The 144,179-nt window shown below is 39.9% G+C and overlaps 3 protein-coding genes across 6 annotated transcripts in view; 1 reads left to right on the forward strand and 2 right to left on the reverse strand.

The window, feature by feature from the left end:
* Window positions 1-531: 531 nt before the first annotated feature.
* snta1 (syntrophin, alpha 1) lies at window positions 532-65,165 on the reverse strand. The gene is made up of 8 exons (XM_062996647.1): window positions 64,883-65,165; window positions 37,849-38,034; window positions 16,869-17,052; window positions 15,147-15,336; window positions 14,156-14,277; window positions 8,199-8,395; window positions 4,053-4,240; window positions 532-2,849 (listed from the first exon to the last, which is right to left on the reverse strand). Exons 1-8 carry the CDS (start codon window positions 65,163-65,165, stop codon window positions 2,757-2,759), a joined length of 1,443 nt encoding a protein of 480 aa, XP_062852717.1. The 3' UTR covers window positions 532-2,756.
* A 13,978-nt stretch (window positions 65,166-79,143) lies between these two features.
* cbfa2t2 (CBFA2/RUNX1 partner transcriptional co-repressor 2) lies at window positions 79,144-115,560 on the forward strand. 4 transcript variants are annotated; one of them, XM_062997485.1, is made up of 12 exons: window positions 79,144-79,210; window positions 93,847-94,241; window positions 102,089-102,232; window positions 102,475-102,716; window positions 102,825-102,914; window positions 107,147-107,328; window positions 107,423-107,664; window positions 109,327-109,412; window positions 109,606-109,813; window positions 111,074-111,142; window positions 111,384-111,574; window positions 112,828-115,560. In XM_062997485.1, the coding sequence occupies exons 3-12, from the start codon at window positions 102,115-102,117 to the stop codon at window positions 113,125-113,127; spliced, it is 1,728 nt and encodes a 575-aa protein (XP_062853555.1). In that variant the 5' UTR covers window positions 79,144-79,210; window positions 93,847-94,241; window positions 102,089-102,114; the 3' UTR covers window positions 113,128-115,560. The 4 variants fall into 4 exon arrangements, with proteins under 4 accessions (XP_062853555.1, XP_062853553.1, XP_062853554.1 ...); XM_062997483.1 differs by lacking the exon at window positions 93,847-94,241 and having other exon boundaries at window positions 79,150-79,210; XM_062997484.1 differs by lacking the exon at window positions 93,847-94,241 and having other exon boundaries at window positions 79,150-79,210; window positions 109,606-109,801.
* Window positions 115,561-125,432: 9,872 nt separating this feature from the next.
* necab3 (N-terminal EF-hand calcium binding protein 3) overlaps window positions 125,433-144,179 on the reverse strand; it is a 58,162-nt gene continuing 39,415 nt past the window's right edge. Inside the window, exons 6-13 of the mRNA XM_062996648.1 lie at window positions 140,454-140,590; window positions 139,444-139,565; window positions 138,526-138,605; window positions 136,349-136,402; window positions 131,140-131,252; window positions 128,482-128,559; window positions 128,222-128,313; window positions 125,433-126,194 (exon numbers count right to left, since the gene is read on the reverse strand). Coding sequence (XP_062852718.1) covers window positions 126,166-126,194; window positions 128,222-128,313; window positions 128,482-128,559; window positions 131,140-131,252; window positions 136,349-136,402; window positions 138,526-138,605; window positions 139,444-139,565; window positions 140,454-140,590 — 705 coding nt within the window. The 3' untranslated portion in view covers window positions 125,433-126,165. The remainder of the gene's footprint in view (window positions 126,195-128,221; window positions 128,314-128,481; window positions 128,560-131,139; window positions 131,253-136,348; window positions 136,403-138,525; window positions 138,606-139,443; window positions 139,566-140,453; window positions 140,591-144,179) is intronic.

Genomic DNA, 144,179 nt, shown 5'->3' on the forward strand with positions numbered 1-144,179 from the left:
ACTCAAATTGTTATGGCCAAACAGTCTCTCTGAAAGCAAGGGGTGCTTATGGGCAGTCATGGTGAGTACCGACATACAGCGGTCCATGAGGGGACCATGAAACCATGAAATTTAACAGCACTGAAGATGAAGATTTCTATACAGCACTGAAGACAGGGCAGCTAGATGCTTGTTCTGTCCTAGAAGTGAGATAAATGAAACCTGTTGTTTTCAGAGATGGTAGGTCAGACATCTTTACATCTACAAACTGAATAGTTTCATATGAATAGAAAACAGTGCAGCTGGTGCATTGGCAACACTGATCCTGGCAACCTGGGATTCATTGTCTGTGAGGAATTTCTTCTGGGTTCCTCCCACATCCCAAAAATAATGCCAGTAAGTAGACTGTAACTAACCAAGTGAATGTGTAAGTGTTTATTGCCCTGCTATGGGCTCCAAAATTTCTCATAGGCAATAGTTTAATCCTAATGTACAGTGGGTGCAGCACACTATTTAAAGGAAATACCGCTGAAGACAAGGTGTAAGTCAACAATTAAGGTTTATTAAACTTTGTATATACAAACAACTCTGCAAGGCACACTCTTTTTTTTAAATAACAATATACAATAAAAATTGTGTTTTATAAGCAAACATATTTTAGTTTGATGCATATATTAATTTCATGAATGGTTTCATAAAGGCCACATGATAGATTCTTGTTACGTACTTATTAACCTGATGACTGGTACAGCTGTACAGTTTTAACCACAAAGCAAAACAATTAAACAATTCAACTTTTAAAACCACTGTCTTTCCTATATTGTATGATAATACACTGAGCACTTTATTAGGTACACCTATCTGGGTCATACAGTCAGTGGTTGTCTTAGAAGCTACACCTTCCATCCAGATAAATTTTGTGGCTATTGAATTACTAACTGTAACCCATCTAGTGCTTCCTACACTTACATTTATTTTGTAGGCTTGTGGGAAGCTCTTACAGATTTTTTAAACTTATTTAATGTCATAAGCACTATCAAGCTATTTTCACATTTGTGGTGTTTGTGAATGCTAGTCCTTTTAGAAATCTTGAGGTGCCCGTGTGTCTTTATGGGTTTTAAGCACTGTCCCAAATGCTTGCTTAGACACTGTCACTCCCTTGAAGACTTGTGCACTACTGGGCTGTAGTTTAATCATAGGTCTGGAGCTTAACAGGTGTCACTTGGAGGTGCACAGACACCGTAGGGCTCCTAAACCCACTGGGACCTCAGTATCATGCACAAAGTACTGGCACTACCTAAAGCAAATGGCACAGAAACTACAGGTATAATCTGAACGTGACTAGCACCGGGTACTTAAGCTATCTCGGTTTGCTTTGTTATTAAAACAGGTATTGCTTTACCTTATTATAACAGCTTACCAAAACTGACTGGATGAAGACATAAACCAAAACAAACAAAAGCAACAACAACAACAAGAAAAAAAAAGAATAAAAGAATGGCCGGATGCTAGAGGTTGTTAGCATTGGAATATTATACAGTCCAAGAACCTGTGGGTTAAAGTTCTTGTTTGAATGCCCAACAGTGGCAGCTTAGCTAGGCTATGTTTGTGTCAGTACAAAGTTAAAATATATTGTGTATAAATTAAAAGTGGATTTATGCACTGGAGGTATATTTATTGAGTATTTAAAATATTTAATGAGTATTATTTAAAATATTCTTTATCTCAAACTTAATGACGAGCAACTTGGATGTGTAGAACATAATAATAAGATTATATAGCCTACTGAGAATTTGTATTAATCAAAATGACAGCAAAATTTCTGATATTATTAATTCTTTAAAAAAAAACATATATATATATGTATTGCATCTTTAACTTGGCTCCTCACTATTAATAATTGAATTGTAAATCAGCATTAAAAATGAGGTGGTGTGCTAGTGGTGATATTCCACTAGCACACCAGCACCGAGATTCTGAACTCCTTGGTCCAAAACTCGGCGTTACCACCGGTCGGCTGGGCGCCATCTAGCAGGCATAATTGGTACCTGCAGCAGGCACGTTTCTGCTAGGGCGGGATGACCTGACTATGTGGGTGGGGTCTTCAAACACTGTGTAAGGACCCTGATTAGCAGATAGAGAGGCGCCTGTGCAGAGTGCATGGGTGAAAAAGGGTTCCGCTAAGGGCTGCGCAGCAATATATCCACCTCGACTGTAATCAGGGATCCCCCAGCAGTGGAAAACAAATTGACTACGCTAAATTGGGAGAAAATGGGAGAAAATGCAAAAAAATAAAAAAATAAAAAAACAATACGGATATGTTGCTTAGGCATAATGACTAGTAAAATTGCATAGCTGAGATATTTAATTTTTTTTGTATTAATAAAAATGTGTTTCTGGTATCTTGAGGTTTCTATTTAGTAAACATTTTAAGTTATACCGTGGCAACATTTTAGCCTAAAATGGCTAAGCATATCAGTGAAATATTCCTTGCCTACTGTCTATTTTATATGCCAACAATCATCTTATAAAATATGCGTTTTTACACTGAACTAGCACACACATTTGTATTCTCAAAAAAAAGAGGAAGAAGAAGAAAATGTTTAATATGAAAATTTAAAATCAAAATTCGCTGTTGCATGGCTTCGAAACACTCGTTTTGACAACAGTGGTCGGAATCTGCCAGGGCCAGCCAATGGTTTTTATATTGTCTAGGCCGCCTACCAATTCCATATGTAATCTGTCAATGCTGGCTGTGGGGTTTAGACGCTTAGCGTTCATGCCAGTAGGCCCATACGCTTCACCTTGGCTGAAAGGAAAGCGTGAATGATGAAGACGATGGTTTTCGGACAGGCGTGGAGGTCCAATTGCTGAAAAAAAGAGAGAGAGTCATTATAATCAAGTCTGGAAACTGCAGCGAACAAGGATGAAACAAGTCAAGAGAGAATACAGTGGTACCTTGAAACTCTACATCAATTGAATCTGGGACTGGTGTCGAGTTTTAAAGACGTTTAGTTTTAAGGTATTTTTTCCCTTAAGGATGTATGGGAAACCTGTTAATGCATTCTATGGTCCTGTGGAACTGCATGCTTAATACTTAATAATACTTAACTGCAGGTATAATATAAAAACACTGAAATACAATTAAAAAACAATTAAAAATCACTAAAAAGTACAATAAAATCTGCTCTTTATCTTTACTTCTTTATTGTTTCCTTATGCTTCTTAATCATGGAGATGCTTGATCGATTCACGATTCATGAGAAGCGGCAAAATAGCTTTTGCGCCAACTGTGCCGTTATTTCCTATAAAGTTTGGCGGTGCACAAAGCTTAACGTAACTTATTGTACTAAAACAAGCGAGGAATTTCATTAGTGGAGAGAACTTATAAGCAGTAATAATTAAAAGATGTTTAGTGTTTCTATGTTGTTCTTTTAATACAATAAGACACGTTAAGCCTTTTTTTTTATATTGATTTGTGTTTTAGACTTGCTTGGAAAAGCTGATTCTTACAATTTCTCAGTACCCCCAGCTATAGTACAAGTTAAAAAGTAAAACAGGAGAAAAATCCAACTAAACACAGATACATGTAGACTCGTGGACCAGTACCGGTCAGTGAGTCATTTACAACCGGGCCGCACAGAAAGAATAAATAATTACAGATCGCTACATCAGCAATGAAAACACTGCTTCCATTTCCAACACACGGGTGTTTATCATCTCATATCACCCCCAGGTGGAAGCAGCGTCTCGTTGCAGTGAAAAAAGCTAATTTGTGAGTAGTAAATTTGACGATTATTCCACACAAATGCAAATTCGTCTCATATGCGCACTTTAATGACGTTTTACTGCACTGCTCAAGCCAAATAAGTTTAATGTAAATGTCGAGTTAAAGGGTACGATTTTTTTCAACGAACAGCGGCGAGTTGCAAAGATTTTGAGTTTCTGGGACATCAAGTTACAAGGTACCACTGTACTGTGATCAGAAAATGGCAAATACTGGAGAGTTTTTTTTTATTATTTAAAGAATACACAAAATATTAGGACTTATTAGGACAAAAAAGCTTTCTTACAATCTCAGCCTCTGGACCTCCAAAATCAAGGAACATCATGCGCACTCCATCGTCCGAGGACATGCGCAGACGCTCAAACGGCTGCTGCAGGAGGATGTGCCTCCTCACGCCTGCCTCCTCAGTGAACAAAGTGAATCCATTCTCTATGTGCACACTCAGCATGCACGACTGACCGTTCCAACTGCATGCTGCCAAACAGACACAAAGACAGATATGAAATATTTAATATTAACCTACTCAGAGTATGCTGTTCTGATACAGTGGATTCAGAAAGTATTCAGACCCCTTGACTGTTTGTGCACTTGGTTGTGTTGTGAATTTGATTTTAAATGAATAGAACTGATATTTTTACTATTAATCTACATTTAATTTTCCTTGTTTTTTTTTTAATTGAAACATCTAATTTACAGAATTATTGAGACTTTTTGCTCTGGGTGCATCCTATTTGCTTAAATTACGCTTGAGATGTGTCTACACATTTTTATCCACAGCGACTTACAGTACTATGACAGTATACAGTCTAAACAATTAAGGGTTAAGGGCCTTGCTCAAGGGCCCAACAGTGGCAACCTAACAGTGGTGGGCTTGTGACCTTTCGATTATTAATCCTGTACCTTAACCACTGAGCTACCACTAGAACTAGAACTTTATTAGAGTACACCTGTTGTAATGTGAATTGACACACACTTGAATCTATAAGAACTGTTGTTAGGTTGAACATGGCAGCAGTAGCAGAAAGCTCACTCAGATTTTCCATCCGCAGGGTCCAACCCAGGATTTACTTGATTTGTATCTCTTTTTAAGGTGCAAATATTTAGAATGAGTACATGATCTAGAAAGAACTAGTTACTAGTGATGGGACATTCAATACCAAGGCTCTGAAGCTTGTTTCATTTTTGTAACACTCGCTGAGTCGACTCAGTGTATCGGAGCTTGTATTGAAGTCCCTACCCTCTGGTTTTGGTGCTGTCCCTTATCTCACTGACTATTTAAGAGACAGTCAAACCCCGGATCACTCTTTGAGTCTCAGAGAATTGTACATAACAAATTTCAATGCAATGCTTTAATAAGTAAAGATAATTACTTGCAGATGAAAACAAATATTTGGTCCATAAAACCACCAAGGGTTCGTATCTTTCACAGTGTTGAGTAGCTGCAGGCTGCAATACATTCTTACAGCCACCAGGTGTCACTCTGCTCTGATGTCCACTTTTAAGATATACTTTGTCATATACGTATACATGTACAGTACAATGAAATTCTTTCTTCGCATATCCCAGCTTGTTTGGAAGCTGGGGTCAGAGCGCAGGGTCAGTCATCGTACGGCGCCCCTGGAGCAGACACGGTTAAGTGCCTTGCTCATGGATCCAACAGTGGCTGCATAGCAGAGCCTGGATTTGAACAACCAATCTTCCGGTTGATAGCCCAAAGCTCTACCCACTAGGCTACCACTGTCCTACCACTTTCAATGCTTTTTCAGCACAATCAGGAAGAAGCTTCAAAAGCTTCAATGAGGCTTCACCTGCCCATCACTAGCCTAAGGTTCTCTTCTAGTATGGACTGCTTCTTCTGTGGCCTAAACATAGTAACCTCCTTTGACTCTAGGTGCTACCTACTTAAATAGCCTCAGCCCAGCATTTGGGCCAATCCAACTACGGTCATTTTAATCATCCTTTAGAAAAAAGATTTACAAAGGCAGTATACCCAAATAAACCATAAACATAAACCATTAATGTTCATAGTAATTCATGGGAGAGAACCATAACAGTTTAATACTATACTAACCCCCTGCTCTAGCTCTAAGCATAGTACATCCCTTCCTAATGGCGGGAAACACCCCTATAACTGAGCTGAATGGTACAGCTGCTTCTGTTTGTAAGTGCCCCAAGTCAACTGCATGTATTTAATGCTGAGATTTCAATGAAGAATTAAATATATGCCAAACTGAGTAACATAGGTGATTAGTGTGTTATTTATCAAATCATGAAGTAATACTAATAAGAACGAAATAAAAGCTAATCTCATGAGAGGATCTCTTGAACCCACATCCACCAAATAATATCCAGATAACACTAACAGTAGCATTTAGCGTTTAGAATGTACCCAGTCTTACCTAGTTACAGTCTGAAGGCCAAGAGATTCATGACAATTTACTCAAAAAACTGTCTGTGGATCTTTGTGATCAAATAGCATAGCTAGAAACAACAATATAAACATATTTAAGGCATATTTTTGAGTGTTCCCAGAAAGTGTTTCCTAAAGTTGACGCTAGGCCAAATTGGGCATCCAAGCTATAATGGCTTGGTCAGATAGACAAGAAAGAACCCAACAGTCACTCTAATAGGTGGGGAAAACTGATGGATGGGCAACCATCTGTAGCACTCCATAAACCAGGCCTTTATGACAGGGTAGTAAGTCAGAAGCCTCTGTTGAGTAAAAGGCATATGACTGCACACTTTGAGCTTTTTAAATGGTATATAAAGGACTTTGGGAACATGAAGGGGAAATACTGTTTAGACAAAACTACTTTGGACTGCCGGGCGTGGGTAGCACTGTTGCCTCACAGCACCTGGGTTTGATCCCCCAGGTGGAGCAGTCCAAAGACATGCAAGTGAGGTAAATTGGAGATACAAAATTGTCCATTACTGTGTTTGATATAACCTTGGGTGAACTAATGAACCTTGTGTAATGAGTAACTACCGTTCCTGTCATGAATGTAACCAAAGTGTAAACCCTTTGATGCACAAGCTAAGCAAACCCCTTCTAATGCACAACATGGGTGGAAAATGACCCATATTCATCCATTCAAGAATATTTTCATATGCACATTAGTCAGTTATTCATGTATTTACTGTCTTAGCTAATAAAAGCTATCTATACTAGAATGTGTAAACAGCTAGCAAGCAAATAGTATTGGACATATTCAAGATTCAAGGGCCTAATCTTTGGTTGTCTTTCAAAAGATCAGTAAATATGTTTTTGACTACAAACACTTACAAATGTCAGTAGTTTCTGTCAAATTCCATAGTAAATACATAAGGGTCATTTTTGACCCATGTTGTGCATTAGAAGAGTAGTGATACAAAAATAATTTTTATTAAAAAGGTAAAAAATATAAAACTGAAATAAGGATTTGTGATTATCAAAAACAAGTTAATTGAGGAATTCATGGAAGCTTGAATGACGAAATTAATTTATTGCAAAGATATAGAAAATAAAAACTCAGTCGGGTCACTTTTGACCCAGGTTGTGCATCAAAGGGTTAAAACATGACGTTAAAATCCTAATAAACAAACAAACTTTGGACTACCCCTAGGAGTGAGTAAGAAAGTGTGTTGCCCTGCAATGAACTGAAACACTGTGCATCTTGTAGAAGATGATTATGCAAAAGTGGTAGCCTAGTGGGTGGAGCTTTGGGCTATCAATTAAAAGGTTGTGGGTTTAAATCCTGGCTCTGCCACGCAGCCACTGTTGGGCCTCTGAGCAAGGCCCTTAATCCTCTTAACTCCAGGGGCACCGTACAATGGCTGATCTCGTGCTCTGACCCCAACTTTCAAAGTAGTTGGGATATGTAAATCAAGAATTTCATTTTACTGTACACGTGTATTTGTATACTGTATATGACACATAAAGGTATTCTTCGTCAAATAAAGAACATAATGTTACACGTCTCTTAGAAGTAATACACACAATAATCAGCAGAGGGCGACATCATCCTTTATTTATTTTGTACTTAAACGCCGCTTTCTACTGTCGATTTGCAAAGATTGTGGTCATTTCTCATCTCAATCTTTAAAAACGATATAAATCTTATGTTATGGGCTCATTCACTAGACGTCCACTCAGTTTAGCATATAATTTAATGACCGTTTGAGTCCTGTGAAGAAGAACCACTGTTGTCAGAATACAAACGTTTTTAATTTTATTGATCACGTGATCAGTCAGCAACACTACTTATTAAAAGAGTGAGGTTGGCATAAACCATGTCAGCCCTCAAAGCAAAACAGGTTTCAAGCGTTCAGGCCTCGTTTTCTTGATGTACACCTCGCATGGCTTACCAAACATGAAACGTTTACATTTTTACACATGGATGCTGTCTTAAATCAGTGTAACAAAAGTGTGTTGGACTGGGTGATAAATCTGTACCTGTGTTGACCTCCTGAATGAGCTCTGCAGCACTGTGACACCCCTCCACCAGCAGATGGGTCCAAGTGGACAAGTCCTTTGGGGTATCTACCCGGAACAGGTGGGTCTCCACACCGTGCTTTGTGCCCAAACGCAGGCCAAAGGTTAACTCAGAGTCCTGACCCGATACACTCTTACCAGGTCCGGAGTGAACGAGTCTGTATCCGTAAACACAATCAGATTTTAAAAGGCATGAATAGAAATGTATGGAGAATGTGTGTTCTATGGTAGTAGGTACAGTTATATGGATGTGTGTATGAATGCTTTCTTCAGAGACATGGTTTGTAATCAGTACAAGCTTTTCCACCAGTAAACTGATTTCACTGGAGAACCGAAATTCTTCTGGTCCAGAACCATGTACTGGTGTTGTAATGTGCCTAAAAGCATTATTTAGACCACTATGAATATGATTACTACTATGGCTACTAAGTGCCGTCAAGTCGATTTTGATTCCTGGCTACCATAGGGATAGTGTTTCTCCAAAACACCTGTCTTATATTTAGGGACCATTCCACCATATTTGTGCCATTTCTGTCTCCAGGACATTATATGTATAAATGTACAGTGTATCACAAAAGTGAGTACACCCCTCACATTTCTGCAGATATTTAAGTATATCTTTTCATGGGACAACACTTTGACACAATGAAAAGTAGTCTGTGTGCAGCTTATATAACAGTGTAAATTTATTCTTCCCTCAAAATAACTCAATATACAGCCATTAATGTCTAAACCACCGGCAACAAAAGTGAGTACACCCCTAAGTGAAAGTTCCTGAAGTGTCAATATTTTGTGTGGCCACCATTATTTCCCAGAACTGCCTTAACTCTCCTGGGCATGGAGTTTACCAGAGCTTCACAGGTTGCCACTGGAATGCTTTTCCACTCCTCCATGACGACATCATGGAGCTGGCGGATATTCGAGACTTTGCGCTCCTCCACCTTCCGCTTGAGGATGCCCCAAAGATGTTCTATTGGGTTTAGGTCTGGAGACATGCTTGGCCAGTCCATCACCTTTACCCTCAGCCTCTTCAATAAAGCAGTGGTCGTCTTAGAGGTGTGTTTGGGGTCATTATCATGCTGGAACACTGCCCTGCGACCCAGTTTCCGGAGGGAGGGGATCATGCTCTGCTTCAGTATTTCACAGTACATATTGGAGTTCATGTGTCCCTCAATGAAATGTAACTCCCCAACACCTGCTGCACTCATGCAGCCCCAGACCATGGCATTCCCACCACCATGCTTGACTGTAGGCATGACACACTTATCTTTGTACTCCTCACCTGATTGCCGCCACACATGCTTGAGACCATCTGAACCAAACAAATTAATCTTGGTCTCATCAGACCATAGGACATGGTTCCAGTAATCCATGTCCTTTGTTGACATGTCTTCAGCAAACTGTTTGCAGGCTTTCTTGTGTAGAGACTTCAGAAGAGGCTTCCTTCTGGGGTGACAGCCATGCAGACCAATTTGATGTAGTGTGCGGCGTATGGTCTGAGCACTGACAGGCTGACCCCCACCTTTTCAATCTCTGCAGCAATGCTGACAGCACTCCTGCGCCTATCTTTCAAAGACAGCTGTTGGATGTGATGCTGAGCACGTGCACTCAGCTTCTTTGGACGACCAACGCGAGGTCTGTTCTGAGTGGACCCTGCTCTTTTAAAACGCTGGATGATCTTGGCCACTGTGCTGCAGCTCAGTTTTAGGGTGTTGGCAATCTTCTTGTAGCCTTGGCCATCTTCATGTAGCGCAACAATTCGTCTTTTAAGATCCTCAGAGAGTTCTTTGCCATGAGGTGCCATGTTGGAACTTTCAGTGACCAGTATGAGAGAGTGTGAGAGCTGTACTACTAAATTGAACACACCTGCTCCCTATGCACACCTGAGACCTAGTAACACTAACAAGTCACATGACATTTTGGAGGGAAAATGACAAGCAGTGCTCAATTTGGACATTTAGGGGTGTAGTCTCTTAGGGGTGTACTCACTTTTGTTGCCGGTGGTTTAGACATTAATGGCTGTATATTGAGTTATTTTGAGGGAAGAATAAATTTACACTGTTATATAAGCTGCACACAGACTACTTTTCATTGTGTCAAAGTGTCATTTTGTCAGTGTTGTCCCATGAAAAGATATACTTAAATATCTGCAGAAATGTGAGGGGTGTACTCACTTTTGTGATACACTGTATATAAAAATTAATTGTAAAATGCATTTTTTTATTAATTTAAAAGTGTCCTGAACATTGATCTAATTGCAAATTTAGGATATATAATTTAAAATGTTAATAAAAACTTCTTTTTTATGTTCCCACTCTAACACCACACTTTACAATAAAAATATAATGAGTAAAATCTTTTTCTTTGCATTGTTTGATGACTCTGTATCCCATTTATGTGATGTATAATAATGTGGTTAAAATACATGTTTTAATCATGTCCCCAGGTTTTCACTCAGTCCTTATATCCTTACATATTCATCCTACTGAAAAGAAAGATTTTATCTGACAAGGGTAAAAAATGAAGTTTAATTTCATCGAGTTATTACACACAAATGACTCCAATTCGGTGGAATGGCCCTGAGGTCTTTGGCTCATTTATTGTTCCTCTAGTTATTCATCCACCAGCTTCTTCTTTCTTCCTCTTTACCTTTAACTCTTTCCAGCATATGTTTTCCCAATGAATTGGTTCCTCTTATAATGTGTCTAAAAAAGAGCTTCAGTTTGGTTAACTGGGCTTTGAGTGCAAGATTAGGTTCCATTTGGTCCATTTGGTGCTCTGAAAAGTCTTTGCCAGCACCAAAGTTCAGAGGCATTAATATTCTTCTAGTCATGTTTTTTCATTGTCCAGCTTTCACATTCATAAAGAACCACAAAGAAGACCGTAGTGTGGACTTCTGATTTTTGTTTAGAGAGACAAATTGTTACAACCAAAGACCCAGTTCCTTCATTCGTTCTTCATTCCAAGTGCCGGTCTGTCATATTTTCTGATTGCTGGATCCTTCGCTGTTAATAATTGATCCAAGTGAAAGATGGAAAAGCTGTCCATCATTTCGGCATCTTCTCCATTATCAATAGTAAAGTTAGTGGTCTTTCCTGTTGTTGTGACTTCTTCATATTGATCCAATATGAACTTCTCTTATAAGGATGTGTCATCCTTATATAAAAGGTTATTGATGTTTTTTTTCCCTCAATGAATCATCTTCCTCCAGTCATGGACGTCGCATGTAGGTTGAACAGGAATGGTGTGACTAAATGCACCATGGATGAGCTTATATCAATTCATCAAAACATTAAAACCATCTCCTTGTGTCTACACACATTGTCCATTGTATCAGCTCCACTGACCATATAGGAGCACTTTGTAGTGCTACAATTACTGACTGTAGTCCATTTCTCTGCATGCTTTGTTGGCCCCCTTTCATGCTGTTCTTCAATGGTCAGGACTCTCCCAGGACCACCACAGAGTAAACACCTCACTGTCACTGCTGGACTAAGAATAGTCCACCAATCAAAAATATCCAGCCAACAGCGCCCCGTGGGCTGCGTCCTGTGACCACTGATGAAGGTCTAGAAGATGACCAACTCAAACAGCAGCAATAGATGAGTGATCGTCTCTGACTTTACATCTACAAGGTGGACCAACTAGGTAGGAGAGTCTAATAGAGTGGACAGTGAGTGGATACGGTATTAAAAAAAGACTCCAGCAGCGCTGCTGTGTCTGATCCACTCATACCAGCATACCAGCACAACACACACTAACACACCACCACCATGACACAGTGTCACTGCAGTGCTGAGAATGATCCACCACGCAATTAATACCTGCTCTGTGGTGGTCCTGTAGGGATCCTGACCATTGAAGAAGAGGGTGAAAACAGACAAAAAATTTATGTAGAGAACTACAAAGTGCTTCTATATGGTAAGTGGAGCTGATAAAATGGACATAGAAAGGATAGAAACAAGGAGGTGGTTATGTTATGGCTGATCTGTGTATAACATAACTTTTAGTTTCATGTCAGCAGCAAGACTATTTATGAAAAAACTGCCCAACTGCTTAATCGTGAACTAGTAATTAAGAACACTTAGTGTAATGTATATAAACAGAAAAGAAAATTGCAGATCATTACATGATCTGTCCGATGGGTACTCTGGTTTTCTTCAACATGTCAGTTGAATTTTCTAGTGTAAACTGCCCTTAATTTGTGGGATCTTTTAAATAAAAGATACAAATGTTTTTACTGCTAGCCACTGTATTGCTGAGACAAACATTGCAAACTTAGTCTTGCTTTGAGAAGCAGCTAATATCCAATTAGGTCTATTTTGCTAAAATAGGAAGCTGGTTCCTGGGTCTTGACTCTCTTTATCATTATGTTCATTATGAACACTGTCTTCATCGTCAGAGCTTGTGTCTCTATTTCAGTGCTGGATTCATGTGTTATTTAATGCTATCATATGTCAGACTTTTGTTCTGCAATAAATCAACACTGCATTGTGCGGATGTTGAAATGGTCTTCTGTTTATGAGTAACAGATGACACAGTGTGCACACACTTTTATATATGTGCACGTACCATGTGGTTCTTGTTTAGATCATTTTGATAAAGTGCTTTTGTTTTTGTTTTTAGCAATAGTATACATGCTGGAATAATTACAATAGCAGGAATGTATCTGTGAATTTTAAACGATGGGACTGCAAATACATACTGCTAAAGTATTACACATCATACACCGATCAGCCATAACATTAAAATCACCTCCTTGTTTCTACACTCACTTTTCATTTTATCAGCTCCACTTACCATATAGAAGCACTTTGTAGTTCTACAATTACTGACTGTAGTCCATCTGTTTCTCTACATACTTTTTTAGCCTGCTTTCACCTTGTTCTTCAATGGTCAGGACCCCCACAGAGCAGGTATTATTTAGGTGGTGGATGATTCTCAGCACTGCAGTGACACTGACATGGTGGTGGTGTGTTAGTGTGTGTTGTGCTGGTATGAGTGGATCAGACACAGCAGCGCTGCTGGAGTTTTTAAATACTGTGTCCACTCACTGTCCACTCTATTAGACACTCCTACCTAGTTGGTCCACCTTGTAGATGTAAAGTCAGAGACAATCATTCATCTATTGCTGCTGTTTGAGTTGGTCATCTTCTAGACCTTCATCAGTGGTCACAGGATGCCGCCCACAGGGCGCTGTTGGCTGGATATATTTTGGTGGGTGGATTATTCTCAGTCCAGCAGTGACAGTGAGGTGTTTAAAAACTCCATCAGCGCTGCTGTGTCTGATCCACTCATACCGGCACAACACACACTAACACACCACCACCATGTCAGTGTCACTGCAGTGCTGAGAATGATCCAACACCTAAATAATACCTGCTCTGTAGTGGTTCTGTGGTGGTCCTGACCATTGAAGAACAGTGTGAAAGCCGGCGAGAGAGAGAGAGACTCTTTGGCTAGCACGTAGCACACGTCTATTCTGACATGTAAAACGCCAGCCACATCTTCACAATGGTTAGCGGCAGATCTGTACAGAGAATTTCAGCCCTACTGTCATAACATTCCACAGCTTGTGTTAGCACCTCAACCAGACAGCGCTGACCCCACTGTTACACTGGCAAGAAATAATGTCTGTTAAGTATTTGGTCAGGTTGGTGGCACTGGTGAGTTAGCACCCTTTTGTGTGATGTTTTTATGGTGTTTATGTAGAGAGGCTGTTAGGTAAAACAGTTCCAGTACATGGCTGACCTTCCAATACCCATCCAGATTTCCTAGTCTGAGGTTGCTTTTCCCTCCGAGCTCTGACAACAATGGAATGCTGCAGTGAAAAGGTTCAGTGCTTCCCTAAAGCACCCAGTTAGTGAAAATGGGGTATGTTTGATTGCTTGAGTGCTTGAGAAAGTGTGTGGAGGTACCTGGTGGTAATAAGAGGATGACTCATGTCTGGGCTGTTAAGGCTCTCTTTGCTCTCAGGTACAGAGCTGTACAATAACAGATCTCTATCTGTCAGCACCGCCAGTACTGGCTTGTCTGATCCCTGCATGGAGAACACACACACAGATAAACACACACACACACACAATTAATGAACTGTAATCTCTACAGTTTTAGTGTAATTATCACAGTCACATGTGCAGTCATCTCTGTTTACGGGTCTATTTACAAGCACGCACACACTCTACAAACACACACGTCACACTCTCTACAAACACATACACACACAAGATACACAGACACAGTACACGCTTCCTACAAACAAACACAGACCACTGACGAATACACACGCAACATACTTTCTAAAAACACACACACAAACACACAAGATCTACAAACAGGACACAGACACACACAAACACACATGATAAACACACAAACCCGAACACACGCATAAGATACACACACAGATCAGGGACACAGACATACACAAATACACACACAGCATACTCTCTACAAACACACACAGACCATACTCTTTACAAACACAACATTGACACACAGACCATGGGCATGAACACACACACAACATACAGTACTTTCTACAAACACAAACACACATAATAAACACACAAACACTGAACATATCCACAAGATACACAGACAGACCACAGACACACACAGAATACACACACATACCATAGACACACACGCAACATACTCTCTACAGACACACACATACACAAGATACACACACATACCACAGAACACACACACAACATACTCTCTTACTCTCTACAAACACACGCAACATACACAAGATACACACACAGACCATAGACACACACGCAACAAACACAAGATACACAAACAGACCATAGACACACACACATACACAACACACACACAACATACTCTCTACAGACATAAACACACAAAATAAACACACAAACCATGGACACACACACAGACCTGCTCTATGATCCAGCCGATGTGTATGATGTCCATGCCTGGCTGCAGGGCTCTCAGTTCGTCTCTAACTGAGGAGAGAAGTGCACTGCTGCTTGCTTGAATAGCGTTGTACCAGGACTGAGCCATAGCGGGGTCCTTCGCCCTCAGAAATGCTGAGTGCTTCCTGTCTGCTGAGATCACTTCAAAATATCTTCACACACAGACAGAGAACATTAAAAGTAATAAAGCTTTACCAGGACTGAATAATTTTCATACAAATTAAAAATTGGTCATCTTAAGCCATAAGGGAAATTTGTCTGCATGGTCAGATGTAATCCAAGAACCACCAAAAATGAGGTTGGCCAGGAGTCTACAGCTGCTGGAACGCGGATGTCTCTTTGTCCAAGCAATAAGCAACCCAAAAGTTTAGCACAAGCCTATTGCATTGTAAAGCTCACTTGGTTGTGGTCAATGTCACCTGTAGGCCAGCAGATATTTCTGGACAAAGATGTATGAGTTCCAGTTACCAGGTGGCGCAGTGGGATATTCCACTAGTACACCAGCGCTGGGACCACTAAAGTTGACCACTAAAGTATGCTGAGTGGAAAAAGACCGGAGAGGGGGCGGGGTCTTCGATGCTGTGTAAGGACCCTGGTTAGTAGCCCGAGGTGCATGTACAAAAGTGGAGAAACGTGGAGATCAGTGTGTGACTCGACTCTCTGTGCGCAAATCCACTGAAGTATGGGCAAATAAGAAGGGGTCAGTGGGCTGTGCACGTGTGTGTCAGGCAAATATTCCCTCCTTGGGGTCAGGGACTCCAGCAGTGCTAAATTGGGAGAAAAATGCATAAATAAACCAGAGAGGTGCATTTCCTGACAAAAATGCAAGTGTGATTGCAGCTCAGTAGTGGTAAAGTATGTGTGGGGGGGTGGTGTCCGAATACTTTTGGTCATGTAATCTGTGGGGGTGTGCAGACTTTTGCTCAGTTAGGTGTCTGTGTCCAAGCTCTCGTTTGAGCAGAAGTTCAGTAGATCAACCTGCCTATCAAAAAATGAATAGAAGTGAATGGGGCAAAAAATGGGTATAAAACAGGCGTGGCAGATGAACAGGTGCGCGTATTCAAAAGCTGTGTACAAGCCGCAGTGTCATCAACGGGCCGGACGATTCAGAGTTAGAACAGCGTCAACATCTTGCAAATTCAAAAAATGAATGGAAGTGAATGGGGCAAAAATGGGTATAAAAACGGGCCTGTTGGGTGAACGGGTGCACATATACAAGCCGGGGTGTCATTAATGGGCTTGTCTATCTATTTCCTTGGCTGCTCCCGTTAGGGGCATTATTGATTTGGCACAGTTTTTACGCCAGATGCCCGTCCTGACACAACCCTCCCACTACAATGCACTGGTTTATGCACCCTAGCGGCTAGGTACCTGTAGGACAATTCAGTATCTCCAGTTAGCCTGGCTGCATGTTTTTAGACTGTGGGAGGAAACCAGAGCACCCGGAGGAAACCCACGCAGACACAGGGAGAACATGCAAACTCTGCACAGGAAGGACCCTGACCACCCCACCTGGGGATCGAACCCAGGACCTTCTTGCTGTGAGGCGACAGTGCTACCCACTGCAGGATGAAAACGGGTGTAATAATAATAATAACAATAATAATAACTGACATCAGCTTTATTAGTATCAAAACAACCTGGTCCTGTCTGTAACTGATATCCTGCATGAGCGTGTGTTTACCTGTCTTCTGTGTCTGGTGGGCATTGCTTGAGGGTGACGAAGCACATTTTCAGTGGGATGCTTTTTGGTTCCTTTAAGGCCAGATCGACCTGCTTCACTGGGGAAGATGGAGGAGAGTCCAGCACAGGAGGGGCACCCGGAGATGTGTTCTTAAAAAATGCAGACATCTCCCTTATGTATTTCACTAGAGAATAAAAGAAAGAGAAGGATTAGAATTAATGGATGGTGGTATAAAGGAAAGACGGTAACATAATGTACTTGTTTCATTTGCATGTTTTAACACGTGGTCAGGGCTGCTGTGTGTACGGTTTCCTTGGAATCACAATTTTATTTTACCACATGGCATGGCACCGCCCAAAATTGTACTGTAGTAGTAAATTCTAGTAAATGTTTCTATGATGTGGGCGGCACGGTGGCTAAGTGGGTCCTGGGTTCGATCCCCAGGTGGGGCGGTCCGGGTCCTTTCTTTGCAGAGTTTGCATGTTCTCCCTGTGTCTGCGTGGGTTTCCTCTGGGAGCTCCGGTTTCCTCCCACAGTCCAAAAACATGCAGTCAGGTTAATTGGAGACACTGAATTGCCCTATAGGTGAGTGTGTAAGTGTGTCTGCCCTGCGATAAACTGGCACCCCGTCCAGGGTGTTACTGTGGGCCTTGCGCCCATTGAAAAGCTGGGATAGCCTCCAGCATTCCCCCACCCCTCGACCCTGATTGGATAAGCAGTGAAGAAAGTGAGTGAGTGAGTGAGTGTTTCTATGATGTGTGTTTAAGTCTGGTTATGGAGAATGAATCAGAAGCCATTAGGTGCCTTTAACCCACATTATCTGCTAAGTAATATTTTAACATTTATTTATTCATTCATTGTCTGTTTTACCACACTTTATCCTGGTCAAGGTTGCAGTGAGTACGATTCACTGAGCGAAAGGCTGGAAAAACCCTGAACAGGTCACATTCAAATATACACACATTCACACACACTCATACCTAGTGAGACTAGTATCTCCAGTTAACCTGACTGCATGTTTTTGAACTGTGAGAGGAAACCTGAACACCCAGAGGAAATCCACATAGACACAGGGAGAACATGCAAACTCCACAAAGAAAGAACCCAGACCTCTCCACCTGGGAATCGAACCCAGGATCTTCTTGCTATAAGTGTCAAAAACAACCCCATTATTTTACATTAGCCTAAAATATATGCAGTTCCACAGGACCATGGAACACATTAACAGGTTTCCCATACATCCTTATGGGAAAAATACCTTGAAACTCAACGCCACTCACAGAACCAACTGAAGTTGAGTTTCAAGGTACCATTATGGAGTTTTGGAATCTGATGCACCCTATGGTGCAAACACTCTTTTTTGGTAACAACAGGTATGAACACCAGGTGCCTATCATCAGGTCCCAAGCATTAAAACTTTACAGAGCCCAGACTGTAAAAAATAAATAAATAAAGATTTTCATTCCCTACAGATTCCCAAGTCTCATTATCAACACCTTCATAAGAAAAACTAACCACAGATCAAACACACAAAGCCACATCAATGCTCTCTGTCACATATACAGAGAAACAGCCAAACAAACTACAGTGAGGTAGTCCACCCCACCCTCTGTAGTCCAGCCCTACGTTTCATCACTCTACTGTGAATAAAAAACCACCATGATTCTCTCAGGACCCACTTTCAACCTCTCTCACAGTCAGCCATACACACAGTGAGTGAATATAAATAGTAAGTGTAACTAAGGGGCTCAGCAGATCAAGTTTCAGTATTCAGTAAGCTTTACAGGCATGACCAAATGTTCAACCCCAAATCAGATCAAAAGTTGGGACAGTATGGAAAATGCTAATAAAATGAAAACAGTTCATCAACGTTTACTTTGATTCTGATTTCATTGCGGACAGTATGAACCATTGATATTTCAAGTTTTGTCTGCTCAACTTCATTTCATTAGTTGGTATACATCCACTCCTGCATTTCAGGCCTGCAACACATAGTAACCATGTTGCCAAAGCATCGCTGACATGAAACGAATATGAAGGGAGCATGGCAGCATGGTCCTCTGTATGTGGTAATATGATCCTGACCTCTGCTCCCTGTTTGTAAGGGTTTCTCATGTTATCTTTAAGTCCATGTGTGTTGCGTCAGGGTACTCAGGCTTTTTTTTCTCTCACAGAACATAGAGAAGGTTGATTGGCTACTTAGAATTTCCCTCATGTTCTTATGTAGTGAGTGAGGGTCTGAGCATGTGAAGCCCTGTAAAGGATGGACACCCTGTTCTGGGTGTATTCCTGCCTTTGACCCGAGTTGCCAAGTGGCACCACAGCTCTGACCAGGACATCATGATTGAATGGATTTCTTGAAGTTCTGTAAGGAAGGGGGGTTAGGATGGCCACTTTTATAACCCCAAAAAGGAGGACATCAGACACAAAAGGAGGGCATGACAATGGGTAGTCAGGATAGTGACTACAAAACACAAAATTAAAACCTTGTGATGCAACCAAATGAACTAGAAAATTGCCATATTAATGAATGTTCTACTCACCACATGTAGAGAGTTGAAAGGGTGGTGGCATTGCGCCAGTTTGCAGACAGGCAGACAAAAAAACGGTCCGTCTGCCCTAAAAACAGATGTATGGACACCCTTGGTGGGGTGCTGGCAGTACTACACAGACTCACCAGCAGAGCAAGGTGAATTGAGGAAAAAGAAGGGAGAAACTAATTACAACTAAAGAGTTAGAGAGAGCTAGGTGGAACATGTGACCACAGTCAGCCAACCAGCTACTTGATCCACCATTCAGCTAACACACAGCCAAGGCTCTGAATGCTTCTCTCCTAAAGCTAAGCTATACACTGATCAGCCATAACATTAAAACCACCTCCTTGTTTCTACACTCACTGTCCATTTTATCAGCTCCACTTACCATATAGAAGCACTTTGTAGTTCTACAATTACTGACTGTAGTCCATCTATTTCTCTACATACTTTTGTAAACTGCTTTCACACTGTTCTTCATGGTCACCCCCACAGGGCCACCACAGAGTAAATATTATTTAGGTGGTGGATCATTCTCAGCACTGCAGTGACAATAACATGGTGGTGGTGTGTTGGTGTGTGTTGTGCTGGTATGAGTGTATCAGACACAGCAGCACTGCTGGAGTTTTTAAAAACCATGTCCACTCACTGTCCACTCTATTAGACACTCCTACCTAGTTGGTCCACCTTGTAGATGTAAAGTCAGATACGATTGCTCACATTGCTGCTGTTTGAGTTGGTCATCTTCTAGACCTTCATCAGTGGTCACAGGATGCTGCCCACGGGGCGCTGTTGGCTGGGGATATTTTGTTGACTATAGGATATTTTTGGTTGGTGGACTACTCTCAGTCCAGCAGTGACAGTGAGGTGTTTAAAAACTCCATCAGTATTGCTGTGTCTGATCCACTCATAAGAGCACAACACACACTAACACACCACCACATGTCAGTGTCATGTCAGTGTCACTGCAGTGCTGAGAATGATCTACCACCCAAATAATACCTACTCTGTGGTGGTCCTGTGGGGGTCCTGACCATTGAAGAACAGGGTGAAAGCAGGCTAAAAATGTATGTAGATAAACAGATGGCCTACAGTCAGTAATTGTAGAACTACAACGTGCTTCTATATGGTAAGTGGAGCTGATAAAATGGACAGTGAGTGTAGAAACAAGGAGGTGGTTTTAATGTTATGGCTGATCGATGTATATACATAAAAAAAGAAATCGACAAGTACAGTGGGGATTAATGTACGAGACGTGGTAATGCTTCAATTTTGTGTTTTTTTGTTTTTTGTTTTTTTTTACAAATCTCAACTTCTTGTAGACTAAAATGATCAAGTGTTGACTATCATGGACAAACAAAGATCCTATGAATCCCATTCAGCATTTATAAGGGCACTTAAAAAACAGAGAAAAACAAACATTCAGTAACATCACATGATACTATTTGGAATATTGCTGGGATAAAATGGGTGATAAGATTTTGCACAAACTTGATTCTATGCAATCTCGAGTGTGTGCTGTCCAGACAGCAACAATTAAACACGTAAATTTTTTAAAGATTCAACTTTTCATCTAAATTGTTATGCTACTGCGTTAAATTCAAGAAAAATGCAAAATAAAATGATTTTCACTAGCGGTCTAAGACTCACTAAGACTTTTGGCCCCCATGTAGATGCTTAGATCCAGGGGGTAAGTGCAGTTGTCTTTACACAGTTTTGGTCTCTTCTCATGAGGAAATTAGCCTGTTTCTATGGTCAGGCCGCGTTCACTGAGTCTGTGAATTGTCACATCATTCAGTGTTTTCTATCTCTCACCTCTTTGTGACCTTATTCGTGCTGTGTTTCACCCTTTCACCTGTTTGCCACACACATAAAGACATGCAGACACACACTGCTACTTTGTCTGTGTGGTCTCCCACAATGTCTCACATTCCCTAGCTTCGACAATTTCCAGCAGGGAGTCCACTGGGAGTTCCACACCGGGGTTCCCATGCCATACACAGCCATATGAGAAGTTAAAGCAAAAATACATCATGTTCTAGTGAGATGCTGAGTCTTTAAAGAACATGGAATAATTTCTACAAGTCAGTGAAACTGTACTGGAGAGATGGAGCAACCCCTTTATTGTTTCTCAATATCTTGAATATGATGGTATGATCATACTGGAAGAGACCACTCCCAGCATGATATAAACCTTTTATCTTATCGATTTGTACATTATTCACAATAGGCTTCTAAAAAAAAATTATTTTATTGATATGCAGTGACCCTTTGGTCTGAAGTGAAAAGTGACTTCAATGCATACCAGCAAAATCCCATAAATATCTACACATAGCTACATATAAACAGTAAGTAAGTGCCCCTTTTTTGTTTTGGCATATTTTTCTCACAATGATTTTAGGTCATTAAACAAATCGTGCTAATCCTGCCATTCTAAAACATTCCTGTCATATCAACCACTGACGGGAACACTGACGGATCCTAACATTACACAAACTATTGAGAGGAATTAGTATGTTTAACATTTTTACAGGGCGGCACGGTAGCTAAGTGAGTAGCACTGTCGCCTCACAGCAAGAAGGTTCTGGGTTTGATCCCCAGGTGGGGCGGTCCGGGTCCTTTCTGTGCAGAGTTTGCATGTTCTCCCCATGTCTGCGTGGGTTTCCTCCCACAGTCCAAAAACATGCAGTCAGGTTAATTGGAGACACTGAATTGCCCTGTAGGTGAATGGGTGTGTGTGTATGTGTGTATGCCCTGCGATGGATTGGCGCCCTGTCCAGGGTGTTACTGTGTGCCTTGCGCCCATTGAAAAGCTGAGATAGTCTCCAGCTTTTCCCCCTGCGGCCCTAATTGGATAAATGGTTAAGAGAGTGAGTGAGTGAGTGAAAATTTTTACATCAATAAATGGGGGGCATTTTAAGCAGATCTGAATATTGTGATTACATCTACAGCTTTGTTGTAATACCATGTTTTATACTTACCTTTCTACTTTGTATTTACTTGTTTTGGCCCAGCAGCAGTCTCTAAATTCCACACAGATACACTCCCACCCACCCCCCTCCAAAATAATTGTACTTTGTATATTGCGGTGGTATTTCTGCTTGGTGATAATCGTCCACAAAACAGTAATTATATCCAACAATTCAGTTCATACACTCACAAACATGGGAATATAGTGAAGAGTGGTTCTGAATATAATTTTGGAAACAGGGCTTTTGGAAATCCTCTTAGGAATGATACAATTTTCCGATTTTGTGGAATTAAAAAAGCCATGCAATAGTAAATTCCCAAAAGGGAAGCAGCACTAAAAGTGCACCAAAAAAGAAGAGTAAAGAAACGCTACGGCAAGTTAGAAAAACAGGGTAGAACTGTGTGCTCAGTTTCATGAACTGTGCTCAAAAACAAATGTCATCAAGTCTTAAAAATTGGTTGAGAAGTAAACAGCACAATACAGAGTGTTCTAAAGGAAATCTGTCAAATCTAGAAATGTGCTGACTAGGATTACTTCTTAATATTTTTGCAAAAATGCCACTTTTTGCTATAAAATAAAGAAAAGTAAACATCCTAATGAGTTTGCTTTAGTGGGTATGAAGATTCTGAACTTATGATGTAATAAAAGTTTGGTGATTAAAAAAAAAGCATGACCCATAGAGGCATTTTAAAACAATTGACCCTAATTTAGACTCAAGCTTTCCATGTAAGCACTGCAACACTGCACAGGGGTCGCAGTGGGTCCAGCTTTCCTGGAATCACCGAGTGCAATGCAGTAAAATACCCTGGACAAAATGCCATCTTTCGCAGGCCTTTGGCCACCCCCTCCTCAGACAGAGCCAATTATGCCTATGGGTGTGTTCGAAAACCTAGCGAGCTGCCTTGCTGTCTTACTGCCTACATAGGCACCTGCCTCAGTAGAGAGGATTCTAATAAGTCATCGAGGTTATTCAAACGCGCTACTTAGACAGCGATTCCATCGGGTTTCGCTTACTAAGCTAACAGTTAGCATCTAGCCATTCAAACCAATGGGATGGGGTGGCACAGCGCGCTAGCATGTCAACTAACATCTCCCTCTGTGTACCGAAAACGGTTAAATTCACTGACGAGCCCAAACTTGCAAATAAAAACACTTGTACAAGTTTTTACAAGTTAAAAATCAATAATAATTTATTTACGTTTAAAAATAACTCGTTCGTTTCGCCGCCCCGTGTTTTTTTTTTATTTTTCTGTGAGAGAAGAGATGCCGCACTGAATGCTGGGATTGCCTTGATCACTAAGGACGCTTCAGATGTGTAAAATGCTGTCTATGTAGAGAGCTCCCTAGCTTTTCGAACACACCGAGGGATCTTCAAAAAGTTTCCGCACTTTTACATTTTGGTCAGAAACGGTGACGGCGGGAGGAGTAGTACTGGTTGTGTGTGAGAGACTGAGAGACACTTATAGTCCAGATTTAGCGCCATCTGATTTCCCCCGTTTTGGATGCTCAAAAAAGCTTTAAGGGGAAGAAGATTTTCATGTGATGATAGTGTGAAAGCAGCGGTGCATCAGTGGCTACACACTCTACCACAAACATTTTTTGCTGATGCCATTAAAAGGTTGGTACAACACTGGAAAAAATGCACCGGAAGGTGACTATTTAGAAAAGGGATGGAATTTGTTTTTGAAATTCTTAATAAATAGAGTTTTAAAAGTGCTGAAACTTTTTGAAGAGCCCTCGTAGAAGCATGACCAGCCATAGCACCGCTGTAGATTCAAACCCTGGATGCCAGCAATAGTGGATTGGTGTAATTTAGCATTAGTGCTATAAGTGCTAACTGCTGGAGCACCTTGCTGGTTTACATTGCTTAATGTTTTGAATTTCTCTGTGTTTGACTGGTCTAAACATTTGCCTAACAAATTGGTGGAAATCTTATACTGTCAGCTGAAAAAAAAAATCATTTTAATGGCCAATTAGAAGGAAACAGTAAATGGGACTTACACCTGATCCTAACAAACTGAAGCAGGTGCACAATTATTATAAATAGTTAATGGAGTTTTGTGCTGTGTATGTGCTGTTCAAATCTCAGCTGTGCTATGAGCTGGCTGGCTGGCTGTCTACAAAGTCATGATTAGCACTGCAATAGATTGGCACTGTGTCCAGGGTGTGTTCATGCCTGTGCTAAATGATTCTGGAAGGAAACTTGAGCGACTGTGACCCTGACTGACCTGGATAAAGCACTGATCTGTGTATGATACAATCAAAGCATTTTCTCCTCTTTATTTTCATCGCTTAAAAAACTATTTTCCTTTTCATGGTTCAATTAGTACCCAAATGGAGCTACAGTAGCCACCAGTCAGACGAAAAACCACTGACACCCCTTATGGTTCCACAATAGTAAACGCAGAAGAATCAGAGAGACCTTTCTAAACTATAAAGATTCACCAACAGCTTAAGGGTTGCATGAATCTCGTGACAATGACATTCCTAACCTTTTAAGCACAAAAGTAATCGGCCGTTAATTTGACTCAGTTGATACCAATTTGTTTTAGATTCTTCTCATTGGTTGATCTCGCTAGCTGTTGCTGGGAAGTTGTGTTTCTCATTGCCTAATTGGGCAAACACAAGAGTATGGTGCCAAGTCAAAGCCAGAAACGTCCTGTTGCCCAGTCCCTCCGCTCCATGGTTGCCGTGGGAGCGGTTAGAATGCGCCTGACTGGCTACTCTGTCACTTTTAAGGCATGCTTGGCTCTGAGAAAGCTCTGTTCGGCCAGGAATGTCCCTCAGAATGCCCCCTCAAAAATCTGCCAGCGTAAAACACACACACACACAAAGCAAAAATAGCACTAACAAAGATACAGTTATCTACTGTTTCTTGTTTACACAGATAATCTGCTCTGTTATTATGCTGTTTTAATTACCTATTTAAGTAAAATTATAGGATTATGTGATGTGTGTGACAGTCTGTTTTTTCAACCTACTTTTAAATAATGCAGTAATTATACACTGATCAGCCATAACATTAAAACCCCCTTCTTGTTTCTACACTCACTGTCTATTTTATCAGCTCCACTTACCATATAGAAGCACTTCGTAGTTCTACAATTACTGACTGTAGTCCATCTGTTTCTCTATATATCTTTTTAGCCTGCTTTCACCCTGTTCTTCAATGGTCAGGACCCCCACAGGACCACAACAGAGCAGGTATTATTTAGGTGGTGGATCATTCTCAGCACTGCAGTGACAATGACACGATGTGTTAGTGTGTGTTGTGCTGCTATGAGTGGATCAGACACAGCAGTGCTGCTGGAGTTTTTAAATATTGTGTCCACTCACTGTCAACTCTATTAGACACTCCTACCTAGTTGGTCCACCTTGTAGATGTAAAGTCAGAGACGATCGCACATCTATTGCTGCTGTTTGAGTTGGTCATCTTCTAGACCTTCACCAGGGGTCACAGGACGCTGCCCATGGAGAGCTGTTGGCTGGATATTTTTTTGGTTGGTGGACTATTCTCAATCCAGCATGGACAGTGATTTGTTTAAAAACTCCATCAGCAATGCTGTGTCTTATCCACTCATACCAGCACAACACACACTAACACACCACCACCATGTCAGTGTCACTGCAGTGCTGAAAATGATCCACCACCCAAATAATACCTGCTCTGTAGTGGTACTGGAAGAGTCCTGACCACTGAAGAACAGGGTGAAAGGGGGCTAACAAAGCATGCAGAGAAACAGATGGACCACAGTCAGTAATTATAGAACTACTAAATGGACAGTGAGTGTAGAAACAAGGAGGTGGTTTTAATGTTATGGCTGATTGGTGTAAGTCACCAGCTCAAGTTTATCATAATGACCATCAAATATTAAATTATATATTTTTTGTGAATTTGCCATTTTTTCTTTGTCCCTCACAAGTACAAGTAACAGTGTATATTTGTAGGATATGTCCAAACGGATAGGACTGAAGCTTATAGGACTTTGAGAGTTCCTTGCAGCCCCTTCAGAGTGAACATGTAATTGTAAATAGCATTAAGCAGAACTCAATTTGTGTTAAGATTCCTTTATCGGCAGTGTTTTATTAAATAAGTGCCTCAGTGCCAAACAGAACTGTGCTTTTGGAACCCCTTCATTAGAAAAACGTTTTTCATCATAGTTAAAAGCAGCAATTCTGATGATATATAACAATGTGCCTAAAGAGCTAATGATGTTAATTTAGTTAAGTGCAAAACCTCAATTTCAGTGTAATATATATATGTAAGTCATGCCTTTTGTGTTCAATTTGAAGTTTATTGTGTATTCAACTCCATTAATCTTTTCAGTCTACTAACCAGCCCGTGTGCTCCCAGACCTCATGTGCACGTGTGCCACGCCCCTCTCTCCAGGAGCACATGCTGAAGCCAATGCCCCTCACTATGATTGGTCCTCTGCTGCTAATTACCCACAGCTGCACCTCATTTTAGGTGTAATGCATAGAACATCTAAGAAGGCAGTTGTGGACCAATCATTGGAGACTATTTTGCTTTTAAACGTTTGTTTGGTTCTGTTCCTTGCTTATGTTTGCTCTTGTTCATTTGTTCTTATTCATGCCTTGTTTAGTCTTGTTCCTGTTTGTCTTAGTCTAGTTCTTGTTTAGCTTTGTTCATGTGTGTTTAGTGATTCTGTCTTGTCCCATGTTGTAGTCTAATTCATGTTTAGCATTAGCTTAAGGTTCATGTTTAGTATTAGGATTAGTCTTTAGATTAGCTTTAGCATTGTTCATGTTTAGATTAGAGTTAGCATTTAGAGTAGGTCATGTGTTTGTCTGGTCCTGTTAAAACTTGTCTTATGTCTGTTGTTGTTATTAAATACTTTTGTTAAACATCTTGGCGTGTGTGTCTGAAGAAAAAAGCTAACTACAGTTGTGCAAAATTAAATTTTAATAAGTTGTAGCCTAGCGGTTAAGGTACTGGACTAGTAATCAGAAGGTCGCTGGTTCAAGCCCCACCACTGCCAGGTTGCTGCTGTTGGGCCCTTGAGCAAGGTCCTTAACCCTCAATTGCTCAGACTGTATACTGTGAAAGTACTGTAAGTCGCTTTGGAGTGTTTTTTTTTTTTGCAGGAAGTAAGTACAAGTCAGCTTAAGTGCTTAGTAAAGAGGTGATGGAGGTTTTTAATCGTCTTTTGAAGACAGCGAGAGACTCAAATGTTCAGACAGACAGAGGAAGTTCGTCCACCACTTGGGTTTAAGTACCTTGATGCTCGTCTTCCTCGAGTCCTGCGCGGTACAGAGCGGGGTTTGATTAGACCTCGAAGGTAGCTTGGTGCTGGTCCAATGGGGTGATGTGGCAGTGTTTAGGTTGGTTAAAAACCAGGCGAGAGCAGCTGCATTTGGGATAAGTGGTTTTGGAAGGGATTTAATAGTGGACATGGGAGCACCTGCCAGGAGGGAGTTGCAGTAGTCCAGCCATGAGATTGCAAATGGCTGGACCAGAATCTGAGTGGCTTCCATGGAGAGAAATGGCCGAATCTTTCTAATGTTGTAGTGGAGGAACCGACATGTCATGTTGGCTACAAGAGAAGAGAAGGTCAGCTGGTTATCCAGGACTACACCAAGGCTCCTTACATTATCAGACGGTCATTTAGGACATTTGGTACTCATCTGAGACTTTTCCACCGAAGCCATGATGCCTTATGCCAAACCATTATGCTTTGTTTATTACAAAGAAATGCGAGTTCATAATCCCTATCAAAATGAAATCAATGACTAAGAATGTCAGGGGTTTGGAAGTAGTGTCATTAAGTCATCAAGACAACAAATAGGTTACTCGGTTTTCTTTTATAGCCAGCATCAACAAAAGGATATAAATAGTTTGTTAAAAATTAATCTGGTTTATGTCCTTCAACATTTTTTTCTGTTGCCTTCTAGGAGAAGGAAAGAGAAAAAAAATTATGTTAAGGGGTGTAAGGCGGCATAGTGGCACATGACAATGTCTTTCTTTTTTCTCTCATATGTTTTGACCACACAAAATTATGGAATGTTCTCAGGAAGATAGGAATAACAGAGCTTTTTGCCCTCTGTACATTTATAAAGGTGGAAGTTTTCTTCCACCTTTAAAAATGTACAGAGGTGAACCGAGAAAAAACTCACACAGACACAGGGAGATCTCAGGATCCCATGAACCATTTTCATGATGTATGAAATAATTAGTTCAGGTTCTGTAAAATGTCAAATGCAGTCATTAACATAAGTGGCTATATTTTAAGTTTTATTGTCTGTGATATTTTTCATCAAGAGAGTTCATTATGTGGGAGATTAAAGAAAGGGAAGCATGGTACAGAGGGGACCAGTGCAAAGAAAATGCCAGGATTCTCACTTATACTGCATGAATATTGTACAGGAGATGAAAACCGTGGTCATTTTATTAACAAAGAAAACCAAATACTAGTTATTGTATCATCAACTTTAATGTTTTATTAATGTTTTATTTTTATTTCTGACCTCAAATATTATTTATCTTGAGATATAGAACACAACAGGGACAACCAAATACACTGTAGAACTGTTGAATTTGCTTTCGAGTAAGATTGTAACTGTTTATTAATAATATTTTCAAATTACAGCTTCAAACTGGTCAAAAAACAATGCCAACAATAAATGCGTTTTGTAACATGGCATATCGCAGCTGGTAAGTGAAGCTCAGCTGCAAGAATGGAAAATTAATCCAATGGAAGGATATTTAACCAAGGTAGATCAATACTGTGGCTAAAAAGTCATTAACGAAAAAGGGGACAATCACAAATAAATCAGAAACAAAAACAAAGTAGCAAATGAAAGACAAAATGACAAAAACATCTGCAGCCCACAATAGAGAAAGTGGACAGAACAGGAATAGTGCAAAACTGAGAACTGGTCACAATATGACAGTTCCCGAAAATAAAAAGAGGGGCCGGCAATGCACAAGCAGCAACACAACCCCACCAAATGGCACAGCCAACACATATTGTGAATTTACGACACATCACTGCTGGGACAATCTGCTCTTCCATGGCAGTTCTTTCATGAGGCCCAAAAACGCTGTAAAACTCTTGGTGAGTTCCCAGGAAGAAATTAGTATTCTGACATAGCTCGCCAGAGGAGAACCAGATCAGACCAAGCAGTCTGGTATCACGATTTCAGAGTAAAGCAGAATTGCCAACAGAGGAACTGACAAGACTGTAAGGGAGAAACCGTGAGATATAGAAAAACTCCCACCTGGAGCACTTTAACACTTACAAGGCATAGGTGATTGTCAGTTAAGAGAAACTGGAACATTAATCATCTGTGTCTCCTTCTGAGATCCAGGTTCAAACCACCAGCAGTTCTCAAAACCAGCAATCTGACTGTATACATTCTGACTGGATCATGAACACTGGAGGTTTGGATGTGTGAAAATTGCTATTGTTATATGACATACCACTTCCCACCAGACTAGGGCTGAAAATGAGGTGATATCACACATTGAGAACATCACACAGTCACTTGTATCTTGGTCTCACGTTTCCGTCTACTTTATCCTACTTTATCCGTCTACTGATTCTATTTAATAAATGAAGTATTGGACTCCTTATCTCTCTTTCTCAGTACTGCAGTTCAGTAATTATATTTTCTTCTGTTAAAGAACTTAAATAGCTTAAATACCTTATTTATACATTGTTAACTTCTGACTATAAACTATAATGCCCAAAAGTATGTGGACACCTGACCATGAGCTTGTTGGATGTTTTAAAATACAGTGACCTCTATGTGATATTTTAAGCTATAACAATAACCACTCTTTTGAGAAGGCTTTTCATAATACTTAAAATATGTCTGTGGAAATTTGTGTCCATTTACTCAAAAGTGCGTTTGTATGGTTGGGCACTGATGTTGGTCAAGAAAGTCTCAATTGGCCGCTCAGGTGGCGCAGCGGTAAAGTACGCTAGCTCACCAGAGTTGGGTTTCTAGATACATCGTATCGAAACTCAGCTCTGCCTTTCCGACTGGGTTGGGCGGCAGTATGAACAACGTCGGAGCATAGGTCCTCATAACTGGTACAACTGCGGCCCCTGCTGGTTGACTGATGGCGCCTGCACAGGGCTGAGAAATAACATTGAGGGGGGTGTGACCCTCCGTGCGCAGTGTCTCTCGGTGTATGAACTCGGCTCGTGCAGGTGAAAAATGCAGGCTGCACTGATTGCGTGCCGGAGGGGGCGCAAGTCAGTTGAGTGGTGTCCTCAGTCAGTGAAGGGTTGAACCAGTATAGAGGACGCATTCAGGGTAATTGGACACGACTAGAATAGGGATAAAGTGGGAAAAAATAGATAATAAAAAAAAAAAAAAAAGAAAGTCTCAATTAATGTTCCAGTTTCTTTAAACCGAGGTTTTTTTAAATGTCTTTATAGACCTTGCTTTGGAACAGGCAAGAGCCTTCCCTGTTAGCAACTGTTGTGGCTGAACACATGCATAAAAAAACAGGTGTCCCAATGGACAACCACATATTGTATAAAATTGACCAGTTTACCTATCTAAGCTTAACTTTGAACCAGAGATGTTCACAAGTCACAAAATACAAGTCTGAGTCAAGTCACGAGTCTTTAGGCTAGAGTCCGAGTCAAGTCACGAGTCAATATAATATACACAAAACATATATTGGAAATGTAGCATAGAAAATAAACAAATATTATGTAAGTTTAGATATTATTAAAAAACAACAACAGATTAGCAACTGTATTTTGCCGTTTTACTTAGTGCCTTTACTTTACTACTCATTGTGCAAATGAATGTAATTTCCGTAACAAGAAGGTACCAGTTAAAAGCTTAACCTGATACGTTTTGTTTTCATTGCAAAACAAAAGCGTGCGATAAATCACGGCACAGCGGCCAAAATCCAAAACACAGCAAAAAAATCATAACCACTGCTTACCTTAGCTTATGTTGTTCCATATGCTATTAAATTTATAACCTTGTGTTGTCCCATTAGAATATTATCCGTTATTTTGTAAATGTGCTTATAATTAAAAAACCTCCAAACTTTTCCCGGTTCTGAAGTAAAACACTAACTCATTAGAAAGCCAATCAAGCGTTTCATTGACACATCATCTGTGTGACGCAAACTGAATAAATGCAAAAAACAGCATTTCTTACTAAAAATTTAAATCAGACGGTCTGATTGTTTCAGGAGGCGCTCTTTCAACCATTAGCACCAATTCTGTAGGAGCGTTCCATTTACCCCAGTTGTTCCTCTGAAGTGCACTACGCAGGGTATACCACCATTTTAAGTCAGATTCCAATCCAAAGGTAACAAAAATGTTCAAATGATGTGAACTAAATATATATGTCCTTGGTTGGTTGAAACGTTTGCATGGCAGATGGGTGATTTACAGACAGTCGTGTATGACTCTCCATAAGTATTACAGCTCTGTTAGAAAAGAAGCAACCATCAACCGAATGTGTCAAAGTTGGTGCTGTATAGTCTGCGTTTTGGCGCATTCCGCCATGCAGATCTCCTCTAGAGCAGTGATGTTTTGGGGCTGTCGCTGGGCAACACGGACTCCACAAATTTTCTATGGGATTGAAGTCTGGAGACTGGCTAGGCCACTCCAGGACCTTGAAATGCTTTTTACGGAGCCACTCCTTCATTGCCCGAGCGGTGTGTTTGGGATCATTGTCATGCTGGAAGACCCAGCCACGTTCCATCTTCAATGCTCTCACTGATGGAAGGAGGTTTTGGCTTAAAATCTCACGATACATGGGCCCGTTCATTCTTCCCTTAACACGGATCAGTCGTCCTGTCCCCTTTGCAGAAAAACAGCCCCAAAGCATGATGTTTCCACCCCCATGCTTCACAGTAGGTATGGTGTTCTTGGGTTTTTCTTCTTCCTCCAAACACGACGAGTTGAGTTTTTACCAAAAAGTTCCATTTTGGTTTCATCTGACCACATGATATTCTCCCAATCCTCTTCTGGATCATCCATATGCTCTCTGGCAAACTTCAGACGGGCCTGGACATGTACTGGCTTAAGCAGGGGGACACGCCTGGCACTGCAGGATTTTAGTCCCTCTCGGCGTAGTGTGTTACTGATGGTAGCCTTTGTTACTTTGGTCCCAGCTCTCTGCAGGTCATTCATCAGGTCCCTCCGTGTAGTTCTGGGATTTTTGCTCACCGTTCTCATGATCATTTTGACCCCACGGGATGAGAGCTTGCGTGGGGCCCCAGATCGAGGGAGATTATCAATGGTCTTGTATGTCTTCCATTTTCTTACAATTGCTCCCACAGTTGATTTATTCACACCAACCTGCTTGCCTATTGTAGATCCCTTTCCCAGCCTGGTGCAGGTCTACAATTTTCTTCCTGGTGTCCTTTGACAGCTCTTTGGTCTTGGCCATGGTTGACTGTTTGAGGCTGTGGACAGGTGTCTTTTATACAGATAACGATGTCAAACAGGTGCCATTAATACAGGTAACGAGTGGAGGACAGAAGAGCTTCTTAAAGAAGAAGTTACAGGTCTGTGAGAGCCAGAAATCTTGCTTGTTTGTGGGTGACCAAATACTTATTTTCCACCATAATTTACAAATAAATTCTTTAAAAATCCTACAATGTGATTTCCTGGATTTTTTTTTTCTCATTTTGTCTCTCATAGTTGAAGTGTACCTATGATGAAAATTACAGACCTCTCTTATCTTTCTAAGTAGGAGAACTTGCACAATCAGTGGCTGACTAAATACTTTTTGGCCCCACTGTATGGCACTTTATAGCACTTATCATATCCTGTAACTCTTTGCTCCTCCTCACGCTACTGCACGACCTTTGACACACTTGGTTGCCAGTAGCTTCTTTTCTATTATTTTCATCACTGTCTGTAAAAAAAGCTATTTCGGCCGCTCAGGAGAGCTGGGATTTCAAATACATCGTATTCAATCTCAGCTCTGCCATCCGGCTGGGCTGAGTGGCCACATGAACAACGATTGCTCATATAAGGATGGGGTATTAAGCCGGATAGAGACTCCTCGTAACTGATGCACTACGACCTCTGCTGGTTGATTGATGGCGCCTGCACAGAAGCAGGGAAAGAGTGCGGATCAGGGTGCATATATGCACTCACCTAGTGTGGGTGACAAAATGCATACGGCTGCTGCCCACGTGTCGGAGGGGGCGTGGGTTAGCTTCGTTCTCCTCAAATCAGAGGGGGGTCGGCATTAGAGTAGAGGAAGCATGACGCAATCGGGCAATTATATGCAGAAAATATGCTTCCTAACAGTTTAGGGAAGGCTCCTGCCTGTTCCAGCACGACCGTGCTCCTATGGGCTAACTCTTTTTATCTCTCTCTTATTATTCAGCTCTCTTAACACATCGAAATCCTTCTATTCCAAACATTTTAAACCTAAAATGAAGAAATGTCCCATGATAAAACTCAGATCCATCATCAACACATGATATCCAGTCCAATTTTTCGGGATGATTTATTAGCACAAGTGTTGCGCTCGGATCTGGCAAACTGCCTTGGCAGCAGGTCCACAGCTCTAATGTGCTTTGCTTCTCACTCTGATTTACTCACTGATTCTTTGCCTCGTATGAGGTCTGCTGTGTGGGATAGAAACTAAGCCGAGAAACTGGTCAGCAGCGATTAGAACAGAGCTTGCATTTCTCACATTAACAATCTTTTTTGTATGGACAGTGGCAGATTGCTCAATGAACAATGAGCAATGTGTGAAGCCACATGTCTGTGTGTGGTAAAACAGAGGAACCTGATTTACAAAGGGGCCACATATGTTACATAAAAAGACATATGCACGCTTAATAAATCTGTCTTAAAACACAAGTCTGCCGCTGTTTTTGATACAAAAAGCGCTAACAGAACAACAATGGAAAGGCTTCAGTAAAAACTGCTCTTCATCATCTGTTAAGAAGTCACCTCGATGAAATCATCTTTCAGCCAATCAGAGATGAATCAGAGACTGCGCTCTGTTCATGTCAGCAGAGGATGAACAATTTATAAATATTTAGCTCATTAAAACAGTTCATTTTTTGGAAAGCTGTTTACCAAAAAGTAGCTTACCAGCATATCTGGCTGTGTCCCAATCCACATAAAACTGTACCAAACACATGCCAAATAAATCCACAATTTGAGTCATTAAAATGTCAGTGTAAAACACAAGCAAATAAAATAGCAAAATTATTTGCTGCTTGGTTTGTTTGCTGAATTAAATACACTACATAGCCAAAAGTACTTGGACACCTGGACATCCCTTTTTAAAAACAAATTGTATTAAAATAGAGTGACCTCTATGTAATCTTTTCAGCTACAACAACAGCCACTCTTTTGAGACTTAGACTTACAAGACTGTGGGAATTTGTGGCCCTTTAGTACAAAGAGCATTTGTATGGCTGGACACTGATGTTGGTCTAGATTAGAAAGCCTCAACTGATGTCTTAGTTTATTCCAAAGCTGTTCAGTGGGGCTGATGCCAGGGCTCTGTGTAGAACACTGCAGTTCCCTTACACCAAAATTTTTTTATTTATTACACTTGTTTATTACACTTGTTAGCAATTGTTGTGACTGAAACACATGAATTCAGAATCATAATGGGTGTCCCAATACTTTTGCCCATATAGTGTATGTAATAGTGTGTGTGTGCCTTGTGACTACTAATGTGGCTACTAGATCATTTGTACTGTGCTATATACTGCAGGGAAATTGTGATATTGTGTGTGTGTGTGTGTGTGTGTGTGTGTGTGTACCTTGTGACAGTAGAAATGTGGCTATTAGATCATTTGTACTGTGCTATAAACTGCAGGGAAATTGTGATGCTGTGTGCCTGTGTGTGTGTTTACCTTGTGACAGTATAAATGTGGCTACTAGTTCATTTGTACTGTGATATAAACCACAGGAAACGTGTGATGCTCTGTGTGTGTGTGTGTGTGTGTGTGTGTGTGTTTTGTGACAGTAGAAATGTGGCTACTAGATCATTTGTACACTGCTATAAACTGCAAGGAAATTGTGATATTGTGTGTGTGTGTGTGTATGTGTACCTTGTGACATGCTATAAACTGCAGGATAATTGTGATACTGTGTGTGTGTGTGTGTGTATTTTGTGACAGTAGAAATGTGGCTACTAGATCATTTGTACAGTGCTATAAACTGCAGGGAAATTGTAGTGTGTGTGTGTGTACATTGTGACAGCAGAAATGTGGCTACTAGATCATTAGTACAGTGCTCTAAACTGCAGGGAAATTGTAGTGTGTGTGTGTATAATAGTATCTATAAGTGTATCCGTTTATGTTTGTGGAAGTAAGGAACAGATGAGGTCATCCTGTGAGACCAGCTGTAGCTTTATTATTTCATCTGCACTTTTTTATGGCTGCTTGACCTCCCTTTGTGGACCGGACTGTTCTCCCAGCATGTCTGACTGAGATCCAGTTACTGAAATGGAAGAGCCCGCTCAGGGAATTCACACTCGGATGAAGTTCATTACCTTAATGATTGGATTAAATTAAATGTGAACCTTGCACGGCTGATCTTACATTTCACTGCATGAATGTGGTAGACGAGGTGTTATTCTTTCGACTTTAATGCAATTAAGTTTGTACTGTGCAGGTTCACTGTGCTTTGCAGTATAATACTATGAGCTATGAGATTTAAGTTTTACAGTAAAAAATGAAAGTGTTGATTTGGTTGGAGTGTTTCAACAAGGCGTGTGCCAGTCAAAGTCTGTCACAGCAGTGATATTAAAATGCATTTATGTTGCCTGCTAACAGCAAAACTGTATGTTTTGTATTTAAGGCCCATTACTAGCATCTAATTTTTTAATGTTTACTGTTCACTGTGCTACATAACCCAACTAATAACTATTCAGAACTGAGACATGAAATAAACAAACAAGATTACAGTGTGCCTTTACAACAGAACATATAAATATTTTAATTTGGTAAAATATCAAACAGGGCGGCACGGTGGCTCGGTGGGTAGCACTGTCGCCTCACAGCAAGAAGGTCCTGGGTTCGATCCCCAGGCGGGGCGGTCCGGGTCCTTTCTGTGCGGAGTTTGTTCTCCCTGTGTCTGCGTGGGTTTCCTCCGGGAGCTCCGGTTTCCTCCCACAGTCCAAAAACATGCAGTCAGGGTAATTGGAGACACTGAATTGCCCTATGGGTGTGTGTATGTGTGTGTGTGTGTGTGTGTGTGTGTGTCTGCCCTGCGTCCAGAGTGTTACTGTTATGTCCCCACCTGCCACGCTCAGTTTGTCCTGGCAGTATAAAGAGACACAGCTGGATGGAACATGTACGTATGTCCCTTGATATTCACAGGTTCCATATTCGCAGATTCAGTGTATTTGAAGATTTGATTATTCACAGGTTTGCTCCTCCACCGGGTTTCACCTGACCCCGTATCCTGCATTCTCATTGGCTGTAGTTCGACACAGCACTCGCTGCCACTCACAACCTGCTCGCAACGCCTTTCACACTTCACGATTTTGAGTGGTTTGACTGGTTCAGATATTTAACATGCTAGATATATTTCTTCAGTCGCTCGGTGAGCGATCAGCAAGCCGCACGGATCGAGTCTTTAAACACTTCACGAGAGCCGAGTTGCGATCCCCGAGCGAACGCCGTTGCTTCTGAGCTGCCACATCTAGCGGTGACGAGCGGAAATCAGGGCAAAAATCGTGTAGTGTGAACTAGGCATTAGGAGTAAATTACGCTAGCCTACTCCCGGCCAGTAATGCATCTTTGTACAAACATGATTGGGTGTCTGAGGGGGATTGGCGCCCTGTCCGGGTATGTTACTGCATTGCAACCAGTGATTCTTGGGAAGGCAGACCCACTGCAACCCTGACCAAGATAAAGTGGTGGTAAAACATGAAAATAAAATGAAAAAAGAAACATACAATACAGTAATAGCACTGTGACATGTATTTTAGTGTTAAAATGACTGGAAGAAGTAGTAATAAAGGGATAGAAGGTTTAAAGTTCTCATATGCAGGGGTCTTGTGCCTCCAACACCCACAAATACGAGAGCTGTACAATATAAATAGTGATCAATAGATTCATCCAGAGCAAAAAACCTATCCTTAAACAACATTAAATAAGATCAACAGTAACATGAATCCCGCTGAAGTCAAATAATGCCCAGCACAGCATCTCTCACATTAGAAGCTTTTAAGAAGTATAATGCTTGAGCTCATGTACTCAGAGCCATTCCCTGCTGACCTGCAGTTTCATCTAAAGCCTTCCTAAATTGTGTTATAGCCTGAATACCTGCTGATCAAACTGTTTACTAGTGTCCATATTTAAGCCATAATTACAAAATTCTTACATATTACATACTTCCAGTTTCTACATGTGAGAGTGATTCATTTACTCATTTCTTTTAAAATCAGAAATGCATAATGTTCACCTTTCATGCAACTATGGACTAAATAGATTGAAATGCTGCCAACCGTTAACAATTTGGCAGCAACCAGGATGGCTTACCCTCCAAAATGACCTCCTTCCCGGTCTTCTTCAGTGCTTGTACAGCCTCATCGTGAGTAGCTTCTCGCAGGTCACATCCATTGACTGACAGAATGGCGTCACCAACGTATAGAGCCTCAGTCTGATCTGCTGCAAGCCCTTTGAAGATCTTCGAGATGAGGATGGGCATCTTGTTCTCCCGACCACCTGGAAGAAAAGAAATAATTACATTGATTAATAATTAGTATAACGTTCGTTATCACTTATGTCAGCCAGACAGTTATTTTTACCATAAAATAACCATACGTAAAGTCTGTAAATTAAATTGTATTGTAAATAAATATCATTTAAAAATAAGGCAGCACGGTGCCCAGGTGGCGCAGTGAAATATTCCGCTATCACACCAGCGCCGAGATTCTGAACACCCCGGTTCGAGTCTCGGCTCTGGTACCAGTTGGCTGGGCATTATCTAGCGGGCACAATTGGCCACCATGTCTGCTGGGTTGGGGAGATGACCGAGCTAAGTGGGTGTTCAAACGTTGTGCAAGGACCCTGGTTAGCAGATATTGGCATCTGTGCAGAAGCACTTGCGTAAAGAAGGGGTCCGCTAGGACTGTTCATGCATCCAAGGGCATGTGAGCAGCAAATATACTGACCAGGCATAACATTATGATATATTCGGCAGCAAGTGAACACTTTACAGAAGCTGGAAAAATAAGCAAGTGTAAGGATTTGAACGAGTTTGACGAGGGCCAATTCAAGATGGCTAGATGACTGGGTCAGAGCATCTCCAAAACTGCAGCTCTTGTTGGGTGTTCCTGGTCTGCAGTGGTCAGTATCTATCAAAAGTGGTCCAAGAAAGGAACAGTGGTAAACCGGGTCAGGATCATGGACGGCCAAGGCTCATTGATGCACGTGGGGAGCGAAGGCTGGCTCGTGTGGTCCGATCCAACAGACGAGCTACTGTAGCTCAAATTGCTGAAGAGGTTAATGCTGGTTCTGATAGAAAGGTGTCAGACTCCATGCCTCGACGGGTCAGGGCTGTTTTGGCAGCAAAAGGGGGGCCAACACAATATTAGGAAGGTGGTCATAATGTTATGCCTTATCTGTGTATATCCTCCTCGAACGCAATCAAGGATCCACAGCAGCAGAAGACAAATTGACTACGTTAAATTGAAAGAAAAAGGGAGAGAATGCATAAATGAATTGGATAAAAAATACAACAGCTGTCGGCTGTCTGGTTGTTTCTATTGCAATAGTAATATAAAATGTAAATATAAAACAAAGATGTCATGGATTCTCAGTAGGAAAGTGTATATTAGGGTTAATTTGATAAGATAATTACTTACTGCATTACTTTTTAATCAAACCTTTTAATAACACATTAGTTCTATTTTTTAATTCTGTGATTATATTGCTATTTGCAGTACTCACTGAATGTTAAATGTTGGGCCCTTGTGTGGCAAAGTGGTCTGTTATACTACTGAAATCCAGGCTCAAATCCCAGCAGTGCTATCAGCCAACGGGGTCTCTACACAGACATGATTGGCTATATCTAAGGGAGGGATTGCCAAAGCCCTGTGATGTATTGGCACTTTGTCCAGGGTATTCCCACCTTGCGCTCAATGTTTTCTGGTGGAGCTATGAAACGACATGAAATTTGCTCTTTGCCAAGTTAGCATAAGGACAGTGGTAGCTCGGTGGTTAAGGTACTGGACTACTAATCATATGGCTGCCAGTTTAACCACCATCATTGCCAATTTGTCACTGTTGGTCCCCTGAGCAAGGCCCTTAACCCTCAATTGTGATAATTGTAAGTTGCTTAGGATAACAGCATCTGCTAAATGCTGCAAAGGATTTGACTCCCTAACAGCAATTAGGCAAGCCTAGTTTAATAGAGGATATTTTGCACTTACACACAGAGAATTCATATAAATAATTTTACACAGCTGTGCTGATAAACAAAAAACAGTACAAGCACGCAGTGTACCTGCCAGATTAGTTCTACCTAGCACCCTAAAGAGTTAGCATAGCAACCGTTATGTGTATGAAGTGCTGTGGTGAAGTAATTGCCCTCTTCCTAATCGTCTTTTCTTATTACATACTTGTGACTAGGGCTGGGCGATATGGATCAAAAGTAATATCTCGATATTTTTTTATCCCATAAGGTAATAACAAAAAGACACTTCTGAGACAAAGCTACATGTTCCAAATTTTTTTCAGGCACTTTTATTAAAATTCATGCTGGGGAAGCTTCACACAAGAACTATTTTTACTTAAAAAAAAAAAAAGAGCTATTCAAAAAAAAAGAAAGTTGTTTCTAAGGTATCTCCTGTCGTGTAATGTAAAAGTTTTTTCAAAAATCCACCCAAACGTTTTCACAAAAATCCACCCAAACGTTTTCTCAACAGTTGAGGGAATTTTTGGCTAGATTGTTGGGAGTGGTTGGGAACGTTCCCTCAACGTTCCTTCACGAACGTTCCCCCAACGTTCCCCCAAATGTTCCCCAAACGTTTCCCCACGAACGTTCCCCCAACGTTTCCACACGAACGTTCCCCCAACGTTCCCCCCGAACGTTTCCACACGAACGTTCCCCGAACATTCCCCCAACGTTTTCACACGAACGTTCCCTCAACGTTTCCTCAACGTTCATTCACGAATGTTCCCCCAACGTTTCCCCACGAACGTTCCCCCAACGTTTCCACACGAACGTTCCCTCAACGTTCCCCCTCAACGTTTCCTCAACGTTCATTCACGAATGTTCCCCCAACGTTCTCCCCGAACATTCCCTCAACGTTCCTTCATGAACGTTCCCCCCGAACGGTCCCCCCACGAATGTTCCCCCAACGAACGTTCCCTCAATGTTCCCCCCAATATCATCCAGTATGCAGTGTACCTGCCAGATTAGTTCTACCTAGCACCCTAAAGAGTTAGCATAGCAACCGTTATGTGTATGAAGTGCTGTGGTGAAGTAATTGCCCTCTTCCTAATCATCTTTTCTTATTACATACTTGTGACTAGGGCTGGGCAATATGGTCAAAAGTAATATCTCGATATTTTTTTTATCCCATAAGGTAATAACAAAAAGACACTTCTGAGACAAAGCTACATGTTCCAAATTTTTTTCAGGCACTTTTATTAAAATTCATGCTGGGGAAGCTTCACACAAGAACTATTTTTACTTAAAAAAAAAAAAAGAGCTATTCTAAAAAAAAGAAAGTTGTTTCTAAGGTATCTCCTGTCGTGTAATGTAAAAGTTTTTTCAAAAATCCACCCAAACGTTTTCACAAAAATCCACCCAAACGTTTTCTCAACAGTTGAGGGAATTTTTGGCTAGATTGTTGGGAGTGGTTGGGAACGTTCCCTCAACGTTCCTTCACGAACGTTCCCCCAACGTTCCCCCAAACGTTCCCCAAACGTTTCCCCACGAACGTTCCCCCCGAACGTTCCCCACGAACGTTCCCCCAACGTTCCCCCCGAACGTTCCCCCAACGTTTCCACACGAACGTTCCCTCAACGTTTCCACACGAACGTTCCCTCAACGTTCATTCACGAATGTTCCCCCAACGTTTCCCCACGAACGTTCCCCCAGCGTTCCCCCCGAATGTTCCCCCAACGTTTCCACACGAACGTTCCCTCAACGTTCCCCCTCAACGTTTCCTCAACGTTCATTCACGAATGTTCCCCCAATGTTCTCCCCGAACATTCCCTCAACGTTCCTTAATGAACGTTCCCCCCGAACGGTCCCCCCACGAATGTTCCCCCAACGTTCCCCCCGAACGTTCCCCCACGAACGTTCCCTCAATGTTCCCCTCAATATCATCCAGTATAAACTAACACGACCACGTACAACATCCAGTACAGAAATCACTCCCCATAATGTTTTTTATAGATATAGCAAATATCTATACATGCACATCACATGTACAAATACAAAAGTCAGAACAACAGGAGATGCACCGTTACGTTATTATTACTGTTTATAACACTTGTGCTTGATTTACACTGTTTAAATATGAAGTAAATACGTGCATGTCAGCACGTGCATGCGCTTGTATGTATTTCCGTTATACAATATTGGTTTTTGTAACGAATAACGACTTGTTTTCTTGTTTTTCAACTCTGGGATTTGAAGTGAAAAACAAATGACCAAAGGTACACGAAGCTGGAACCTTTTGTCTGGACTTGTTTTCGGCGTTCTCTACAGAATACATTATTCTGCTGTTCATCTGACACTTTGAATCCGAACCATCTCCAAATAACAGCCATTATTATTCTTTTTACTAAGCAGCTCCTCCACCGTCTCCATGCTATCATGAGAGTTTTACTTACAGAAATGTGTTCTGAGGGCAGAAATAATTGGCGGTGGGGAGGGAGGGGCGAGTTGTGTTCAGTGAGGGAGAGAGGCGGGGCAGGTGAACATGCGCAGAGACTAACTGGGAGAAGAGAAAGACAAACTGTCAGATCTAATTGGAACGCAACATCTATATCGATAGAGACGATATTGTCTTATCTTATATACAGTATGAAATTATATCCATATTTTATAAAATCTCGATATATCGCCCAGCCCTACTTGTGACACTCGGTGATCCCAGATTATCAAACAAAGCATGATATAACAACAAAACTGTACAATATGCCATTTAAAAAGACATTTTAAGTAATAAAATATTCCAACATCAATTCCAGTAATTCAAACCAGACCCACCGTGATCCTATCCCGGTTTCATATTTGGAAAATTATTATTGGTAAATTATGCACAACACACCATATGTAATCTACAACCCCAAATCAGAATACTTTGGCAAACCTTTGTCAAGCACTACAATATGGAGTTACATGCATAAATGCCACTCTAAACTTTACAGTGCAAAAAAGAAGCCTTATGTTAACCATGTCGTCAACTTCTCTGGGCTCGGAGGCATCTAGGATGGACCATCACACAGTGGAAATGTGTATTGTGGTCAGATGAATCAGCATTTCAGGTCTTTTTTGGAAAAAATGGACACCATGTGCTCCGGACCAAAGACAAAAAGGACCATCCAGACTGTTATCAGCAACAAGTCCAAAAGCCAGGGTCTGTCATGATATGGGGCTGTGTCAGTGCCCTTGGCAAAGGTCATTTACACTTCTGTGATGGCAGCATTAATGCAGAAAAGTACATTGAGATCTTAGAGCAACATATGCTGCCTTCAAGACGTCATCTTTTCCAGGGACATCCATGCATTTTTTAACAAGACAATGCAAAACCACATGCTGCACACATTACAAAGGCATGGCTGCGGAAGGAGAGGGTACGGGTACTGGACTGGCCTGCCTGCAGTCCTGACCTGTCCCCAATAGAGAATGTGTGGAGAATTTTGAAATAAAAAATGTGACGACAACGACCCCGTACTGTTGTACATCTTAAGATGTGTTTGCAGGAAGAATGGGACCAAATAAAAGCTGAAACACTAAATCACTTGGTATCCTCGGTCCCAAAACGTCTTTTAAGTAGGGCTGTCAGACGATTAAAAATTTTAATCGAGATTAATCGCGATTAAAGAACAAAATTAATCGCGATTAATCTCGAGTAAATTTTTTAATCGTGTGACAGCCCTAATATATACATGTATTCATCTCAATTAATCGCAAACTAATAATTAAGTAAAATTTGAACAGTTATGCACATTGTTATTGCAAGAACGTGTTTACCAATAAAACATTCATAAAATATGATAAAATTATTAAATCTAAATTAATTGTAGAAAGCACATTATCTGACAAAAGTGAGGATCTTTTCCTGTTCATGACCCTGACACTGAAAACAGGTGCACCAACCATAATGTTTTGATCTAATATAAGGCATCAATAAAGCATCAAAACACAGATATGATTATTTCATAGATCTATTAAGAAAACCCTTTAATACTGTGTTTGTGCAGAAAGAATACTGGGAAATATTGTTCTAAATTACCACTTAAACACCTATAAATACCTGAAACAGTCAAGTTAGCAGACATTATCTATAAGTAACTGACTAGCTATATAAAAAAAGTGTTAATTAAAACAGTCCATGTAAACGCTTAGTCCATATAAATATCAGATACGAATGTGTTTTTAGAAAACTACAAACATCACAAATATAAATCATGTTTATAACCATGTGATAGAATAACCTGGATAAACTGTAGAGATGAAACATCACACAGAGTTTCACTTTTTACCGCAGGGGGAGGAGGCGGAGCTACACGGTTTTGATGGACAGCTCTAGCAGCCAATGGAAATACTCGTTACAAAGCTAGCGTGGTTTCATTCATCTTTTCATCAACACGTAAAAAAAGTGAAAACCGCTAAAAGTAGTTTATCATCGGACAGTTCATGCGCTTTACATCCTAATTAATCTGAAACACAGTTAATTACCACAGAGACACACATGTATGTGGCACAAACAGCCAAATAAAAATAGTTAGATTAAAAATTTTAATCTTGATAAATTTTTTTAATCGCGATTACAATTTTAACACGTTAATCAAACGACAGCCCTACTTTTAAGTGCTAAATGCTTTACTGTTCCAACTTTTTTTGAAATGTGTTGCAGGCCTGAAATGCAGGAATGGATGTTTATTGATAAATGAAATGACGTTGACCAGACAAAACATGAAATATCTCAGGTTCATCCTGTCTGTAATCAAATAAAAGTCAAAGTAAATTTTAGAAACTTTTCAGAACACTAAAGAGTTTTTTATTATTTGCATTTTCCATGCTGTCCCAACTTTTTCTGATTTGGGGTTGTATGACAGTACAAGCACATTGCATTGTAACAGTAATTAACTTTATTGTTAAAACTCTTTCAGTATTTGGCACTTTCTCTGAGCTCTTGATAATGTGACTAGCACATGAGCGGATTCCACAGCATTCCACTAAATGCTTAGACAGCAGGAAAAAGCTCTTGGGAAATAAAGTCGTATTCAAGCCAAGTCTTCTCTGCTCAGGTGATGAGTAATGTTGATGAGAGCAGATTAAATCACATTGAATGTCCTGGCTCCTGTCTGAGCCGTCAGCTCCTGGTGAGGATTCATGAGGGCTAGAAGGAGGTCAGATGCTAATGTGTGCACCTATGTCTGTCAATGTGTAACTGTAATGATGAGCTTCAAATGAATCTAAAACATATTAAGTTCTTTACACTTCAGGTTTCAGGCTTATGGGCTTATTTTTCTATTTTTCAGGCTTATTTTTCTCTCTCAGCTTAGGACTGCATGGATATAATTTGTTGTTACTTGTTAAAAAAGTGATAACTGGTACATTTACCATAAGGGGAATACAATATTAACTGGTACATTTACATCTTCAGCATTTTGCAGACGCCTTTATCCAAAGCGACTTACAACCAAGACTGTATACATTGCAAGCAATTAAGGGATAACGGCCTTGTTCAGGGACCCAACAATGTCAAGCTGGCAGATGTGGGGCTTGAACCAGCAACCTTCTGATTACTAGTCCTGTACCTTAACCGCTGAGCTACCACTGCCCCATTTACCATGAGGGGAATACAATATTGTAAAACAACAAAGCATACTGTATATTACTGTATTATATATAAAATTATTCACTGTGCCTAATTGTGAATAAAAATTACACATAAAAAAATACATTTGTGGCCGCTCAGGTGGCGCAGCGGTAAAACACACGCTGTTCACCAGAGCTGAGATCTCGAACACATCGTATCGAATCTCGGTTCTGCCTTGCCGGCTGAGGCTGTGTGGCTACATGAACAACGATTGGCCTGTTGTTCAGATAAGGGGCGGGACTAAAGCCGGATGGGGACTCTCTCTCAGACTAGTGCGATTACGCGATTACGACCTCTGCTGGCTGGTTGGTGGTGCCTGCACGGAGATGGGGAAGGAGTGCGGTAGGGGGTGTGGCCCTCCGTGCACAGCGCTGTACCGCACTGCGCTCGCCAAGTTTAGGTGATAAGATGTTTTTTTTTTTTTTTTTTAAATACATTTGTTTATTCATTCGTTGTTTGTTTTACCACATCTTTTTTCTAGTCAGGGTTCCTGTGGGTCTAATTCATTGGGTGAAAGGCAGGAACCACCCTGGACAGGTTGGCAGTCCACAGAGCACACACAGCAACTTCAGACTCGACTCTGACTCGTTTCAAATGACTTGTGGACAACAAAAGACATTAGTTACGTGTGACAATTATATATATATATGTATATGTATATATATACATGATCCGACATCATTCTGATCGTGTCATTTTCTGCTCTCTAATAACGCTCTGGCCGTCTTAACCCGCAACGCACACAATGGCTAAATGTTCCAGCCAGCTTCCGGCGTAGTGATGAAGCGTCACTCCCTACTCCCTCCTTTGAATATGAATCTCACTTAAAATGGTGGAATACGTAGTGCACTTCACAGTAAAAGATAATGTGAATGGAACGCTCCTACAGAATTGGCGCTAATTATTGAAAAAAAAACACTTTCTGAACCAATCAGACCTTCTGATTTACATTTTCAGTAAGAAATGCTGTTATCTGCATGTATTTAGTTTGCAGCGTCACACAGATGATTGTCAATGAAACGCTTGATTGGCTTTCTAACAAGTTAGTGTTTTACTTCACAACCGGGAAAAAGTTTGGAGGTTTTTAATTTTAAGCACATTTACAAAATAATGGATTATATTCCTAATGGGACAACACACGCTTATAAATTTAAAAGCATCTGGAACAACATAAGCTAAGGAAAGCAGTGGTTATGGATATTTTGCTGTGTTTTGGATATTGAACGCTGTGCCGTAATTTGCAATGAAAACAAAACGTCAGTTTAAGCTTTTAACTGGTACCTAGGAAAATAAAAGCACTAAGTAAAACGGCAAAATACAGTTGCTAATCTGTTGCTGTTTTTTATCTAAACTTACATATTATTTGTTTATTTCTACGCTACATTTCCGATATATGTTTTGTGTATATTATATTGACTCGGACTCTAGCCTAAAGACTTGTGACTTGACTCGGACTCTAGCCTAATGACTCGTGACTCGACTCGGACTTGTATTTTGTGACTTGTGAACATCTCTGCCAGTCCATCACAAGGCAGAAACACACACACACACTTAAGGCAATTTAGTAGCTCCAATTGGCCTGACGGCATGTCTATGGACTGGCAGAAGGAAACATGAGCACCAGGAATATCACCCAAACTCCTGTTTGGGGAACCAAACCCATGCCTTTCATGCTGTGAGGCGACAGTGCTACCCACTACTTTCCTTGTGATTTACAATGAACACTTCGACAGTGAGAATTATGCTTGGCTGGACCTTGAGCTGAAACAGGCTCCAGAGCACAGACATAGATCTTCTTTAGTACTGGAAGGTCACTGAGAAAACACTTTTTTTTTATTCTGAAACTGAGATGATTGAATGGTTGAACCGGATTTTTTAAAAATTATACGAGGATTCTTCAAAAAGTTTCCACATTTTTTTAACTCTATTTATTAAGAATTTAAAAAACAACGTACTTTTCTACATAATCACCTTCCAATGCATTTTTCCTAACGTTATACCATCTGCAAACAATTTTTTTGATTGAGTGTGTAGCCACTGATACACCGCTGCTTTCACATCATCATCACATGAAAATCTTATTCCCCTTAAAGCTTCTTTGAGCGTCAAATAAGTGGTGCTAAATCCGAACTATAAGCTCTCTCTCTCAGTCTCTCAGACACGACCAATTACTACTCCTACCACCCTCACTGTTTCCAACCAAAATATAAAAGTGTGGAAACTTTCTGAAGCTCCTTCGTAATAGTACTACAAAATATCAACAATCTGCTCTCTGTCCAGGACCTGAACTCTCTCTATGTTAGAAACCAGGCACGCAAAATTACTAGGACCCTTTACACCCAGGACACAGTCCGTCTGAACTAGATCCACCTTTTGTGCAATATTTAAACAGTACAGTTTTTGATACTGTGCAATCCATGTAGTATGCTTACATTTTGCACAATACTTAAGCTGTGCATTACGGTTTTTGTCTTTTGTCTGTCTATTGTCCTGTTGTTATACACCGATCAACCATAACATTAAAACCACTCACTGTCCATTTTATCAGATCCACTTACCATATAAAAGCATTTTTTCTAACCCTAACCCTAACCCACAGTTCTATAATTACTAATTGTAGTCCATCTGTTTCTCTGCATGCTTTGTTAGCCCCCTTTCATGCTGTTCTTCAATGGTCAGGACTCTCCCAGGACCACTACAGATCAGGTATTATTTGGGTGGTAGATCATTTTCAGTACTGCAGTGACACTGACATGGTGCTGGTGTGTTAGTGTGTATTGTGCTGGTATGTGTGGATAAGACACAGCAGTGCTGATGGAGTTTTTAAACACCTCACTGACTGTCACTGCTGGACTAAGAATAGTCCACCAACCAAAAATATCCAGACAACAGCGCTCTGTGGGCAGCATCCTGTGACCACTAATTAAGGTCTAGAAGATGACCAACTCAAACAGCAGCAATAGATGAGCGATCGTCTCTGACTTTACATCTACAAGGTGGACCAACTAGGTATGAGTGTCTAATAGAGTGGACAGTGAGTGGACATACCAGCACAACACACACCAACACACCACCACCATGTCAGTGTCACTGCAGGACTGAGAATCATCCACCACCTAAATAATACCTGCTCTGTGGTAGTCCTGTCGGGGTCCTGACCATTGAAGAACTGCATGAAAGGGGGCTAGAAACAAGGAGGTGGTTTTAATGTTATGGCTGATGTATGTATGTACGCACTGTTTGTGAGCACTGTAGGAATCACTGTAGTCTGGAGACAAATTTCAAAGCAAACAGAATGAAGAAGAGACTGAGGAAAACATTATGCCAAGTTTGTTATCCAATTAAGATATGGAAATACAGTTGTGATAGGGCAGCGGTTATTTAGCTCATTAACCAAAATTATTCAGACATATGGGAAAAAACTCTGAAAAACATTATCGATTGTCCTTGACAATTAATCTCTCAGATGGTACTGCATTAAAAATTAAACATGCTGCTTTTGTACTGAATATAACCACATGTACTCAGTAATACTTTAGAAAATCTTTTCCAGTTTTTATCACTTACGATCACAGATTTTTAGCATTTACGATCACAAATATGTTCTGTGCAAAGCATAGTCATACAAAACATCCAGAAAATACAAACGAATGCATAGTGAGATACAAAAAGTTAGCTTTTAATTAGATCCATTCTGGGTAAAACATGCTAGCACACCAGAGCTGACATTTTGAACTCCTTGGATCGAAACTCAGCTCTGCCATCCGGCTACATGAACAACGACTGGCTGTTGTTCATACAAGGTGGGAACTGGACAGGGAACTTCTCGTGACTGAGGCAATTACGACCTCTGCGGGCAGATTGATGCCGCCTGCACAGAGTCGAGGAATAATGAGTTGATCAGGGTCTGTTGGACGGGGCGTGTGTCAGGCTTGCTCTCCTCAATCAGGGCGGGGATTGGCATCAGTAGAGAGGTAGCATAATATATAATAATAATAATAATACTTTCAATTTATATAGCGCCTTTCAAGATACCCAAGGTCGCTTTACATCGAACAATAAACAGTTCAGTGAGGTACAAAAAGAAAGCATAGTTAATTGAAGAGATGGGTTTTTAACAGATATTTAAATTGTGGAAGTGAAGAGACAGAGCGAAGAGAAGAAGGGAGAGCGTTCCACAGAGTGGGGGCAGCCACACTAAATGATCTGCCACCCAAGGTTGACAGCCTAAATCTAGGTGTGGCCAGCAGGCCAGCATCAGAGGACCTAAGTGAGCGCCTGAGTTTGTAGGGTGTCAGCAGATGGGAGAGGTAGACCGGGGCAAGTCCATGAAGGGCTTTAAAAGTAAGGAGTAGTATTTTAAATTGGAGGCGTTTATGCACAGGAAGCCAATGCAATTGCTCCAAAACCGGGGTGATATGGTCGTGTTTTCGAGTGGATGTAAGGATCCTGGCCACAGCATTTTGAATAAGCTGTAGAGGGCGTATCGACTTGTTAGGAAGACCATAGAGCAGTGAGTTGCAATAGTCCAGCCGAGAAGTAACAAAAGCATGGACCAAAAGCTCTGCTGTCTGAGGTGAAATCATGGGGCGAAGACGAGAAATGTTACGTAGGTGGAAGTAAGCAGACTTTGTGATAGAGCGGATGTAGGGCTGAAAAGTTAGGAGAGGGTCGAATGTCACACCAAGGTTCCGTGCAGTAGCAGCAGGAAAAACAGAGGTGTTCCCAATGAGAAGAACAGGGCAAGAGAAAGAGGAAAGTGCAGCTTTCGAGCCAATATACAGAAGCTCAGTTTTATCGGTATTTAATTGAAGATAATTCACCCGCAGCCATAAGATGAGATCTTGAAGACACCTGGAGAGGGCAGTAGGAGGAAAGGGATCAGAGGGCCTGAGGCTAAGGTAAATCTGTGTGTCGTCCGGGTAGCAGTGGAATTTTAACCCGTGATTTCGGAAAATTTCACCCAGGGGAGAGATGTATAGAATAAATAGCAGTGGTCCAAGGACCGAGCCCTGAGGCACACCCTGATGTATGTATGCATTATTTGAGACATGGCACCCTAGCTGCACAAAATGTTGCCTGTCAGAGAGGTATGATTTAAACCATGCAAGTGGCAGGCCGGAAAGACCAATATTGGACAGTCTGGACAGAAGAATAGTGTGGTTAATAGTATCAAATGCGGCAGTTAGGTCAAGAAGTAGAAGCATAGAGACCAGCCCTTTGTCAGAGAACAAAAGGAGGTCATTTAAAACGCAAAGCAATGCAGTCTCTGTACTATGATTTGGACGGAAACCAGATTGAAAATCTTCGAGCAGGTGATTAGAATTTAAGAAATCAAGCAGCTGGGATGCCACGACTCTTTCTGTAATCTTGGAAAGAAACGGTAGGTTTGAAATAGGTCTGAAGTTACTGAGATCAGTGATATCAAGATCAGGCTTCTTGATGAAGGGAGTGACTGCAGCGAGTTTCCATGATGGAGGAACATAGCCAGAAGAAAGTGATAAATTGACCATGTGACAGATAGGGGCAGCAAAAGCAGGCACAGAGGACTGAAGGAGGAAGGTAGGGATTGGGTCTAGACGGGCGGATGTGGTAGACTTTGACTTAGTGATGATTTGTGAAACTTCAGCAAAATCAACTGGTAGGAACGAAGAGAAAAGTTCAGAACCAGACACCAGCGAAAGATGGGATGGGGCATATGCAGGTGCACCCTGAAGCCCCCTATAGATAGTTGACACCTTGTCACTAAAAAAGTTAAGGAAGGCCTCACACAAACCAGGGGAGGGGACAACTGGGTCACTGGGGGGGCATACTAGTTTTTTGACTGTGGTGAACAGCCGTTTAGGATTTTGACCAGCTTTTTTAAACACCTCGGTGTAGTACAAACAGCGAGCTTTATTTAGGGCCGCTTTATAATCGGCCACGTGGTCCGTAAATGGCAAAAAATGAACCGTGAGGCCAGATTTCTTATAACGCCGCTCTAGGCGCCGACCCAACGTTTTGAGGGCACGAAGCTCGCCGTTGAACCAGGGTGCAGAATGAGAGGAAGGCACAAACCGGGACTTAATCGGTGCCAGGGTGTCAAAAATCCTTGCCAGTGTTGTGTTGTATGATAGTGTAGCCTCATCGAGAGAGTGAAGTAAACAGATGTCATTGAAATGAGACACACTAAGAAGAGTAGACAGGGAAGAGGGGTCAGCAGCAGAGAGATTTCGGTATGAACGTAGCAGTTTGGGATGGGACGTGGGAACAGGTAAGGAGGCACAGAAGGAAATAAAGAGGTGATCAGATAGACCGGTAGAGTGCCCAGAGAATTTACTGACAATCCCATTATTAGAACAGATGACATCTAGAATATGACCATGTTTGTGAGTTGGAAAATCGACATATTGAATTATATATATAATTAGATCTATTCCAGAGCTGTTCCATGATTTAAAAAATGAATACACACCTGGCAGTTCATCAGAAAAGGTAACTTTCTATGCCTGTCGCAAGAGTTTATGGTCCCATAATGTGATTTAACACACAAGCGTATGTTGTGAATCACAAAAAAGCCTAAAAACATGTCTGCATCCCATTGTAGTAGCCATTCTGTAATAACAAATAAGCTTTGTATAATAGTTGGCGTGGAATTGGTAACATTTTACATGCTGATCCTGTTGGCCAGATGGCAGTTTGTCATCTTACATACCTAGTTGACATTCTAGTTGATATACTGCAGCTTTTAATCCCCCAGATGTACGAACTGTTCTTGGATGAGAATGTGTACAATAGTATTTGCTAGTCAGCTCTGTAGGCATATGTATGTCACAACAATAACGCTGACTTAAAACACAGCTACAAGCTTCTGCACATGGTGTCCATAAATGCTTTAAAAGTATAAGACAGGTACCAATCATGGTGTTGAACGTTGTTAATGAGTCCTCATCATTTAATCAATTAATTATTTATTTCTGTGCTAGTGAGGAATAATCGTTTTTGCTACTTCTAAAAACCACAAACTATTCTTGTCATCTACGGCTTCCTGCTGGTAATCTATGACCTTTACCGAAGGCCACAACCTTCTCTGTATGTGGTCTGTCATCATCCTATAAATATTGTTAAATAAACACTAGTGCATTTAAAGGTCTGCAAATGTTTGACCTAATAAATCACCTTGGGCAGTACAACTCAGACCAAACAGTTCACCTACTGTATTTACTGCATTCAGACTCAAAATGAACTGGACAATTGCAGTCTAATTTATCCTTTACTAATCAGTACCAGTGTACTTGTGTTCTCTGTCTAACTCCTAAAATTACGCACCCTATACTTACACCAATCAACCATAACATTATGACTACCTCCTTGTTTCTACACTCACAGTCCATTTTATCAGCTCCACTTACCATATAGAAGCACTTTGTAGTTCTACAATTACTGACTGTCCATCTGTTTAGCCCCCCTCATGCTGTTCTTCAATGGTCAGGGCTCTCCCAGGTTTCCCAGGACCACCACAGAGCAGGTATTATTTAGGTGATGGGTCATTCTCAGCACTGCAGTGACACTGACATGGTGGTGGTGTGTTAGTGTGTGTTGTGCTGGTATGAGTGGATAAGACACGGCAGCGCTGATGGTGTTTTTAAACACCTCACTGTCGCTGCTGGACTGAGAATAGTCCACCAACCAAAAATATCCAGCCAACAGCGCCTCATGGGCAGCAACCTGTGACCACTGATGAAGGTCTCGAAGATGACCAACTCAAACAGAAGCAATCTGACTTTACATCTACAAGGTGGACCAACTAGGTAGGAGGGTCTAATAGAGTGGACAGTGAGTGGACACGGTATTTAAAAACTCCAGCAGCGCCGCTGTGTCTGATCCACTCATACCTGCACAACACACACTAACACACCACCACCATGTCAGTGTCACTGCAGTGCTGAGAATGATTCACCACCTAAATAATATCTGATCTGTGATGGTCCTGTGGGGGTCCTGACCATTGAAGAACAGGGTGAAAGCAGGTTAAAAAGGTATGTAGAGAAACAGACAGACTACAGTCAGTAATTGTAGAACTACAAAGTGCTTCTTTATGGTAAGTGGATCTGATAAAATGGACAGTGTGTGTAGAAACAATGAGGTGGTTTTAATGTTATGGCTGATCAGTGTATAATTAATTTGATACTTTTCTTCTTTCACCTGCTTCCATATTCTGGGGTCGTCACAGCAGACTTGGCACAGCTTTTACGCTGAATGCCCTTTCTGACACAACCCTCCTTTTTCATTCAGGCTTGGGACCGGTCCTGAGAGTGCTATGACAAGTGCACCTTCTAAGGACTAGGCTGTTTTTATCACCCCCTTGGACATTAGCCAATCATGTACCTGCACCTTGGACATTAACCAATCATGTACCCGCCTGACCTCTGAGACTTAAACCCTGGGTCCCCAGATCTCAGCAGTAGTGGGCTAGCGTACTTTACCTCTGTGCTTCCCAAACAGCCACAATTAATCTGTTACATTCAATTTTTTTTTTTTATTGGACTGGCTTTAATTTATGTTCTTCCTGCTCACCAGCTGGCAAAGCCTTATAATTCAGCTCAGCTGTGACATGGCTGCATTGCATTATGCAACTTGTGTCTACTGTGCAACTGTGGTCTACTTTATTTAATAATGTTTTTTATTAGTATGATATTACACGTGTAGTCCTTTCTCTTTGTTCATTTCCAGCTTTATTCTGGTCAGGGTTGTGGCGAGTCCTGTTTTTGGAAACACTTGGCATAAGGCAGGAATGCACTGGACAGGGGCCAGTCTATACTTAGACATGATGCCCCGACGGCCGATAGCACTGCGAATATACAAACCCTGCTCTCAGCGGTAGTGGGCTAGCGTAATACATTTACATTTATGGAAATTTTAATTATTAATTTAGTGGTGTAGTAAAATCTGTAATGACATTTAGCTTTGTCACTTGGCGTCCTAATTCCTCAATACTGTCTAAGTAATTGACCACAGCTGGTGACTTTCTGTGTCCATATACAAACCCAAATTCCAGAAAAGTTAAGGCATTTTGTTAAATACAATAACAAAATAATCTGATTCATTATTTTAACCTTTATTAAACTGACAAAAAGATTTCCAATGTTTTCACTAACCTTCATTGTATTTTGTTAATACACCGATCAGCCATAACATTAAAACCACCTACTTGTTTCTACACTCACTGTCCATTTCATCGGCTTTACTTACCATATAGTCCATCTGTTTCTCTGCATGCTTTGTTAGCCCCCTTTCATGCTGTTCTTCAATGGTCAGGACCCCCACAGGACCACTACAGAAAAGGTCTTATTTGGGTGGTGGATCATTCTCAGCCCTGCAGAGACATGGTGGTGGTGTGTTAGTGTGTGTTGTGCTGGTATGAGTGGATAAGACACAGCAATGCGGCTGGAGCTTTTAAACACCTCACTGTCACTGCTGGACTGAGAATAGTCCACCAACCAAAAACATCCAGCCAACAGCACCCCGTGGGCAGCTTTCTATGACCACTGATGAAGGTGTAGAAGATGACCAACTCAAACAGCAGCAATATATGAGCGATTGTCTTGACTTTACATCTACAAGGTGGACCAACTAGGTATGAGTGTCTAATAGAGTGGACAGTGAGTGGACACTGTATTTAAAAACTCCAGCAGCGCTGCTGTGTCTGATCCACTCATACCAGCACAACACACACTAACACACCACATAATTCAACGACTCGTGAGAACCCTCAGAAGAGTGGCTGTTGCTATTGTTAAAAAGATCGCATAGACGTCACTCTATTTTAATACCATTTACTTTTTAAATAGAATGTTTAACAAGTCAGGTATCCAAAGACTTTTGGTCATATATGTATGTACAGTGTATCACAAAAGTGAGTACACCCCTCACATTTCTGCAAATATTTCATTATATCTTTTCATGGGACAACACTATAGACATGAAACTTGGATATAACTTAGAGTAGTCAGTGTACAGCTTGTATAGCAGTGTAGATTTACTGTCTTCTGAAAATAACTCAACACACAGCCATTAATGTCTAAATGGCTGGCAACATAAGTGAGTACACCCCACAGTGAACATGTCCAAATTGTGCCCAAAGTGTCAATATTTTGTGTGACCACCATTATTATCACTGCCTTAACCCTCCTGGGCATGGAATTCACCAGAGCTGCACAGGTTGCTACTGGAATCCTCTTCCACTCCTCCATGATGACATCACAGAGCTGGTGGATGTTAGACACCTTGAACTCCTCCACCTTCCACTTGAGGATGCGCCACAGGTGCTCAATTGGGTTTAGTCCATCACCTTTACCTTCAGCTTCCTCAGCAAGGCAGTTGTCATCTTGGAGGTTGTGTTTGGGGTCGTTATCCTGTTGGAAAACTGCCATGAGGCCCAGTTTTCGAAGGGAGGGGATCATGCTCTGTTTCAGAATGTCACAGTATATGTTGGAATTCATGTTTCCCTCAATGAACTGCAGCTCCCCAGTGCCAGCAACACTCATGCAGCCCAAGACCATGATGCTACCACCACCATGCTTGACTGTAGGCAAGATACAGTTGTCTTGGTACTTCTCACCAGGGTGCCGCCACACATGCTGGACACCATCTGAGCCAAACAAGTTTATCTTGGTCTCGTCAGACCACAGGACATTCCAGTAATCCATGTTCTTGGACTGCTTGTCTTCAGCAAACTGTTTGCGGGCTTTCTTGTGCGTCAGCTTCCTTCTGGGATGACGACCATGCAGACCGAGTTGATGCAGTGTGCGGCGTATGGTCTGAGCACTGACAGGCTGACCTCCCACGTCTTCAACCTCTGCAGCAATGCTGGCAGCACTCAGTGTCTATTTTTAAAAGCCAACCTCTGGATATGACGCCGAACACGTGGACTCAACTTCTTTGGTCGACCCTGGCGAAGCCTGTTCCGAGTGGAACCTGTCCTGGAAAACCGCAGTATGACCTTGGCCACCATGCTGTAGCTCAGTTTCAGGGTGTTAGCAATCTTCTTATAGCCCAGGCCATCTTTGTGGGGAGCAACAATTCTATTTCTCACATCCTCAGAGAGTTCTTTGCCATGAGGTGCCATGTTGAATATCCAGTGGCCAGTATGAGAGAATTGTACCCAAAACACCAAATTTAACAGCCCTGCTCCCCATTTACACCTGGGACCTTGACACATGACACCAGGGAGGGACAACGACACATTTGGGCACAATTTGGACATGTTCACTGTGGGGTGTACTCACTTATGTTGCAGCTATTTAGACATTAATGGCTGTGTGTTGAGTTATTTTCAGAAGACAGTAAATCTACACTGCTATACAAGCTGTACACTGACTACTCTAAGTTATATCCAAGTTTCATGTCTATAGTGTTGTCCCATGAAAAGATATAATGAAATATTTGCAGAAATGTGAGGGGTGTACTCACTTTTGTGATACACTGTATATGTACTGTATATATAAACTTTTAACCTCAACTGTACTGCGACCTTTTCTATGTATGTGCGTTTGTTAATTTAAATAAAAGTGATCTCTCGCTCTGCACTGCTGCACCAGCATTTTCAGATGCATGGTGACCTTTGAGGATAGGAATGGGGTCACATTAGTCATTTATGTATGTAATGAAAAGAAATGGTTGACATTTAATGCACTGACACAGAGAGAATAATTTTCATATCTCATAGTCTTCATTTGCTCCTAAAGAACTGAGCTAAACTGTGTTCACAGCAAATAATGATGACCACAGTTGGTTAAAGTAAAAAAGGATGCACTAAAATGACACAATGGAAGGCATTAGTTTACATCTGGTAACACAAGGTGTTCATGAAAACCAGTACTGTGCACAACTAGCTTTGTGGTATAGCTTTGTGGTTATTTTTCAGTTTCTTTCTTAAGGTACAAACAGAAAATACAGGAAAAATTTACACAATATTTAAACACACACACAATGGTCAAAACAAAGTGTGCTTACTGTAAAAAATAAAACCATTCCCAATCAGGCGCTTTCCAGAAAAAAATTGCATAAATAATTAAAACCTGTCTGTACTTCTCAGCATTTTTGATTTCATCAATTCGGACGATATCGCCAACATCACTGGCAGAAATGCAGCCACAAACCAGACCCTCCACCATGTTTCACTGTAGACCGCAAGCACTCATTCTTTTATTTTTCTCCATTGTCAATTATTGGACCCAATTGGACATTTAGCAGACACTTTTCTCCAAAGCGACTCAGTACCGTGACAGAGTATTGTCTAAGCAATCGAGGGTTAAGAGCCTTGCTCAAGGGCCCAGCAGTGGAAACCTGGCAGTGGTGGGGCTTGAACCAGCGACCTATCAATTACTAGTCCAGTACCCTAACTGCTAGGTTCCAACTGCCCACAGACTTTGGCATATCTTAGCCTTTTCACGATGTTCTTCATCTGTAAAAGTGGTTTCTTGGCTTCTACCCTTTCAAAATAATCATTCCTGATCAAGTTTCTACGGACTGTAGAAGGGTCAACTTTGCATCTTAATGAAGTTGCCTGATGCTGAGCCAAATCCTTGCTTGGCTTCTTCTGGTCTTTCTAAAAAGAAACTCTGAGAAACTATTTGACCTTGACCTTCCAGTCAATTTGTCCTTGGCCTCTCCTGATTCTTCAAATTTCTTTATAACAGCTTGAATATTACATCCTGAGTGTCCAGTTTGTTTGCTGATTTCCTTTTAAGAGTGGCCTTGATTGAAAGTTGGTCTTATTAGAAAGCGTCCAATGAATTATACTCATACAACGTGTGTATGTAATGCTAAAGCATGTCCTGCACAAACCTGGTGTGACAAACCCCTTTTCACAAGAGTTATTTTAACATGAAATAGTAGGACAAATACGGGTGTTAGCAATGGCATTAATTAGGGTTTTATTTCATTTAGGTTCAGTAGAGCCAGATTACTGATATTACTTAAATGTACATTTACATTTACATTTTCGGCCATTACATTTTCGCTTTATCCAAAGCGACTTACAATTATGACTGAACACAATTTTGAGCAGTTGAGGGTTAAGGGCCTTGCTCAGTGGCCCAACAGTGGTAACTTGGCAATGGTGGGGCTTGAACCTGTATAATACTGTGTACTGGGAGGTCACACTAAATTGTATAATAAGTGTACTGTGAGGTCACACTAAATTCTTGTCACTTTAGCCTGTAGAAGCTGTTCATTCTGATTTTTTCTGTTTTTAAAATTTCCTGTATTTTCTGGTTGTATTGTAACAAAGAGATTTTTGCTTTTTTTTTTAATGAGTATATTTACAGACACTTGCATCCAAATTGACTTACAACTGTGACCACATATGATCCAAGCAATTAAGGGTTAAGAACCTGGCTCAAGGGCCCAGTTGTGGTAACCTGGCAGTGGTGGGGCTTGATCCAGTGACCTAGCCATTAGTAGTCCAGTACCACAGCCGCTGAGTTACCACTGCCCCTTCGTAGATGAGGTAAATGTCTTTTAGGTTTATGCTTTTTACCTTACAAGGCAGATCGCCAACACATTCTCAATGCACAAAATGTTTGTACATACAGGACTTGTTTTGAACAGGACTTTATCCTTTTCAGCGTTGCAGGGGGTATGATTCAATGGGCGAAAGGCAGGAAACACCCCCAGAAAGTCACCAGTCCATCATAGGGCAAACGCACACACTCGCATTCACACACACACTCGTACAGAGGGGGAGTTTTTAGTATCTCCAATTAACCTGACCGCATGCGTTTAGACTGTGGAAGGAAATCTGAGCATCTGGAGGAAACCCAGACATGAGGAGAACATGCAAACCACACAGAAAGGACCTGGACCGCTCCACCTTGGAATCAAACCCAGAACCTTCTTGCAACTGTGCTACCCACTGAGCCAGCCTGCTGCCAAACACAGTATACAATACTGTACATAGTACAGTACAGTTAAGCAAGGCTTACACTAATTTTGGACTTTGGTTTCGGGGCAACAAGGAAGCACCTGCTCCGAAATTGCTCAGACTGAAGTATTCTGCTGGACAGAATATGCACATGAACAGAAGAAGGGTTCTCTGCATAAGACTTTTGTAGTCACATGACCAGCACATTGTTTGGAAGAGAAAGGGTAAAGCACTCACTCACTCACCGTCTTAACTGCTTATCCAATCAGGGTCGCGGGGGAGTGCTGGAGCCTATCACAGCTTTTCAATGGGCGCAAGGCACACAGTAATACCCTGGACGGGGCGCCAGTCCATCGCAGGGCAGACACAAATACATACACACACACACACACACACACACACACACACACACACCTATAGGGCAATTCAGAGTCTCCAATTAACCTGACTGCATGTTTTTGGACTGTGGGAGGAAACCGGAGCTCCCGGAGGAAACCCATGCAGACACCAGGAGAACATGCAAACTCCGCACAGAAAGGACACGGACCGCCGAGCCCGGGGATCGAACCCAGGACCTTCTTGCTGTGAGGCAACAGTGCTACCCACTTAGCCACCGTGCCACCCAAAGGGTAAAGCATTTAAACCCAAAAACACTGTACCTACTACTAAGAATGACAGTTGCAGTATCACATCCTGGGCTTGTTTTTCTGCCACAGAAAGTGCATTTGGAATAATTAATAAACAAAATGACCAAAATTCCTCAGCACAACCTCAAACCATCAGCCAGGGGTGAAAAAATAGACAGAGTTGGCTGATTTAACAGTACAGTTACCAAAGACACACATCAAAACTGGTTTGGGAATGTCTCAGTCAGGCTTAAATTAGGCATTTGAAACAGGCTTCCCAAGTCCTGACCTCAAGCCTGTCAAAATATGAGACATAAAACCTGTATTGACATAAAACCAACAAACTGGGTTGAACTGTGTTCAGAGTGGGGTTTAGAGTTATGCCAGAAACTGATGAAATAATGAAAGGACTCAAATTTAAGTTTTTTGGGCAAAGAATTATGGGTTCCAATTACTCAGTCACCTAGAGGAAACATCTGCAGAAATCGGTTAAAAACCCAAGACTGGCATTACATACATGTCCCTTCCAACTTACCTCAACTGTAGTATATTAGAGTTTAATTATTCTAGTCAAGGATTTTAAATTTTGATTCTCTAGCTTCATTAATTCAAGATTTGTAACCCAGTGAAAACATAAAAAAACATTAAATAACTAAAACTGAAAATCAAGACATTGGAAAGACGTCTTGGTCAGAGTTGAGTTTCCACAAGAGGAAGAGCTGCAGGTCTATTACATGTGGCACCGGGGTAAATATAGACATACCGCTACACTCTGGACTTAACACAAGGTCATCTGTTTCTTTCACTCTCTCCCTCCCTAAAATAAACAGCACCAGTTCCACTACTCCTGCTTGCTCTCGTTCCAAAAGCTTTCACGTTTGGCCGATGATGGCGCTGAGCATTGTGGGTAATTATCTGGTCAGCTGTTGGCATTAGGGTGCAACTTCCAACCCCCGTACACACTTATCCCTTGTGACCCCCTCCAACACAGTCACAAACTAACTAACTAACTGTGCTCAGAGGTTAGGCCTTATCATCAATCACTAGATCTGAATCACAATGTCTAGCCTGGGGCACAACATGTGTATGGCCAAAAGTATGTGGACACCCTTGCCAATGAATACATTTAGGTGTTTTAGCCCCACTCTTTGCAAGTGTATAAAATGAATTAAATTAGCAGCATGACTGTCCAAAAAGCCATTATTTATTTAGACTGGTGTTTAGGAACTCCAGTGACACATACAGAGCCCTAACCTTGACCCAAATGAACAGGTCTGGGATGAACTGTTGCCGTCCAGGTTTTCTCATCCCTGAAGTCACAAATGCTCTTTGACCCAATAGGATCATATTCACATACACCAAACTCTTGTAAAAAGCATTCCCAGAAGGGCTGAGCCTGTTATTATCACAAGGGGGACAACTCCCATCTTAATGCCCATGGTTTTGGAATAGGATGTCCAATAATATCATGGTCTACTGTTCACATACTTTTGCCCTTACATTGTATCTCATAGTGTCCTGATGTTTAAATAAAAAAGTACTTTGTATGTGCAGCATGCACTACATGGCCAAAGATATGTAGACACCCCTCTTAATTATGAAGCTGAGGTGTTGCAGCCACATGCTGTACATTGCTTACAGTTGTATGCAATCAAGTATAAAAAATCATATGTTTTCATCTTGGTGGCAACAGTTTGTGGAAGGCCCTGTCCTGTTCCAGTATAACTGTGCCCCCTGTGAACAAAGCGAGGTCCGGGATATGTTTCCATGCATTCAGATGAAAGAAAACTACAAACAAAACATCCACACAAAACCAATAGACATATGTGGTGACGCAGTCACATGGAGCATAGCGTGGCTTTCCATACGCATTAGAACTCTGTGTGGGAACCCCAGACTGACAGGTTATAAGAAGCGGCTGCCGACTGGGCGAGTGACTCCTTGCTTACTACGATGGTAGTGCTAGCAGAAGTGGAGTTACAATTGGGAACTGGAATTTGAAATAACTAGAAAAAAGATGGAGGGAATTGATGACAACTATAATAATCTGGTAACTGCTAAAATCGGTTAATTAGACTTTTATTATGTGCATTTAATTGTGGTCAGTGTTAGCTTTCCACTGAGTGCTTAACATGATTTATGTTCTTTTTGTCAGGCAACTATATTAAATATAGACTTCCAACTCCTACATGTAGGTGTGGGTGTGGGACGAGAGAGAACTACTTGCATAAACTGTCAAAAGGGAATACAGAAGCAAACTGTTTACTGTGGACAGAAGATTAGATAGATGGATGGATGGATGGATGGATGGATGGATGGATGAAGGTGGTCCAACAGGAAACACTGGGCACAAGACGGAAACACCCTTGTTTTCAAAGAGCCTTGACCCCCCATGTAGTCTGTGTAGTCGCTTGGATGTCCAACAGCACAGCTGAGATTCAAACCCGAATCTCAGCAGTGGTGGGCCAGCGTAATTTGAGGCACCATGTGTGTGTGTATTTGTGTGTGTGACATGTCTATTAGAACACGTATCAGAGTGAATCAGAACTTTTACATTACCACAAACTGTTGATTAATCATCTATCATCTGTTAGCTCATGGTAGGTCAGTCTAGAAATGCTAAAACATTATTGGTCAAAATTAAGTCATTAAGCCTCCCAGGTGGCACAGCCGTATATTCCGCTAGCACACCAGCGCTGAGATTTTGAACACCCTTGTTTGAATCTCAGCTCTGCTTCCGGTCGGCTGGGAGCCATCATAATTGGCAGTGCCTGCCACAGACAATATTGGTCATCGAGTCTGTTGGGTGGGAAAAGATCAGGCTTATAAAGTGGGTGGGGTTTTCAAACGCTGTGCAAGAATGCCTGTGCAGTAGTGGAGGAGCCTCATGAGCAAATCCACCAAGGCACCGGCGAAACAGAAGGGGTCAATAGGCGTCAAAGGGGGCGTAAAGCAGGCAAATACACCCTCGTTGAATGCAACTGGGCATCCCCAGCAGCAAAAGACTAATGACTAATTATGCTAAATTGGGAGAAAAAGAAAAAAAAAGAAAATAGAAAATTTTTTAAAATTAAGTAATTAAATTAAAATAAAGGGATTTTTACTCCATGCTAAGCTTTACAGGGCTCCTATTTGTCTGCTTCAATCATGTTCAGCTTTTGAATGAGTTACTTTCTTAGAAGAAAATAGTAAAATAAAAGAATCATTAAAGTAAGGAAAAAGCGAATCTGAATAGAAAACAGATTTGCCTTAAAGAACGTAATAATAATAAGGCTATGTAGCTGGTATAGTGGGCGCTGCACAGCAACATGCATGAAGACTAGGGATCAATACTTTTCACAGGTCACTGTCAGTAAGTAGTTACACATGACCTCCCTGTGTTTCTTCTAAATAGTCTGGTTCCCTTCTACGTTCCAAAAACATGCAGGTGCTTCAGGTGTGAGTGAGTAAGTGTGTGCTGCCTAGCAATGTCCAGGGCATGTCCAGGGACCCAGGCCATGTTGGTAAAAAAAAATATATATATATATATATATATATATATATATATATATATATATATATATACACACACACACACAGTACCAGTCAAAAGTTTGGACACACTTTCTCATTCCTGTGGTTTTTTAATTTTCAACATTGTAGATTAATAATGAAGACATCCAAACTATGAAGGAACACATGTGGAATTATGTAGTAAACAAAAAAGTGTTAAACAAACCAGAATGTTTTATATTTCATATTCTTTAAAGTAGTCATCTTTTGCTTTGATGACAGCTTTGCACACTTTTTGGCATTTTCTCAATCAGCTTCATGAGGTAGCCACCTGGAATGGTTTTCAATTAATGTTTGTACTTTGTCTAGAGTTAATTTCTGGAATTTCTTGCTTTTTTGATGTGTTTCAGACCATCAGTGCTGTGCAGAGGTAGAGTTGGTAAAATATAAAACATATTCTGGTTTGTTTAAAAAATGTTTGTTCATTACATAATTCCATATGTGTTCCTCCATAGTTTGGATGTCTTCAGTATTAATCTACAATGTAGAAAATAAAAATAATCAAGAAAAACCACTGAAGAGAAGGTGTGTCCAAACTTTTGACTGGTACTGTATATATATATATGTGTGTGTGTGTGTGTGTGTGTGTGTGTGTGTGTGTGTGTGTCCAGAAGCGGCATCTGGGCTGGGGGGGCACCTAGAATGAACCATCACACATTAGAAACATGTATTGTAGTCAAATAAATCGGCATTCCAGGTCTTTTTTGGAAAAAATGGACGCTAAAAGACCATCCAGACTGTTATCAGTAACAAGTCCAAAAGCCAGGGTCTGTCATGGTATGGGGTTTAAGTCAGTGCCCTTGGCAAAGGTCATTTACACTTCTGTGATGGCAGCATTGAGATCTTAGAGCAACATGTGCTGCCTTATTTCCAAAGACATCCATGCATTATTCAACAAGATGATGCAAAACCACATGCTGCACACATTACAGAGGCATGGCTGCGGAAGAAGAGGGTTCGGGTACTGGACCGGCCTGCCTGCAGTCCTGACCTGTCCACAATAGAGAATGTGTGGAGAATTTCGAAATGAAAAATACTCTACTGTTGCACATATTAAGACGTGTTTGCAAGAAGAATGGGACAAAATAAAAGCTGAAACACTAAATCACTTGGCTGTTTAACCAAAGTCAGGCTGAGACTCTTACTGTTATTTAGGCAAGTTATGAAAGAGATTCGTTTAAGGTTAGAAATGAATTCTTGTATCCATCGTATTGAAAATTGCATCTAAAAGATTAAAGTATTTGAAGTATTTTTAATTATATTTAGTTTTAAAGAAATGTACAAGCTTGCTAAGCTTACAACATTCTTGTATGTGGATCTAACATGTGGATAAACTTTAGTTCAACTAGTCACAAGTAAACTTGTGGATGTTTGGAGTTTATATGCTGTTTTTAAATGAGTTGTTAGTAATTCAGTACCTTTAATGCTGATACCGAGCCCCCCCACGTCCTGTTTGGTAACTCGCACAGTTCTTTTCACGTTGCTGATGGAGTCCGGGACGGGCGGTGAGCTCAGGTGGCCGGGTTCTCCGTTCACCGTGCCCCCGGCTCCCGCTGCGCTTTTCCCTGCCTCGGTGCTCACTTCTCCCGGGACGAGGGTGAGCGAGTCCGCACTCAGAGTGGCCAGCACCCGGGTCCAGCGCTCCACCGCCAGCCGAAGTTCGAGCAGTCCGCTTTTTGGAGCTTTCGCTGCAGCCGCCATGTTCCACACATTCCTGGAATACCGGCCTGCCACAGTCCCGTACAGAGATAGGATAGGACATGGGGTGGAGGGAGAGAGAGAGAGAGAGAGAGAGACAGAGAGAGAGAGAGAGAGAGAGAGAGATGGCAGGAGTTAACAACCTCCCCCTCCCCAAATTCACCCAGCTACCATGGCACACACATATATATTCATATTTATACATACACATACACTGATCAGCCATAACATTAAAACCACCTCCTTGTTCTACCTCCACTTACCATATAGTAGCACTTGTAGTTCTACAATTACTGACTGTAGTCCATCTGTTTCTCTACATACCTTTTTAGCCTGCTTTCCCCCTGTTCTTCAATGGTCAGGACCACCACAGACCACCACAGAGCAGGTATTATTTAGGTGGTGGATCATTCTCAGCACTGCAGTGACACTGACCTAGTGGTGGTGTGTTAGTGTGTCGTGCTGGTATGAGTGGATCAGACACAGCAGCGCTGCTGGATTTTTTAAATACCGTGTCCACTCACTGTCCACTCTATTAGACACTCCTACCTAGTTGGACCACCTTGTAGATGTAAAGTCAGAGACGATCGCTCATCTATTGCTGCTGTTTTTTTTTTATATATATTTTCTTGGCCGCTCAGGTGGCGCAGCGGTAAAAAGACACGCTGCAACCAGAGCTGGATTCTGAGTACATCGTATCGAATCCAGTTATACCTTACCTATACCTTACAATGTATTCGAGATCCCAGCTCTGGCTCCAGCGTGTGTTTTTACCGCTGCACCACCTGAGCGGCCCTATTGCTGCTGTTTGAGTTGGTCATCTTCTAGACCTTCATCAGTGGTCATAGGACACTGCCCACGGGGTGCTGTTGGCTGGATATATTTTTGGTTGGTGGACTATTCTCAGTCCAGCAGTGACAGTGAGGTGTTTAAAAACTCCAGCAGCATTGCTGTGTTTGATCCACTCATACCAGCACAACACACACTAACACACCACCACCATGTCAGTGTCACTGCAGTGCTGAGAATGATCCACCACCCAAATAATACCTGTTCTGTGGTGGTCCTGACTATTAAAGAACAGCATGAAAGGGGGCTAACAAAGCATGCAGATGGACTACAGTCAGTAATTGTAGAACTACAAAGTGCTTCTGTATGGTAAGTGGAGCTGATCAAATGGACAGTGAGTGTAGAAACAAGGAGGTGGTTATATATATATGATTGTTTACTGTATAGATCTAAACGATAGGTGTACAAACCACTTGATCGCTCAATATCCATTTAGTCGTCCATCATGTTGCTGTTTATTACGTGTCTCCCCCTGGTGGTGAAGAATTTTATAGCAACAGAAAGCGTTCATCAAGAAATGACATTTACATTTGAGACATTTAGCAGACGTTTTTATCCGAAGCGACTTACAGTTATGATTGAATGCAGTTTGAGCAATTGAGAGTTAAGGGCCATGTTCAGGGGCCCAACAGCAACAACTTGGAGGTGACAGGGCATGAACCGGCAAGCTTTTGATCACTAGTCCAGTACCTTAACCTCTGAGCTACCACTGTCCCAAACTTAAAGTCGAAGCATGAATGAAAACAAATAAATATTTTTACATCTTTGAATGTATTATTATTATTTTGTCCGTTATATAATATATGTGACATTGTGTGACACTGCCTGGCCAAAAAAAAGGTCACCACCTGGATTTAACTAAGCAAATAGGTAAGAGCCTCCCATTGGATAATTACTGCATGGGTGATTATGTTTCAGCTGGCAACAAGTTATTTAACCCTAACTGATGCAGTGAGTAGCTTCTCATTTGTTAAACAACCATGTCGAAAGACACATCCTGTGGTCGTGGAAAAGATGTTAATCTGTTTCAGAAGGGTCAAATTATTGACATGCATCAAGCAGAGAAAACATCTAAGGAGATTGCTGAAACTACTAAAATTGGGTTAAGAACTGTCCAACGCATTATTAAAAAGTGGAAGGACAGTGTGGGAAACATCATCTTCGAGGAAGGACTGTGGTCGGAAAAAAATCGTGAATGATCGTGATCGGCGATCACTTAAACGTTTGGTGAAATCAAAGAGTAGAAAAACTACAGTAGAACTCAGGGATGTTTAATAGTGAAAGTAAGAGCATTTCCACACACACAATGCGAAGGGAACTCAAGGGATTGGGACTAAACAGCTGTGTTGCCTTAAGAAAACCACTTGTCAGTGAGGCTAACCGGCAAAAACGGCTTCAATTTGCTAGGGAGCATAAAGATTGGACTCTGGAGCAATGGAAGAAGGTCATGTGGTCTGATGAGTCCAGATTTACCCTGTTCCAGAGTGATGGGCGCATCAGGGTAAGAAGAGAGGCGGCTAAAGTGATGCACCCATCATGCCTAGTGCCTACCGTACAAGCCTGTGGGGGCAGTGCTATGATCTAGGGTTGCTGGTCAGGTCTAGGTTCAGCAACGTTATGTGCCCAAAGAATGAGGTCAGCTGACTGCCTGAATATACTGACCGACCAGGTTATTCCATCAATGGATTTTTTCTTCCCTGATGGCACGGGCATATTCCAAGATGACAATGCCAGGATTCATTAGGCACAAATTGTGAAAGAGTGGTTCAGGGAGCATGAGATGTCATTTTCACACATGGATTGGCCACCACAGAATCCAGACCTGAACCCCATTAAGAATCGTTGGGATGTGCTGGAGAAGACTTTGCGCAATGGTCCAAATCTCCCATCATCAATACAAGATCTTGGGGAAAAATTAATGCAACTCTGGACAGAAATAAATGTTGTGACATTGCAGAAGCTTGTGGAAACTATGCCACAGTGAATGCGTGCCGTAATCAAAGCTAAAGGCGGTCCAACAAAATATTAGAGTGTGTGACCTTTTTTTTGGCCAGGCAGTGTATTTCACAAATGAGAAGAGATGAGGCGGTCACAAGTGGCCAGTGACACCCTTGTGTGAAGCAAGATAATCCTAATAATCACCTAAAACTTTAATAGTACATAACAGTCTGGCACCTGTCACAAAAACATCAAGCTCTTTACAGATATTGTAACATTTAAACTAAGAATGCTTGGCTGTTACTTTTTTTATTATATACTCTCTGCTTTTCCTTCTGTTTGCTATATTCTGTGATTCTAACTGTGTCATAAAACAGCAGCATGATGGATAATTAGAAGGTTGAAAACCTGTAGGACTAAATACATCAGAACAGTCTGCTTGAACTGTTACCACAACACAGTTATTTCTTACAACATTTACAGAATAGCAATTTTTTGTAATTATTTTAAACAAAATAAGGCGCAGTCACTTTGCCTCCATGCCCCCCTTGCCCTCCTTGCTGACCATCAATGGCATGGCAGGTAATCCACAATCCATGCAGAGCTACACGGCTTGGAAGCCCTTTACATGTGGGGCATTTAATTCCACTTCTTCACCACCAGATGGAGCCAAAAGGTTGAATGTAAGCTTATAAAAGCAAATGTTGTGTAAGACGAATTTGGCATGGATAAGATACAGTAATAAGTTTGTATGTTATTTGATGTTTCAGTAACGATGATGAAGTGATCGTATGCTCGCCACTGGCACATTTAGAGCGGTGCTCTCTCAGCCTTCATGGCAGCTTCTTAGTTTTTACCATGATTGCAACACACCTTGAACACTTGAATCTCTGGGTGGGGTTTATATAACACATCAAAACTGAAGTAAATTAACGCTGGTTATTGAGTTCCCAAAGGTTTAATCAAGTCAGGGTAATACAGACTAGCAGTAGGTTTTAAGATGAGCAACAATTTGTAGGAAGTTAAGTAACTGTGACAAAGCAGTGTTAACAAAATATCCTGCTATTCAAAAAACATGACAACATCCATAATTTCATGTTCATGTATTTCTGATGAATAATTGATTTAAAGCTATAGCTAGATAGATGGAAGGAAGGAAGGAAGGAAGGATGGATGGATGGATGGATGGATGGATGGATGGATGGATGGAAGGAAGGAAGGAAGGAAGGAAGGAAGGATGGATGGATGGATGGATGGAAGGAAAGAAGGAAGTAAGGAAATATGGATGGATGGATGCATGGATGGATGGATGGAAGGAAGGAAGGAAGGAAGGAAGGAAGGAAGGAAGGAAGGAAAGATGGATGGATGGATGGATGGATGGATGGATGGAAGGAAGGAAAGAAGGAAGGAAGGAAGGAAGGAAAGATGCATGGATGAATGGATGGATGGATGGATGGATGGATGGAAGGAAGGAAAGAAGGAAGGAGGGAAAGATGGATGGATGGATGGATGGATGGATGGATGGATGGATGAATGGATGGATGGATGGATGGATGGATGGAAGGAAGGAAAGAAGGAAGGAAGGAAGGAAAGATGGATGGATGAATGGATGGATGGATGGATGGAAGGAAGGAAAGAAGGAAGGAAGGAAAGATGGATGGATGGATGGATGGATGGATGGATGGATGGAATAGACAGAAGAGTACATGAAGCGGGGACAAAGGAGTCTTAACTGAGAGCATTAATTAAACAATGACTGCTTCATCAGTTAGATGGTTAATCACTAACATCCTAATAACATTATAATATTAATTGGGTGATTCTTAAATTGGGAGAACTTTTACGTCCCTAGGTTATAAATTTGTGTTAAAAATACTTTATTACAAAACAAATATTTTAGGTATTAAAACGATCATTCATTGCATCACTGAAAAAAATTACATACCAAAATAATTATGATTTCCAATTATAAAAAATAATTATGATTTCCAATTATAAAAATAATTATGATTTCCAACCTATGCATATTTTTGAGCAATATATTACTGTCCCCAGCATTATCATCATTACCGCAACAGTGTATGGTTTCTGTAGGGAATCATTTGAAGGTAACACTTGTTTATGTTGTAACCATGGAAACAAAGACTCGCAAGGAAGCACATGCCAGCCATGAGAGAAAATTTACATTTTAATGTCTGGAAATGTGAGTAATTTAATCATGTATTCCTCCTGATCATAGAGTATATTTATTCAGTGTCATTACCATTTACATCAATATGGCAGTACTTTACCAAAAAAAAAGAAATTTACACATTATTTATATGTATTTAAAGTGCATCTTGTACTAGCTGTTGACTAGCTTTAGCAAATCCATGGCCTAGCTAGTTTTTTTCTTAAAAAGTAAAAATTGTCATTACCGCAACACGTCATTACCAACACATAATGACATTTTGCTATGCCACTTCGCAAATAAATATGAAATATTAAAATTCTATATAAGCTCAATTATAGCCATCATTAAGTATTTGCTCTAAAGCATGTAAGCATTATCTTGACATAATTAAAACTAAATTATTACTAATTTTATTTTTCAAAAGTTAAGATGGTAAAAAGAGCCCGCAATTGAAGAATCACCCTATTAAGGATTTGTAAATGATCATCCATCCTGATCCATTCATGAGGGGGTTCAGTTGTTAATATGAATGTTTATTGCATACATTTTTTAACAGTTTTGCATAATGTACACAAACAAACTATGCAAAATGAACAGAATTATAGAAACTGCTGAAAAATAGCTCTAGGAATTCCAAGTATTATTTAACACAAGCAGGTAAGCAAGGTGTTTATTCTTCCACTTAAACAGGCTAAGTAGTTGTTTATTTCTTAGAATTCTACTGGTTAGAATGTATTAAAAGACTGTGTTTTTAAATGTGCCAGTGCATGTTCTCTGAATGACTGCAGACATAACGAGGTTGATGGCTTGCATTATTGACAAACTTTTATTTTACCGGTAATGCCTAATACAAGCCTTAAATGGCTGTTGAAGACACAGAGACCGAGCTTATCTTCACCAAAACAATAGCCAGCTGGCCCAGTGTTATATCTAATCCAGGCTGCTACTGAGTCTCCATATGGTACAGGATCCATATGGCCCCTGTGTGACATGTCTCTTCAACATTTGCTCACTTCCACACAAGCACATTTAATAACAGACCCATACAGCATGATCAAGCAACAGTCTTATATGTAATGCATTAACCTGAAACATGTAATGATGTAACAGTGTTTACTAGATTATCAGATATATAGTGGATTTAAACAGCATGTTACATGAGTATGTATATGTGCCTGTGTAGAAAAATATTTAAAACAAAATATAATGTATTTTATATTATATAAAATGCAATATTTTGTGGGTTTTTTGTTACAAATTGGCAACATGGTGGCTTGGTGGGTAGCACTGTCGCCTCACAGAAGGATGGTCCTAGGTTCATTCCCAGGTGGAGTCCTTTCTATGTGGGCTTTGCATGTTATCTCAGTGTCTGCATGGTTTCCTCTGGGTGCTCCGGTTGCCCCCTACACTCCAAAGACATGAAGTCAGGTTAATTGGAGAGACGAAACTGCCCTAGGTGTGACTATGATTGTGAGTGTGTGTTCAACTCCCTCCCAGACCCCGACAAACTGCACGCTAGCAGCACTCTACACACACACCTGCCACCAGGTGAGGGACAGTGGGTGACCATGTCTCATACACACACACACACACACACACACAATCTAATTTTTATGATTAACTCATAACTGTAAATGTTATAAATATTATTGTTATTATTTGCACTGTTTTTATTAACATTTTATTCTATTTTATTTTTTGCACCTGTACCTGTTTTGTATATATTTGTTCTTTCTTATTGTTATTTTTATTTTTCTCTGTAACTGAGCTTTGGCAATACGAATGTCCTTATTTGTCATGCCAATAAAGCAATAAATGTACTGGTGACTTGTCTGGGGTGTTTCCTACCTTTCGCCCAGTAATCTGCACCCACCACAACCCTGACCAGGATAAAGCAATTGTAAAATAGACAATGGATGGATGTTACATTTACATTTTCAGCATTTAGCAGACGCCTTTATCCAAAGCGACTTACATTACAATTACAGTATACAGTCTGAGCATCTGAGGGTTAAGGGCCTTGCTCAAGGGCCCAACAGCAGCAACCTGGCAGTGGTGGGGCTTGAACCAGCAACCCTCTGATCACTGGTCCAGTACCTTAACCACTAGGCTACAGCTGTTACAAATTGTAATTTAAAGGCCACTGTAGTTTTCTTAACTTTCATTCCCTTACTCGTATGTTATTTCAGTACCTGCTTAATCCTTGTCAGTACTGTCATGGATCCCCCTAATACACAATGGACAGTTTGACAATGAAGGTGAACACACACTCACGCATTCATTTGCTAATTTCCAGGAACCATGTAGGGTGACACCAGAGTACCCAGAGAAAACCTACATAGAAGAAACTTGATACGTGAAGCAAGAACCCAGGTCCATAGGAGCCATGTTGCTTAACCAGCTATGTCACCATGATCTCCAAGATGTTACCAGCAAAACTTTATTTTTGAGCAATATGTGGTAATACATTATTCTCTGAAAAGCTGTTAATAATATACTGTGGACTGTGGGAGGAAACCCATGTGGACACGGGGAGAACATGCAAACTCCACACAGAAAGGACCCAGACCGCACCACCTGGAAATCAAACCCAGGACCTTCTTGCTGTGAGGTGACAGCGCTTGAGGCCTTATAAAAGCATATTAAAGTAAACAAACTCAAATGTTATTATTTATTTCATTGTCATCAATCGCTTTATGCTGGTCAGGGTCACAGCAAGCTGGTTCCCACAGGGAAACACTGGCTGCTAGGCAGGAATACCCTGGATAGGGTACCAATCCATCACAGGACTTCAGCCATACACCAGACATAACCAATTATTCTTGTGTAGACACCCAGTTGGTCAATAGCACTGTTGAGATTCAAAACCGGGTCTCATCGGTGGAAGGCTAGCGGAACAGACAGCTGTGCCACCTGAGTGCCATTTTATTCACTACATAAAATAATGTTTTGTTAAAATACACCGACTAGCCAAAACATTATGACCACTGACAGGAGAAGTGAATAACTCTGATTATCTCTTCATCACGGCACCTGTTAGTGGGTGGGATATATTATGCAGCAAGTGAACATTTTATCCTCAAAGTTAATGTGTCAGAAGCAGGAAAAATGGACAAGCGTAAGGGTTTAAGCGAGTTTGACAAAGGGCCAAATTGTGATGGCTAGACGACTGGGTCAGAGCATCTCCAAAACTGCAGCTCTTGTGGGGTGTTCCCGGTCTGCAGTGGTCAGTATCTATCAAAAGTGGTCCAAGGAAGGAACAGTGGTAAACCGGCAACAGGGTCATGAGCGGCCAAGGCTCATTGATGCATGTAGGGAGCGAAGGCTGGTCCATGTGGTCCGATCCAACAGACGAGCTACTGTAGCTCAAATTGCTGAAGAAGTTAATGCTGGTTCTGATAGAAAGGTGTCAGAATACACAGTGCATCACAGTTTGTTGCTTATGGGGCAGCAAAAGGGGAACCAACACAATATTAGGAAGGTGGTCATAATGTTATGCCTGATCAGTGTAAGTAAAACAAAAGTACATTTGTTTATGACAGTTTGACAGTTTCAAATGCGTCACATTATCTTTGTGTGTGTGTGTGTGTGTGTGTGTGTCTATAGGAGTGCCATTAATATAAATGTAAATATATGTGTATGTATGATTGATAAGGAGTGACCTGCATTATGCCAGCAGATGATACGCAATCTTCATTTTCCATCTGGCCGTATATAATCTTTCTGTTTGTCTGTCTGGACATGGTGACATGGCGTGTGGATATAGACGCTTTCCTCTGGAGGTTTAACCAGGCGTCTGCCGGCTGACCTCTCTGACCCCGTCCTTTTGCTGCATACTGAAGTGCTCGAAAGAACAGCAGGTACACACGTGCGCACATGGACACACACAGATACGCGCTGATGAGCTTGGGGTATAATGAACAGCAGGGGAGCAAGGGGAGTGGAGGAGGCTGGAATGAGGCCTTTGGCATTGTCACGATGGAGGGACAGTACAGGCGCAGTCAGGTCATCGAAAACGTGTAAGTGTGTGTGGCGCATGCCTGGGTCACGCTCAAGCTGTTGCTCAGTGACAGACCTGCTGGTGCTCTAAAAGGCCTGGTGACAAAAGACTCACATTCAAAGAGGCAATCCCAGCTGTCAAATAAACACGTGCGTGCATCCTGCGCACACACACACACACACACACACACACACACACACACACACTGCCACGAGTCAGATCAGCTGGATGACTTCTGCCATTCAATTTAATTTAAGGCCCTTTTTGTTAATGTAACACACACACACAGACACACACACACCAGGTCTCTCTCTCTCTCTGTGGCTGACTTTCTGTTTAATTTGTCCGTTGCAAATTATCATCACAAAAGACATCCCAAGTGACATGAATTTTATATTCATAGCCAAAATGCATATTAATGCCATAACCAGGGATTTCTACTTAATGCCATGACCAGGGATTTCTACTTAATGCCATGACCAGGGACTACTTACTATAACAGTTAGTAGTGATCCAAATAAAAAAAACAAAGCATGGCTACGTAACAACACTTCATTTCACCTGTTCTGTTTTTAAACAAATGTCTCAAAAGGAATACCAGGGACACATTTAAGACACATTGTTATGTCAAAGTGAAAGCAGTTAGTCTGGGACTAAATGATTTTAGCTAGAAATTGTCCACAATTGTGGTGCAGTTAGCAGTTAGCTTTGACTCAGCATTTAATCCTTAACTAAAATCCTTATGAATGCAATTTATCTTAAAAAAAATACATTTTGCAGACCAACTAGGGTACTTTGTGTACACAAAATAAGCAAAGTAATAAAGCAACATTGCTTTTAAATCTAGAACTGCCTTCCTCACTGAAAAATCACAAATTAGCATTAGCATTGTAATTGTCTGATCTGCTTTCTGCTGGAGAGATACATGTTCTGATACAGGTCCTGAGTTTGTTGATTTTAACATGTTTTACACTCTTTGGTTACATTCATGACAGACACAGCAGTTACTCATTACACAAGATTCATTAATTCACAGGTTTAATGTCAAACACAGTCATGGACAATTTTGTATCTCCAATTCACCTCACTTGCATGTCTTTGGACTGTGGTAGGAAACCGGAGCTCCCGGAGTAAACCCAAAACCCTTGCAGACACGGGGAGAACATGCAAACTCCACACAGAAAGGACCCGGGATGCCCAACCTGGGGATCGAATCCAGGACCTTCTTGCTGTGAGGTGACAGTGTTAACCACTTAGCCACCATGCCGCCCCCAGGTTCTGAGTGGTCAGTGCTTGTTGTAATGGTGGATTGGATAACAGTATGAACTGGTTTGTGTAAATACAATATGGTTCTGTAACAATGCAATGTAACAGTTTAGAAGATGTAACTCAATTAACAACAGTAATATAGAAGGTTCTTTTTCTTCTTCTTTCAGTTGCTCCTGTTAGGGGTCATTACAGCGGACTATTTGTCTCCATCTTAACATGCCCTAAACATCAAACTAACAAACCCTGCTGTAACATCCAAGCAGAATGCCCCGGTGACCAAGATGTGTTGTGTTTTAAACCAATAACCATGTTAAACAAACAAAAGTTGTATATTTGGCAGCAGGAGCTAGCCTGGTCCAGCAATCAGCTCATGCTCCTTTTAATCTTTTATTCATCTAAATCACCTGTTTCTGTATTTTTTTTTTACATTTACATTTAGGCAGAACTAAATCCAATACAGTTTTGCATAGTGTCACTTTGCAAAATCTAAATCAATAAATCCAAAAGGCAGTTAAATTAAGCAAACAAGAGAAAGCAGTTATAAGAAAGACGTCTCATTTTCTCGTTTCCTCATTCACACTGGTGTTCATTTGTGGTTGCAGGCTGGCAGCTGTGCAGCATGTTCTAGAGCAGGTGGTCTGCTCGCAGGGTGGACAGGGAAAAAAACGAGTGGCATGTGTTTGCGTGGGAGTCAGAGCTTGGAAGGGGGGGGGGGGAGATAAGCCACAGCATCTATGTATCCTGTTTTGAGATGGGAACAGTGTATAAGAGCTGGGTTCAGCTGGTTTATTAGTGGTCATAAAGCCCCAGTAAGCCAATGTAATCCATGTTACTAAGCCACAATGGCCCTGGCAATTAAACATACAACTACTAAGCTTATATTATACTATATGTTTGAATACACATTTGTAAGAAAAATACGTTCTATGAAAACTACTAAAGTAAAAGTAAAACTGGTAAAGTAAACATGTTTTATGTCTTCATTTAACTGTTTTTAACTTGTATGACACTGTATGGCCTAAAATTTGAGACTACATGTTTAAATGACCTTCTTTCTCTTTTTATTTCATGCACTTTTACAATTTATTCCTCTTATCAGTTGATCAACTGTACCTACTGATACAAAGTAAGACTAAACTAATTTTTAGGGGCAAGTTATTTTTTCTTTTGCTGCATTTATTCCCTAATGGCATACATATATTTTGTTATCCTAAATTATAATTAATCAAACTCCCTTGGTAGTGTAATTCACTGGTACCGAGCCCTGGTTTTAAAGTCTTCCTGATCCTACCTCATTCCACAAGAGACAATTATACCAGGTGTCTTAAGGGGGCCCATGTTTGCTTTAAATAAGCTCTAAACTGTAGTCTCACGTTAGTACAGATACATCTTTTTCCCTTGTTTTTCAGCTTTCTGTCTTTGAACGTCATAGCATTGTATTGGGTTTACCATTTCTATGCTGACAACACACAATTAATTCTATCCTTTCCTTGATCAGACCCCTATTTTCATCTTGCATCTTCAAATGCTCTAGGGTTAGGGTTAGGGTTAGGGTTAGGGAAAACACATCATTGATGTTAGCTTGTTCCATGTCAAGATATTTCCATACTTTTCCATAGAGAACTCTCTGAAAAGAACACAACATAAATATTTATGCAACATAAGCACCTTTTTAAAGGTGTCCCAGCTAAATATAAATGTAAGGATGTACCTTTGCCCGGCACCCATACTAGCTCTCTAGTTAAACCAGGAATAGCAGGCAGGTTGGGGTCCCGGATCCTTACTTTGGTCTATGGAATAAAACTTTGCATTTTCACACAGGCAATAATCCTATATTTTGTAAAATGAAATACCAGATAAAGTATGGCCATTTCAAAGAAGAATACATTAGCAGCTAACAAAATGTGGTTCTGTGTCATCTGTTTCCTGGGTTGCAGCAAAATGAGACCATGATATGCTGTCTTCATGAATCATTAATGAAGCAATTCATTTTCTTGAAGTGCTACTGGAAGTTGCTTATTTGAAATGCATGAAGCATTACCTTGTCAGAACATTAACCAGTTTTATTTGTTTTATCCTACCTATCACTGTTACTGTTTATGCTGTAGAAAACTCTGCAGGGCTGTGCTACTATTCAGTTTCAAGTAGTTTGTGAAACACTATTGTGTCACTGTTGTGTCACTATATTATAGGGCGATCGAAACAATAGCTCAGCTGGTAGATTGGATAATGTAAAGCAACATGGGTTTTGGGTTCCATACTTAACCATTTGAAGAGTTGGTGGTCTATCCATGCTGGGAAGACTAGAGAACTGTCATTATGCATCAATAATGAAAAAAACACCCTCTAAACAGTAACCCTTGTTTATTCTTTCTATTAACTTGGTTAATCTTTCTGTCAAATGCCAGTTAAACATTACATTATATTGTTGATATTAAAATTCAGCATTGGCCTGTCATATGTATTATTTGTACTGAACATCTATTCCATTGGGTACATTGGTTTCACAACTCACCAAAACATGCAGAGGTTGGACGTTAATGTTACCAACAAAATGTATACATTTTTATCTGCTGTTACTAGTGCTAAATCTGGTGCTGCATGTCTTTGGACTATGGAAGGAAACTGGAGCTCTTGGAGGAAACCCATGCAGACACAGGGAGGACATGTAAACTCCACACAAAAAAGACCCAGACCACTCCACCTGCGGATCGAACCCAGGACCTTCTTGCTGAGAGGCAAGCATGGGCCCCAGTGCAAAACATTTTTTTGGGCCCCCTCAACAAATTTCATTCCACATATATACTGTATATATATATATATATATATATATATATATATATATATATATATATATATATATATATATATATACTATATATGGCTCTGGTAGTTTTAGTTATTTTCATTTTACTTTACGGAAATATTGTAATATAATAATAACGACCTGGCGAGTGCAGGTCGTGGAGGGCCCCCTTCTCCTGCCATGGGCTCCAGTGCACCTGTCCCCCCCACCCCCCCAACCCCCCGTTGTTACGCCCCTGCGCTGACTTATGAATATAATCACAATACTGTTAGACATTTACTGGAAGAAACAGAGAGAATGGCTTTTTAAAGCATAGTGGTTCAATAATGGTACCTTTTCCTATACAATTTCTTTCATTTCTATGTTATATTGGTCCCGGTGATAGACAAATCTGAAATTGACTAGGCCTTGCAAGCACCTTAACCCTTAACCATTAACGAGGTATTTTACTTTGTTTATTATTTTTTTATATGTCATTTCTCCAGATTCTGTTTTGGCAGTTAAGACCACTCTAAATTATAATACATTTAGGACTGTGTATGAAGTATTTATCCATCAAAACAGTATATTTTCCAACATTGTTTATGGTTGATCAGGTGCGCGTTGGCTAATCATGTGGCTGATAGGTCATCAGGTGGTTAATTGGTGACAGGTGTTGGAAATCTTACTAATTACGTATTGACTTTCTACACGCGGCGACACGTGTGGTAGGTTGTGAAGGACAGCGATTATTTATGAGGGCATGGAGAAGCAGTGTGTCTCAATAATGAGTGTTTATTGTGTTTGAGGGCACAACTCCGGGAAGTCCGTGTCGATTCCCTGTAGCTCCGCCCTCTTCACCGGCTCGTGTCTCTTCAGCTGTGCAGCGCGCGCTCTTCACTGTCAGGAGCTCGCGCTGCTGTGAGGTGTTTTCACAGTGCAGGTTACACATTAGCAAAAGACACAGGCCGAAGCTTTGGCTTATAAAGTCTGCCTTGAAGGAGGTATGGTCGGAATTTCGGGCACTTACCAATGTAAGTCTAACACTTTTATGTTCTAGTTTGGATTTAAATTCGACTTTTTGAAAGGAGAAAATGTGTCTCAACTGTCAACCGAATAACTCAACTGTCAACACTGAGGAGACTTGAGGATACAGCTCACTGTTTTCCGTACGTCATTTTGTAATAATTCGAATAAAACCGAATTTCCTACGTTTGGTAAATGACAAACACTTTTCGGTGGTATTTAATCTTTTATTTTTTTACCTGGATAAATTTACTACCTAATATTAGTAGTTAAAACTATTTCAAAATAGACTGTGTGAAACCGGGTGCGGACGGAATACTGTGACCTTATTTTACCTTATGAAATGCATTCGATACACATTATTTGGGTGTTTTTGTGAGGCTAACGTTTCTATAAAATGGACATGCGTAACATCTTAACAAGATACAGCTGTTTTGCACCACAAACGACTTTCTAAATGGTTTATAACGAGAACTGTATACGTTTTAATGTAAGGTCACATTGGCTCGTACTGTTGGCCTTCATCATTGAGGTTTTATTTTCACTACTCAGTCAACACAACAAAAGTTTTATTATAAGGTCGAGTTTAGGGTATGAGCATTTAAATTTTTTTTCAAATGTTCTTTGGGTTGTTTACAGTTTTATGTTGAATTGTTTCTACTAGAAGATATGAAAATCATGTTTTTACTGCCCTCTTTGGGGTCCTTCATAAATAAAAACACCAATTTCATAGTGATTTTCATAGTGAGTGGAATTGCTTGGTTTAACCCCTTAATGCCTGAATTTATTTATAATTACATACAAAAATTAATTATTTGTGTTTTTGCTTTAAAGCCGATGCTACGTTAAGTGGAGATTGTACATTTGTCCATAGCACACAAAATAGATATAAATTTAGGTATGTTGCAAATTAGCGACAACAGGCATAAATAGTAAAAGATGGTAAACAGGCATAAATAGTAAAAAATGTTAAACAGGCATAAATAGTAAAAGATGGTAAACAGGCATAAATAGTAAAAAAAAAAAAAAAAAAAAAAAAAAATAATGAAACGTCTTTCGTCTCAGATATGTAGACTTTACATTCAGGTATGTAGACTAACATACATACATATACATACATATACATACACATATATATATATATATATATATGTCATAATAATATAATAACACACTATACGTATAATAATATAGTGTTTGTTTATTAGGATTTTAAAGTCATGTTTTACACTTTGGTTACATTTATGACAGGAACGGTAGTTACTCATTACACAAGGTTCATCAGTTCACAAGGCAATATTAAACACAGTCATGGACAATTTAGTGTCTCCAATTCACCTCACTTGCACGTCTTTGGACTGTGGGAGCAAACCGGAGCACCCGGAGGAAACCCACACAGACACGGGGAGAACATGCAAACTCCACACAGTAATAATATATATATATATATATATATATATATATATATATATATATATATATATAGTATGTAATAATATAATACATATATACTGTATATACACACACATACATATAGAGTAGATACATACATGCTATTTTATAATGATTATACAAATGAACTAGAATGGCATTTCCTAAAGAAAGTGCATGTGAGTGCTGAAATCAATCTAAATACAGCATTATTTATATGCAGACATTATGGCCGATTGTAGCCATTATGGTCGGACGTAGCAAATTCGCGACAAACAGAAAACTTCAAATAGCGGCGGTAAGGGGTTAAACTGCTGGTTGACAGTCTTGTTGTGAGAATTATTATTGTTATGTAATAATTGTTGTTGTTGTTGTTATTATTGTGGTATTTAATTAAACCATTACAATAGTGGCACTGTTATCCAGTACATGCAGGTTTTCATACGAACCTTGAAGTAGTTTCACCTTATTGCACTTAAAGCCAAAATCAACTGATTAACAGGTGTACATAATGCCGGGTGTACATAAAAACCTGGGGTGGCACCGTGGCTCAGTGGTTAGCACTGTCGCCTCATAGCAAGAAGGTCCTGGGTTTGATCCCCAGGTGGGGCGGTCTGGGTCCTTTCTGTGTGGAGTTTGCATGTCCTCCCCATGTCTGCGTGGGTTTCCTCCGGGAGCTCCAGTTTCCTCCCACAGTCCAAAGACATGCAAGTGAGGTGAATTGGAGATACAAAATTGTTCATGATTGTGTTTGACATTAAACTTGTGACGTGATGCATCTTGTATAACCTTATTTTACTTTATGAAATGCTTTCGATACACATTATTTGGGTGTTTTTGTGAGGCTAACATTTCTAAAAAATGGACATGCGTAACAAGATACAGGCTGTTTTGCACCACACACGACTTTCTAAATGGTTTATAAGGAGAACTGTATACGTTTTAATGTAAGGTCACATTGCTTCATAGTGTTGACCTTTATTAAGTTTTTATTTTCAAGAAAAATAAATACAATTCACTACTCAGTTAACACAACAAAAGTTTCATTATAAGGTTGACTTTGGGGTACACTTTTATAAAGACTTCTTTGGATTGTTTACAGTTTTATGTTGAATTGTTTCTACTAGAAGATATGAGTATCATATTTTTTCCCCCTTTTTGGGGTTCTTCAGAATATAAACACCAATTTCATAGTGATGACTGGAATTGCTTGTTTTAAAGCTGCTGGTCTTCTTGTGGGAATTATTGCTGTTGTTTGTTTGTTTATTAGGATTTTAACGTCATGTTTCACACTTTTGGTTACATTCATGACAGGAAACTAGTTACTCATTACACAAGATTCATCAGTTCACAAGGTTATATCGAACACAGTCATGGACAATTTAGTATCTTCAATTTACCTCCCTTGCATGTCTTTGGACATTGGGAGGAAACCGGAGCACCCAGAGTAAACCAACACAGACATGGGGAGAACATGCAAACTCCACACAGAAAGGACCCGGACCGCCCCCTTTGGGATCGAACCCAGGACCTTCTTGCTGTGAGGTGACAGTGCTACCCACTTAGCCACTGTGTCGCCCACTGTTGCTGTTGTAATTGTTGTTATTATTGTGGTATTTGATTAAACCGTTAAGATAACTTACAGTAGTTTTATCCAGTACATGCAAGTTTTCATACCAACCTTGAAGGAGCTTCACCTGATTGCACTTGAAGCCAAAATCAACTGATTAAGCACCTGATTAAATCAGGTGTAGATCATGCCGGGTGTACATAAAAACCTGGGGTGGCACCGTGGCTCAGTGGGTAGCACTGTCGCCTCATAGCAAGAAGGTCCTGGGTTCGATCCCCAGGTGGGGCGGTCTGGGTCCTTTCTGTGTGCGTGTCCTCCCCGTGTCTGCGTGGGTTTCCTCCGGGAGCTCCAGTTTCCTCCCACAGTCCAAAGACATGCAAGTGAAGTGAATTGGAAATACTTAATTGTCCATGAACGTGTTTGACATTAAACTTGTGAAGTGATGCACCTTGTGTAACGAGTAACTACCGTTTCTGTCATGAATGTAACCAAAGTGTGTAAAACATGACATTAAAATCCTAATAAATAAATAAATGAATTTAATTAAATCATTTAGAAAATCTGTGGAACCCTGAACGTATGGTTGTAACCTGAATACCTTTCCCTCAGGTAGTGGCACTGTTATCCAGTACATGCAGGTTTTCATACCAACCATGGATGAGCTTCACCTGCTTGCACTTGAAACCAAAATCAACTGATTAAGCAAACTGAATCAGGTGTCCATCATGCCGGGTTTACATGAAAACCTGCAGCTCATTATGGATAACCGTGAGGTTTGATATTAAATGGGCAGTGTTTTATTATATAAAAAGTATATCTTGGCTTGAGCACTATTCAGTGGTTAAGTGGTTCTAATCTGTGAGATATTTGTGCTGGATGGTAAAACCTTCAATCTTCAAAGGATTTTACTATAAATATATTTTTGTTAAGAATTCCCCACTTGTTCTACTGTACAAACCAACATATTATTCCAGGTGCTAGATTGAACATTCAGGCTATGGGACTCTACCAGTGTGCATAAAGAGTTAAAGAATCATGTCCAGTCTATGTGAAAAGTGCTCAGTGGGGCTCTGGAGCTCCCACTGCTCTGTTCCCTCCTCATACTGAAGGATTTGGAGTTAATCCACTCTGCAAAGTTTCACACCATCTGGACCTTGGTGCTGCTGAAGAACAGAGCTGCAGGAGGCCTCGCTGTGTGGCTGTGTCTGTCTGTCTGGAAAAACACTGGTGCCAAAAACACAGAAATGAGACAGACTGTTGTTGTGTTGAACTTTGTGGGTGTAGCCTTAGCATTAATAACATAAATAGCATAAATTTTTATTCTTAGTGATTTACTCTTGGCGCTGATAAAATGATGATGATGATGATGATAGTGTTGTTACAAGTGCGTTATGCACCACCAGAGGGCAGTCCTGCAGCTCTCACGGGAGCTGTATTAGTCCACTAAATGAACAACAGCAGTACACTGGCAGCATGTGGATGCGAGTATGCGTACATCTCACACGATCTCTTAACGACGTCATGTCATTTTGTGTATAAGCATCATTGTTTTCTTTCGTTGACCTTCTGTTCCTATTGTTTTCGGTGTCTGGTTTCAGTTACACTTTATTGAAGGCATGTGTAGCCATTTGGACAGTAGGTTAGTTTTTGGTTTTCATTTTTTTAGCTGTATGAGTGTGTGCACATGTGCAAGTCGGATTCCTTTCCTCTGACTTTAAGAAAGGAAACAGCAGACAAAGAGGCCCTTCAGGTTTCAATTGGAGCTCTAATTGGTTTTGGCTCTTGCTGCTAGGGGGCACCATTGCTGGCAGCCTGGCACTTGGGTCATTTGTGAGATTTTGTGCATGTCAGTTAGAAAGCAAGAAAAACATGGAGAGAGAGAGAGAGAGAGAGAGAGGAGAATAGAGCAGCTTCCCAACACCACCAGCTGTAAGTGTTTAAGGCAGCCCCAGGCCAGGTGAATCCTATGCTGAATTCAGGTCTAGAGTTTATCCTCCCAGAAAAATCCCAAATACGATAATACCTCGGTAACTATCAAATAATCCAGTTTTTGTATAGGCAGTGGTTCAAGACAATAACATTTCTAAGTGCATTCAGTTCATCTGTTTTATATTTTGATGGTACACTATTAGCTTGTTGGTTAATGGTTAACCACCCAACAGGAATACCCTAGACAGGGCACCAATTCATTTCAGGGCTTTGCCCCTCCTCCAACCTCCTCAGACATAGCCAGTCATGTATGTGTAGACGCCCGACTGGTCGATAGCACTGCCATCAAACCTGGAGCTTAACGGTGTTGGACTAGTGTAATAGACCACCACCCAAACACCCAAAATTATGAAATCTGGTTAGGAGAACACTGCAAACAGAGATTCAATTTTTTTGTGTGTGCAAGAGACTCTTATTTAAATCCTTTTAAATTGAGTTGTTACACTAAAAATGAGTTGATGGTTCATTTGTTTTCCATCTTCCTTTAATAGTAAGAGTTTCTTCCAAAAAATCTATAATTATGTAACTTAGGCCAAAACTTTATACATGGATGCTGGTCCCAAATGACCCACCCTTCTAAATGGTTAGGTAAATCTATTCAAAACTGCCCTGTGTTTTTACAAGAGAATGTTTGTTGCCGTAATCCTAGGTTTAGCAGCTGTGGATGTTCCTGGTAGATTTCAGTGGTGTGTGGCATGTGCGTGTGTGTATCTGTGAGAGAGTGAGTGTGTAAGAACAGATTATCCAAGAAGGGAAACGTGATGCGGTAATTGACATCAGCTCCACCAGATGTTTCTTGTTGCATGGCGCTGTGCAGACGGACTGGGAACGATGGGATCCAGATGTGCCACCTCCCTCCTCCAGCGCCTGTTGCACAGAACGGCGCTTTACTGGAGACGGTTGTTATTAGTGGAACCGGACCTCCTGGAGTCAGGACTCTGGCTTGAGTTTAGAGTTGCGGATATGAGGCTGGAAGATTAGAGCCGCCTGGTTTTAATGCTGATTGTTGCCTTCTGTCTTGAAGTTGTCTTATGCTGACCAAGCCTTGATTCTAAGATGATAGCACTCAGCTGTCTGTAGTTTCTCCATCTGGAGTAATATGTTGGTTTCCAAGTTGATTCAAAGGGCATCTTGTTCTTAGCTGATTCAAAGTTAACCTCTTGCATAGTTGTTACACTAAATACATTCATTTCTTAAAACGTAGCTTTAGTAAAAACTTATTTTGATGTTTATATTCAAAATGCACCTCATCAGTCAGAAATTGCTTCCATGACTACTTAAAACAACCAGTTTTCCAATTTGCAGACAGCCCCAGAAAATATACATTTTAAACCTTGACATCAAACTGTCTTCTACATGAACCTGGGGGATGGGTATTTGTCTTTTTTATTTTTTTTATTTCATTGTCATGTTTTACTTGGGTCAGGGTTGCGGCAGGTCTGGTTTTCATGGAATCACTAGGTGCAATGCAGTAACACGCCCTGGACAGGACGCCATCCATCACAGGGCCTCGGCCACCTCTTAGACATATCAAATCATGTCCTTATATAGACTGGCTGATAGCTCCGCTGAGAATTTGAACCCTGGATCACAGCTGTAGTGAGCTAGCATAAATTACTGTTGTGCCACTGGAGCGCCCTTGTCCATTTCATATGAAAATGTATGTAATTATTAAAATGACATTGCTAATTAATGTACGTTATTGACATCTGCTAAATAATTTTTTGTCTATTCATTTCAGTTATTTTTTTTTTTTTTTTATCAGTCTTAGGGATTTTTAGCAGTTAAATGTTGATGAATTTCATTGACTATACACTGTTTTAAGTATCTAAATATTGTAATTAATTGGCCTTTAAATCGAGTTTGTACCAATTAGTTTATTCCCATGTTTCCTCTCTTGTAAACTTGTAGTTTTATTAAAATACTGCCTTGCTGTTTGATTGGCAAAACATATTGTGCACTGTCAACGTAAATTGCTGTTCCATGAGATTTTTGCTATATGGTTTACCCAAAGGAATAGAGCTTAAGACTGTTTCACTGGTTTGTTTTGGCTGTGGTCAAGTGGTTTTGTAGGGTGTACACATCAACTCCAATTCATTCAGAAACTCACTTTTGGTGGCAAATAAAGAGCTTTTAAAGCATTGTTTTGATGGCATTAGTTTCTGGATTTGTCTTGGTATATCATTCAATAGATCATTATGGGGGTGTGTGTGTTCAAAAGTAGTGAAAGAAGCTTATCACCACATAAGCTTCTACCTCAAGCTTTCTCACACACACACACATACACTCGCACTTCTTTTCTACTCACATTCACAGCTTCAGACAAAGCATGCTCTGGAATTAACCCCCACTTATATACTGTGGAATCTAAGCTTTTTTTTTAAATAACCCTATCACTCTTTTCTTTGCTTGATCATCTTAGTCTCCCCTGCCGTCTCACTCAATTTTTTTTCCTCCCCCTCTTGGTTTCTCTATTTTCTCAATTGGAAAGCCAGCTGTTCCATGGCTGTCAGCGGCCAATGGATTATTTAAAAAAAGAAGAAAAATTCCCTGAGCTCTAGACTGTGAGAACTCTTACTGTGTGTTGACAGAGAGTATGAGCGTGTCTAAGTGTGAATGTGTGTATTTGTGTGTGGTTGACATTCACTCCTCTTACTGTTGATGTATAAAGCAGAAGGTTTATGAATTCTGACTGGTTTTAATGATTCAAGATATTATTGTGCTTTTAGCATGCAGTCATTTTTATCTGTTCAGTTGTTTTGTGTAGTAAACATAAGCTAAAGCTGATGAATAAGGTGGTGGGATTCGGCACGAAAAATAAAATATAATGTAAAATTATGTATAATGTATGTGATACAAAATATTCTCATACTTTTTATAGTGGTATTGAATTCCTCACACTCACCTCTTTATTCTTCATATGTTCTGTTCTACATTCCTTTTGGTATAGTAGGTTGTAAGTGGTAAAATTATTCCAACACAAACCACTCAAAATCCATGGCTGTTCAATGAAAAATGACTGTAAAGCTCCAAAGATACACTAGGCACAAAGGTTAAGGTTACACTGCTTTGTTAAAGCTGTTAATAGCAAATTCAGACTATAGCAGGTCCCCCTACCTGCTGCTAACTAACAGTCTTAATGTAAGAGTCAAGGAAGAGGGCCAGCAGGATGATCACAGCCTGGGTCTCCAGCAACTAGAGAGATATTAAACTGTTAATAGTTGTTTTTCTGTAAGGACTTGGCTGGCCCATGTTACATATGGATGTCTGTATTTATTACACATGCATTACAAATTATCAGGGGAAAAACAAGCACAGTCCTTTTTTGAGTTTCAGACAGATGAATTGCATTTTGGGTGAATGCTTTGATTTAACATTTTAGCTATGACCAACTGCTTTTGCTTTTGTTAACTGTACAACAATGGTGCATGATTGCCAGTTAAAAACCTACCAATTAATTGTGTTTACACCACGCTGACCCAAAGTTTGAGTGTGTGTATTAGTAAGAGATTGTGGGGAACATTGCTCTTGGCAAATAAGAACAGTTCCTGCAATGCAACCTGGGGAACCTAAGAAAAGGCATGCTTACAAAGTGTCTTCTTACTGCCAGGTGTTCCCAGCATACACACAGCTGAGCCACCTGCAATTCACAGGTGTGAGTGTCTGGGTGTGTGTGGTAATAACACAGCTGCCTCTTCTGCCCAGAGGCTAGCAGGAGACAGAACGACAGATTAAAGGATAAATTGCAGGTGTGAGACGGACCTACACAGATACAGGTTTTGAAGAGAGGTTTTATCAAAACAGCCATTTTTAGGTCAACAGGGACACTTTCCCTTCTGTCTGCCACATTCTCTCACTCTCCCCCAACACCTCCCCCCAATCATTCCTTGTATTATATTGCTCTCTGTCCTTACACTATAGAGTTCTTTGTGCTGAAGACCAACTGAACCTCCTTCACAGGAGACATCATTACTGAGGGGGCCTTTAATATATAGATATGGCTATGCTTATTTTTTCTCTTCACTTTCCTTCCTCTTTTTATGCATCATATTTCATCATACCTTTATCAGTGGGTGCACTGTTACCTCACAGCAAGAAGGTCCTGGGTTTGATTCCTTGGTGGAGCGATCTGTGTCCTTTCTATGTGAAGTTTGCATGTTCTTTTTGTGTCTATGTAGGTTTCCTCCTTGTAGGATCTCTGGTTTCTTTCTACAGTTCAAAGACATGTACAGTGTATCACAAAAGTGAGTACACCCCTCACATTTCTGCAAATATTTTATTATATCTTTTCATGGGACAACACTATAGAAATGAAACTTGGATATAACTTAGAGTAGTCAGTGTACAACTTGTATAGCAGTGTAGATTTACTGTCTTCTGAAAAGAACTCAACACACAGCCATTAATGTCTAAATGGCTGGCAACATAAGTGAGTACACCCCACAGTGAACATGTCCAAATTGTGCCCAAAGTGTCAATATTTTGTGTGACCACCATTATTTTCCAGCACTGCCTTAACCCTCCTGGGCATGGAATTCACCAGAGCTGCACAGGTTGCTACTGGAATCCTCTTCCACTCCTCCATGATGTCATCACGGAGCTGGTGGATGTTAGACACCTTGAACTCCTCCACCTTCCACTTGAGGATGCGCCACAGGTGCTCAATTGGGTTTAGTCCATCACCTTTACCTTCAGCTTCCTCAGCAAGGCAGTTGTCATCTTGGAGGTTGTGTTTGGGGTCGTTATCCTGTTGGAAAACTGCCATGAGGCCCAGTTTTCGAAGGGAGGGGATCATGCTCTGTTTCAGAATGTCACAGTACATGTTGGAATTCATGTTTCCCTCAATGAACTGCAGCTCCCCAGTGCCAGCAACACTCATGCAGCCCAAGACCATGATGCTACCACCACCATGCTTGACTGTAGGCAAGATACAGTTGTCTTGGTACTTCTCACCAGGGCGCCGCCACACATGCTGGACACCATCTGAGCCAAACAAGTTTATCTTGGTCTCGTCAGACCACAGGGCATTCCAGTAATCCATGTTCTTGGACTGCTTGTCTTCAGCAAACTGTTTGCGGGCTTTCTTGTGCGTCAGCTTCCTTCTGGGATGACGACCATGCAGACCGAGTTGATGCAGTGTGCGGCGTATGGTCTGAGCACTGACAGGCTGACCTCCCACGTCTTCAACCTCTGCAGCAATGCTGGCAGCACTCATGTGTCTATTTTTTAAAGCCAACCTCTGGATATGACGCCGAACACGTGAACTCAACTTCTTTGGTCGACCCTGGCGAAGCCTGTTCCGAGTGGAACCTGTCCTGGAAAACCGCTGTATGACCTTGGCCACCATGCTGTAGCTCAGTTTCAGGGTGTTAGCAATCTTCTTATAGCCCAGGCCATCTTTGTGGAGAGCAAGAATTCTATTTCTGACATCCTCAGAGAGTTATTTGCCATGAGGTGCCATGTTGAATATCCAGTGGCCAGTATGAGAGAATTGTACCCAAAACACCAAATTTAACAGCCCTGCTCCCCATTTACACCTGGGACCTTGACACATGACACCAGGGAGGGACAACGACACATTTGGGCACAATTTGGACATGTTCACTGTGGGGTGTACTCACTTATGTTGCCAGCTATTTAGACATTAATGGCTGTGTGTTGAGTTATTTTCAGAAGACAGTAAATCTACACTGCTATACAAGCTGTACACTGACTACTCTAAGTTATATCCAAGTTTCATGTCTATAGTGTTGTCCCATGAAAAGATATAATGAAATATTTGCAGAAATGTGAGGGGTGTACTCACTTTTGTGATACACTGTATGTTAGGCGAATTGGAGATGCAAAAGTACTACTGTTTACATGATAACATTTACTTAGCATTTTGACAGTTATAAAATTTGGTTTTCAGTTGTCTACACTAAATGAAAATATGCTGGTAAAATATGCTGCTAACTATAATTGCGGTGTTGCATAAATGATGATGGTTTAGTGGTTAATTGCAATCTTTTTGCTTTTTTGGCTGCTCCTTTTTATTTTATTGGGTGGCAACAGTGGATCATTTTGGTCCACAAACCTGATTTGGCTTAGTTTTAACGCCAGATGCCCTTCCCGATACAACCCACCTTATTTTAACCGACACTGAGAGCGCACTGTCAAGTGCACCTCCGAACGTCTATGCTGATCAGACATCACCTGATTGAAAATTATGTCTGTTTAGATGCCTGACCATCCGATAGCTCTGGGGTTTGAATCTCTGAGGTAGAGAACTAGCATATTTTACTGCTGTGCCACCAGAGCAACTTACTGGTTTATTTAAATTATTTGTCTGACACAATAATAATTTTCATTTTCATAAATTGTCATAGCCTTCTAAAGTTAATAATAAACATTGTAATATTTTTGTAATATTTTGTCCTGATCTCATTTACAACAGAAGTGCACATAAGCAATATGCTGGCTATTAGATATGAATTGAATATGGTTGGCCCTCAGGGACAAACAAATTGAAGCAGCATACTTATTCAGAAAAGCATATTGATTTTTACATTTAAATGCTTAGAAGGAAAGAAGTGTCTGGGTTTGCAGGTTGATTATTTAGTTATAATGCTAGCTTTTAAGCATGCGTGAGTGTGTGCGTGTGTGTGCGCGCGTTTGGTCTGTGCTCTTGGCTGCAAGCTTTGGAAACTTTTGGGTGATGGAGCCAATTGAGCGTGTGACCTACCTCTCATAAATTAAGTGCAGACTCTTGCTCATACAAACACACACTCAATGTCGCGCACACACAAACACACACACACACACACACACACACACAGTTATCTATATATTTATACTGGGCACACTCTCACTTTAACAATCATATACCATTATACACATCACTGACTTTTTTGCTTATGCTTCTGACTTTCTGAAATGATACATACACTAACACCTTCCCTACATAACCTTCTCTTGTGCACACATTCTCACTGCAAATATTATAAAAACTGTGTGTGTGTGTGTTGGGGAGAGGGGGGGGGGGTGTCGGGCTTTACTTGAACTAATGGCTCCCAGGCGTTTAGCATGGCCAGACATACTGGAGCCGAAAGCAAAGAGAAGGAATGCCACTACAAACCCAGAGAGAGAGAGATAGAGGGAGAGGGCGGGAGAGGGAAGTGCGTGGTTGGAAGGAGGTTGTTTTGGCAGGGAATAAAGAGCTTTTGGATAGATAGACTCTGGAATGTCTGCTTACCTTTTTGTGTAAGGTATATTTTGGGTAAACCTGTCTCTCAGTAAAGCATTAATTAATGTATAATTAAAGATCAATCTTGATTCTTTTAGAAGGAATTTTGGCTGTTGATGGGAAGAGTATGTACATGTTTATAGTTATTTCTCTCTGGATAATAAAGTATCTATCAATCTATCTGTCTATCTGTCTATCCGTCTAGCTATCTAAGAACTAAATCCAACATGTTTTTAATGTCTTTTACTCTATTACAAGCCACATTTCTTAATCACACTCATTAAAGAGGTGTAATGTAAAATTAGTTTTTTAAAAGAAACAAAGCAGACAATGTGTACTTAAGTCTTACATTTTTACATGGTGGCAATTTTATATTTTATTGTGACCAAATATAATGCAAGCATGGTTAGGCCTTGCTCAACTTGGAGGCTTAACCAGCGACCTTCCAATCAGTACTCCAGTCCCTTAACCTTTAAACTAGCGCTGTCCTGTGTTTCTTGTATTTTAAGTCAATATTTAAGCCAAATATTTAAGCCAAATATTGCCTTTTTCATCTCTATCTCCCAAGCTAGTCATTACAAACTTGCCTTTTTTAACCAACAATTGTGTAATTTTAAGTTTGATGTTTTCTCTTACACAGTTTGTATGTTACTTTGTATTTATGTCCAGTTCTACAGCCTTGACTCCAAGCAAATGCTCACATGTGCAACCTTCCTAACTAAACTGCATACTCCTATAAGAGGAGTGCTAAACTTCTCATTACCTAAGGCCTTTGGCTTCATATTAACATGCAATGAAATTGTTTGGTGTAAATCTAGATTTAGACAGGGATATAAGGTTTGACCCCACTGTATTCCTTCATCTTATAGGACATTGTTGTTGTGATCTAGATCTGGATTACTATCAGATAAGGATGTATAGATGTTTGCTGGTGTTTCGTGTATAGCATCTGAAGTTGTTTGTGTAACCAAGTGGCCTTGGATGGCTTTTGCAGGTGTGTGTGTGTTGTGTTGAGCTTTGCACAGGCAAATCCTGAGTATTTATTGTAATAAATGAATCAGGCGTAGTGGTTAGTTTGTTCTGTCCTCTGTTTTTCATGCATTTGTGCTCTTTTTAGATAGAGCATGTGAATTCTTCCAGATGATCTCTGTGTGTGTGTAACACTATTACATGGTAATAAGAGTCCATACAAGTAAAGGTCATTGTACAGATTTACAAGTGCATTCTGCAGCTCTGCAAGCTGGAGATATTCAGCACCTTGAAATGGACCTTGAATATGTGTTACTTTGACACATTATGTATGTGTTTATGTATGTATGTGTTTATTCATCTCTGTTGGCAGTTAACATAGCCTTCTATTTTAAACATTGTGCCTTTTTAATTCAGACAGAATCATAAGCAGATAAAGTCTAACTAGGGACACTATAGGCACTGGATAAATATGAAGGGGATAGCAAGTAATGCTAAACAAAATTGTTGCGCAGTGAAAAGTTCCTACTTTTAATAAAAGTTTCATTAAATTGTTACAGATATGAATTTCATCTGACACTAATTTAAGTGCACTACCTAGTTACCTAGTTAAATTATTTATACCTAGTATAAATAAAATCTTTTATTTTACATTTTGTAGTGCAAGGAAATGATTCCATATACACATGCATAGTATATTTAAGGAAAAGTAGATGCACTATTTTTGTTATTTTTGTCTGTAAATCTTAAACAAGTTTATGAAACTTTTTTTGCGTACAGTTTTGGCATTATATTAGAAAACACCTGGGTATTGCAAAAATGGCTTTTAAGTGGACAGACTTATAGAATAGAAAAACTAGATCAAATTAAAGTCAGTGAAAAGTTTGATCAAAGTCCATATAGCAATGTTAACACATATTAAACTGGGCCTAGAAAATAAAAACTGAAAAAGAATAACTGATAATAAAATAACTCTCCAATAAAGGCCCAGTATTATACTGTCACTCAGTTTTGATGTAAATCACCAAACAAATGTGTTTTATTTAGTAGCTCGTTATATGACACTTTCTTGTGTGTGTTGGATGAAAGGCATTGTCACACTGAAATGTTCATTCTTAGTTTTCTCAGTTTGCCAAACATCACAAATGGGTTTAAATTTAATTATTAGCCAATACACAGTTTCATCAGTAAAACTGTTGATTGTAGGGTCTCATTATCTGGGCTGTTTTTTAGTGGCTCATTCTCCCCTCCTTTACTGAACTGGCACATACTTTGTTTGACCTTTCAATGCCAGAACAATTAGTTATGTTAATCGGCAAACCCGGCTCACTAAATACAATAAATAGATTATCAGCTGATTGGCTGGGAGCCACAGAGTGGGCGTCGCTGTGAGCCCAGCCGGCTGTGCTTCAACTGAAGTGGGGGAGTGTGTGTGTGCGCCTGTTTTTTGTGTGTGCCAGAGACAGAAGGAAAGAAAAAAGACGGGAGATCGGAAAGAGAGGAGAAAGGAATAGACTGTTGAGTGCAGAAGGACGAATGATGAAACAAACCGGAGAGATGAATAGAGCTAGAATCTGAGAGAGAAAGGGAGCGAGAACGAGTAAAAAATAAGAAGTCTTGCTGAATCTTTTCACCCATCTGGTCTCCATCTGTGTTTGTCCGGCTGTGAGAGGAACTCTGAGTGCAGCTCACATGTGCAGGGGGCTTAGCCACATGCCCTACATATGAAGAAGAGAAGCGAAAGAGTGAGAATAAGGAGCTACAAGCAACCTGAACCCGACACACATACTTTGTTTTGTTTTTTGGTTTTTTTTTTGGAATAAGAGAAAGATAAACTGACGACCCTAGAGGGGAGGTGAGAAGTGTTTTAAGATTTATTTGTAAATGTCTATATTTGTCTTTATGCCTCTTATGCATTTTAGACCTTTGTGAAGCCTTCTGAGAGAAGAAGCTAGCCACTGACCTCTGTTTTGATTAAATGAGTGAAAATGGTCATTCTTTGAAAAAACAAAAAACAAATCTGCAGTAAATGGTTTAACTGTATAATGGCTGCTTGCCTAGTTGTTAGTGTAGCGTAAAGTGGGCAGCATGGCAATAAATTCATTTGATGACATTATGGGTATTGAATTATGATATAGCATTATTATATTTAGTATAGATGTCCTGGTCATATATTGAGTATCGGTATGAAAAGTGATACCGGCCTAATATATTGACCTGTCATCCTTTTTGATATTGGAAGTTTGGATTATATTTGTGTGGATGATTAGGATAATGCATGTAAAATATCTCTTTAAAACCATCTTAATATTTTTTTCTTGAAATACTTTGATCAGAATATCAGAAAATAGCTGATACTCAGAGCTTACCATGTAATCGGGCATTTGGGGAAAAAATATGATCATTTGTCAATTGTAAAATAGGTAAATTTTTTTAATGTCTTTACTGGTAGACATTGATATTGTCTAACAGAATATGTGTATGCATATTTTGCAGGAAATTACTGATTAGATGTTTGTTACATCTACATTAGAGAGCTACATTTAAAACATATAATATAAAGCACTTTATGTAATAAATGTTATTAAATAATACTATAAATTATATCTCATCCAGTCTAGGTCTGATTATGTCTTAAATGTTTTGGCTATTAAGGTGTTGTACTTATGATTAAAATTATTAAGAGTAGACACGGCTGTTAACATCCACAATCCACGTGGCACATGATATGACCAAAATGCCTGACTGGAGTCTTTTCTGAATCTGTCCAAGCATCAGTAACACCTTAACATTTGCTTCTGAATTTTAATGAATTTCGATTTCTCTGTGAAAAAATGACCCTGTATGTGTGGCTGTTGGATGATTTTGTTGAAATGAATCTGGAACGCATGATTGAATGGTGCAATTAAAGACATTCAGTAGGGAGCCAGCATTTAAGACTTTTCCATAAAAGTATGTTCAGCAACCGAACATTTTCCAGATGTTGCCTGAAGTGGTGCTACATGGTACTGAAATATGCTGCAGGGTTGTATTTGTTGGACTGCTTGTCACCACAGGCCTGCCTAATCTTAGCAAACACAATCTCCAGGCAAGCCCTGACAGACACACACCAGAGCATGCTGCACCCTGTCAGCCTGACAGCCCTGTGTGTGGGTGTGTGTATGTGAAAATTTACAGAAAAGCAGACCGGCAGTCTGCAGAAAAAAAACTAAAACAAAACAGAGCTTTGGACTTTGTATAGGGTCACACTCCATTAATCAAACTTACATGCAGGATGACCTTGTTTTGGTATATTCTTCATTTTGCTTTTATCAGCTGATGATCCTGGGACATGTCAGTGAGATTTGTTGAGGTTTTGGTGGTGGGTGGGTTGCAGGAGAAAGTCAGACATATAGTCATTTAATCATACTCATGCTAAACTAAAGCAAACATATAAACTACAGTTTGTGTTTCTTGTTTAAATGGGTGCCTTTTACAAACCTTAAATAACTATATTAATATACCATGATATCCTAGTTGGGATGCATGAGTGTTACTGGCTAGCTAACCTAATGAAATTGCAATAATGTTTGTTAGCTGTGTATAAACTTCACTCTCTTGGCATTCGGGTGGTGCACTTGTAATGGATGTGAGCTCACTACTGCTGGGATATTGAGTTGCTATTGGCTGCACGGACATAATTGGCTAATGTCTAATAGGGGGGCGGCCCAGCCATTTGGAGGTGCACTCTCAGTGCTGGTCTCAAGCTCAGATGAAAATAGGAAGGTTGCATCAGATAGGGCATCTGGTGTAAAACTGTGCCAAGTCTGGTATGCAGACCAGATCTGCTATGGCGAGCAGACTAGGTTGTGTTCTGAATAAGTGACTACTTAAAACACCTTAACCTGTTATTACTGACCCTTCTCCTCTTTAGATTGAGTTTGTGGTGGGTGCCCTGCAGGGTGTCGGGCATGTTCTCTGTGTAGGCACACCATTAGTAGTCTTAGTAATGCGTCTCCTTTGTTTGAGCTGTATCCACTGACCCCAAATCATACTGTACCGTTTACCAGAGACCCCTGGGGAACCATTTTGGAGTCTTATGGGCCCAAAATGCAGGAGGTCAGCCATTGCTTGACCTAATGATTACGGTGTTGGAGGGAGAGGGAACCGTAAAGGCAGTCTGTTATAGCTGGTTACGTATTTAAATAGAACAACATGTGTAATGGTTAAGGATTAAAACAATAAAGTTATATGTTGATTACAGCGTATCAAAGTAGCAAGTGTGATTGGCACTGGCATGTTTTCTACTTGGATAAAGCTCCAGGATTTACTAAGGTTTTAATGTATGACAGGTCTGTCGGAACTGCATTTAAATGACATCATAAATCGAACAATGGCTTCTTTGTTGTTATTTGGTTAACTGGGTAATCATTGACATCCCTAAACTGGAGACTAATACATGTTTCATGTCTTAAAGAATGCTCTCTGTTTGTTAGTTCTTTTTGCCTTATCTACATGAAGGCATATAATTCTGTCACATGAAATCTAAAACGTTTATATGTTCTGTTCTATACATTCATGCTAAAACAGAATTTGGTATGTAACCACAAAGATTTTAGATTAAAATGGTTAGATAAATATGGCCCTACTAAGAAAGCACTTTTTTTGTCTTTCTAAACTTGAGTGAGAGTTAAAAAGTACCCACAATTAAAGCTACTTTCACGTTTAGCACATCTAAAAGTGTATTTATTTCTCATCAGTTTGGCCATAGTCGTTTTGAAGCATAATTTAAGCCACAAATTAGAATTAAATATAGAACATAACTATCCACAGATGCCCAGATGGCACAGTGGTGAATCGCTAGCAAAATAGCAGTAAAATCAGGGGTACGAATCTCAGCAGTGCTATTGGTTGGTTTGGCATCCACACAGTAATGATTGGCTATGTGTTAGGGGGGGATGGCCAAACAGCCTAATTGTTGGGAGGTGCACTTGTCAGTGCGCTCTCGGTGCTGGTCCCAGGGTTGCGTCAGGAAGGGCCTCTACAGTAAACACTGTGCCAATTCAGGTATGCGGACAGGAATGAGACGCAGTGGTGATCCATAACATACTAGAACAACTGAAAGGAAATTTAAAAACACACGCACACACACATTACTAACCAAATCTGATTGTTGGAAATAAAAATAAAATCTACACATTTTTAATATAAATTATTTTCCTGCTCGCACTTTATACTATTTATTTACCAATAAAAATCTGAATATCAAAAACTGTTAATACCCATTTTGTATGCATAGTAAATATTCATAACACGGTGGCTTTTTGAATGCCAAATACCTTGCAGGGATTTGTTACACAGGAGCTTAATAAATGCCCCGAGTTTGTCCTTTCACACTGAGAATGAAAGGCTATAAATAAAGTCAATTTAAATTGGTAAGTGGGAGATAAATGGGGACTACTCTTTGCAATGAGTAATGCCAGTGAAGTTTGGTGTACAATAGACACGCCCAGCCACACACACAGAGGTTTCAACCTGTTGCAGAGCACACACGCACCCACTTACATTGCTAGAGAGGAACAGATGTGTGTGTATTGTTAGTGTGTGCAAACTGACAGGCACCAGGTGCAGCTTTTGTTTTGCTCGTCTTTGTCTACCCCCTTCCCACTGCAGCCGTGCCTCACGTCCAATCCGTCTCTGTCCCTCCCTCACTCCCGCCCCCCCTCTGCAGGGACACAGGTGACTGTTGGAGGCTCCAGCTGCCAGCATGTTGCCCCATTAGCTCCATATGGTTGAAATGCAGGAGGAGCTGCACCGAGCATATAAGGGGGAGATTACCCCCCCCCCCTCCCCTTCCAAACACACAAACACACTCTTTCTCTCTTTTTTTTTTAGATCTGATAGCTTAACCCTTTTGTATCTATGGCTCAGGCTCTGTTTTCAACATCAACCCCCCATGTGGGGTTTGTATGGGTGCTGGGTGCCCAAAGGCAGGATCGGCCTTTCAGTGTATTGTTTTCGTGTTTAAATGATTTCCCAGTCTGGACGCACTCAAGTGCTTTTAATGGAAATGTGTTCATCATTTTAAACAAAGACAGAGCGGGGTTTTTAAATCAGCTCTTTGTGCAAGTTTCTCCAATGTTAAGTGGTTTAGGCAGTGGGGGAGTAAATATCTATACTTATTCAAGGTGACAGACTCAGTTACGCTTTGCAGTACGCTAACTTGGCTTATGTTCATTTGAGCTTTGCTGATTACTGAAGACACCTATTGAAAGCTGCAGATCCATGTGCTTTGTGTAGTTTAAAAGGCTTTTCAAGGATTTTTGATGAACTATGCTTAAAGCATCCTTCATGGTCACATTTCATGCTTTTATATTCTTCATTAATGTCTTCAAATTCTCATACAAATTTTAATCACTCTTTGATAAATGCTGAATATATTTATCAGTTTGTGTTTGCATATCACTTTAACCTGCTCTGGGTTTTGTGGGTCCAATCCCAACAGAAAACAATGGACACACCCTGTGCACATACATTTATCATTAAATCAATGTGTTAAATCAATTGATTTATAATCTACTATTAAATCACTTGAACTTAGTGACAATTCAAAGTAGGCAGTGTACTGGTCAGGGTTGTGGCGGATCTGGTTTTACTGGGAATTGATGGGTGCTAGACAGACATGCCTGGCCAGCCGATAGCACTATATATAGCACACTATCTATCTATCTATCTATCAATCTATCTATCTATCTATCTATCTATCTATCTATCTATCTATCTATCTATCTATCTAATCTATCTATCTATCTATAGATTAGATATAGATATATAGATTATATATAGATATAGATATATAGATTTATAGTTTGGGTTTGTTGTGTATACCTAGGGTTTTCCAATTGCTATTTCCCTAACATACAAAATCAGTTTAGCATAGCCGGGTGGTACTAATGAAAGTTTCTTTAATGATAGGAGGACGAGTTCAGAACCATGTTTATATGGCCTAGTATATAACCACGTTCTGAGTAATGCTACCCAAACTGATCAAATAAAAAGATGATTGTTGGCTGTGTGAGGAGAATAAAATTGACTGACTTAACTGGAAAGGATCTGAAATGTCTTCAATACCTTGTATTAGTGGACATACACAAATAAGTAAGGAAACAGACAAAATACATAAAATTTTATAGTGGCAGAGAAAAGCACTGTTGACCGAGTTTGGGCATGATGTATGCCAAAGATTTATTTGCAAAATGTGTTGCGAGTGCTGAGCAACACCATTTATGATGTTCTGTCCTAAAGTGTACTGACAACTTTGCAAGTAGATTTTAATAACAAAAGACAGGTGAAAGCCTGCATGTAGTTTGCATAACAAAAGCCATGCATGTAGTTTGCACAACAGAAGTGTACACCTGCATATAATGTGATTCTCTGACTGCAAACCGAAGTACACTAGCTCTGCCCTTTTTTAAAGCTTGGTTGATGCTTTCTTATCATATTATTCATTGTTGATTTTACACCCGTCGCTCTTTTTCACTCTCCCACATTTACACACACAGAGTAGCTGCTATTATCTTAGGAAGTATAGTAACAGTTGGTCCTCAGGGGAAGCGGGACACTTATTGTTTGTTGTTGGCGAATCAATATTTGGCTGAGTAATGAACCAGCTGCTCTATGCATATAGGTACTAGTGTTTATTATTTATTCTCATTTAAAAAAAGATGTACTGGGTACCCAGATGTTTAATGCAGGGCAAATTCCTTATTTATTCATTAATTTTTACAAAGACCGTCATTGCTAACAAAATATGTATTTGTTAGAAATGCGTCAAGGACTTATTTGGCTAATATGGACATTTTAAATTAGAACACTTCATGATTTAAGAAAAATTTTTACAGACAATTTTAAACCACACTAAACAAATATTTGTTAGAGACAGACATTGAGGCTTAAGCCTCAAAATAAAGACACTGCTTTTTTTTATCTTTTATACACAGCGCCGTTTTGTAACTATTTTTAAAAAGCATAGGATGATTTTGCTAATTAAGTCTAATGATTTATTAGTTGTGAAAAATGATTCACCACTTTTCTTTCAATTTCAGTTCATTTTCATCATCCACTTTATCCTGGTCAGGTCAGAGTGGGCCCATTTCCACCAGGAAAAACTGGGCGCAAAGCAGGAATACCCCGAACAGGGTGCCAATCCATCCTAGAGCTTCAGCCAACCCCAGTCTCTTCCCAAACGAAACCAATCATGTCTGTGTCAACAAGCTGCTATCACCGCTGAGATTCGCACCCATCATTCTCAGCTGTGATGGGGTTTGTTGTACTGTGATTTCTTTTAAAAGTGTGTTCATTAGACAGCTATTAAAATTAATTCATTCTTCTGTTTTTAAAACTGTAGCTGTTATATTAAAATTGGCTTAGAATAAAAAGAAAAAAATATATTACTAGTATTGTCCGAATAAAGGTATAAAGGGAGTTTTTTTATTCATGGAATGAGGAGCAATGTTGTATCTAAGTTTGGCACAGAACCAAAACACTTGGCTCACTATCTACTTATCAATTTGGTTTGTTCTCTCACTTTGCCTTATCATTTCTGTTCTTCCTGTCTCCTTGGAGGAGAACAGATGGGCACATGGAAGTAAAATCTCGCCATCGTTTTCAGTATGACGCAAAGATGTGCAAGTTTAAGAGCCGAGAGATGCAAACTCTCATGTGATGTTTTGCTTTGCAAAACAGGCTGGTTTTGTTTGTCTAAATGTTTATAATAGTGTCACATCTGTATCTGCAAAGCTTCAGTATTTGAGTTAATTGTATTTTGCTGCTATTTTATTTTTTGTACAATATAGCTTTATCTATTTTTGACAGCCTGGTTTGCCCTGCATTATTATTTAGTGAGTTATTTTTGCTCATAGAGAGTGAAATAAAGCAATATGGATAAGGAGCTCTAACAATTGGATTTGAATCACTTTATCTAAACAAGCAGCCCTCTTTTAAGACTATACTCAGTTTTTTTTCTTAGACACCCATTCACCCTATTAGTACCAATGAATAAACACTGAACAAAAATCTCTTTGACAAAAGTTCATGAATCTACAAAATGCCTCATAAGAAGCGTTGCATGACCTTTGACGCTTCGAGATGGTCTTGTCCATTAACCACTATTCTAAAAGCACTTTTAGGGGTCAGATGTACTCAGAATGGAGCTAATAGCTCTACTCATAGTTCTTTCCAGGACTACTTTCACTGATCTGTGACCATAGAGCTTGGTGGTCTATTCAAAGGCAGAAGTAACCAGTGAGCTCTGAATAGCCTTTGTAAAGGCTAGTTAGTGAGCATAAAATAGCCAAGCCATCCTTTTCTCACTGCAAGCTCAATGATGAACCATTCTTCTTATGGACAAAGACTGGTTCATTTGCACCTCAGCTGTGGTCTCCACAGATCTTAAAGTGCAAAAGACATCTGGTGTTCACCGATCCTTATAGTAAGGGATTCCTCAGGGCTCTGTGTCGGGCCCAACAAAGCTTAATTTGTTTTGTTGTGGGATATTTGGAAGTTATATGTATTATAAGTACATATAAGTATATTTTTGTTGGCTTTCTAAAAATGTCTGTTTATGTATTAGCATGAACTCTTTTAGACCTTTTAGCTTCAGAGAGAAATTAGAAGTTAAATCTGTTTTAATACAAATCCATTCCTTTTTTTTTTTTTTTTAAGACAGTGGAGAGAAGAAAGTTCCTGCCATGCCCGGTTCTCCAGTGGATGTAAAGACTCATTCCAGACCGGCAGTATCCGCCATGCCCCCTCTTCCCTCCGTTAATCCCAGTGGGCCTCGGCCTGCCACCTACTCTTCCACAGCATGTGAGTATTACACAGATAAAGTGTTCAGCACACATTTACAGTATATGTTATTAAACACGCTTATTTTGAAAAACACCTGTGGCTGTTCCGAGCTTGGTCAGCACTCATCTTCCCGAGTTAAAAAAACCTAGAAGAAATGAACCCTCTGTTAATTGTTTGTAATTTATTTGGAATGCCATTTTTAGACTTTTAAATGCTGTATTATTATTATTTTCATTAATTACTCTATTTTCTTTTTCCAGTGACAAATGGGTTGAACCATTCTCCACCAACCCTCAATGCTGTCCCTTCTCCACCTCAGCGGTACAGTAACGGACCATCTTCATCCTCTTCTTCCTCGCTGGCCAATCAGCAGCTTCCAGCCACATGTGGTGCCAGGCAACTTAGTAAACTGAAGCGGTTCCTCACCACATTGCAACAGTTTGGCAATGACATCTCACCTGAGATTGGAGAGAGTGTCCGGAACTTGGTTCTTGCCTTGGTGGTATGTACCATGTGTGTATGTGTGTGCCTGTGTCTGAATGAACATAATCAACAGCTTTTAGTGTATGGAATTGCTTCACCTAATTGCAGCAACACTTTCCTTCAATAGAATTCCACAGTCACTATTGAGGAGTTTCATTCCAGACTACAGGAGGCCACCAATTTCCCACTGAGGCCGTTTGTCATCCCTTTCTTGAAGGTAAGTTCACTAAATTTTTAGCTTTTTGCACACTACATCGCTGTGCTGCTTACACTACACATTAATAGTGGATAGTCTCAGGGTAGTCCACACTATGCAGTTAGTCACAGTGGGAGAAAAACCCTCATTGCTCAGAAAATCAGCCCTGTGTAGTAAAAGTTGTCCAATTTTCTCAATTCCCAGTGTTGTATTTTGGTGTTCAATCATGTACAGTGTATCACAAAAGTGAGTACACCCCTCACATTTCTGCAGATATTTAAGTATATCTTTTCATGGGACAACACTGACAAAATGACACTTTGACACAATGAAAAGTAGTCTGTGTGCAGCTTATATAACAGTGTAAATTTATTCTTCCCTCAAAATAACTCAATATACAGCCATTAATGTCTAAACCACCGGCAACAAAAGTGAGTACACCCCTAAGAGACTACACCCCTAAATGTCCAAATTGAGCACTGCTTGTCATTTTCCCTCCAAAATGTCATGTGATTTGTTAGTGTTACTAGGTCTCAGGTGTGCATAGGGAGCAGGTGTGTTCAATTTAGTAGTACAGCTCTCACACTCTCTCATACTGGTCACTGAAAGTTCCAACATGGCACCTCATGGCAAAGAACTCTCTGAGGATCTTAAAAGACGAATTGTTGCGCTACATGAAGATGGCCAAGGCTACAAGAAGATTGCCAACACCCTAAAACTGAGCTGCAGCACAGTGGCCAAGATCATCCAGCGTTTTAAAAGAGCAGGGTCCACTCAGAACAGACCTCGCGTTGGTCGTCAAAAGAAGCTGAGTGCACGTGCTCAGCATCACATCCAACTGCTGTCTTTGAAAGATAGGCGCAGGAGTGCTGTCAGCATTGCTGCAGAGATTGAAAAGGTGGGGGGTCAGCCTGTCAGTGCTCAGACCATACGCCGCACACTACATCAAATTGGTCTGCATGGCTGTCACCCCAGAAGGAAGCCTCTTCTGAAGTCTCTACACAAGAAAGCCTGCAAACAGTTTGCTGAAGACATGTCAACAAAGGACATGGATTACTGGAACCATGTCCTATGGTCTGATGAGACCAAGATTAATTTGTTTGGTTCAGATGGTCTCAAGCATGTGTGGCAGCAATCAGGTGAGGAGTACAAAGATAAGTGTGTCATGCCTACAGTCAAGCATGGTGGTGGGAATGCCATGGTCTGGGGCTGCATGAGTGCAGCAGGTGTTGGGGAGTTACATTTCATTGAGGGACACATGAACTCCAATATGTACTGTGAAATACTGAAGCAGAGCATGATCCCCTCCCTCCGGAAACTGGGTCGCAGGGCAGTGTTCCAGCATGATAATGACCCCAAACACACCTCTAAGACGACCACTGCTTTATTGAAGAGGCTGCGGGTAAAGGTGATGGACTGGCCAAGCATGTCTCCAGACCTAAACCCAATAGAACATCTTTGGGGCATCCTCAAGCGGAAGGTGGAGGAGCGCAAAGTCTCGAATATCCGCCAGCTCCGTGATGTCGTCATGGAGGAGTGGAAAAGCATTCCAGTGGCAACCTGTGAAGCTCTGGTAAACTCCATGCCCAGGAGAGTTAAGGAAGTTCTGGGAAATAATGGTGGCCACACAAAATATTGACACTTCAGGAACTTTCACTAAGGGGTGTACTCACTTTTGTTGCCGGTGGTTTAGACATTAATGGCTGTATATTGAGTTATTTTGAGGGAAGAATAAATTTACACTGTTATATAAGCTGCACACAGATTACTTTTCATTGTGTCAAAGTGTCATTTTGTCAGTGTTGTCCCATGAAAAGATATACTTAAATATCTGCAGAAATGTGAGGGGTGTACTCACTTTTGTGATACACTGTATGTGCCTATGTACTCTATAATGCACTGTTTACAGTAATGGTGTTGGAACTAGATGTATTGTATTTACATTAATGTATTCCATTCTTTTACATAAAGGACCTTCCAGTCCTGAAAGCCAATTCAAAAATATTTTATTAGAAACCATTTTTTACTCCATGCTCCACCAAATAAGCCATTCCTTTTTTTTCTCTTGGGGGAAATTATATAATTATTATTATATAATTTATAGACATTATATAAAAAAAGTTGTTAAATAAAGCTGTATAAATGTTGAATGTTGTTTTTTTTTACTGGAGGGCTTTATTTCCAACATATTTTCACCATGCTTTTAGACTGATGGTTAGTCAAAACCCTGTAATGAAGACTGGTGGAAGACACCAAAAAGTAGGCAGTACTCAAAGAATAGGGCTTTAATTTAGCATTTATTTGATTTATACTGTGAGTTTTTGAATTCGATCTCTCCTGGTGCTCTGATGTAAGACAAATCCACAGCATTCGGAAGTGTGAAACATGGCTGTAAAGCGTCCCGGTTCTTTTTCTTTTTTTTTATGGAGCCTATGCGACATATGGACTCCAGCTTAAATTAACACAGGCGTCTGTAGCGTCGGCCCGCCCTGGAAAAATCCTGCCTGAATGATGGGCAGCATATGTACCGGCAGGAAAGCAAAAAAAAAAAAGGAAGGGAAGGGTAATTATGCACAGTGTGGTCTTAATTAAAGAAGAAAGACTGAAAATCCGTCTAGAAAAGTTCAACTGACTCAAGGGGTTTTAACATGGCTTGGTTAAGTCCCCAGGTCAGATGAGATACACCTCACTCTTTAATTGTAGGTAGGTGAAACCCGGGTTAACCATATACTTGGTATTGTTCTATGCCGGTTAAAGTTGCTCAGCATGCTTTCCCTGTTTTCTATTATCAAATAGATGTATCAGCATTGACAGAAACCAGCTTTTCAGTAAAAGGCATGTCTGTTCTGATAACATGGTCCATATACCAGCCCTGTGCAAGGGATGTTTTAGGTCTGTTTTACCTCATCCTGACAAGTGTGCAGTGCTTTTTTTTTTTTTTTTTCCTCCCCTCGTCTCTGGCACTTTAACACAACAGATTTAAGGTCTATTTTGACTAAAGGCATTGGTGCCAACAGTAGTCTGGAGGGGGACATAATGTTAAAAGATGGTTTAGTAATGCTGAGCAGGGCCCCCATCAATCAAAGAGTGCATGCAGACGCCACTGAGGCTGCTTTGAGGTTTTCTTTAGAGATTGATCTTAAGGTCTTGATTCAGGACCTGTGTGTGTGTGTGTGTGTGTGTGTGTGTGTGTTTGGGGGGGGGGGGGGGGGGGGGGGTAATAAATGTGGATAATTTAAACCAGCTTAAGGCAAAACATGAGTTTGTTTGCAGCTCTATGGCCTGGTGATTTTTTGAGCAAGATGAATAATAATTGTAGTAGAATTTTATATTGACAAGTATCTAACTTGCTGTTATGATAATTGTTTGCAGTGCAGATCAGCTTACAAAATTGTCTTGTGAATAGATATAGGCTAGATGCAACATTTTTTACATGCAACACTTTTTTTGTACATTTTTATTGTTTGTTAGTAGGAGATTATTTGTACTAATATGATTTGAAACAACTTTCTGGCTTTTTAAGTAAGAATATTTATATATTTGTGTATAATTATAATTAGAACATATGTTCATGATTATTTTAAGTCTTATTTAATTAAAATCTGGCCATGGAAAGTCATTTTACTTCAGGTAATAAAAATAAAGGTGCTTAGGTGGTGCCCACAGCTGCTGAGGTTCGAGTTTAAATCAACAGATGCTATTCGACAGACATGATGGGCTATATATACAGCCCTTGTCAGGATAATGGTGAAAAAATGTTTTGAAAATATATCAAGATATATGAATGTTTCTTAGTATTGGATTTAATGTACAGATATTACAAAATGCAGTGTCAAGATGTTTTACGATGATCTCACTTTGATCATTTTTTCATTGTAAATATTTCCTTGTAGGTCAAATGCTAGAACTCCTTTTAGTAAATTATGTTATTAAAAAATACAAAGTACAAGTCAAAGGACTTACAACTATTGGCTATGATGTTGGTCTTATTCGAGTCCTAAGGAGTAAGTCAAGCTATGCTTTTGGTTCAATGGCTAGTGTCTTTGCTTCACTGTTGGCTTTTATTCTAAATTCACAGCAGGTGGATGCATCATAATTACAGTAATCTGTCTTTAAGATGAGTGGTTGAAGAAGCACCTGAGTGGTTTTCTCATACTTTTCAGCCAACTTAAAAGAGCCATATTTGAACACTTGAGAAAAGGTACAAAATGTTTTTTCCCTTCTTTTTAATAAAAACAACTTGTTCCTTGCAGGCAAACCTGCCACTGTTGCAAAGAGAACTTTTGCACTGTGCACGGGCAGCTAAGCAGACTCCAGCTCAGTACCTGTCCCAACATGAGCACTTGCTGCTCAGCACAGCTGCCCCTTCACCCGCCGACTCCACCGAACTACTGCTAGAGCCGAGCGACGGCACCAAGAGACACAGCCCCAGCAGGTAAACGCACAAACACACACATTATGCACCAAGCAGGCTGTTCTGACTGTATGACCACTACATGACCAAGATGTTTTTGTCATTTTCAATACAGAGGCAAAGAAAACGGCTTTCACGAGCGACCCCCTGCCCCTCTAGAGCCTCCAGCCAAGCGCATTTGCACCATAAGCCCTGCCCCAAGGCATAGTCCTGCTCACCCTGTGCCACTCCAGATTCACCCAAATCCACCCCCTCTCCAGCATTATGCCCTAGATGACATCAACACCCCTCACCTTTACAGAGAGCCACAACGCATTCTTGAGCTGCGGGAACTGAAGGACAGACCACGACTACCAGGTAATTACTCTACTGCTATTTTCAGTAACCCATTTTAAAGGACGGCAGAGGAACATGCAAATGCAATGCAATGCAAATCAAATACAAGCAATTACATGAGGTTAAATTCAGCGAAATGAATGAATGTAGGGAGTGAGGTATGTGTGGATGAATACAACCAAATTGCAAACTGTAAAACCTAAATCATCTTCTTATTAGCTGTTGGTTTGAAGGTCCTTTTAGTCCCAGCTGTAAATCACGCTATCTAAGCTTTTAACTGCAGGATAAGAGACATCCTAACGCCGATGGTGGCCTGTGTGTGTGTGTGCGCGCGTGCGAGTGTGCTGTTAAAGCCTCCCATCCAAGCCTAGATTTGTTTAGAAGTGGCCTCCTCCACTCAGCCAGAGCGGCTCCCTAAAGGAATTTTGTGTTGTGTGTGTGTGTGTTTTTTTCTGACAGCTGTGCTACAGATGTGGGTTCTGAGTGTTGTGCTTCCCTCGCAATCTGTTTTTCATTAAATTATTGGGCTTTTCTTTGTTTCTTTTTCATCCAGTACTGGAAGGCTTAGCCTAGATGAGCTAATTGGGCTGATGTTTGATTTTGTGTTGTTTGGTATTTATTTTAAAAATATGTTGCATCATACATTCCCCATGTACTCGTAATAAAGTTATTTTAGGCTTTATGATCAAAAGGTGTAGTGTGATCATTCGTCTTGAATGTATACTGTCATGGCTGGCATTCTATGCTGTTTACTGTCTGATGGAACTGAGTTTAACTTAAGACACATTTCCTTACTAAACTGGCTGTAATGTAGTAAGTGTAACTGCATTATTTGGGAAAATCATCATGACCATTATTTTTGTTAGGCTGCATTCACACGATTCAAGCGTAGCTAAACCACTTTTACATTGCTGTCCATTGTTTCCGATAGAGTGAGGCATCTGCGCTTACCTTGCCATGGTGCAACCTTGAGCGTTGTGCAGTACACACGTTTACTGCTTTGGCGCTTGTTTTGTACCACTTGCTGCTGCTGCGCTTAAAGTTCAATCTGATTGAACTTCGACCCAGTTTGCTGTAGAGCTTTTCAAAGCACCACCAATGAGACAGATTGTTTTAATAATGTAGCCAGAAGCTCAGACATGGTGGAGAAAGCTGATTCTCACTTTCACAAAACACTGATGTGTTTATTTAACCTGAAATCCAGCATGATTCACTAAAAAAATAAATCATGGTGAATAGTAAACATTTTAAATTTAAATTTTCTTCTTTTTGGAATTGGTTGTCGTGGCCTTCTAGCTCATTAATATGATTCAGCTTTAGATTAACAAAACAAAGTTTCGTGAACTCACTTTATTTGGTTGCTTGAAGACCATTGCTAAGCTTTCTTGTATAGACTAAAATACATTTCATATTACTTTAAGCTAAGGCACAGCCAACAGAAAGCAGTTTTGCCAAGTATCTTGTGAAAGGCTTTAGCGTTGTGGTAAACAGCAATATGCACCAGGCCTTGAAGTAAACTAAGTGCAACAGCCACTTTATGCAACCCGTTTGTCTGTTTATCTAATTTATATTCAGTTGGTTTACTTCTACACCCTAAAACTTCATTTTTGTTCTGTTAAATGATGGTATGTATCATACATGTGAAATTTTTTATTTATTTTTTTTAAATTTTTTTGGGGTTAGGCACTAACGGTGGCTACCACGAGGAGCCAGTTGACCACAGACTGACTGAGAGAGAGTGGGCTGATGAATGGAGACACCTTGACCATGTAAGTACCACAAATGAAGCTTTAAATATTTTTTTTTTGCAGTGATCAACCACAGTGAACAATGCGTCTTTGTGGTTTTTAATAATAATGTATTTAAAATCCAAAAACAAGTTATGCTTGTGACATTTAGAGAGGAACAGAATGCCTTTAGAATCCTGACTGCTTTGCTCAAGTATGTGTGTGATGGTTTTAGGTGCTGAACTGCATTGTGGACATGGTGGAGAAGACGAGGCGTTCCGTGAGCGTCCTGCGGCGCTGTCAGGAATCAGACCGCGAGGAGCTTAACTACTGGAGACGGAGGTCTAGTCAGCTTGATGGCTCGCGCAAGAGTGGAGCGACTCTGAGCAACGTGCCCTTCTCCAAAACACACAGTCCTCTGCCTGCTGAAGGTATCAATACTGGTCAGTCTGCTTTCTTATTTCTGCTTACTATGTCCAGTATCTCTTTGACACAAAAAAACAAAGAGTCTTCAATTTATTTCTAAATTAGACTCACAGGTGCTTGGTAGTGATAGCGGTCTATTTCTCTAGTGTATTACAGTGGAGATCTAAGTTTGAAACAGCTTACTGGGTGCCTACACAGACAGGGAGGGTAAGGATGGTCAAAGCCTTAACGTGTTTACGCCTTGTGATCAGTGTTTCCAGGGAAACCAGTCCCACTGCTACCCTGACCGGGATATAACCGTGGTTGTAAAGAAGCTGACTAAGGATCGGTGATCTTCGACTGGACAATGTAACATGCTCAATGACAGCCAGTTTAGAGCTATGAATAATCTTGAAGTGAGACCACTGAAATCAACCAGTAAAGCTGGCTGTTCTCAGCTGTTAATCAATGCTCTGGTAAAATCAGCTCATGAGCTCATGTTTTGGTCTGTATGTGATTGATTTGTGCCCCCTTGTGGTGATCAGATGTAGCGTTCTCAGACTAAGAGAGCGTGTTTGGCTGCCTGTGTGCCTGCTGAGTGAGCAGGTGTTGCACGCTTGTGTTCAGGCTGCTACATTAGGAGATTGTGTTGTTTGAGGGTGAAGCTCTCTGGCTCCCACGCACTTCTACCATCTGTGATCAGTCCCTGCCCAAAACCAAGTCTTTTTTTTTTTTTTTTTTTTTTTTTTTTTGATACTGCTCACTCGTGACCTGTGTACCTTCCTTTTCCTCAGCCCTTTCTCCTTCTCTCTCGCTACCATTTTAATAAATGTTAAAGCATTTCATCTGTGAAACAGCTACAGTTACATTATTAAGCCAGTGAGACAAAATCTATTACGCTATCTGTCAGCTGGGTGTTTGCACCCAGTGTGGTGTTTGCACCCAGTGTTTGCTGGTGGAACCAGACCTGCTGCAGCCCTGACCAGGATAAAGCGGGTTGATGAAAATGAAATGACTGAGGAAATTTGAAAACAGGCAGGCCAGTCGAGTTTAACATTTATTTGACCTCTACCCTAGGAGAATGGGTCTGGCTGCCATTGTTGCCCTTGGCTTGCTCAACTTGACTTGAATTTGACTATTTTCCCCTTTAAATCTAGCAGTATTTGTTGTACAGTCATAAATGTGTATTATAATTCTTATGTATTTTGTGATGTGTCAAATAGTTCAGGTTTTTGGACTGATTGTATAGATCAGTTCTAGATTTTAATTTGAATGTTCTGTGTGTCTGTGTGTCTCAGATCCTCAGCGGGAGCTCTCTCTGCACCCCGGCTCTGGCTACGTGCCTGATGAAATCTGGAGGAAAGCTGGTAAGAGTGGCAACACTGCGAAACTTGTTTACTACCCCCTACAGCACGCACCTGTTTCTAACCGTTTTATGACATGTTTATAAGGATGATACATTTTATTTAGTGCTACTGATTCATAGTGATGTGCCTGGGATGTAAAAAGTAATCCTTTTCCACATTTTTAATGAAAGACACACACACATACAAGTAAATAGTAAAATGAATCAGAGTGTTAACTGTTGACTCTATTTAACTCCTGTAGAGGAAGCAGTGAATGAGGTGAAACGACAAGCAATGGATGAGGTGCAGAAGGCGGTGGCAGAGGCAGAGCAGAAGGCATTCGAAATGATTGCATCAGAGAGGGCTAAGATGGAGAAAACCCTGGCTGAGGCGAAGAGGAAAGCCACAGAAGATGCAATACAGGTCATCAACGAACAAGAGGACTCCAGTGAAGTAAGTTTATTTTTTCTATAAATGTTATCCACCCTAAATCTGGTTTATGTTTTATCATTAGTGGTTCTCAGAACAGCCTGATATGAATTTCTACAAACCTATGTGTCATTTTTCAGAACAGTGAGAGAGATTCTTAAGACTGTACATCAAACAACTAGGCAGGGGTAGTGAAAAACAATTTTTTAATCGTGGCATTAAAATGCCAGTTAAGAAAGGAATTTTGTACTAGTGTAGCTGCATAATCCAAAAAGTTTTAATTACAGTTTTAGTTCTAGCAACACCAACTCATCAGCAACCTAAACAAAACACTGCACTAATATGACCACGCTAGCAAACAATAGTTTCTGCTCTTAACACTTTCGTTTGATGAAGTATTGTGCAATTAAAACCTCTAGAGTTAGTAGCTAGGGCTAATAAGACAAATGAAGGATGAATGCATGAAGGATTCCTTTCAGCTGGTCCCTTTATGGGTTGCCACAGTGGAAATTTCCTCTCCATATTTGATTTGGCACAGTTTTTACACCAAAATGCCCTTCCTAACACAACCCTCTTGTTTATCCGGGCTTGGGACCTGCACTAAGGGTGTACTGATATGTGTCACGCCAATAGCTAGGTTTACAAAACATCTTGTACTTTCTGTATTTGTGAGCCTAGCCTGGAATTCAAACCCCCACTACACCACATAAGCTCAGAAGCTTTGGAACTAGACAATGAATAAAATAATCATTCACATGGATTATAAAAAATGTATACATATACCGTGTGAATAGAACTGGGAAGTTAAACAAATATTATATATTCTGTGATATTGTATCGCCAGTAATTGTCCCTAATTTAAACACTGTTCTAAAAACCCATAAACATGAGCTCGTCAGCTTTTATTTTTAATTAATTTCCTAGTCCCAATCACATGGATTATGAAAATGTGTACATATACCATGTGCATAGGCCTGGGAGGGTATATTAATAATATTATATGTTCTGAGAAATTGTATCGCCAGTAATTGTGCCTAATTTATGCCAGTTTCTTAAATCTGTTTAAGCACTTCTTGGTCGGTCAGCATTCATGGAAGGATGAAAGATTAAAAAACATATTCTGAACTGCAAAACTGGTTCCAATTCTTCAAAGGTTTCAATGTTCTTTTTGGATGGGAGCACAAGCCAGCATTAAACATGCACTCATTTCCATAAACACACATAAAACCATGACTGTACTGTTCTGATTTTCTTCTTTCTTTTCCTTTGTCTCTTAGTGCTGCTGGAACTGTGGCCGAAAGGCAAGCGAGACGTGCAGTGGGTGTAATGCGGCTCGGTACTGCGGCTCCTTCTGTCAGCACAAAGACTGGGAGCGTCACCACCTGATCTGCAGCCCTGGCTTGCAGGCTCAGCCCAAAGCCATATCCAACCCGAACACACGCATCCTAACCAAAGCCCCGGAGAGCTGCCCAGTCCCGAGCCCCAGCCTAGAGAAAACCTCCAACACCTCAAGAGCCTCCACCCCTCCGAGCCCCGTGTCTGGCTCCACCTCCACCCAGGATACTAATACACGTTAGAGGAGAAACATAACAGAGACAAAATGAGAGGGGGGGGAAAACATGCACCAGGAGCCCAAAAACTGAAAGTGGAAGATGGATAATGCCCAACTACACATACACAGGACGTGAATAAACTAGCCAAGGAAACACACGGGTGGAGTTTACGCTTGTAAATAATATGAATAATGAGAAACGTCTTGTTTTTAGTTGGACAAAAACTGTTTGGATTCAGTTTCTCAGTTACTTAAATGAAAATATTTGTGTTCGTATGTCATGTTAAATATAGCTTTTGTGTTCTTCATAGGGATGCAAATGTTGCCAGTTTCTTTTTAAACCGATAACCGGCTTCCATTAATCGATGGTTAAACGATAAACGACAAGAATACTGCGTCCTATTAAAATATAAAACACTTTACTTCATATTACCAAAACTTTATGCTTTATTAAATAAAACTGTGTAAAATATAATCATGGCTTTAATGTAAAACAGTCAGATGGACATAAATACTGTGAGCAGAACCAGTTCAGCTCACTACAAGCTCTAATTAAATATGCTAACCATGAATTGAGATGCAATCTGTACATTAAAGCTCTTCCTGACCAAATTAGTGATCATTTTAAGACGATTTTTTTTTGCAACAAAAAGTTTCACATGTGCAGAGATTACCACCTGTCAGACTCCATACTGACACAAACCGGCTTCACTGTGTGATCTTAATGACATTCTTGGCCTCCGTAATCAGAGCTGGCACTTGCGCAAAAAGGGTGATTCGCTTATGTTTCAAACTTAAATCCAGCATCTTTGTCGGTTATTGGTTACCTGGGTAATTATTGACATCTCTAGTTCTTCAAAAAATAAAAATCAGAAGGAAACTTTTAACTCGAAGTGCGAGCTGTGCCTAATTACTGCCCATTGTACTGGTGTTTATTGTCTGTTCTTCTTGCACACGTTTTTGTAAATGTGCATATGTGTGCATGTTCGTTTATGTGCACGTGCACATGTTTCCGCTGCATGTGTTGGAAACTTAAATGGTCTTTACGTTATCAGCAATATAAAGAGGCAACAAATTCAGCACTGGCCATGTGCCACCAAAGTTGTGATCCTGAGAGCTTTCAAGGGTCCAAATAGGTTACAAACAGGACATGGTACGATACCTATCTTGCATGAACTTGATGTTTTTATGCATGGCTACCAAACCCTGGTATAGAATATCTTTGCTCTATCTGGGTGTTTAGCAGTGTGTAGTCAAAAAAATAATATAACAATATATCTGGTACAGAAATGAGTCTTTTGAGCCTGGTAGCACATATCCCACAGCTAACAGCCACGTTTTACTAAGGCTTATTCCACACTAACACAGGTACATTTAACTAATCATATCTTAACTATTTCTCCTTGCTGTCAATATTAAAATGATATTTTCAGCCACCATATACACACTATGCTGGCTGGTGAATCAAAAAATGCATTTTCTGTTGTTAATTAATGGAAACGGCTTCTAGAATACCAACATCAGCTTACAATTACAGAACATATAAGGTATTTAAATTGAGCATGCTGGCTAATATACACTTTTGAATCGGTTGGCTCAGTTACGACCCTAATCGCTATAAAAATGTATATACTGTAATAGCAGAAGACATAATCACTAGCCAGCTGTATAGCTGATGGCAGAATCAATTCTAAACGACTTAATATTGATCCTAAGGTCCACTACCTAGGATGTAGTAAACATTATTTTGTATCCACTGTAGTACACAGTGGTAAACAGCAGAAAATCATTTGGGATTCGGTGATTCATTTATTTATTTTCATGCTTTTAACCACTTCATTTATCCTGCAGAATCACTGGGTGTAATGCAGCAACACACCCTGGAGAGGGCGCCAATCCATCGTGGGGGGGTGGCCTCTGGGGAAGAAAGGGGGGTGGCTTAACTGCCTAGCCATTAGGAGGTGCACTTGTCCAGGCGCTCTCAGTGCTGGTCCCATATATTAATACAAATAGAAGGGTTGCATCAAGAAGGGCATCTGGCATTAAAACTGTGCCAAGTCTAATTAGCAGACCAGATCCGCTGTGCTGACCCCTAAATACGGGAGCAGTAGAAAGAAAATAGTTCTCGGACACACAATTAACAAAATGGTCAGTTTTGTTCTATTGAAAAATATCCATTAATGCTCTTTTCATGTTGTGGCTTTCAGATCTGTGCTGGATGGTTACTAAACCTCCTTTCTATGTTATTTTCAATAAATTGTGTACAGAAGTTTATGTGCTATGACCCTTCAGTGCCAGGTTTACATTCCTCTCTGTAAAACCAGGTTCCATTTTCTGGTGTTGCCTGTACATGTTGTAAGTGTAACGATTTCAAACTCAGGAGTTCATTGGATGTAAATAGATTTATTTCAATGTCAAATTTGGAGATAAAGAGTTAAACCTTATTTCATTACATTAATACTGTCAATTCCTCAATGTCCTTCTTTTCACATCTTTATGTTATACAAATGGCATTATTTTTTCATTATGAAATGATGTTAAAATGTGTAAACTATAATTATTAGTAGAAGAAAATCTGTATTTTGTGAGCCACATGTCACTACAGCTTGTTTTCTCACAAGACACAAAGAAAATCTTAAAGTAGTAATAAATAACATAACATACAACTGGGTTATTGTTTTTGTCAGTGCTGCAATGTTTACATTTCTACATTTCCCAGAATGCTTAATTTATACTGATGTCTTGATTTTTAGAAGCTGATATACTACATGGACAAAAGTATTTGAACACCTGACCATGCGTTTGTTGGACATCCCATTTAAAAAGCAAATACAGTGGTACCTTGAGATTCAATGTCAGTTGGTTCTGGGACTGAGTTTAAAAGGTATTTTTTTCCATAAGGATGTATGGGGAAACCTGTTAATGTGTTTCATGGTCCCATGGACTTGCATATATTTAGGCTTATGTAAAATAATGGGGTTGTTCTTGACACTCATACACTAAAAATAACACAAATATAATATAAAAACACTCAAATAAAAAGCTGATTATTACCATTTCTCAGAACCCCGAGCTTATAACACAAGTTTAAAAGTGAAACAGTGAGGAAAATCCAGCTAAACACAGATACATGTGGATGCTTTCAGAGTGAATCTGACGGTTATTCCACACAAATGCAGATTCTCATATGCACACTTTGATGACGTTTTACAGCGCTGCTCAAGCCGAGCGCTGAACAAAGCGGCTGTTCATTGTTAATTTAAAATTAAATAAATACATTTAAAAAAAAGCAAACCGAACCTGTTGAGTTTAAGGGAAACGTTGAGTTTAAGGGTACAAATTTCTTGATGAAGGGCGTTAGAGTTTCAAAGATTTTGAGTTTAGGGGACGTCGAGTTACGAGCTACCACTGTAGTATTAAAATAGAGTGACCTCTGTGATCTTTTCAGCTATAACAACAGCCCCTCTTCTGAGGAAGGCCTCACACAATGAGTAGATTATTACCTCTATAGGCAATTGTGGCTGAAACAAAAATTCATTAACTACAAGGGGTGTCCCAATAGTTTTGTCCAGAAAGTATATCTTACTCTAATTGATGCAATGATACTTTATAAACAAATCATTGCATTTATAATGCCAAACTCAAGCCATTTCAAATATATATTTAGAGCTTTGGCATCATAGTGGGATCACTGAGGACGTGTGTGTGTGTCAGAGAGAGAAAGATCAAACTAGCTGACTTATTGTACTAGTCCAGCTTCATTCATTCATTCATTCATTTATTTATTCTTCATGTTCTGGTTTACCACTGCTTTATCCTGTTCATAGTGGGTCCAATTTATTGGGAAAGGCTGGAAGCACCCTGGACTGGTCACCCTTAAAATAATTTTCCACATTTACCTGACTCAAGGGATGTAAACAAACAAGTTGCCCCAGGAAGTAAGGGGATAAAGTTGTGTGTAGGTTCTTGGGTAAAATAATGAAATCTGTGTAAATTACCAATATAGTGTTACTATACAGTGCAAATCTTACAGAGAAATAATCTTCATTTTGTAATGTGGGCGTTGTGTTTAAGTCATTTAGGTATGATGAATTAACTTTAGGTATGATGAATTAACTTTAGGTATGATGAATTAACTTTAGGTATGATGAATCAACTTTAGGTATGATGAATTAACTTTAGGTATGATAGGTATGATGAATTAACTTTAGGTATGATGAATTAACTTTAGGTATGATGAATTAACTTTAGGTATGATGAATTAACTTTAGGTATGATGAATCAACTTTAGGTATGATGAATTAACTTTAGGTATGATAGGTATGATGAATCAACTTTAGGTATGATGAATTAACTTTAGGTATGATGAATTAACTTTAGGTATGATGAATCAACTTTAGGTATGATGAATTAACTTTAGGTATGATTAATCAACTTTAGGTATGATGAATCAACTTTAGGTATGATGAATCAACTTTAGGTATGATTAATTAACTTGAGGTATGATGAATCAACTTTAGGTATGATGAATCAACTTTAGGTATGATTAATTAACTTGAGGTATGATGAATCAACTTTAGGTATGATGAATCAACTTTAGGTATGATTAATTAACTTTAGGTATGATGAATCAACTTTAGGTATGATAAATCAACTTTAGGTATGATGAATCAACTTTAGGTATGATGAATCAACTTTAGGTATGATGAATCAACTTTAGGTATGATTAATTAACTTTAGGTATGATGAATCAACTTTAGGTATGATGAATCAACTTTAGGTATGATGAATCAACTTTAGGTATGATGAATTAACTTTAGGTATGATGAATTAACTTTAGGTATGATGAATTAACTTTAGGTATGATGAATCAACTTTAGGTATGATGAATTAACTTTAGGTATGATTAATCAACTTTAGGTATGATGAATTAACTTTAGGTATGATGAATCAACTTTAGGTATGATTAATTAACTTGAGGTATGATGAATTAACTTTAGGTATGATGAATCAACTTTAGGTATGATTAATTAACTTGAGGTATGATGAATCAACTTTAGGTATGATGAATCAACTTTAGGTATGATTAATTAACTTTAGGTATGATGAATCAACTTTAGGTATGATAAATCAACTTTAGGTATGATGAATCAACTTTAGGTATGATGAATCAACTTTAGGTATGATGAATCAACTTTAGGTATGATTAATTAACTTTAGGTATGATGAATCAACTTTAGGTATGATGAATCAACTTTAGGTATGATGAATTAACTTTAGGTATGATGAATCAACTTTAGGTATGATGAATCAACTTTAGGTATGATGAATTAACTTTAGGTATGATGAATCAACTTTAGGTATGATGAATCAACTTTAGGTATGATGAATTAACTTTAGGTATGATAGGTATGATGAATTAACTTTAGGTATGATGAATGATGAATCAACTTTAGGTATGATGAATTAACTTTAGGTATGATAGGTATGATGAATTAACTTTAGGTATGATTAATCAACTTTAGGTATGATGAATTAACTTTAGGTATGATGAATCAACTTTAGGTATGATAGGTATGATGAATTAACTTTAGGTATGATGAATCAACTTTAGGTATGATGAATTAACTTTAGGTATGATGAATCAACTTTAAGTATGATGAATCAACTTTAGGTATGATGAATTAACTTTAGGTATGATAGGTATGATGAATTAACTTTAGGTATGATGAATCAACTTTAGGTATGATTAATTAACTTTAGGTATGATGAATCAACTTTAGGTATGATGAATCAACTTTAGGTATGATGAATTAACTTTAGGTATGATAGGTATGATGAATTAACTTTAGGTATGATGAATCAACTTTAGGTATGACTAATTAACTTTAGGTATGATGAATCAACTTTAGGTATGATGAATCAACTTTAGGTATGATGAATCAACTTTAGGTATGATGAATCAAATTCGGCAGGGTAAAAAAAGACCCAAGTTGCTACTGAAAAAAGCAGTGGAGCTCATGCACTCAACTTCTTAAACCCACTGTAATTTAATTACAGTGTAATTTAATGCAAGAATCTACAACCCCAAATCAGTAAAAGTTGGGACAGCATGGAAAATGCAAATAATAAAAAACACAGAGTTTCTTACATTTACTTTGACTTTTATTTGATTGCAGACAGGATGAACTTGAGATATTTCATGTTTTATCTGTTCAACTTCATTTCATTTATTAATAAACATCCATTCCTGCATTTCAGACCTGCAACACATTCCAAAAAAAGCTGGGACAGTAAAGCATTTACCACTTTGCAATGTTGCCAGTCCTTTTCACCACACTTCAATGATGTTTTGGCACTGAGGATACCAAGTGATTTAGTGTTTTAGGTTTTATTTTGTCCCGTTCTTCCTGCAAACACGCCTTAAGATGTGCAACAGTACGGGGTCGTCGTTGTCGCATTTCTCGTTTTAAAATTCTCCACACATTCTCTATTGTGGACAGGTCAGGACTGCAGCAAGGCCAGTCCAGTACTCGTACCCTCTTCTCCTGGAAAAGATGACGTCTTGAAGGCAGCACATGTTGCTCTAAGATCTCAATGTACTTTTCTGCATTAATGCTGCCATCACAGAAGTGTAAATGACCTTTGCCAAGGGCACTGACACAGTCCCATACCATGACAGACCCAGGCTTGTGGACTTCTGGATGGTCCTTTTTATCTTTGGTCCGGAGCACACGGTGTCCATCATCCATGATGGTCCATCCTAGATGTCTCAGAGCCCAGAGAAGTCAACACCGCTTCTGGACATGGTTAACATAAGACTTTTTTTTTTTTTAGTAAAGTTTTAAGTGGCATTTGTTTTGATTTATGTTATTGGGTATTTTCAAAGTTTGTTTTTATATATAATGGGTTCTTTTAAATATTATATTTAAAATAGTTTAGAAAGCTTTAAGAGCTGTTCATTAAGAGTAAAGGAATAAAGTTGTGTAAAACTGTATTGACAAACTAAAAGACTCCAGAAGCAGAAGATCAGAAGCAGCACACAGTTCTATTTCATCTAATACCAACTTTAACCACCAGATGGCAGTAACTGACAGCTGGTACAGCAACAGCAGAACAGCAAACTTGGTTTCCATATAAACAGGGAATTTCTACCATCCACAATTTTCCTCTAACTGTGTAATTGATTTCATTTCTGATCAAATTGAAATGGCTCTACTCTAAACCTTTTTCTCAACGAAATATAAGAAAATAATTACTCAGCTCATTGCCGGCCCATTACAGTGCACATTTAAAGGCATTTTTAAAGTGCTTTAACCTTTAATCTGCAAAGACTATCTGTGTCTTTACCAACAATATTATGATGAAAATGATTCATAAGATCAATACTTCATAAAATGTGTTTCATTTCATTTTCATCACAATAACTACAAGCAATTTAGTCAGGTAATTAAAAGCTCATTTGAAAACAGAGAAACTGGAACATGTGGCAGGTTTAACTCCAGCAGTGTTTCACAGACTGCACCGTGTACTCTCTATTTCATTCTGGGTTCAGCTGAATTCTGCAGAATTCCATTTAATTCACTCACATGCAGCCACTTTCATTGTGATAGCTTCATCAGTCAGACCTGCTACAGATCTAAACAGCCTCAAGGTGAGAACAAATTCTGGCAAGAACATCCAGCACTCTTTTATTTATTGCGTTCCTGTGTGTAGCAGCAACAGGAATAGATCCTAGACACAAGCTTTGTCTAGTGGTGGTGTGGCAGTGTTATTGTCTTTTTAGCCAAGGTTGGTTTCTCTATTTAGCGTTTTGGGTTGTAACTTGGACCTGGACAGTCTTTTTTTTTTTATTAGATCATTAGATGCTGTCAGAATCAGAATCAGAATCTTTATTTTCGCCAAGTACCAGGTATACAAGGAATTTATTTTGGTGCAGAAGTCAACAAATAAACATCTAATTAAATAATAGAAAGTTGTACTATATATAAACATAGAATAAAAAAATACAACAGCAACAACAACAGTATAGCATCCGATAAAGTGTGCAATACAGATGTATAGTACAGTACACTGCCAGACTTCAAGTATAAAAAATTGTGCAATAGATATTTCAAGTAAAAAGATGCAAATGTGCGTATGAAAGAATGTGGAAGGCACGTGTGATGTGCAACATGTTTGTTGAAGTCCATGTGCGATTATTAAAGTGGAGGAATGTGGGAATAGTCCTTATTAAGTATGGTATGGAAGCTGTGGAGGTGAATGTCCCTGTGTTGTGTGAGCCTGGTTTATTTGAAGTTATGAGGTTTGTAAGGGATATGGAGCGGATGTGTAGTAAGGTGGGTTGGAATGTCCCTGATTGATGGTTTGGGTGCTACATGCAAGACAGGGGATTAGATGGTAATGACCTAGTTGCAATAAATGGGACAGTCCATTATGGGAGATAGGAGGGACCAGGTGGGACTATATACACAGATCAGCCATAACATTAAAACCACCTCCTTGTTTCTACACTCACTGTCCATTTTATCAGTTCCACTTACCATATAGAAGCACTTTGTAGTTCTACAATTACCGACTGTGGTCCATTTGTTTCTCTGCATGCTTTGTTAGCCCCCTTTCATGCTGTTCTTCAATGGTCAGGACTCTCCCAGGACCCCCTCAGAGCAGGTATTATTTAGGTGGTGGATCATTCTCAGCACTGCAGTGACACTGACATGGTGGTGGTGTGTTAGTGTGTGTTGTGCTGGTATGAGTGGATAAGACACAGCAGTGCTGCTGGAGTTTTTAAACACCTCAGTCCACCAACCAAAAATATCCAGCCAACAGCGCCCCGTAGGCAGCGTTCTGTGATCACTGATGAAGGTCTAGAAGATGACCAACTCAAACAGCAGCAATTGATGAGCGATCTTCTCTGACTTTACATCTACAAGGTGGACCATCTAGGTAGGAGTGTCTAATAGGGTGGACAGTGAGTGGACACAGTATTTAAAAATTCCAGCAGTGCTGCTGTGTCTGATCCACTCATACCAGCACAACACACACTAACACACCACCACCAAGTCAGTGTCACTGCAGTGCTGAGAATTACCCACCACCTAAATAATACCAGCTCTGTAGTGGTCCTGGCAGAGTCCTGACCATTGAAGAACAGCATGAAAGGGGGCTAACAAAGTATGCAGAGAAACAAATGGACTACAGTCAGTAATTGTAGAACTACAATGTCCTTCTATATGGTAAGTGGAGCTGATAAAATGGACAGTGAGTGTAGAAACAAGGAGGTGGTTTTAATGTTATGGCTGATCAGTGTATATACAGTATACATACATAAGCTGCACCTACCATAGGGATTCACTTTGTGGGTATACACTTACAGACTGTAGCCCATTTATCAATCAAATAGGACCCACATAAGACTCCCACTGCCCACTTATCAGATGTTATTTGGGTGATGGACTATTCTCAGCAATGCAACAACACTAACATGAAGCTGGTAGTGTGTGTTGCACTGACATGAATGTATCAGGTGCAGGAGTAGTAACCCTTAATATAGGTCAGGGAGTACTGGTATAGATTTACCACAACCCTGACCAGCAGGAAGCAGTTACTGGAGATAAATGCATGAATTAATTGTATAGCTTTAAAAAGCTGTAGTAAATTAGAGCTATCTATTTTTATTCACTCAGTTGACTAGAAACTATTTTGCATTATTTTTTGGGACTCTGAGTTCCACCCAGCTTCACATAAAGGGTTTGTTTTGTTTGTCAATAGCTACAAACTGACCAACAAAACAAGCTCTCTGCCTTTTTCCCTTTCAACTGCTGCCAATACAAGAACTGGCTTTTGAGAAAAGAGAAATTGCCAAAAGCATTGTGTGTGTGTGTGTGTGTGTGTGTGTGTGTGTGTGTGTGTGTGTGCTGTGAAAGCAAAAAAAAAAAAAAAAGATTAGATTGGGACTTTTTTTTTCTTATTATCAGCTCTCCTGGCACAGCAAGTTCTGAGAAAGCCTGCAGTCCTTTATGAAACTAGCTTTCTCTGCTTTTCTGCAACACCCACATTCACTCAGATTGGTTTGGCATGCTTTGCAGTTTGTGCAACGAGACCCAGCGTAGCCAACTGTTTTCGAATTGACCTTGTCTTTGCCCACACAATTGTTTATTATCCCGATCATGTCCTTTCCGCCATTAGACAGATGCAGTGAATCCGCATGACGCTTCAGATGTTTGTAGCTCCACACAGAAAAAAAAATTATTCATTTAGCACATTTGGGACACGACATGTTGCGTCACTCTTTTGAGGCCAGCGGTACAAAATGAGCACAGGACAAGATAATGGCGAAAATGACAAAATTGCACAGATTGAGCCAGACTCTGACATTTCTGCAACTTACTAATCCTGTCATTAGATGCAGTTGTGTACTGTTTGAGGTGGAAAGATCGTGTACAGTTTAATGATGCCAACAGAAACATTAATGCTTCAGTAAAAAGCATTACAAACATGCAGAATGTGGATTGGCTGCTGAATATATCATTACCATATTTACAACAATAACATTTCACTTACTCACTTTCTGAGTTGCTTATACTAATCAGGGTCGCAGGGGGTGCTGGAGCCTAGCCCAGCTCTCAATGGGCACATGGCACACAGAAAAACACCCTGGAAAGAGCGCCAGCCTATCGCAGGCCAGACACACAAACACATTCACACCTTAACACACACAGACACACACATCTAAGGGCAATTTAGGTATCTCCAATTTACCTTACTACATGATTTTGGACTGTGGGAGGAAACAGGAGCTCTTGGAGATAACCCATAAGAACACGGGGAAAACATGCAAACTCCACACAGAAAGGAATGGGACCTCTCCATCTTGGAATCAAATCCAGGACCTTTTTGCTGTGAGGTGACCATGCCGCCCCAATAATATTTCAGTCTCTGTATTTTTTCTTACCATTGATCATTTGCTTTGTGCAGGCAGTAAGGCAAAACGTTCATTATAGAGTTCAAATGTCCATTAAGCATTTTCAGCATGGTCACATGATATTTATGATTCAGATAATTAGCTCAAGTTCATGCTGAGACTTACCTTACAGTAAGTAAGTTGGAGGTCATTATTTAGTCATTTATCACTTCTGCACATGGTAATCTCTTGTAAAAGTTGTTTCTTTTCTGTCCAGTCACCAAATGTTCAGTAACAGATATATGGATTTGCTCAATTAATGTGTATGTTGATGATGTAAGCTGCCATGATATGACTTCACATAATAAACTTGGGGTTGAGGCCACCTGCCCCACTTAAATGAAGAAAGTCACAATCCTTAGTCAAACACACCAACATGTGTCTATATACCAAAAACGGTAACCCTTTAACCATGACATAGATTGTGTTGCTAAGGTTGATTGACTTAATTATATGATTGTTTTTACACAGGGGGTGGCTTGGTGGGTAGCACTGTCGCCTTACAGCAAGAAGGTCCTGGGTTTAATTCACAGATGGAGTGGTCTGGATCCTTTCTGTGTGGAGTTTGCATGTTCTCCCTGTGTCTGCGTGGGTTTACTCCAAGGGCTCCAGTTTCATCCCACAATCCAAATACATGCGGTCAGGTTGACTGTAGCTACTAAAATTACCATAGGTATGAATGTGTGTGTGTGTGTGTGTGTGTGTGTGTTTATTAGGATTTTAACGTCATGTTTTACACTTTTGGTTACATTCATGACAGGAACGGTAGTTACTCATTACACTAGGTTCATCAGTTCACAAGATTATATCAAACACAGTCATGGACAACTTGGTATCTCCAATCTACCTCACTTGCATGTCTTTGGACTGTGGGAAGAAACCGGAGCACTCAGAGTAAACCCATGCAGACACGGGGAGAACATGCAAACTCCACACAGAAAGGACCCGGACCGCACCACCTGGGGATCGAACCCAGGACCTTCTTGCTGTGAGGCGACAGTGCTACCCACTGAGCCACCGTGTGTGTGTGTGTTTGCCCAGTGATGGACTGGCAACCTGTCCAAGGTGTTTTTTAACTTTCTCCCAGTGAATCATACCCACCACGACCCTAAATAGGGCATAGCAGTGGTAAAACATAGTCAATTAATTAATGTTTTTACACAAGTCATACTGTTATTAATTGGGTGAGTAAAACATGTTAATTTTTAACACCATTGATTTCTGTGAGGATTCAAAAAAACACTACAGATGTTTCAGGTAACTAAATTGTGAATTTATTTACCTGAAACATCTGTAGACAAACTGCACAAGGGCAAAGGCTCCTGAAATAGGGGCAAAAAGTATAGCACAACTAGAACGTACAGAAATGATGTCTTTCAGTTTTATTTCTTCTCATATGCTTAAATACAATGGACATAAACCTCTAATAAACAAATACATTAATTAATAACTTAACAAGCATTAAACATATACAGATTTTGTTGTTCTTTTTCATAAAACAATAGAAAAAATACCTTTAATGTCACTTTGTGTACTGTATATAGCATTTCATTAAAATACTTAAATGATTCATAAATAGCTGAAACTTTGTAATGTTAACATACTGACTGAGGAAACACAAGGCAGAACAGCGGGGTTCCACATAGGGCCTATTCTATCTACACAATTACACATTTATTTTGAAGAAACCTTGAGCGAGTAAGGACGATGGTTCAACTACTATGTCTTTAACTAAAAGTTAATAAGCATGCAATTGTACATAGCTATTATTGTTATATGATACCCAAGAGATAAACATCTATCTGCAGTAGGCCAAGCCAGTGGTATATCTCATTCCTTCCATTTCTGTTTGGAAAGCGATGCCACCAGCTTGCGCATGAATCACTGATTTTCCATACATGCTAGAGAGAGTAAAACCATGCCTGAATATTGTTTTCAGTTTCACACGGACAGAATTGTAAAGGAACACAAGTACAAAGCCGCAATGTTTATTATTTTAGTCATGTGTGGAGATTAGTTCACTGCCCTCTAACTCAGACAAACACGTTCACGTAGGGTCATTTCAGATTCAAATTCTTCAAAGACTGCAGTTTTCCAAGGTTAATTGTTTGTCATGATCCACCAGGATGCTGAGAGAGAGAAAGAAAAAGAGAAAGAACGCATAAGAAAAGGAAAATTCTGTACATTTCATATACTGAGCCACTGGTTAGTTTCTCTGATTCCAAGGCCTTCATGTAAACTCATGCTTTGTCTCTCAGGGCTAAGAATGTTATTTGAGAAATGCTTTTTTATGTAAATATGGAAAAAAATCACCCCAGGCAAAACAACATGAGTACATACACACACTCACGTAACCTCCCACAACTCACATATTTATTGTTTTCTAATTTCTAAAGAGCAGTACGCTCTTTCAGTACGCAAGTGTACAGTATGCACACAACAGTGGACATACTATGTCCGCCATCTTACTAATGTCACGTGATGCAGACGTCACATCGCCACAGTTAAGACAATTTATAAATTAGACAAAATTAATTCTGTCGTTCTCCACAAAGCGACTCATAGCGCTATTCAGGGTTGTGCTTAATGTCTTACTCCGACTCTCCACTTTGAATGCCAGTTGAATTACGGTATAGATTAGCGGACCCCAAGTGTGCTCTGTTTGCATACTCAAAAATTGCTGCCCAAGCAGTAGGTCATCCGGGTACTTTTCGCGTACTGTTTAATGAATACTACGTATTCTGACACACTACTCGCACTCGCATACTGCTTTCGCTTACTGTTCTGTATGGAAGTATGCGATTTTGGACGCAGCATATGCCATCTACAGAACCAGAAATGTTGCTACCATTCGCCCTATGTGTAGTGAATTTGATAATGCATTTCTCCAATGACTAGTTGCAAGCCCAACAATAATCAACAGCCAATAAAGAACAAGAGAAAACTGAAGAAGTGAGACTAATTAATAGCTAGACAAATACAAACAAACAAAATAAGCATGTCACATGAAATACTTGGATGTGTCCCCAACCAGAAACTACCATTCTCAATAGTCTAATTAGTGCACCACCAACATAGAATAGAAAAATACCTTTAATGTCACTTTGTGTACTTCATTAAATGTACTGTATGCCACATCATGCATGGCCAAAACTTGAGGCTGAAGGATGTCTATGACATCCACAGAACCAGAAATGTTGCCACCATTCATTTCCATGTGTAGTAAATAACGTATAAATACAAATGACTAGTTGCGAGCCCAACAATAATCAACAGCCAATAAAAGAACAAGAGAAAACTCAAGAAGTGAGACTAATTAATAGGTAGACAAATACAAAAAGCAGACAAAATAAACATGTCACATGAAATACTTGGATGTGTCCCCAACCAGAAACTACCACTCTCAATAGTCTAAATAGTGCACCACCAACATATGCTTAAATACAATGTATATAAACCTCTAATGAATAAATACATTAAAAAATAACTTAACAAGCATTAAACATATACAGATTTGTTGTTCTTTTTATAAAACAATAGAAAAATACCTTTAATGTCACTTTGTGTACTTTATTAAATGTACTGTATGCCACATCATGCATAGTCAACACTTGAGACTGAAGGATGTCTATGACATCTACAGAACCAGAAATGTTGCTACCATTCACCCCCAGGTGTAGTGAATAACACTTGATGATGCATCTCTTTAATGACTTAGTTGCGAGCCCAACAGAGATTAACAGCCAATAAAAGAACAAGAGAAAACTCAAGAAGTGAGACTAATTAATAGTTTGAAAGACATAGGGCTATTAGAAAACAGGCAAAATAAGCATGTCACATGAAATACTTGGATGTGTCCCCAACCAGAAACTACCAGTCTAATTAGTGCACACTTAAGTACATAATTAAGTGGGAAATAAAAAGTGTGCATAATGTTGATGTGTGCTAACATTTTGTTGGAACTGGGCCCTTTCACTACACTATGTTTACTCTTCTACCTTTTAGTTTGGTGAACATTTTCAAACCACTAACAGTTCTGACACACCCTAAATATCCAATGCTTTCTAAGGTTTGTTCTGGGAAGTATTTCTGATAAATTATGAATAAGGCTTTAAAAGAAACACATATTAACAACACAAACACATGTAATTCATACCAGGCATGAACATGGTGGAGACAAGTTCAGGATCCTGTAGGAAGTCTATGACACACCGTTGGAAAGTCTTGCTCGCTTCAGACTGCAGGTAACTGAAAGTAAGAGAAAACAAGTGGCTGCTTAAGAATCTAGAAATACAACTGATCATCTACTTGTTTTATTTAAAGGGCAGGTCTATGACTAGAACGAAGCAGTTGTTCTTCAGCAACTGTTTTGTACATACTGAGCCCACGTACAAACAGAGGTACACGCCTACGTACCTCATCCAGGAAATTCGATCTTGCCAGAACTCATATATTATGTAGCAACTCTTCTCAGGAAGCTTCTGGATAGACACACTAAAAAAAAGAAAACAGGTAAAGAGGCGTTGACTTTCTATTTAATTAGAGGAGAACCCAAAACACATGTCAACAGATGAGGCATTTGCTTTGAAACTGACCTGAAACTGTCTCATTCACTGTATGTACTCACAGCATTAGTGAACGTGTTTGCATATATGATGCATATACTAAATCAAACACTTTAATCTAAGCACTTTAGACATGTGCAATAGTATTGAAAAACACTTTCAACTGAATTTCAAAGTAAAGATTTTTATTTAAATGGATGAAATATGGGTTTGATGACTGCTGGGACTTAGTAACCATAAAACTTTATCATGTAAAAACAGAGTATACAGTGATGAGGTAGAACACAACAAAAAAGAGGCTACTTATTGGTGTGAATTAAATTGGGGGTGGGGCTAAACTCAAACTGATATAATCATATATATCTTCTTGTTCCTCAGCCTTTGTCCTGTTTTTCGATTACGGGGTCGGCATTTCCGGCTTCTTCCCATTAGAGGTCGCCGGCGGGATTTGGCACAGTTTTTACACCGGATACCCTTCCTGACACAACCCTCCCTATTCATCCGGGCTTGGGACCGGCACTACAATGCACTGGTCTGTGCATCCCAGCGGCTAGGTAACAGTGGGACAATTCAGTGTCTCCAATTAGCCTGACGGCATGTTTTTGAACTGTGGGAGGAAACCGGAGCACCCGGAGAACACGGGGCACCCGTGGACACGGGGAGAACAAACTCCGCACAGAAAGGACTCGGACCGCCCCACCCGGGGATCGAACCCAGGACCTTCTTGCTGTGAGGCGACAGTGCTACCCACTAAGCCACTGTGCCGCCCTGATATAATCATATATAAACCATAATAATATGTTACAGTAATTACAAGTTTATACAGAATGTTGTTTTCTTAAAACTGAATTGAAGGGTGTCTTCTAACTAACATTTTACAAAAAAAGTAGAAACATATAAGTTGCAATGTGTTTTTATTGATAAAAGAACAATTATACTATCCATTTCTTGATTTTTAATAACTAATAATGAAAATAAATTAATTTTAAATTTTTCCGTTTCATATTTTTTAATTTATAAAAAACTACATTTATAACAACAACTACACACTACACACAACCACATATTCTGCCTATGAATTTAATGGGTTTTTTTAAGAAAAAGTATAAATTCTACATTTACCACATGCTTTTATCCAACGGACTTACATGACTGAATACAATTTCATCATTCAAGGGCGAAAGGCCTTGTTCAGGGGCCCAACAGCAGCAACTTGGCAGTGGTGGGGCTTATTACTAGTCCAGTACTTTGACCGCTGAGCTACCACTGCCCTTGGAGCCTTGATAAATACTTCATGAACCCACTACCATCGGTTTAGCTAAATGAAGTATTTTATTTCTATCTTAAAATGAGGGCGGCACGGTGGCTAAGTGGGTAGCACTGTCGCCTCACAGCAAGAAAGTCCTGGGTTCGATCCCCAGGTGGGGAGGTCCGGGTCCTTTCTGTGTGGAGTTTGCATGTTCTCCCCGTGTCCGCGTGGGTTTCCTCCGGGTGCTCCGGTTTCCTCCCACAGTCCAAAGACATGCAAGTGAGGTAAATTGGAGATACAAAAATTGTCCAAGACTGTGTTCGATATAACCTTGTGTGAACTGATGAATCTTGTGTAATGAGTAACTACCGTTCCTGTCATGAATGTAACCAAAGTGTAAAACATGATGTTAAAATCCTAATAAACAAACAAACTATCCTAAAATGATCTGTTAGCCTAATAAATTGTTACATAATATACAGTACATCACACTTCAAGGATCAGCTAAATAAATGACTGAATATTGTCTCCCCCAATATTCATATATGATCAAAATGCCCCCCTCCCCAATATACTGATGAACATATGATAAATAAACATGTTCCACTCACTTGATGTGTGAATGTTAGGATCCACCAATGTTCCTATCAGTTGTTGATATGCCAAGAATGTTTTAGAATGTCAGGACCCCTAACCCTGGTAGATTTGGTACCCCCAATGTTTAATCTATGGCTTTGGCCTTGAGTTAAAGCTTAAAATAACGTAAAAATCCCAACCAAGAAGGCCTTACATGCTTTTCACTTCTGTGTTTATAGGCTCGCTGCAGCCCTGCTGATATATCAGGGAATTTTAATTTCTTTTACTCATATATTTCTGACTTAGCATTTCACCACTTTTATTGGCAATTTGATCTTGTACTGCTCCCTTATGGAAAACACAGTACCTCAGCCTCAGATAAACCCTAAGCCTTATGTATTACTACATTTCCATGGTAAATCTGAAAGTAGTGCAACACTTAAAAAAATGTTTTGTTTATTCTCAGCAAGGAGAGTTGGTTGGAAATTAGGTTCAAAAAGTTGTAACCTAATTTAAAGAAATTATGAACTTTATAACATGGATAATCTCATTTGCTTCTGCTAGTAGTATTTGTTTTCTCTGTAATTATTCTCTCATATTTTTGTTTGCCTCAGTAGGATCGTGAAGATGTGGAGGTTTTTAGTGCACGTGGGTGGCTGCTTATGCGTGTGCGTGGTTTCTCACTGAAGGTTATCACTCTGGTTGGTGGTTGAGTCAGCATAGCTTTTGAGGGCCTTCTGGAACTCCTCGAGGTTGTCCTCCGTTACTGTCATCTGCCTCTGCACCAGCAAAATGTTCTACATAAAGATCAAGGAGAGAGCACAAAGGAAAAAAGAGTTAAACAAAGTATAAACAGCAGGATTGTGTAAACATAATACTGTGAAACTGTCTGTAAAACCTTTTTTTTAAAATGCATTTTCTCCCTTTTTTTCTCCCCCTTCAGCGCGTCCAATTGCATCATGCTTCCTCTCCGCCTATGTCGATCCCCGCTCTGACCGAGAAGATCGAAGCTAACCCACGCCTCCTCCGACACGTGGGCAGCAAGCCGTATGCATCTTATCACCCACACATTGACGAGTGTTGTTCCACCTAGCATTGTGTACGGAGAGACACACCCTAAAAGCACTCTTTCCTCATCGCTGTGTAGGCACCTCTAATCAGCCAGCAGAGGTCGTAATTGCACCAGTCTGACAGAGAGAGACCCCATCCGGCTTAGTCCCGCCCATCTGAACAACAGGCCAATCGTTGTTCATGTGGCCACTCAGCCAGCAAGGCAGAGATGAGATTCGATACGATGTATTCGAGATCCCAGCTCTGGTTGCAGCGTGTGTTTTTACTACTGCGCCACCTGAGCGGCTGTAAAACATTTTTGGTAGAAAATTAGCCATTAAATTGCATTTTCATAAATTATCCTGTTCCCTAGTTTTAACAGTAGTGGGTTGCAGTAAAATACAATTGACAACACACTAACTCAACTGACTTATTAACCAATAAATACAGACAAAATCTACAAGAAAATCGAGCTAATAATCAAGGTCCTTACACAGCGTTAAAGATCTGACCCCCTTTGCAGTCTCGTCTTTACCCACACAGCAGACACTGCCAATTGTTTCTGCTAGGGGGTGCCCAGTCGACCAGTAGCAGAGCTGAGATTCAAACTCAAAGACTTTAGAATTCCAGTGCCTATTTCACTTTGCCAGAATTATTATCAATTGCCACAATTAATATCTAGAGCTACAGTCCCTCTTGGTAAAGATGAGTAGAAAGGGTACTAATCTATGTCTGTTTGGTTACCTAGCAATGGCTAGTAAAATAGCTACACACATTAAAATGCCTGTATGTACTATTATTTCCCGGTCGCGTTTTAAATCCGTTATCTGATATACAATCTAGCGCACTGTGTAGGGAACATAACCAATTGTCTAATTCACTATCTAGTGCACTATGTAGGGAACATATATCCATGATCTGATACACAATCTAGTGCACTATTTAGGGAACATTAATGTGTTTGTAACGCGAACAGTTAGTTAAGCCAGTTAGAAGCTCCTAGTAGTTCTGTTTTCATCCATAGCCTTTGGTGTGTGCGAGAGGTTTTTTTATTTCTTTTTTTCCCTTCGGAGGTTCTTGCTTTCTTCTGCTTCTAGTTCTTACCTCCCTGAAATGAATTTTTGCAACTTGGGATGTCTGCTTGTAGTGTTAAACTTTATATTCGTTGTGGAATTACTTTTTGGCGGAAGGTATTGTCAATATTAAAGCATATTTAATATGAAATTCAGGGCTTCTTTGATTTATTTTCTTTCTTTATTTTGTAAAAACTGTTGTATAAAAGCAATAGAACACTCGAGGTCGTGTGCTATGACGAATATCAGCACGGTCTTTTCACACCACAATGGTATTACTCCGCTGACGCGTTGCCATTAACGACAAGCTTCATGCACATAAACGCGCACGCAGGCGACACAGACTTTTTTTCCCGGTCGCGTTTTAAATCCGTTATCTGATACACAATCATCTAGTGCACTGTGTAGGGAACATAACCAATTGTCTAATTCACTATCTAGTGCACTATGTAGGGAACATACTGTATATCCATGATCTGATACACTATCTAGTGCACTATGTAGGGAACATTAATGTGTTTGTAACGCGAACAGTTAGTTAAGCCCTAGTAGTTCTGTTTTCATCCATAGCCTTTGGTGGTAATAATGAACCTGTAGTGAAACACACTTGTACGTACAGTGGTGCCTTGAAACTCAACGTCAATTGTTTGTGGAAGTGGCGTTGATTTTAAAATGCATTGAGTTTCAAGGTATTTTTCCCCATAAGGATGAATGGGAACCCTGTTAATGCGTTCCATGGTCCCGTGGACCTGCATATATTTCAGGGCTCTCAAGTCTCACGCATTGAGCGTGAGACACACGCATTTCAACAAGCTCACACACTCACACGCCACACATGGTATTTCTCACGCTGAGAAATGATTAACTTCGCCTCACAGAAATGACTATAACCTATCCTACACACGAGTCAAAGGCAGACTACTCTGCGCTCATACCGCTGTCCCGAATTAGCGACCTATCGGCCAATCAGACAATAGAATTGCTCAGCCAATCAGAAAATAGAATTTCTTGTTGCTGGGTGAGGAGTTCCTGGACTACCAGTTGATGGACATCCCTATGCCCCAAGACCGAGCCATGTTCGACATTGTATATATATACAAGAAATATTCAGCACACGCCCATTGACATGAGCAACTTAATAACTGCAAAAATATGTAGGAGTGTAATTAGGCTTCCTTGGTTCATTTTTTAAAGGTGACTGGTATGAGCAGATTTCCGAGGCTGTCTACGATTGCCAAACTGGTATTAGTTCTGCCACACTCAAATGTAGATGCAGAGAGGGTTTTTTCCATGGTGGGGCTTAATAAAACCAAAACCAGGAACGTGTTTGGCGCTGTATGGAACTCATTAATGGACATTGAACCACAGTGCTTTAAATGGGAGCCCCCAATATCGGTCATCAAGGCATCAAAATCTGCCACAAACACTTACAACACACAACATCACTCATAAACACAAACACACACAGAGGGACAGAATAACCACCACTGTTCAAGGGGCCCGTTTGTTTTTCTTTATTTAATTTGTCTGTTTTTTTGGGTTTGTTTAGAAAGGCATAGCTAAAACAATTTATTTAATATTACAGAATTTAGTGTAAAGTGAAGAGACAATGACCACTGCTGTTCAAGGGGCCCATTTGAGGCAAATTGTGTTTTTGCTGATGGGACTCTGGGAGGGACTGCACACCTTCGTTGTTCCTCTAATAATATAAAGCAATACATGCTAAATCTTTTTTATTTCTCCAGTGTGTGTGATTTAGGTGAGCTGGCAATGAAAAATTCTCTCAAGAGAATAAATTACCCAAGTAAGACTTTTTTTTTGTTAGGTGGACAAACACAGTTAAATATGGATTTATATTCTGTAAACATACAAGATGGCCACCAAGAAGAAAAACAGGTGGATTATATCCCTAATGGAACAAGATACAGATTTATATTTGGTCTCAATTTGAAGAAAAGCTCAGGTAAGCAGCGGTTATGATTTTATGCTCCTATGATGCTATGTTGCGGTGCTACTGTTTACCGTGCGTTTTCATTTTGCAATGATAGAAAAGCATGATAAAATTTTAAACTTCAAGGAGGATGAAGGGTTGTGTTAAGATTTGCTGTCAGATTCCTTGTGTTATTATTGTACAAATTCAGTGCTGTTATGTTACTAAAAAAGCTGTTACACAAATAATTAAATGCATTTGTGTCAATAACTGAAAAAAATCTTGTTCATTCATTCATTGTTTGGTGGGTCAGTCCATCACAGGGCAGATACACACACATTCACACACACACTGACATTCAGGGTAATTTCTAGTAGCTCCAGTTAGTTTGACTGCATGTCTTTGGACTGTGGGAGGAAACCGGAGAACCCAGAGGAAACCCACGTGGACACAGAAAAAACATGCAAACTCCACACAGAAAGGACAAATGCTGGATTTAAACAAATCTGTTTTAGTTTGAAGTGATTACACCACAGACCTTTTTACCCATGTTTCCATGTGATCAGTTCACTTTAGAGCTGCATGTAGCTTACTCATTACGTACATGAAAACCACAAAAATACCATCCTACACTACTCCATATAAAATAGGTGTACTGGGTGCCATGGCGGGGAAGGGAGGGGGGGTCCTCCATGACATGAACACAAGTACTCACCTCACTGCCCCCCCCCCCCCCCCCATTGGCTGCACTCGCCAGGTCATTATTACGGTATTATGTTACAATATTTTCGTTAAGTAAAATTAAAATTGTTCATTAAATATACAGGCAGGAATTTGGACTTGAAGACTTCTGAAAACTTCTGAGTGAGTACTTTTAATTCATTCTGATCAGCTATCCGCATATGCAATTTGTTGGGGCCCAAATTTTTTTTTTTGCACTGGGGCCCATGAGCTCCTAGTTACACCACTGGTATCTAGAAATGTTTTCAGTGGCAGGATTATGAATTTTTGTCAGATAATGTGAACAGAATTGTCATTTAAATAACTGACTGTAAGATGGGTAACAACTCTATATAGGCATTGGCCGACTTTCTAAAAATAATTTAGATTTAATAATTTCATCATAATTTTATTAATTTTTTATTGGTAAACATGTTTTTGCAATAAAAATGCGCATAACTGTTTAAATTGTGCTGTTATTTTTGCACGTGATTAATTGCAATTAATCACGATTAATTTGGTTCTTTAATCGCGATTAATCTTGATTCAAATTTTTAATCGCGTGACAGCCCTAATACATACACAAATACCTTAATGGTTTTAGAAGTGTGAAAATGAGGTAAATTATGTTTTGGCTTTAATCAAACACCAGTTGACAGAGTACATTTTGAAAGAACAGTGTTCCATCCCTTCTGTATAATTCCAGAAACTTCTAGAATTAATTCCAGGTTGCACTGAGGCAGGTCTCGGCTCTTGTAACGGCCCAAAACCTCACTTAGATACAGATATTTTTGTCTGTAATTTGTCACTCATCTGTATAAAGAATAGGAAATGACTAAGAGGAAAAATGAGGTTTCAGTGCACAATGTAAAAGAACAGGATGAGAATAGGCTTGTTAATAAGATAGTCTGAGGGAGGCACTGAAAGAAGGTATTTATAAATGTAAGAATAAAGGCAGCCTCTCTGAAAGGCTATTGATCAGAGGAACCTACATTCTCAGGTTTCATTCCTCCTCAGCATTCAGACCAGTGCTGGTCAGCGTCTAAGAGCTACTAGGGGCTGCTTAGAAGTGCTGCAATATGTGATGAAGCAGGAGCTCTGCAGATGAATGAACACTTACTGAGTTATATGAGCTGGCCAGCGGGTCTTCTTTCAGTGGCTCCAGCTTTGGACTCTAGAAAAATAAGAAGAAATGGAAACTTACAAACCATATCGAGATGAGAAACTTTGCAAAAATGATTTCAAACCTTAGTTACACAAATTTAATTGGATGTCTGACTATGAGCTTGTCGGACTTTCCAAATCTGTGAACATGAATAAATGTTGTGTATACTGGATGTACTAAACTTTGAATGATAAAGTCTAGAAGTATAAGATGTATGAATATATAAACTATTTGATGGATAGAGTATTAGATACCTCACATAGACAGATAAGCAGGGAAATTGATTGATGGGTGGGTAAATAGATACAAGCAAATGGATGAGTGGTTGGGTGGGTGTGTGGGTGGTTTGGATGAATAGTTGGATATAAAGGCTGGGATGAAACCAACTGACAGATTTATAGAGAGTCAAATGGCTTAATATACTAATTCAAGAATGCACAGAAGTGTATCATTACAGATGCGTAGTTTAAAAAGCAGTTTATTAATAGGATGGATGAATGCATGGGTGAATGATGGATAGGTAAGTGGGTGAACACAAAGACAGATGTATGAAGTATGCACATTTTGGGTCTGTCTGAAAACCCAGTAAGCTACATTGCTGCCCACTGCCTACCTAGGCACCTGCCTACATAGAGAGGATTCCAATAAGACATCAAACTTATAAGACATTATTAAAACACACTATTTAGACAGTATTACATTATCGACTGTCACTTACTAAGCTAACACAGCATCAGACCATTCAAACCAATTAACTGAGGTGACACAAACTGCTAGCATGACATCTAACATTTCCCTCTGTGAACCAAAAATGGTTAAATTGTCACTGACAAGCCTTAATTTGCAAATTAATTACATTTGTAAAAAACGTATTTATTAAAAACCGAAAAGAACTCAGTTCGTTGCTTCACATCCACCCACCATATATTTTTTGTGAGAAAAGTAGTGCTGCAATGAATTCTGGGATTGCCTTCACCACTGACGAAGCATTGGATGTTCCCTTGTTATTCAGTCAAAATATTGCTCAGAATAAGGCATCTCAGTAGGCAGCATTTTAAGGTATCTAAGAATTTAGACAGCCGTCTTCTCGGGAGCTTGTAGGATGACATAAAATGCTTCGTTTATGTAGACAGTTCACTAGGTTTTCAGACAGACCTTTAGTTTAAAGTAAGAAAGGACGGATAGACAGACGGATGGGCTGATGAATAACTGGTGGCACATGTATAGCCTTGTACGTAAATTTTATTTTAAAAAATGACGGATGAAAGAAAAGAACTACTTTGGTAGCCAAAGGATTGTGTGTACAGACAGACAGACAGACAGACAGACAGACAGACAGACAGACAGACAGACAGATAGATAGACTGACAGATATAGAACATCCCTTTGACTCCATTTGTAATACACAGTTATTCTTATAACATAGTATACAGAAATTACTATACATTTAATAGTAACCACAGTAAACAAAGCATAAGTTGTTTTGTAGTAAATGTATATCTTAAGAAACATCAGTTAAGAGTAAGGATGTAACGATGCACCACAAAACAAGTAAAAATTGATTCACGTGTTGTAATTCAAATCGGTTTACATGTAAAATGAATCGATATTCACTTTAAACAGCAGAGGGCAGTGACACTGTTCAACTCGCCTGGTTGACGTCACTACAGGGTTGCCAGGTTCGGAATTTTCCAGCCAAATTTATTTATGTGAACATACTTTCTTTATTTGTATTATTCAATTATTTATTTAATGTGGGATTTGTTTTAAAATGTAATTTCAGAAATGTGCAGCATTGTTTTGCATAGTTTGTACCTACCATAGAAATAAAAGGGCATTCATTATTTAGATAAATAAAAGATAAGCACAAATACAGTATTTTATTTTATTATTTTAAAGAGAAATAATAAAAGGAAATTTTGTCATTTGTCTTCAATTTAATTTTGTTTAAAAAATCGGGGAAAATCGTATTGTGAACCCAGTATCGTGAATCGCATCGCATTCATGATACTGGGTTCGCATCGCATCTAGTTAAGATAAATTAATATAGAGTAATGAGAAATGGGTGAATGCATATAAGACATATGCATAGCTGAATAAAAACAAGGCAAGTAAATGCATAAGGCTGCTACCTTGCACTCCAGTTTGTCGATGAGCTGTTGCAGTCTGTTGATTTGAGAAGACCAGTGATCATCCGTATCCACAGTAACACCTGAGATACAAAAATACCAACAGTTACAAACCAGATGAGTCTGTGTTTTTAATCATAAGGAGTGACAAAGATCAAGGTCTTTGTGGAAGACAGCAAGGAACAGTCGGTCCTCTCTGTTAACAGTACACCAGCTCATCAAGTGGGAAAGATCAAATCAAATAAAGTTAATTGCATCAGTGTTGCATCAACATATTTAGTAATTTCCTCTTCCAAAGTAATGCAACTCTTTGCTGTAACATTATGAATGCATGAATATGCTTTATTGGACGACAACATTAGCATAATAACAGAGCCAGAATTTAATTCCACTAGCTCTGGTTGAAGCATTTGTGTTGTTATTACCCTGGGCTATATGTGGTAAAAAATAGCTAGGTAACATTACTGCTATGTCTGATATTCTAGGTCATGCAGTTTGTTATATTCAATAAAGCCTGTTTAAAATAGGAAAAGAAAAAGAAGGGGGAGCTCAGGTGGTGCAGCGGTAAAACACACTAGAACACCATTCCTGACATCTTAGTCTTATGAGTTTAAATCTCAGCTTTTTTACCAGCAGGCCGGGTGCCAATACAGACAATGATTGGCTTATCCGAGGGTGGAAAAGTCAGATGGGGTTCCTCACGGCTGCTGCAATTATGACCTTGCAGAGACGGGGATAATATAGATCGGTGTGTGTGACTCTCTGTGCACGATACAGATCTTAATATGAGCTCAATATGTTTTTTCCAAGATCATGTGGATGCATGTGTGCATTGTTAACTTCGAGTCTGTAGATGGGAGTAAGATGATATTTAGCTGAAGGCTGCAGTATTATGGTTCAGCTGAGGCATGAATGTGTTACCTGTAGTAAGGATGCCCGAGTATGGGTCTGTAGGAGAGAGACACATGTTTTTCTGCACTTTGCGGCCACATTTCCTGGTATTTTTCTGTACATTGAGGTGCTCAGGAACCTTAACTTCAACCCTACAAGAAGAAAGGGAAGTTAAGGGACTTGCTCAAGGGCCCAACAGTAATTGCATAGCAAAGCCTGGATCTGAATCGACAATTTTCCTATTGATAGCCCAAAGCTCTACCCACTAGGCCAGCAATCCCCAACCTTTTTTGCACCACGGACCTGTTTCATATAAGATATCATTTCACGGCCCGCGGGGGCGGGAGGATTTAAATAGAATAACTAAACTGCTCACTAATTAGCTTTTTATGCTGCAATGAGACGCTGCTTAAACCTAGGGGTGATATGAAATGATAAACACCGTGTGTTGGAAATGGAAGCAGTGTTTTCATAGCTGATGTAGCGAACTCTAATTATTTATTCTTTCTGTGCGGCCCGGTAATAAATGACCCACGGACCGGTACTTGTCCGCAGCCCGGTGGTTGGGGACCACTGCACTAGGCTATCACTGTCCGCAGATAAGTCTATCAAACAATGGAACAATGAACCTTATTGGCCAACATCAGCACCAATGCACACTAGTGTACTGTGGGGAAAATCTAGAATATATTTCAATCAAGCAAAGGTTCAAAGGTTTGATATTAGACAAGAGCAAAGACGATAGCTTGGTGGCTCTAAGCTTCTGTCACTGTGCATATGAGTTTTGCATATGACTCTGAATTGGCCTGGGGTGTAAACACTTTCACACAGAGGGTAATTGAGTGGGAAAGTGTGTGATGTTCCTCAGTAAACTGAATTCTTGTTAATTGTGTATTCCTGACTCATGACCGGTGTTGTTGAAAGGCACTCGACCCTGACTGGTATGAAGAGTGCACTTAAAATAAATGATACATGAACTTGAGTGATCTGCCCTGGTAACTTTAATTGAGAGTGTAGAAGTAAGTGTGTGTGTGTCTCACGGTGCAGGGCTACTCTGTTCCTCCACGGCCTCCATGGCACATTGCAGAGACATCTGAAGAGACAGCAGCTGGCTGGATGTCTCCCTCAACATGAAACGTGTCACGAACTGCCCCAGCACAGATGAACCCTGGTATTCCTGTACACGCACACACACACACACACACACACACACAGACCAAGCAAGAGAGAGAGAAAGAAAGGCAAAAGGCAAATGTCATGGTGTTTCAGAAAACTTTCTGTATACACCATATGGCCAACAGAGCTCCACTAACTCTGTGATCCAGGGTTCGAATCTCAGTGATGCTATCTACATGGACACGTTTGACTATTCCTGGCAGAGGCGGGTTGTTAAACAGCCTAGCCATTCGTTAATGCACTCGTCCGTGCGCTCTAAGTGCGGCCCCAAGCCTGGATAAAAATAAGAAGGGTTGCATCAGGAAGGGCATTCAGCATAAAAACTGTGCCAAATCAGGAATGTGGACCAGAATAATTTGCTATGGTGACCCCTAAAATATACAGGAGCAGCTGAAAGGAAAAAAAAAATTACTACAATACACAATATGGCCAAAAGTATGTCGCATGAGCATAAGACTGTTAAACATTTAATTCTAAAACTATGGGCAATAGTAGAGTTGCTTTCCTAACCAATGTCACAAAGCTGGAAACATATAATTTATTTTAGTAACATGCAGGGCCACAACACTTGAACTCATTAATTATGATGGACATCCTCATAGTTTAAAGCATACAGCGTATTCTAGACTTGCACAAAGTCATATATTATATAATTTGGCAAACTATTAAATACTCTCAATCCCTTAAGTCTTTATTTAAATTGGTGGGGCGGTCCAGGTCCTTTCTGTGTGGAGTTTGCATGTTCTCCCCGTGTCTTCATGGGTTTCCTCCGAGAGCTCCGGTTGCCTCCCACAGTCCATAGACATGCAAGTGAGGTGAATTGGATATATAAAATTGTCCATGACTGTGTTTGACATGAATCTTGTGTAAACAGTAACTATCGTTTCTGTCATGAATGTAACCAAAGTGTAAAACATGACGTTAAAATCCAAACAAATAAATTGATGTTTTAATGTTATTTTGTTGGATTATAATGTTGTTTTATGTCTATTGCTATTGAGTTGTTTGAATAGTTTTCTAGAACCCTCTTCTGCATGTTCTCACTAGTTTAGGTTATAAACAGCTGAAGACTGAAAACAGCAGCCTATAAGCACATGCTGAAAAAAGCCATATCCAATTAATTACAGAGCTGTTGTTTGTTTAGTTTTTTTGTGGTGATTGGATTATATGTTGTCATTGGAAAGAAAATGCATTGTGACAGTTTAAGTTTTCTGTTTGACCTTGGAAGGTGGATACTGTTCCATGTACCAAATAGCCTGTACCAAATAGCCAACAATAAAACAACCTTACTATATCAGTGCCCATACACACTAATGTACGGTGGGGAGAATAAAAGTAAATTTTTACAGTTACGTTTAAAAATCTAGAGTAAATTCCTCTTAGTAGAACAGTTCTCATAATGTTTTATTACCAATCAAGCAAAGGTTCAAAGGTTTGATAGGATACTAAAGCAAATAGGATAGCATGGTGGCTCCCATCTTCTGTCACTGTTTTATCTTGTCATCTAAAAACAAATTGCATTGGGTGACAGTTTGAATTTTCTGTTTGACCTTGGTAGGTGGATACTGTTCCATGTACTAAATAGGCTGAGGCTACTGGTCCATGTACTTTTGTATTGGGCACAGAGATGTCACCAGCTATAGTAAGCATAATTACTAACAAACAATTGACATGTTAGACAACAACGTTATATGGCATCATAGAACATTCTACACCAGCAATCGAATATATCATACATAATATTTAAACCAATATTTTTTAACCCAGTTAATTTATTTTGGCAAACAAACAAAAAGTTTTACCACAGAAATTCAGATGTATGCCAATTTAAAATGCCATCTACTAAGCCAAAAACTTAAATCTGTGCCACAGTTCCATTCTCACATCTTGGGTAAATAATTTAACAATCTACCATCTGTTGTTTTATTCTCTGTGAAATGTGAAGCAAGTGTGCTTTCTGAAACTACATTTTAAAATATGCAGGATCTAACTGTACATGACCTAATATGTCTTAAGAACTGTGTTATACTATGGTGTAATCCTTCATTATGACCTTGTTCTTTCTAATACAGGCATAGACTATATGGCCAAATATATTCAATATAGATTCCCAGGTGGAGTGGTCTGGGGTCCTTTCTGTGTGGAGCTTGTACGTTCTCCCCGTGTCTGTGTGGGTTTCCTTTGGGAGCTCCGGTTTCCTACCATAGACATGCAGTCAGGTTAATTGAAAATACATTATAATTAATGAATCATGAGTATCCTGTAACTACCTGTTCTGTCATGAATGTAACCAAAGTGTAATAAATTACCCTAAAATCCTTTAAAACAAACAAACAAACAAACCGTATGGACAAAGATTTTGGATTGTGTCTGTGGGAATATGTGCCCTTTCTACCAAAATTGCATTCCTATTAAATGTATTACCAAGAGCCTTCCTATTAAAGTGTTGTTTAATAATTTAGTCTGTGTGCAGATGCTTAGCCTAGGGATTTGTTCACCATCTGCATGTCTATTTTAGTGTGACTGTTGCCTGATTTTTGTCAGGCAGTATGATCAGTAAGTGTGTCAATGTTGCTACTCAATTTAGCAAACTGTAACAATATTCTGACAGCAGTGAGGTGATATTTGTGTCAGAAGCAAATTGGTTGATATATTTCTGATAGGAATGACTACTGGATCTATACTGATGCATTCATTATCATCATCTGTCACCTATATATGGAAACTAGGAGAAGTGTGAACTAAAACTCCAATGCAGTTTGTGCTGAGGAAGTGCAACATGGAGAGAAATGGATGAGATCCGTGGATGGTTGAATTGTCAGTAGATATTTTGTATTTTAGCAGGGAATTATTTGATGCTGTACAGGGAATTATTTGATGCTGTGGATTTTTCCATCAAAAAAAGCATAATTTGTATTGTTATTACTTGGACCAGGGACTTATGACTAGGGCCCCACTAAATTCACGGGAAAATGTGCTTAATTTCACGAACGTTATTTTTCAAAAATCACAGATTTCAGAGATTTTTACAGAAAAGTGCCACATTTCACGGCAGTCATTAAATAACATGGAATAAATGGAATGAAATAAATAAATAGCCTACCTTAACGGTTGAATGTAAGCCTAAAACTTTTAGCGATGGTCTCAAACACAAAAATACTCATCCGTGTTTTGACATCCCCCCCTCTGCATCCACACAATTGGCTGGTAGTTAGTGTTCAACATCACAGACATTTCTGAGTAACTGTTTGCTAAATCAATTGCCATAGGATTGCTAGGACCACCTCTTAGTGCAGATTAACCAGTAAATGTGAGGCACTTGAATGCTACACGAATGTTGCTTAACACAGCAAATTGCATAATACACTGGGAACGGCTATTTCACAGTCCGTGACGCGATTTTTATTGCTGTGAATTAGGTAGGGCCTTAACTATAACATAAATAATGTAAACAAATAATGTATAAGTGCTGAATTATGCTACTACTCATGTGGGCTGAAATAGGTGCAGCTGATAGCTGGTAGCAACAAGGGACCTGAAGACTTGATGACGCTTAATTAATTTAGTATTCATTCAAATATTTTCCCTAA

The sequence above is a fragment of the Trichomycterus rosablanca genome, chromosome 6, assembly GCF_030014385.1.
Source record: "Trichomycterus rosablanca isolate fTriRos1 chromosome 6, fTriRos1.hap1, whole genome shotgun sequence".
NCBI lineage: Eukaryota > Metazoa > Chordata > Actinopteri > Siluriformes > Trichomycteridae > Trichomycterus > Trichomycterus rosablanca.

Excerpts from the sequence above, each read along its gene's own strand:
- snta1 (XM_062996647.1), bottom strand. The coding sequence starts at position 65,165 with ATGGCGGCTGCAGCGAAAGCTCCAAAAAGCGGACTGCTCGAACTTCGG. Across the intron at positions 17,053-37,848 it reads GAAGGAGGTCATTTTGGAGG|TGAAATACATAAGGGAGATG; the intron begins GTAAGCCATCCT and ends TTTATTCTCTAG. Across the intron at positions 15,337-16,868 it reads CCACCAGACACAGAAGACAG|ATATTTTGAAGTGATCTCAG; the intron begins GTAAACACACGC and ends CTGTGTGTGAAG.
- cbfa2t2 (XM_062997483.1), top strand. The coding sequence starts at position 79,183 with ATGGTCGGAATTTCGGGCACTTACCAAT. Across the intron at positions 102,717-102,824 it reads ACTTGGTTCTTGCCTTGGTG|AATTCCACAGTCACTATTGA; the intron begins GTATGTACCATG and ends TTCCTTCAATAG. Across the intron at positions 107,329-107,422 it reads AAGAGACACAGCCCCAGCAG|AGGCAAAGAAAACGGCTTTC; the intron begins GTAAACGCACAA and ends TTTTCAATACAG.